The 144,179-nt window shown below is 32.9% G+C and overlaps 1 long non-coding RNA gene across 1 annotated transcript; it reads right to left on the bottom strand.

Moving 5' to 3' along the window:
• Positions 1–113,120: 113,120 nt before the first annotated feature.
• LOC134471563 (uncharacterized) lies at positions 113,121–115,814 on the bottom strand. The gene is made up of 2 exons (XR_010041010.1): positions 115,747–115,814; positions 113,121–113,351 (listed from the first exon to the last, which is right to left on the bottom strand). It is a non-coding gene; the product is annotated as an uncharacterized LOC134471563 (long non-coding RNA).
• Between the last annotated feature and the right edge of the window lie 28,365 nt (positions 115,815–144,179).

The raw sequence follows: 144,179 nt of genomic DNA, 5'->3' as shown, positions 1-144,179 counted from the left end.
TATTGATTTAGTTATGATTTCTTCATAACTAGAACTTCAGTTAGCCTATCACACAGCAAACTGGATCAGTCAGTTCTGATGATCAGCTTTTCCAATGATTCAAGTTTGAATAATCAGGTGAGGTCCTGGCTTGATTTTATAATGATTTTGTAATGTTCTAATCCAGTTAGCCTGTAAGTTCCTATCAAAAAGAGAATCTTTCTCTCTCCCCTAAAAGAGGAAGAAAAGAAAATAATATTTTTTTAGAATTAAATAACTGTGGTCTTTTACTGAGGTCATTAGAATTACTTCCAAGGCCTAGATCATTATAATACATTCATATATAATATGCATCTAATAAATCACTCTATGTGGAGAATGTCCTTAATATTTAAATGATTGAAAATTCAGAGCATCTCTAGATATGGAGGAGGGTGTGATTACCAGAGAGTGTGGCCTCTGGTGAGAGCAGTCCAAAAAGAGGTGAAGTTTTCTTTGCATACTGTATCATTTAAAAATTCCAGGCATGCTTTTACTCATTCTGGAGTACTTCCTTTTAAAACCATAACAAAGGTTTGTAGTATTTTAGTTTCATAGTCCTGTTAAATATTCTTCAAATGGCTTCACCATGAGTCTGATTTCTGGCTTCTAGGAATTACTTTTTAATTAAAACTCCTCTATATACTTATAATTTGGATTACACACGACAGCTACAGCTTCATTTTAGAAGACAATAAATGAAAGACACCAATTTTCTCCCTTTCTCATTTTCTTTTTTTTTTTTTTTTTTTTTTTTTTTTTTTGGTGTGTATCCTGCTCGTGATTCTTTGAGCCCACTTTTATAAGTGTCTCTTAGCAGTGACTAGAAGAGCCTCTGTTAACTAAATTTCTCTATGTAACTAGAGTGGTTCTTTTCCTTATCTTTCTCTCATTTCTGTAGTACTGCTTAAATATACATTTTTCTCACATAAAAAGATATGTGTATGTGAATTACTTTATCTCTCAGGAAGCTCATTGTTCAATACATCTTAGAACTTTGGACACTAGAAGACTGTTGTTAGAAGAAAATTAACAGCACTACTTATAAACCCCGGTCATGTGTTTCACACTTCTTTGGAGATTACAGTTTGCCTTTTGACTATAAACCTGGTTTCCTCCCCTGTGTGTGTGTGTGTGTGTGTGTGTGTGTGTATATATATATATATATATATATACTGAAAATATATGTACATATATTTTAGGAGAGGAAAGTGCTACTTCCTAAAATTAAAATTATCATCAAAACTCTTTGTTAGTAGTTCTTCTACAGCAGAACTATTGAATCAAGTATGTAGTATTTATACATCAGAATTCAATATTGAGGTACATTAGCCTAAAAACGAAGGAAAAATGAGTAGACAATGTGAATATTGTGAACTGGTATTTATTTAACTATCCTAAAGTGTTTTAAGAGTAAGATTCTGTATTTTATAACTTTATAAATGTTTTAAAGCACATAAAGATCATTTTCAAATCAATCCCAAAAATAATACAGAGAGATTATAGAATATATAACATGATCTTTAGTGAAAAAAGCTTAGTCATATCATTGAAAATTAATAAGCAAAAATTTACATGTCATGATAACTACATGACTCCAATGCCTGAGTCTGTAAGAATGACTCTAGTGCCTGAGAAAATTGCATGAAAAACATTTTCATAAACCATTGTGCATATCATTAAGAAATGAAAAGGTAACAAAGCACTATTCAGTCAGTGGTAGAGGGTGATGAGTTATAAGAAGCCTGAAATACTCTCTGTGAAATAAAACTCTAACCCGGTATTCAGATACTCAGCTAGTTGGAATGCAGCTATTACTGTGTTGTGAAATAATTATCGTAGGTTTTAAATGAAAAGCAAATAATTCCTAATAAACATGAGACACTTTACAGAGCAAAAGTAATACTGTAAATAATCTAATGCAGTTAAGAACCATAAACCTGAACAATCATATTGTGACCACTTAAGTCATGATACATATTGTTAAATGACATTAAAAATAATAGAATATAGAACATTAGCATATGACACAATAAGACATTACTTATTATTCTATGAGTTTGGTATGTAACAAACTTTATTGTGAAATCACAGGCACAATCTTTAAAAGCTTTGTCTAAATTATAAACACAAGTGGTTACAAGAGATTCAGAACTAATAAGCCTTTAGGCACATGTTTATTCTCAAATAAACTGAAATATATTCCCCTATGTTTGAATGTTTATGCAGTTTAGAATAAACTGGTAATAACGTTTGAAATAGGAGAAGCATGCCAATTAAGTTTCAAACAACTTTGAGAAGTAGGGGAAAAAGTGAATTTAAATAACAATACAAACACTCCTGCAAGATTGTATAAGCAGAGGAATGAGAATCAAACCTATTAAGAAGGGGTACATTTGAGTGTCATTCACTGAACCACAAAAAGTAGCTCACATTCCTCCAGTTAATAAAGAGACTGAAGAACAATGTGGAAATAAAGTATTTGCTTATCTGGTATGAATAAAGAATACAGAAAAAAGGCATTTTTTTTTCAGTCTTAGAATCTGCTATATACAGTAGATGAAGAGTCACTATACTTTAAAACTTTTCCTGCCCAAATGATTGCGACTATTAGGCTGAACTTATCTTTTTTTTAGTCAAATCTAAAATTGGAGGATTTTCATAGCAACACAGCATCAAAAGGGAGTAAATTGTATAGGGTTTAGTAAAGAATATAGTGAAGATGTCTGAATGGTAACTCTCAAAGATTGCCTTATATCAATAACATGACTGTAAATGTTGCATCATGACATTTGACTTTTCCTGGTCTCTAATGTTAAGTAAAGCCACTCTGAGTTTAGTACAACCAGGATTGATTTATGCATACTGTTTCAAGAAACAAAATAATTCAACTACTTGTACCAGCCTATATCACTAAAATATCTTTGTCTAGATATTCTTCATGGAACAGAGAAAAGTTGCAAGCACAGCAGTCTGGGAAACAGCACCATGCATGGGCCACCACCAGACTGGAAACAGCCAGACCCCATCCTCTTCCCATGAGTGAATGCTATACATGGATTAGGGTAGAGAGAACAAGGCCACACCTGCAAGCAAGCCCAGCTTGGGAATCAGCACCATGAATGAGTCACTGCCAGACTGGAACAGCCAGACCTCAGACCCTTCTGGCATGTAAGCTGGCAAACAAGAACTATGAATTCCTCCCATCTGCCTTAAGCAACCAGCTTATCTGGAGAAACATGGGATGTGATGATAGTTGTTGATGTGAAATGCAACTGAATGCCTCTGGTGCTTTGGTGTTTTACTGACAGTTACTGTACAATATGTTGCTAAGGGTCAGTGGTCCGATCATAGGTTTAGAGCATAGCAGTAGGCAGTGTGGCATCTAGGGGGAATCACTTTCTGAGGAGTGCAGCCATTGTTGATTCCCTATGGTCTTGTTTTGAAGTCCTACATCATTTCCATTGTGATGCTGGGTTGGATTTTATTCTCTTTTGTTTATGTTAAATCTGATGGCAGGAGCAGACATTTGAAACATTGCAAGGTATATTCTGGTAACAATTTTGGATTTACTACTGTCTTATTATGAAATCATTTTTGTATTCATTGTTTTGGTTTTATTGTTTCTATTTTATTATGTTCACTTTCATTTTTACTGTTCAAAATTATCTGCAGCTATTTTGAAGGCCTCATGGTAACTATTGTTCATTTGGTATTGTTTTGAAGTCTTGTATCTCTTACACTGGTTTGTTTTGATTTGTTTTTATTCTGTTTTATCCTTTTTAAAATAAAATAAAAAAGATGCAAAGCACAAAATCTATAGGATGTATTCGTGGACATGTACGTTTTCAGAAATCCTCTCTCGCTCTTCTTTTTACACTTTATTTTTAGTTTTGAGAGACTAAAAGGGAAAAGAAGCTAAATCTTTAAGTTCTTAAAATATCCAATCTTTTTACTAATAAAAGAGTCCTGTGATGTTTTATTTTGGAGTCTGGTATCAGAAGAAAAATTACATTCATTTTTCTTTGTATTCTGTCACTTTACTTCCTTGAAGTGATTTTTTAAAAAAGAAAATGGTTTAAAAGAAAAATAGATTTTTATATTCCAGGAATGCTATGTATTTGTTCAATATATCTTTTTAAAAATATGTACCTTGATGTTTATGTTTTCAGAACTATAAAATAAGATCATATGCAATGAATGTATAAATTTAAGATATACATTTACTAAATAAGAGTATAAAATAAATCTTGTACTTCAACCTTTTAATCTAGCAATTTGTCATTTTTCAATAAGAAATGTAAAATAATTAATTCATAAAAGTTGTTAATTTAATACCAAATACTTAATAAACACCTATTTCTCAAATTAATATTTTAAATATAAATATTGGATAATTGATTGGATGTCTAAATTAATCTTTAACTGCTATTTTGGAAGTCATGTTTAATGTTTTTTATACCACATTGAAATAATTTGTCTAAAATTGATGTTAAGAACTATATTTATTGTTTAGTTTTCTCTCCACCATGTGTGAATCAACCATGTGTAATAGATTCTTCCTTACACAAATGTTAAATATCTACTTTTTAAAAATTGGCCTTGTTCCTATTTGAGTTTCCTCAATATGCTTTTAAAAACATCTTTTGTCAGTTATTGTCTGATATATTGGTAAGGCAAAGTTTTAAAAATAATATTACCAAGTTTCTCTCTGTTCTTTGAAAAGATAGTTTTGCTGTTTGTTCTTTGGAAGGGTGTGTTTGTCTGTCTTGTACTCTGCAAAGCTGCTTTTACAATTAAGATACACACGGTATTAACTATTGTTATTCTCATTATTTTGTTATGAAATTGTGTTGCATTTTTACATAAAAATAATAAAAATAGTTTACATTTATAATCATAAATTTTTGAGTTATTCACAAAGACTAGCCAAAAATACATCCTATGTCACACAATAGTAAAAAGTTGACAATCAAATGGCTACTTCCCTTTAGCAAAATGTTGTTGCTGAGGTTCAGCTGTTTTCCATCTTCTGCTATGTGATATATACTACGACTACAGAATTTTGGCTGGCTTTGATAGATACAGCTCATGTAGTCCTCTGGTCCAGGTTTTAATTTTTTGCATGATTTGGTAGAGACAATATTGCATTTCATTTTCTTGGCAGAATCCTTGTACCTGAACCAAAACTGCCAAGGTAGGTGCTTTACTGCCAAAATTTAGATTTTAAAATGGAAATTACCCAGGCTAAGTTCATCTTAATGTGCACCACATGACCCACAATGTGAAACTTCTTTCCAGCTAGCTTGGAAAATGGTGGCAGAAATGCCATGCCTTGGAGAGGACTTATAGAAAAGAATTCATAGATAATATGCATGGAATTTATTTTAACTTTTCTTTTCTCACATAGTGCCATTAAGAATGTGCAGAAGACAATAAAGCAAAGATATACCAATAGTTTGTAAGTGCAAATGAGGAAGCTGATCATCTTATAAAGGACTTCATCATTTTGTTTGCATGTATGGTGAAAGAAAATGATGGCACTAATGTAAACTACAGTTAGAAAGATTGCAGTCCTAACAGAATAGTGTATGAAATGCTATGAGGTAAACAAAGAGAGAATGGTATCGGGTGGTTTCAGGGAAGAATTTTCAGAATTGTGTCTTAACAAATGAATAGCAACCCATCGTTCTTAAGCTGGGAAAGAAGTGAGCAAGAAAAGACAACATACAAATAAATATGTGGGATTACAGATGTACACCAAATGTTGATCCATTATAAGTGGATACCATGGTGAAAAGATGTGAAAAAACAAAAGGATAATGGTAGAAAATCAACCCAAAAAAGGATGGCTGCAGATTGTGGTGGTAGCTGTATTGTGTAATGCCAGTTTTAGGACTTGATCCTACCAGAGTCAGGAGAGATCAGGAATTGTTTAATTGGGCTTTTCTAATCTCAATAAAAGCAACATTGAACAATTTATTTTCAAATGACAAATTTGACGTATATTTGATTACTTCTACTTCAGCTACTAACAATATTTCAAGAATAATTACTGTCTAGTTTAATATTTAGTGACTCTCATAGATAAAAAACGTGTTTCAAAATAAGCTTTCTGGTTAATTCTCAGAGTTATGACAAAAGTTGTATCAGCCTGTTTTACCCATTAGCGTCTATGAAAATCTATGAAAAACATTAGGTACAGAATACTAAGTACTTACATGATTATCAGTAATTTTCTTTACATTTCTAATACTTATTTGATATGCATTTTCTTTAAAAATGCCAACAAATAATATCCTTGCAATGTGACTGCTATGAAAACGGTTGTAAAATTTTGGATGTTTTTAATTTGCAGAAACTGTTAGATAAAAGGATTAGTGACAGAAGTGTTGTTAGGTTATGGTTTTACTAGCATTCCACTAATCTACTTTTCATTACACATACTAACATCTTAGTGTAGTTTTAGCATGCTATTAATTGTGTCTTCTAATACTAAGACATTTTATATTGAAATATCTGTAGGATCTAACTATGAACTGTGTAGCTAACAGAGAAAAGATACTCGATGACATGCAAATATTCATCATTTGCCAACTTGCAAAATGAGTCCTAAATATTGTAATGTTGATAGCATTGTGATTTTTCATCTCAGTAAGCCTCTATGCCATAGCCAATACCTCAGCACCAAGTGATGTGGTGCACCTAGACAAGGAGATGCATTAACAAGTCTTCTTAGGACTAAAACTGCACTTACATCTTCCCAACAGTGATGACATTCTTGAAAATAGCCTGTCAAACAAACAAACAAAAGACAATGAATTGGGAAGCTTATGGCAAATTTAACTGAGAAATCGCTTCTTTCCACATCAAAAGAATTGCCTGATAAATGTTTTGCAGAATTTAAAAATGATTCCAAAATTAGTTTCTAGGAACTGACTGCAAGTGACAGTCCCCAAATGTGTTTTTTTTCTTCCTTCTTTTTCTCCCTGTCATTGCTGATGCAGAGCATTAAAAAAATCTAATGCTGAAAGGACTACTCCTGTGAGATGTGAAAATAATTATATGTTCTGCCTGAACTGATAGGCAGAGGAACATTCTGTTTCAGATTCTGCAAAGCATGTCAATTTCAAGTTTGCATGTTTTCTGTTTATACTACCCACCAGTTGGAGAAGCAGTGATTGGAAAACAAAAGCATCATCCCTACAGCAAGGAAGCTTAAAATTGGATAGATGGCATATTCCACTTTTAGAGTAAAATAAATGAAAAGTGAAGTTATTCCTCACTGTAGATTATAGATAGATAATAGAAACAGTTTTGCAAACCTGAGCCTCAATAATTTTACTATAATAAGTTCTATTATATTAAGACCAGTGTATTACTAATACATATTTATGAAATCGATGGAAGAAAAGATTGACTCTGCAGTTGAATTGCATGAAATGAATCTAGTTTTCATTGACTTCAATTTTAAAACTCAAGCTGATTTCTCATTTTAAAAAGTACCCAATCGAGCAAATTTGAAAATTTTTTTTTAAATAAATCATCTTTTATAAATTATTGCATGCTGTAAAATCAGTAGAGACATTCCAAGGTTTCCATTAGTTTGCTATCTTCCAGTGTCTCATTGCTTAGGGTTGCCAGTTCCCTACCTTTACATTTTCTTTTACTTGACTGAAAAGCTTCTTTTTTTCTAACCTGAAATCAACTCTTCTTCTCCTCCTTGAATAAGAAATAGTATGTGATCACCACCTATATCCACAAAAAGATAATTTAGCATACAGTAACAGTGCATTGTAAATTTAATTTTTAAGGACATTTTTCTGTTTTAGCAAAAATCTATTCTGTAGAAATACTCAAGAAGGTATTAAAAGTAGGCTCCAATAATTCCTTTTTACACACACACACAGACACCCACGTGCACACATAATGATTAACATTTTGGGGAGGTCTTTTTGAGGCAGGATTTCACTGTGCAGTTCAGGCTGGCCTTAAATTCACTTTGTAGCCCAGGCTGGCTTTGAACTCTCAGCGATTCTTCTGCCTCAGCCTCCAAGTGCTGGAATCATAAGTGTGTGCCACCACAGTGCGTCAAACATTTTCTTACAGTTTTTTTTTTTTTAATTACTACAGTTGGTACAGTTTATTCCTGGCTCTAAGATATATGTGGATATTTATCCCACTTAAAATCTTCTGAGTTTTTCTTAAGTTTTAATTTGACAGCAAATGTATGAAAAATGTTATTGTGCTACACAAAAACATAGTCAATATTATCCAAGTGTTTTAAAATTTAGATATTTTATTTTAATACAGTGATAATAATACAGACAGCTTCAAATTTCCAGTTAGTATTTAAAAATGAAAAATAAACTAAATTTCTTAAGTCTCTAGATATCTCGAATACTATGAAAACTTACAATGTCTTGTCAAGATGTTTGTTTACTCTTGCATTTTCCATGTATCTGCATGGCCTGATTTCTCTTCCCTGATGTTCTCTCGCTCTCATTAGCAGTTTGCCTTCAGTGACAGATTTTTTTCTTTGTTGTCTCTAGTTCTGGAGAAAACCGGCCATTCTCTTTAGCACTGCTATCATAAGACTAATCTATGTTGGTGACTTTTGTTAATGGAGTCGATTAATGGAAGAGGATAGCATAATGACAGAGAAAATTATTTGAAATTAGACACCTACAGTACTCTTAAGAAAATTTCTCATCTCATACCTTACCTGCAGTCTTTCTGCTGTATTACACCTTCTCATCAGCCTATAATGTTGAAAATATTCTCTCTTTACATATATATATATAATATATATATATATATATACTCAGTATATTTGAACACATGATAACATTAATAATAGATTTCAAAAATTTGACAGACTTTCACTGCTAAATATCATCCCAGATCATCTCTTTAAGATCATAATTATCAATTATTTTTCTAATGCCAATAATTGATGATGTTAGCAAATACATTTGTGAAAATTATACTGTTCTTTAAAGACTCAATCCTCCACTAGTACCAACTATAAATATAGTACTAAATAGGATTAAATAGGATTTTTACTCCCTCAAGCTACTCACTATATACTCAGAAAATGTGTCAAAGATCTTGAAATTTCTATTCACATTGTACTGCTGGAGGACATAGAAAAGTGGGAAATGTTTGTTGCAAAATCTCTTTTGATCATTCTTTTTCAAGAAGTCTCCATTCTCTTTCACTAAGAGCACTTCTCTCGCTTCTACAAAAATGAAAAATTTGCAACAAAAATTATATAGGCCTTATAATACCACCTGATTACTTTAGTAATCACCTAGTAACAATCTGAAGAGTTTTAAATTTTTGATAGAAAAGTGGAAGTATTGTTTGTTCTGTGTATAAATTAGCAGTGTAAAAATATGACAATTAGAGAGCCCAAATAACTAACCTATTGTTTCACCTCAAGCTTCTACAAAAACGAAACAATCCTAACCCAAAGCTACTGCATGGTAGGAAATTAGATCAAAATAGAAATTAATTAAATTGAGATTGAAAATAACTGCACAAAGAATTAGTGAATGAGTTTGTTTATCAAAAGAGTGAGGAAAATAATTAAAATGTTATCCAAATTACTAAAGTGCTGAAAAGAATATCCATACCAATGAAATTAAAAATAAGGTGAAATCACAACAGAAACCACCTAAATCCAGAAGATTATTAGTAATTACTTTAAAAAGCTATAACATAAAAATTGTAGAATCTAAAAGATATGGATAGATTCCTAGATGCATACAAATTATGAAAATGGCACAAAGATTTAAAATATTGAATAATAACAGCCAGTGAAACTGAGACTGAATAAAAATCCTACTAGGAAACAAAAGCACCCAGAATTTACTGGATTTCTAAAAGAATTTTAATGAAGTTTTAGGAAAGAATTCTACAAGAACTTCAGTGAAGATAATGTCAACATACCTCAAATTCTTTAGATAACTGAAAGCCAGGATTAGCTTGATTCAAAAACTATACAATTACTTAATTAAAAGAAAACTACAAATCAATCCCTTTAATGAACACAGATGAAAAGATTCTCACAAGATTCTGGCAAACACAATACAACAAGTCATTAAAAGTATCATATCTCATGACCAACAAAGTGTCATCCCAGGTGCGCAGGAAGAGTTCATCACGTTCAAACTAAACAGTACAATACATCACATAAATAGAAATAAGGACAATCACAGAATAACTTCAGTGGATCAGCCACAGCCTTTGATGAAATCTAACATCTGTTCATGATAAAAAAAAAAATCCTGAAGAAAATGTGTTTGTCATAAAAGCCATCTATGAAATTGAAATGAAAAAAAAAAAAAAAAAAAAAAACAACCCAAAGAATCAATGAATCAAAAAGCTGGTTCTTTGAAAAAAAAAATAAAGCAAATAAACAAACATTTATCCAGCTTACCAAAAAATGGAAAACTATACTGGCAAATGCATAGAAAACATTTATGACAAACATACTGTCAATTTCTTACTAAATTGAGAAAAACGGAAAGCTTCTCTTCTAACATCAGGACAAGGACAAAGATGTGCAATATTATGACTGCTGTTCAATAAAGCACTCTAAATTTTGGCCAGAGAAATAAGGCAAGAGAAAAAAGCTGGAGGAGTATCTGCAGGAAAGGAAGGAGTCACACTGTCCCTTTTCACAGGTGACATGATCATTTATGCAGAGGACTCAAACAATTAGGCACCAGAGTACTAGAACTCCAAAATAAACAAATTTAGCAAAGTAGAAGGATGGCATATCAGTATAAATTTCTAGTACAACAATAATCATGACATCTGGAAAAAATTAGGAAAACAGTATCATTTGTAATATTTTCAAGAAAGAATATTTAGAAATTAGCCTAACAAAGGTGTGAAAGAACTCAGAACAGAAAAGCAAACAAAAACACTATAGTACTTTGAAGAAGGAAAAGAAAGGGGGCATCTAAAATGGAAATGTATTTCCTGTTTCTAAAAATGTAGTAACTAAGTTTTCAAATTCACGTCATTCCAAAACTGATATATAGATTTACTCTTATTTTTATTGTCTTCTTTAATTTTTCTATAATACATTTAGATAGTTAATGTCCAGCCATTATGAATTTTTAGACTGACATAGACTGTCTTAAACAATGAGTGCCTTTTGTAATTTCAAATTCTAAGCAGTATCACTGGACCTCGAATTCATTTCCAAACTCCAGGAAAATTTGTTTTCTCAGTAGGCTATTTCTTCAGTTTTGAGAATGCTGAATGTTGAGATTGCATATATTCTTTGTAAATCACTCATTAGTAGTACACAGGTTGTTGTTGGTATATGTTTTGTTCTTCCTAACTGCTTTAATTTAAATTACGGCAGAGAAAAACTTTCAAAAATATGTATACATACAAAATGAAATCTAAAAATATGGAAAATGCATGAATAAAAATTATTCCAGAAAAAGGTGCATTGCTATTAATCTCTCTTGAAATATTAGCCCTCAGTTCAAATATACCCTTTCCACTGTTGTCCCCACATTCTGAAGCAGTTCTGGGAGATCTCTTTGATGAGTGTCTTCAATTTTGTTTCATTGCTGGCTTGATGGCCTGAATTGATTCAAAACATTTCTTTTCAACATCATTAGGATATTGGGAAGAACAGAAGCCTCATCCTCTCAAATCAAGTGAATAAGACAGATGAGGGCACACTGTGATGCTGTTATGCCTCTGCTATCCAGTTGGAAATCCACAGCATTTACTGCATTATTTTCTTATACTTCATGAAGACATTCATGTAACAAGACTTCCAGACTACTTCAGGACATGGCAGGAGTGATGATCTAAATGTGTTTGAAGCTAGTGAAAGGAAAATTATGGACAATATGTCTTTTACTATAGTAAATTTTTAAATAAAACATTCACTATAAAGTTATTCTGTATTTTTAATGTACTAGTGTCCAATTTGATACGTTTTATATTGCTGATAAAATGTACATGGATACAGATATTTTAAGTCTGGACAACTAAGTTGAGTTGTAGAACAACATAAAGGTATAATTTGAAAAAAAAATTCTCTGTTATGCATAAGAACTGTACATTTGTAAGCTACTATAGTGTTTGTTTGTTTATTTATTTACTTATTTATTTGGTACCAGGAATTGAACTCAGAACCTTGCACTGGCCAGCCAGGTGCTTATGCTGCTGAGCGATATCCCTGGTCCTACTGTGTTAATTTATGCAAAAATATAATGCACTGTAAACATAGTGTAAGCATCTGTGCATACTATATTCCATAAAATTAATGTACTATAAATGGAACTTGTCTAGATGTAGGAATATTCTGAAGTTAAGATTTCTTGAAATTCATCATACCAGAAACTTATGTCACATACTATAAACTATCATCTAAAGAAATGTGATTCTGGTGTAATCACTGGTCTCTTCCTTATTATGTCCATGTATTTTATGTAAACAAATAAATTGTCTCCATTTTCCTTGACAGCTATCTCATTTCCTATGTTAATTTCATATAAAGTATCTTACTGGAGCTTAATTTTCATATATCCTTATTATTGCTTCCTTTTTCTATATCATAATCCCTTTACAGTTTCAAACATAACTAATTATTTATTTTACCTTTCTTTCTCAGGCAAAGTAATACTTTCAAAATGTATCTTCTAAGTAAATTAACCTGTCATTTTTATATTATTGCCAAAATTTTGTAATTTTTCTTATTTTATCTGAAATCACATATGATTATTCCAGCACCTTAAAAATTATTTTTAACTTTTGTCCTTCTCTTTCTAGGGGCAACATTTGCATGTGAAGATGAAATCTCTTCTGTACTTTGAAAATCATCTTGTAAAGTTCTGATCATAGGAAATATCAAAGTAAACACTATTATAATTCTCATTTGGACTCTGGGAAGCAAAACATTTGAAGAAAGATTGTGTCATTGAATTGGTCTTTCCCCTGCATTTCATTTAGTGATTAAAGAAAACCTGATGTGTTTGTGCTCTTAATTCAGCTGTGTAGACTTCATGGAAAGGAAGTTGTTCAGTTATCGTATTCCCTCAGATATTTTGCCTCTATACAATAAATAAATTAATAAATAAGGAATTGATTGAAAATATTCCCCTGAAAAATTAGATTGTTAATGTTTCCCTATCTTTTCGTTAATAAATTTATAAAGGGGAGATTTTCAAGGGCATACGTTAGGGTACTGTATTGAGGACACAAACCATTTTCAAAGATTTTAAATCCATGCCTAATGAAATTAGTGAAAAAATAGAGGTCTGATATGTGGACTCACTTTTCTAGGCAAGGTGTTGTTAAATATTATTTATATATTCCCATTTGTAAATGAGCATTCACGAAGAAAATTAAAGAAAAATATCAGTGTTGAATATTGAAGCAATCAACTAATATAAATATTATTTTTATTCTAAAGCAATGAGAATTTATGACATCAACAATGAAATTCACAGACAAAGGTCCTATGGATTTAAGTTTCTAGAATAACCATCATTACTAGTTTCAAATTATATTTCTAATTATCTCTTTTTGAATTCTGCTTCCAAATTAGCTCATTTTCTCTCAAAGTCACTCTGTGTCCTCCTGTTTTTCAAGTTGAAAATCAAGTCTTTTAATCTTATATTTTCTTGGAGCTTTTCACAGAACCATGCAAAGGTCTGGACAGTACTACCCTGTGCATGTGTCTCTTACTCATCCGTTTCTCCCCTCGATAGCCCCGCTGCTCCTCCTCGGCCCCCTCAGCCTCCCGCAATTGGTTCTGAGTGTGGATTACCACACCTGCACCCGTCCATACCATCACAGCCGTCCTCATCAAGTCTTCTAACATAATACTCTTCTCGCTATCACATCTAATCACTGGCTTTTTCTGATGCACTACATCAAGTACTTTTCCGTGCCTTTCTTCAGATTTCCCAAAGCCTTGTGCATACTGTGTCTCAGGAACTGTGCTAAGCACGGGAGAACACGACAGAGCCCCTGCAATTTTTGATTTTCCAGTCTAGTAGAGAAAACAGCCACTGAAGAAATCATTTTAAGGACACTGAGTCTTACAAAGCAAAAATGCAACAATCCATGTGCACATTTAAAGACGCCTTATCATTTTTACTTCACTTTACAGACTGTTCCTCTCACCTCGCTTTTCCTGCATAAGCATTATTTTGCAGTTTGGTCTTCCAAAATATTTATCACTCACCAAAAACGTTATGCTACAACATTATTTTGATTTCTTTTCTATATTTTTCTCTCTGACATCAATCCTCAAAAACACAAGAAGGGCACTATCCTCAAAATACCTCCTTCTTCTGTCGTTGCTATGAAATCTCCACATGCTTTTATTATGATACTGATTGCTTTGTGTGTCATGTGTGAGTTTCATGTGTGACTCCTCTCCTGCATTGTATCTTGAGGGTAGGAACATCTAAATTTTATGAATATTTGCACTACGCATCGTCTAGGAGAATTTTTGCTGTTTTATCAGTAATACAAAGGAGTGTTGGGATTTATTTGTTTTATTTATTGTCAAGCTACTTTCTATCACCAAATTTTTGGCAGGTACTTGATTAGCAACAAAGGCTAACTCTTGCCTTCTGTGCTTCCACACTAGTGAAGCTTCCATGTGTCCAGGTGCACCTGTTACTCATCTGCACCAAAAGCCTTTACTTTTCAGACCTGTATTGGCCCATGGCATGCTTCATAGCACTTGTTTTTTGTTTTATTTTGTACTTCTTAAAGCAGTGTGTATATTTTTGTAATTGTGGAAGCATAACTAAACAAAAGTAACAAAAGATCTTAGAGTATTTCGTGTTCTCCAATATTTGGAGAGAAACACATAATTTAACATTAACACATTTTAATTATTTTAATGGTATAGTGGTGAAATATAAAATATAGATCATTATCAAATGGAAAATGAGACTACTGTGAAATTTCAAACTTCCAGAGAGCTATCTAAGCAAAACTTTGACACCTCTGTGTGATTGGGATATTTTGGTCCATAATCATAACATTTTTTTTACATGTTTTTGTTGTGAAGACAGAATATCTTAGAGCAGATCATTTATAAAGTTCCAGAGAGTAGAACTATCACAGTTTTAGCAGTTACTTGTCTGGGAAGACCTAGTATCTCTTTTCAAAATGGGCTTTGAACATTATTACTTGGGAGAGGATGATGCTGAGTCCTCACATGATAGCAGGAACTGAGAGGGAAGCTGGAAGAAATTTTTATAGGAGCATAAAGCCACAGCCCTCACAGTTTAATTGATTCCCAAATGTTCATTCTGTAAACACTATCACATTAACAAATTAGTTTCAACCACGAATTTTGGAGGACACAGATCAAGATAGGCTCTCAAATTCAGTGGAAAGAGAGAAGAGTTTAAAACTAATCATATTTTGATATAATCTAGGGTTTATTTATTAACAATTATACATTTTCAAAAGTTTAATTGATCTTCTGAACTGTAGTATATTCATATATAAAATTATGGTAATTATTTGAGCATGTTACCCTGAGTATTAAATGAGATTACAAATGGAAAATACGGGGCACATAGTATACAAAGCATGATTTATTCTCAATGTGTTATTTACAGAGATAGTAAATAAAATCTAATAAGTTGAATTATATCCCGTTATTGATAACACAATTATTTCTAAATTGATCTTCCATAGATGTAAGTTTTCTTTGGACACAGTATTGAGAGAACCAGCTAAGAAGTATTAAGAAAATTTTTAAGGAACATCACACATCATGAAGAAGTATGCTACAGAGTAGCTCACATTTAGGTTTTAAATTCAAACTCAGTTCTATTTTAACTAAAAGAACTACCATCTGGTTGGTGTCCAAGGTCCACTGGAATCAACTAAAGGTTTCAATTCAATGCTTAAGGGACACAAATGCTCGTAATAGGATAAATCAAAGGCTACCACTAGATTTAGCACTCTTGTCAAATGCTGCAGCAGAAAGGCCAAAGTTCAAGAGGCACAGAGCAAAACTCCTCCAACATTAAATGCTAGTCTCTTAAAGCACAACCTTTGAGAGCATCTCAATCCCCAAAAGTACTTCAGATCTGTCCACAATTACTATGGGAACAAACACGAATGTAAGAAATAATATTGCTAAGCAAACTGAATAAATGTAGATAGCTTGTAGCAAAAGGAGGTCATTTTCCTTATCATTTTGGATAAAATTAATAAAAGATATGGTCTAATGAACTCTTTCCCCTTCAAACAAGGGAAAATTGCCAGACTGAACGCTAAAATAATTACTCAATGCAACATGTAAGACAATTAGATTTTTAACATAGAGAATTTTACTTGAAATATTTCCAAGAACAACTTAATATACAAATCTTAAAAGTTTACACTTTGAGTTTCCTAAATCACTTTTCTTATTTTATTCTAAATATATAATTACACATTCATTTAAAAACATAATTAGTCCTCCTATCATGGCTACTCAGAAATCATAAAAAAGATGACAGCAAGAATAAAAAAAAATGACTCAAACTCTGCAACAAAATGTAAATAAAATTGTTTTTTAATAGAATTTATTTTTGAACATACATTTTAAATGGGAACTTCTTCATGTATAACAATTACAGTCACTGGTGATGTGAAATGAAGTGATTTTCTTCAGTCACTTAACCAAATCCAACCATAATTATAAGCGTAGTCCATTAAAATCAATAGCTTAAATTATTTCTTTCATATGAATTCCAAATTGCCACTATTTGGTAAGTTGTATTACTAAAATACCTTTATAGAACATTTTTGCCAGATATAGAATTTCTTCATTTATTGGGTATAGATGATGAGTCATGATATATAGAATAATATAGAACTGCAGTGAGTTGAATATCCCACAATACTATTTTAATCCCAATAAAGCTAGAAATAGTTTTATTTTCTCTAGGATAAAAAGAATCTTTGGCATTTTTTTGTTTAAAAATGGTAGAAATATATTTCACAGAACAACATTGTAGCAGTTGCCTACATTTCATACAGCCACACTGTAAACAGTTGTGATATGAGTTTCAGTGAATATTCTTGAATTTTAATCAAAAGTAACTATGAGGACTGTTTATTTCTCTTACTTTTTTAAAAATGTATTAATGTTAAAATTTTACTTGTCCTAGTAAATTTTCTCCAAATTCTGAGTTTCTCTAAAATTAAAACCAAAGATATAAATTTCATTCTTTACTCCATTTTTTGAGTTTGAAAGCATTTATGTGGAATATTCTTCAATTAATAAACACATAGCTTATAGTAGAGTGGGCTTTCAAGACATGTGAAACTTTAAGTTAAGGAGACAATCTTGACTTTCAATTCAGAATTATTATTTTGTATACAAGAAACATCCCTCCCTAATCTAGAGCAGAAAAGTGCATGGTAATGAGAAGAGGATGTAAAAACACTGCAAGCAGCCCTCTAGAGTTAATAATGGCTCCTCTCATATCCACTATGAATCAGAACCCTTGTGCACTGTTTACCAAGTAAATCTGAGTCCAGAAAGACAATAAACTCTCATCGGCAACCAGTTATACATATTTATTATTGATAGGTAGGCAACAAAGGACCTCAAAAGCCTAATGTTCATCATGATCTACTACTTTGTTTTCCAAGAAATCTGTTCATTGGAGATCTTCATCTATAATTATGCATGCCTGACTTACACCTCAGCTGTGGATGCTGAAAGCAGTCTGATTGTCTAAGAAGATTTAAAGCATCATATTTCCTTTTATAGAGGAAAATACAGATCTTGAGGTACTCTGTTCAACTTTCTTTTGTTCAGGTTGTTGCTCTTACAGCACATTTTACTGTTATTATTGAGAAACTTAAGGGAGGGATGGTAGATATTTGAATCAGATCAGGTTACCGGGAAAATTGTCTTATGTTCAATTTTTGTTTTCTGAATCATAGAATCTTAGTGATGCGATAAACAAGGTCATATATTGGACACATTTTCAGCACATACAATTGTCAGTGTTGCTCCAGTCTTGCAAGATAATACCCTTCTTTTTACAGTTCTGTCAAGAAAGCAGTTGAGGAGGACAGGAGCCATATTGACTCCAGTGAATTCTATGGGCATGGCCCATGCTCACACTTCAGAAGAAATAGAATTAGCCTCATCTTGCAAGGTAACTTTAGGTTAAGCTTTAACAAGCAATTTAGAATTTACTTTTCTAGAAGATTTAGTAGAATGTAAGGGTTTAGTTTCTTCAGCTCCATTGGTATATTCCCATCTCAAATATGAGAATCTGATTCTTTACCAATTGATCCTTATTTTGGAGGAAAAATGTGCTAAGGTCTCAGAAACTGAACTGCATTGCAATCCAGTCACTTGCAAGATAAAACCTGGTTTTGACTCTCGTAAATCTTATACTTATGACCACAAGATATAAACGTATCTTTCAGGGAGTAAGTCGATCTGTTAAGGTCACTAATCACAGACCTTGAGAAGTGAAGTTCAAGTCCTGAATTTATCCTTTTCTTTACTAATTATTTTCCAGTGAAGTTAGAATCAACCAATTGAGGTTATTAGCCTCCTTAGTTTGATGAATGAGCTTGAAAAATTTAAACACGTGATCACATAGAATCTTACCTATGTGTCCACTTAGTAGAATGAAACAATGATATTGTATCTTTGATAGGTGTAGCATATCTGTTTTACCACATTCCATGCCATCAACTACCAGTACTGTTTTCTAATCATAGAAAATCAGTTCTAAAAGACCATGAACTCCTCTCTGAGTCTATCCTTCTGAAATGACTTGAGTGAGAAATATATTAAAGGCTTACTAGGAAAATGCTATCAGTAGGAGAATTCACACACACACACACACACACACACACACACACACACACACACACAGATAGAGATGATTGAAAGGATTGACTAGATATATCTACAATCTAAACAGAAGCCGGCAGACTGAAAACTCTTGAACAAGATGTAATAACACAATCAACAAAGGTATTTATTTATTTTTTTTCATAGAAACTTCACTTTTCCCATTGGGGCTTCTCTTCTGATTGATACTCTGTTTAAAAAAAAGCCAGAATATTGAGACTCATCTGCTGTACTTAAACTCAGTTTTACATGTAACAGAAGACCTTCAGAACAACACTTAGATTTCTTCTAGATTAGATAACTGGATGTAACAGCAGGGTAAAGTTTACACATCAAAATAGTCATCACACAGTGTTATAGTCCAGAAGGTTTTCTTGTCCCTCGCCGAAGTAGAGAGTCGTTATATCTAACCTTCTCTGACTGCAACACACCTTAGTTTCCTAAGGGGCCTAAAACCTTTTCCTATTCTTGTGGCTTAAAACTGTTGCTTTGCTGAAGACAAGGATTCATGGAAGTGCTAAAGATCACTAGTAGTCCTTTTCAGAGCCATGATCAGTTTTGAAACTACTTATTTATGTTCACACAGCACTTTCACATTCTTCCAAAAGAAAGACTTGGGGAAGCGGAAACGCACAGTTTTGCTTTTGTTTCTCACAGTGGAATATTTCCATTCATCTCAGCACCAAGGACATTCTTTCAGCAGCTTCACTCTGTTCCCCTTATATCTTGAGTATACAGGTCAACTGCAACAGGAAACAGGTCATGAGATTGTGCAAATTCCTGAAAAAAAAAAAAAAGAATATATATTCAATTTCTGCTTAACTAACTTTCAGTTTACTAAAATTTTAGCTGGTCCCGCCAAATAATGCTGGTGTTGATTCTCCCTCTCCTCTGTCACTGATGTATGTCAATATGTTTGCTGCTGCTTAAAGAAGTCTGATTGTCTTTGAAAATAAGGCAGTTTTATTGGATTGCTACTATTGCTTGGTTAAGCTCTGTTAAAATTTTTTTGAGTTTTTAGTACAAACAAATTTTTTCAATGTTAAATGTATTTAAAGTTTATATTATAAACTGATCATTAAAACTGATTTAAAAGTCCAAGTTATACCAGACAAAGAGTGTAACACAATTGTTAATATGGTATAACAAAAAATAAATCTCATGCAGGAATTAGCATATGGTTTAATTGTGCTTTTATACCAATGTGAATGTCATTGGTTATAACAGTCACTTTATCAGTTGTATATTACTAATTTCCATTCCATTTTGCTGCTGTAAAATATGGTAATCTTCTAAATACATGGAAAAACTATTTATGTTTAAAATGCTTTTACCACGAATCATTAGAATAGACTGAATGGTACATGTTTATTATCAGTCCAGTTTGATAACATCTTTAAGCCTTCTCAGAAAATAATGAAATTTGACTAATTTTATGGAATATATGATTGAAATCCCTACAAAAAAAAGATTTTCTACAGCATTCCCACATAGTGTGCAACTAATATAATCCAGTAGAAAACAAGTTGAGATTGTCAAACTTTTATAATAATAAATGTGTATCCTTTGCCTATGACAAATCTTTCCTGTAAGGATAAATCACCTAAGTATCCTAAGCCATTTCAGTAATCCTGATTAAAATATTGATGTGCAATTAACACACCGATATTAGTAATATGATGTGAATTTCTACATAATTCTCTTAAATATAAATATATAAAAATAAATTTTTCTGCACATCTTTTGTAATGATTACAGTCTCTCTCTCTCTCTCTCTCTCTCTCTCTCTATATATATATATATATATATATATATATATATTAAGTTTATTGGTACATTTTAGGTATATATAATGATCACATATGTCATGAGGAATTGGTACCTATACATGGTAAAACTTTATTCTTTTTTTCATTCCCTTACTCACCTTTCAACCCCTCTTCTCTTCCTTATTTACAGAAGGTTTTTTCCATTTTTTCTTTCTCTTCTCATTTTATTTATTTTTCCTTTCTTCCTTTCCCCCACCCCCAGTCTTAGTTCTCCATATTTCACAGTATCTGTTATACATTTTAGTCTTTATTTACATTTTTGGTTACACCAGATAAGTAATGCTGTGCTTACACATGTGTGTCCAATTTATTTTGTTTAAGGGAATTGTCTCAATGTGCATCCATTTAGCTAGACATGTTTCAAGCTTATCCTTCTCTATGACAAAGTAATATATATGCTTTGCCTTCCTTAATCATTAATCATTTGATGGAGACTTGGACTGCACCCCAGATTTCAAAGTGTGCCTCTACTAACATTGGCCTGCATATCTTGATGGGATATGATGCTTTTATCAGGAAGATAGTAAGAAGGGGAGTAGCTGAGTTGAATGAAACTTTCAGGTTTAGTTTTTTGAGGAATCTCTATCCTGATTTTCACAGAGGTTGCACCCAGTTCACACTTCCACTCACTAACAGTGGAGAAAATATCCTTTTTTCTCACAGTCCCACATTTGTGATTGCATGGTTTCCTGACAATAGGCATTTTGTAAGGGGTGAAATGGATCCTAAGCATTGCTTTAATTTGCATTTCTCAAATGACCAGACATGTTGAACATTCATCAGATATTGATTGGCCATTTGTTTTTCTTCTGAGAAGTGTCTATTCATTTCAGATGCCCATATTTGAATGAGTCTTTAAATTTGTGAGGTCAGATATATTGGAATTCTTTATACATTATAGGTAGTAGTTCTTTGTCTGACAAACAGACAACATATTTCTGGAAACATTAAACAGAGCTATTAGACAAATAAATGAATATAATGAGTAAGAAAAAGAAAGGAAGAAGTTATCATTTATGAATAGCATGATATTTTACATAAAAGTTGCCAAACTCTACCAAAGATTTCTAGATTTAATAACTAAATTTAGCAGCATACTTAGATAAAAAGTCAACACTCAAAAATAGCTGTCTTATTAAAAAAAAACTCACTGATAGTAATTTGGGAAACTATACCTTTCACAATAACATTAAAAGAAAAAACCTAGAAGTTAATCTCATTTTAAAAAGTAAAAAGATCTCTACATTGAAAACTACTGTACTTTTAAAAAGGAGAAAAGGATGCCATAAAAATATAAAGTTATCCCTTGTCCTTAGGTAGCAAAAGTCAATAAAGTGACAATGGCCATACTGCCAAAATTGTCATAAAGATTTAATATGAGCCAAATCAAATTTCCAACAGCATATCTCACAGAATTAGAGAAAATACTAAAATTCATTTGGAAATCAGAGACCAATAGCAAAGACAGTTCTAAGTAACAAATGCAAGACAGAGTACATCACAATTTCTCTCTTAAAATTATACTACAAAGCCACTATGATAAGATTAGGAAGAAATAAAAACAAAAAAAAAAGCATGGCAAGCAAAAGAACAGATATGAGAGTCATTAGAACAGATTGGATAATATCGAAATAAAGCCACAGTTAAACAACTTATCTTTGATAAAAGTGCCAAACACATTCAGTGGAAGAAAGATAACCTCTTTAATAAATGGTGCTGGAAAAACTGGCATTCCACATGCCAAAGATTAAAACTAGTTGTATATCATTTACCATGCTGAATGAAAATTGAATTGGATGAAATATCTAAATACTAGAACAGAAACATTAAATCTGCTGGAAAACAGAATATGTAGAACTCTTGAAGATAAACTTTGGTCAGAGACTTCATGAACAAAACCCCAATCACATATTAACTATGATAAAAAAAATCAACAAGGATCTCACCTTAACTAAAAATGCTTTTTCCCAAGAAGAGAAACCACCAACAGTGAAGAGATAACCCACAATGTGGGAAAAAAATTATTGCCAGCTGTTCCTCAGGCAACCTAGATATATATTGTTTTGTAATTTTATTTTTAATTCAAATTCTGCCATTTCCCATACTTATAAATGGGGAACTAACATTATTTCAATAGATATATAGTGTTTCATAACAAATAAGCAAAGTTTTAGGTAGTAAACACTGTATAATAATTAAACTTTAAAAAAAATTCTTAGGTAGATGAAACTTTGATTCAATTCCTATGGAAAATTTGCATGATTATATTTAGTAATTGAAGTTCAAAAAATAAATACATATATTAAAATAAGGTGATATAGCACAGTGACACAAGCACCTGCCTGGCAAGTACAAAGTCCTTGAGTTTGATTTCCCTTCACAATTTTTTAAATGTCGAAAAATACACAAATCATATAATATAAGAGGCATATTCATATTTTGACATGACCACCAACAATATCATTATTAAAGTTTTGCTGCATAATTTGTCATTCACAGAAATATGTTTAATGATAATTTGAGATTCATTATTTTGTTAGACTACTACATTTGATTTATTATTTGGTTAATTTGTGACATTAGTGATTAAACATGTTCATAATTTAAATAAGCAACAATTCTTTTCATGATTGATAGTTTGAACAGTCATTAAATATTAAGGAGGCTAAGTTTTGACAGTATTTTGAGAGTAGAAGTTCAAATACAAATTAAGTTGAATTATAAATTGAGATTTATGTACTGTATGAATATTTATTTCTTGAAATTCAAATGTCTAAGAATACATCAATATTTTATTTCATCTCAAAGTTTTAAAAATGACATATTGTTGCCCTTATTTTATTAATAATAAGTACACATCAGCACTCTTGTAGATATACAACATAAATCTATGATATGCACAAAACTATAAATTCCAAAAATTTTAATGTAATACAATGTGTATGTATTTCTGTTTCACATCTATTTTCATTTTTTGAAGAGTTAGAACAATTAGGTAAAGTTACTTATTAGTGTTTTTTTTTTCAACTTTTATGTCAGCTTTAGAATGGTTAGAGCTTAACCCAGTAAAGGAAATAGTAGACATTTTGTCACCAGTCTTGATTTCTACATGTCAATATTTTATGTGTGTGCCTATTTCTAACTCAGAAATAGACACATTTCATCCTGAGGGTCCTTCTCAGACTCTAGTTTTTAAATTTTATTTATTTTTATTTTGAGACAAGGTTTCATTAAGTTAATAAATTCTTAGGATTAGACTCAAATGTGTAATTCCCTCCTCTTCCTCAGTTTCACAAATTTCCTAAATAATTGAAATGCCCCCCCCCCCAATCCTTGTTTCAATGCCAGTCTTATAATTGCCACTCTTACTTCCATTTCTTGGGTCATTTTTACTCACATTTCAACTTATTTCACTGTACATATGTTTTTAATTTTTTTCTTTTTTTCTTTCTTATTTTTAATTTTTTTTTTGAAATCCTAAGGATTGAACCCAGGCTATAATACATATGAGGCAAGCACTGAAACATTGAGCTACCCCCAATCTAGTGCATGTGCTTTTTCTTTGTATTTTAAAGAAAATAAAACAAAACAAAATATAACAGAATAAAACCAATCAAAACATAACAGTGAAAGTGATACAGTAGTTCAAAACAGCATAATAGGAAATCAACAATGGCTACCAGAATGTCTCTTGTTATATACAAAATTGCTGTCCATACAATAGACATAATAAAATCAAACAAAACAGAACACTGAAGAAAACAAAACAATAAAACAGAATAAAACAAAATAGTAACAAAAATATTGGGTTTCAAAAACAAGACAGAAGGAAATCCTCGTATTCACTTTATTGCCTATTGTTATCCTTTCAATAGGTGCTCAGACTACTGTCTCAAGGCCTGTACAGTCAATCAAATAATACAAGCCTTCAGTAGTTTTTGTACCTCAGTTGCTAACAACTCAGCCAGTGTTCCTCCAAATCAGCCTATTGCTTATAATATGGGAGTGTGGGTGCGAGGAGGGTTCTTTTGACTCCCAGCCTGCCTGTTGGTTGGCTCATGGGAAGGGCAAACTGACTTCTTGTTCCTCCTCCCAGGGCCTACAATGTGCACCTGCTTTTATGCTGTGCTATTGTCACATAAAAATAAGTCCCTGGTGTAGTTCTAGTATGGCAGTTTGTGAGATTTTATAACATAAAAAGGACCTTTCTGCTTGCTACTATATTTTTTATTGAAGCATATTTGGCCTTAAAATAGTATGATTTTCTTCTACTTCTTTATCAAACTACGACATAAATGTTCATTAATTATAAATAAATGTTCTCTCTAATTTTGATTTCCTTAAATCTGTTGTATAAACCATATTTACTAAGTTTCTTTAAACATGGTTTACAATTAAAATAAAATCATTAATTTCTAGCTATGCAAAAATGATTGCTTAGATTAATTTTAGAAAAATTTTATAAAAGATGCTACACAAACAAGATTATCTGTAAGTATCTTTTGGGGTAAAATTGTTTATATCTGGAATTTTTTACATGTTTTCTATATGTGTGCTTATTATTGCTCATTGCATTTAAATTGTAAGGTAATGTCTTTATTTTACTTACATATTTTATTTATATATTTATTTTGCAGCATTATGCTTCAAACCCAAGAGTTCACACAAGCCAGCCATGAACTTTATTACTCAGCTCCATTTTCAGCTCCTAACTTGAATAAAAATGTATGTAATATTCCACTAGTAGAAAAAAATTAAAATTAAAATCAGGCCTGGTATTTAGCTTAGCATCTAAAGTTCTTGCCTAGTAATCATGAAGTTGTGAGTTCAATCCCTGGTACAAAAAAAATTAAAATATTTCACTAATAAATGCAAAGCATTGATATATGGTTATTAAACTTCATAGTTTTGTTCTACTTTACTGTAATAATTTTAATTTTAATCAAATGAATTTTAGTATCACTCAGTGACACCAATTTTCTGTGTATTTTATAGCTCTAGAATATATGTTTTATTTTATTAGCATGTTCTCTACTCGTGAATTTATTGGTTTTGAAATAAAATGTAGATGTTTGATTATATGTATTACTTCAATATTTTTATGTCTTCTCTAAAATGCCTTCTAACTTTATAATTATAATTGAGATTGTTCTTTGTTTAATTAGTGAGAATTTTTTCCTATGCTCTTAATTAGAGGAATTTTATTGTTAGGCATTTTTTTTTCCTATTTAAACATTTGTTGAGATGTTTTCTATCTTTAAGTTAAATGCTATAAAGTTTAAATATCTTCTTTTTGTGTATATTTGGGAAATAGACCACATTGAAAATTTCCAAATGATCAAGTAACACAAACTAGAACAGAATAGAATGAATACAAATAAAACAATAAACACAATATAGGACTTCAAAATAAGATAATAGTATATCCAAAATGGCTACCATAATGTATCTGTTATCTTTGAAATAGTTGTCCATGCCATCAGATATAATAAAATTAATAAAACAAACAGAAAAATATCTTGTTGTAGTCAGGGGTTGTACACAAAAAACAATTCAGATCAGGACATGGAGTTTATAATATTTTTATGATGGTCACCAGAAGTTAACACAGGAGAATTCAGGAAATCTATCCGCAACACCAACAACATAGATTATTTAGTTAAGAGTCTAAACCCCACAGCAATGTCCCACATGAGTCCAGATAAAAACCCAGAGCTCAGGACAACGCCTCCACGAGTCCAACTGGAAGTCCAGAGCCCACAAGGACTCACGCCAGTCTCTTTTACAGATCCATGCCGGGAAGACTCAAGGGTCAGCGGTGGAAGCCAGAAAGTCTATGCCAGCAGGATGAAGGAGCTGTGCTAGTGGGATGATGGTTCTACGCTGGAGCCGAGAAGTCACACTCACAACAAAGAGCGGGGCTGTCCTAAAAGGCTCCACAGCTGTTCTCAGCAAACACGGAGGCCCCGAGCTCCTCCAACGACAAGCACAGTCGGGCACATGCCAGGAAGCAGCGTGACAAGTTCATCCTAGAGACCAGGCAGCACATGTCTTCTCCTCCGGAGCCAGGAAGCAATGCTCGATGTGAACACCAAAGCTTCTCCAGGAGAACCAACAGCTCAGACAGCAATTCTTAAGAGAACCCACAATGCCTCCTTCACGCCTCAATCCCTCCCAACACCTCTCTTCTCCACCTATTTATCGTGAAATCCCTCCTCAGGTGGAGCATCTTCTCTCAAGGCATGCTGATGTAATCCAGCTGGTGTTGAGTTGACCACCAGCTTTCAAACCATAACATGTCTCAAGGAACATCGTTATTTGTAGTAAATAGCCAGCTGTTTGAAAACTCTCCCTTTTCAAATGTATACCTAAGTGAAGGCAACTTTTCTTTGTGTGCTAAATCCAATCATTAAAGAATAGATTGAAAGTAAATTAAAAAATGGAAATCTGGGCTCTAATTTAATAGATCAAAAAATTATAAAAAATTCACAATTGAGCTTCAATTCTATTTTGCCTTCTTGAAAAATAGCCATTTCTCATGAAAAAGAGTTTATACTAACATATATATATATATATATATATATATATATATATTAGTTTTAATTTCATATTTTGACATAATTTGACAACTCTTGGGGCAGAGCATTCTTTCTGTTAAGTATTGGTTCTGCAGCAATATTGAAAACTAGTGATAAATTCAAGTTGCATAAATAATAATATGCTGGAAGCTATAATATGGTCTTTAGCACATGAAAGTTTTTTGGATCAAAATGACTCAGAATTTTTCCACTAGCTCATTAATCATATCAATGTGTGTGTGTGTGTGTGTGTGTGTGTGTGTGTGTATTAGAAGCTTTTTGTTTGGAAGAATACCCATATCTTAGATTGTTCAGATGTGGAGGTATTTTTTTGTTATGGGGAATCAAGCTTGCCAGGCAGGCACTATGCTGCTGAATGATGTCTCTAGCCAAAGGACTGTAGCAATCAGAAGTCTATGTAGGAGATCTGGAAAGCATAAATGGAGCCTTCTAGGAAGGAGACTATTCATTTGACAACTGAGCAGTCTGCTAGCCAACATGGTGAAGCAACACTAAGTCTTCTTGTTTCACGTTTATTAGTGTTACTTTTTTCAAACTTCTAGGTTTATAAGGGACAAGGAAAAAAAAAGGAGAAAGCCATTTCATGGTGGAGATCATGAGAGAAGAGATATAATCTTGAGCCAATATTTAAGTAATAGTTGAGTAAACACTGTCATCATATCAGTAAAAAAGCTCTGTACTGTCTGTTTTGCAGCTCTGAGAGCTGTTCCTAGAACTTATCCACACTTCTTTTTCTTTTCTCAGTAACTCTACAAAACAAATCTATAATTATGTAATATATTACAATTTAATACTCCCGGCAAATGGCTCTCATATATACAATTTTCCTAAACAAAATCCATCAGTTCAGTCTCTACTTGAAATATGTTTTACCCTTAAATCTCTCAATGTGTTAATATATTTTGAGCAAAATTTTTGCCAATGTTTTTGTTGCTTTATATTTATCTCTACATTTTGCACCTCTTATTAATGAATTTAGATAATAAAAAAAAAAGTTTACCTCGAGAAAATTACTAAATACTAGGACAGGTCTATGTCCATTTGGTATCCCATAAAGTGACGTTAATTCTTGTGATGAAATTCTATGTAGTTGGTGTGGTCCTTTGATTAGCTTTCTTTTTGTTTTTGAGATATCATCTTATTTCCTTCCTGTAAATGTCATATACAATGTATATATCAGTTATATTAACCTAATTCAACAATTTAGATAGTGCATCACATTAAGCTAGAGAAGAAAAAGCAGGTACATATCAATAGACACAGAAAAGTCATTTAATAAAAATGGCACAAAATAATTCATGATAGAAGATTTTAAGTCATAATTAGAGCTGAATTTCATCATTTTTAAAATAATAATAATAAAATTAAAATAAATAATAATTTAAAATAAATAAAATAATAAAACAAGGATGTATATACCTAACGGATTTATAATGCCAAGCTAAAAGATTTTAATTAAGATTAAGAAGTCAAAAATACCTTGTTCTTAGCATTGCTTATGAATGGCACATTGGTAATGTTTGTTAATATAGTAAGAAATGACAAGCAAGTAAAATATGTACAGATTGAGAAAACAAATATTATGGTTCCTTTTAGGTGACATGTTTATGTTCAAAATAACCAATTACAAAAACTAACAAAAATTCATAGCACAATTCAATTTCTTTTCCTATACCAGTGATAAATAATAAGAACTTGAATTTTGTAAAAAAAAAAAAGTATACATATTAGATTCACTCAACATAACATATTGTTGTGTAAATCTAAAAAATATGTGTCAGAACTTATGTATGAAAAATTATAAAATTTTGTTGAAAGAAATAAAAGTAAATTTGAATAGAGATATATTTGAACTGAAAAGAAGATATCAAACTACATTATACTTTAAACTAATTCTAACTTTTATACTGACAAGTAAAAGATTAACCAATAGCATATTGAAAGAGAAAAGCAAAATTATGGGACTGAAAACTACTTAGTAGAAAGTTGTAGAAGTCAAGACAGTACAACACTGATGAAAGAGTATATGAATAGACTGGCAAAACAAATTAGAAAGCTAAGGAAACAGTCCCACTCAAATAGAGTCAAAGACTATTTAATTGGTAAAGTAAAATCTTTAAACACCTTAGATATCTACATTTCAAAAATTATAATTTTAATTTAGATACATGCTTTACAACTTTTGCAAATACAAATGCAGTGTGAATCATTGACTTAATATTCGGTGTCTTAAATTACCTGGGAAATAACACAGAAATACCAGACAAAATTGGATTGATTTATGAATTTTACTTTCAATAACAAAAGCAAGACCTGTAAAATAAAATGATAAGTTAAACTTCTTGAAATGAAATTTTTGTTCCCTAAAATAAAAGGCACCTTAAAGAGAATGAAGAGACTAGCCTCTCATTAGAAAAAAAAAATATTTTAAAGTACATATATGGTAAGAACAGGAATCAAAATATACAGAGAATTGAACCTCCAGGATTAGTCATAAATTTTTTTTTCATTACTTTCCAGTTTCAGTGTACTATGATCTGAAAATACGTTTAAGATATATATTTTTTTTTGCCATTCCTTCAGTATGCTTTATTGGCTAGGATGTGGTCAATTCTGAAGAAAGTCCCATGAGCTCTTAAGAAAAATGTATATTCTGTTTTTGGAAGGATTAGTACATAGATATCTTTTAAGCCCATTGGTTAAAATTTTGGTTTAACTCTGACAGTTCTTTGTTGATTTTTGCCTGGTTGATCTACCCATTTGTTTCAGTAGAATATTGAGATTCCCAATTAAAACTATATTAGCATTTGTCTGATTTTGAATGTCCATTAGTGGTTTCTTGAAGAAGTTGTGTGTCAGTATTTGGTGCATATATGTTTATAATTGTTAAATTTTGTTGCTGAATTGTTCCTTAATCACTGTATAGTCCTTTTTTTTTTTTTTTTTTTTTTTTTTACTGGAAATAGAAGTCACGACTTTGTGTTGGTAGGCAGGCCCTGTGCCCCTGAACTGTATCCTTGGCATGCTTTTATATATCTCTTCTTTCAGCTTAAAATCTACTTTATCTGAAATTGGTATGGAAACTCTTACTTTGTTCCAGGGTTCTGTTGCATGGAATATTGTTTTCCATCCTTCTGTCTTTAAAGTGTATCTGTTTTAATTAAATGTGTTTCATGTATATGATATATTACTGGATTTTCTTTCTTGATCCTTTCTGCCAATCTGTGCTTTATGACTTGAGAATTGAGATTATACACAGTGAAAGTTATAACTTAGACATATTGAATATTCCTGTCATTGTATTATTTTTCTGCTGCTGATTTCCTCATTTTACTTTTTTGCTTAGCTGCATATCCCACTAGTTATATTTATTATTTCTGACTTATTGACTTATTAACCAAGACATTACTGAAGTCTTGATTAAATTGGAAATTATCATTTCTACTTGATTATCACTGAGGAGATAGACAAAAATGCATTATCATTTTATTGTCACCATTTTATTAAAATGTTGATCCTCTCATTTTTTTCTTCCATCAAGACTTCTCAAATGAAGCAAATAAAATGATTAATTTAAACTTGTCATTTCTGTTAAGCTCAATTTATTATATATCCTTAATACCTTTTCTTTTATAACTTTCTAATTATGGTGTCATACAAAATAGTTTGGAAAATACTTCCAGTGATAGTAAAATACACTATCATTTAGAAAAGTTATATTTCAACTGTTTGAAATACACATATTCCCAGTATGAACAGATGTTTCATTTAAAATTTAATTTAATTACCTAGTTGAGCCTTTTTCCCCCCACAGGCAGTCAGTATTTCTAAATTTCATCTCTTATTTTATGTATCTATGTATCTTTAAAGGTTATGGAAGACATAGGAAGACATTTTAGACCTGTTAAATGTAAGATATTTTCAGGATTTATAACAGTGAAATCAGGCCCTTAACATATCATTTTTGTTAATAATTTATACTAATAAAATTTTTGTTTTATACAAAATAAGCTTAAATATTCATTATTAAATATGCATATATCGTCATTATACATATATATATATATATATATATATATATATATATATATACATATGACCACAATTCACAGATTTTCCATTTTACTTGTCATGTGCAATTATTTGAGCTGTAAGGAAAAGTTTAGGAAATGTCTTCTACCCAGAGTGCCCACATTTAGCTGAAATGCATCCAAGCAAATCTGTAGTACAACCTTACCAAAAAACTGGAATGATTGAATATATATTTTTATTGAACACATTTTAATTTTCTCCTCTATTCTATACCTGCAGTACAATGAATGTAGTACTCATTCTTAACCAGAGTTTTTGTATAACTTAACATTCCACTATAATAACTTTCTTCTCTTGATAGTACATTTTATCACCTAATAAGCTTTAGCTTTTAACTTTTGTGTCAGAATTACAAAGTTCATATTTTGCATCTAGAAATAGTATAAGTAGAACTCTTCATTTCCTAAAGGGCAAAAAAAAGGAAATAAAACATTCATTGATTATGCATTTATCAATTTTTTAAATTCATTAACATAAATTCTAATTTTTATCTATTTAGTTCACTACTTGAGTAAAGAACACATTTAGTAACATTGAATACAGATAGTATATTCATTATTTCCTAAAATTGGGAAATTATTGAAGTATTTTTATTGCAATTATGAGATATGCAAAAGAAAAATAACAATAAGAGCAAAAGAGAAGGTCCAATCAATAAAATAAGGTACATGTTGATGTTTAGAACTGCATCACTTGACTTCCTTTCAAGAAGACAAAGACATGACAAGTGTTTTTTACACTTCTTTTAAAACTTACTTGTTTTTCTTATATTTCTTATAATTAATGTTTTTTTTTCCATAATTCATTTTAGGTAGTATTGTTAATTTCAGAAATTGAAAGCATAATCAATAAAACTCAAATTTTTGTTAAATTTTTAAAAACTCAAGATCAATTTCTGGTAATCTTGATGAATATGATATAGTATGAATTTTATGAAAACAAATATAAATAGTTTTATAATATCTTTACCTAAAATAATGTAGTATCTTGATTAAAGAAATACACATAAAAATGGAAAATAATTTTAAAAATTAAATCTTTTTACAAATTGATTATTAGGGTGGAAATTTTGGAGAAGAAGTACCGGAAATCAAACTCAGAACCTCATACTTGCCAGGTAGGTGCTATGCCACTGAGCTAAATCCTTGGCCCTTAAGCTTGGAACATTGACAAAATGTGACTCTTGCACTCAGGATGCTGAGTCATGAGGATCTCTGGGCTGCATAATGAGTTCAAAGTCAGCATGAATAAAAGAATAAAAAAGTAGTATTTAAACTTGAATTTCCATGTGCTGTCTTTGAGGTGGGAGCAGGTGAGAACGTATCAGTCATGGAGACCCAGGGCATATGCCCAGAACACTGGATCCAAGATTACTCTGTAATTCGTGAACACTGGGCATAGCACCAATTAGAAAGTCCTATCTCTAATTCTCCATCTACATCTAGCATAACATGAAAGTGAAACTTTGGTAAGATATTGATTCTGATGCCAGGCCAACTTAATTTCTGATTAGATAACTATCCCAAATGACTTATTTGCATGAGGCAGAAGCAATTTAGAAAGTAAATATAAAAAGACCCCCACATTTTTATTCATAGCTACTGTGCATCCCCTCAGTGGTCCATTCTCACTGTGGAGAAGACAATAGTTCTTTCTCACTTTCAAAATTTTAAATCCTCATTTCCTCTCCCTTGTTTTTTTCCAGTTCTTGGTTCAGGTTACCAAATGACTCGAAAAACTCTTTTTTGGATCAAAGACAGTAATGGTTTTAAGTTCTATCTCTTTCTTCATAATTAACAAATTTAACTTACTGTTGTGTTTTATTTTTTTGTTCACATTCATATAATGAAGTGAGACAGAACACAAGATAAAAATTTTTGCTTTTAGAATCCAAATTTATTTTTTTTCCTATTTGGCAACAAAGTTTTACACATATTTTTGGTTATTTTACACCTCACATGCTTCACTGAAAGAACATAACTCTCAATAAAACATTATGTAAATGTGTCTTTTATGTGGTTTTTACAGGAAATAAAATTATCCTGTATTATGAAACTACAGCTTTACTCCATTGAGGCAAACAATTTATCACATTGAGGAACGAAAAATCTTTATCTGGACAAGAAAATGTAATTACTGAATATTAAATAACATTTTACTTTCCATATATATATACTTATATATTTATACAGATATATTTAACATTTTCTGGCATAAGGAAAATTATGTAGCTACAAGAAAATCACTTGAAATTTGAGGAGTTATGTATCTTTTTATGTATAAAGAAAATTTTCAGAAACTTATTTTAAAACAAAATGTCAGGCAATAGAAAAGTAAATTTGATTTACATGATTATATAAAAATTAATCATTTATTCCAGCCACTTAATTACTTTGAACTTCTGCATTAAAGTTTTTCTTCTATACAAATTTTGATATTACAAAAAACTAATTAATAATTGAGAACTAGATTCATAGGCTCCTGTGAAAACCAGTATGTTGTCCAGAACCACCATATTTATCTTTAGCAGTGTCCTACTTTCTCATTGCTGAGACTAAATATCCAATACCCACGACTGAAGAAGAAAATGTTTATTTTGGTTCATTGTTAATACAGATTTCACTCCATAGCTAACTGGCTCCAAGCAGAGTATCATACGTGAGTATGTGACTCAGGAGAATCAATTCATGGCATGAGAGGCAGGAAGCAGAAAGGTATGGTTGGGAGCAAGAAGGACATACGATCTTCCAAGCCATGCCCACATTGACCCACCTCTTCTTGGAAGGCTGCCAGCAATAATCCAGTTAGTGGACTAATTCTGTGTTAAACTCCAAAGACCCAATATCAGACACTCCTGATCTAGTTACCTCCTAGCCAGCCAGTCTTTGAGCATATGAAGTTCAATGAGGACATCTATATATAAGTCATAAGCCACCAAAAAGACAGGGAGAAGGAGGGAGGGAGGTAGAGAGGGAGGGACAGAGAGAGGGGAGAGAGAGAGAGAGAGAGAGAGAGAGAGAGAGAGAGAGAGAGAGAGAGAGAGAGAGAGAGACAAAATCTTTAAACTCTTTCAATGAAGTGTTACTTGCTCAGACCAAATTTCTCTAAAAGAGTGCCAACTAAACTGTGACCTAGTCACTTGTTAGGAAAAAACATAAAGGTGTGAGCAATCTAATATAGGCCATGCTGCTAGGTTGGGATAGTGAGATTATTATTTTTGCAAACTGTCAGGCCAGTGTACTGTGTCAAATCTTCTCTTAGAAATGAAACCAGTCAGACAACTGAGAAGTCATCCAGTTTTTGGGGTGCTCGGGCATTGGTGGTTATTTATTCATATTTTCATTTTACTTCAGTAAGAATGCTGATGGAATTTCCACCAGATAAGCTTATGTACTCATTTTACTTCACTGAAAATTAAAGTCAGTTCTCTGTACCCAAAGTATAAGTGTTACTTATTTTAATCAGAAAAAAAAAAAATCTTTCTGTCTCTTTACTGTTCCCCCAGAGCAAGTGACTTATATTACATTGCACTTTTATGTTCTATACTAAACAACTTTTGTAAACATTGATGTTTATTTGTTACTCTAACATAGATAATACAACCAGGGATACTGGACTCCATTCCGTTGGATACTCCTCTCCATTCTTTTGAATTTGGCAATGACCTAGGGCCAATCCTCTCAACTTTGTCCTAAGTTTTACGATCCCAAAGCAGAGATAACCAACCACAAAGACCTCTGAGTTTGCCTTTTAAAATTCCCAAGTATAAAACCAGGATGCAGAAGTGCCAGACCTGCCATAATGACTTGCAATATTTCTTCACTTGGAGCTCACTGAAGATTCCTTTAAAGAGACTACATCTCATATACACAATTAAGCAGAAGGAGTTATGAGAAAAGGCCCTCCCAATAAACATAGTTGACATGACTCAGAGTCTTGTCTATCATGTTGTCCATTATACTCTAAAAGACCCAAAGGGAGGTGCCATCGATCTGGTACAACATTTTAAATTCCTAAATGGCATTGTGCTCATTGTATGTAATGTTTTTCTTTCCCTCTGTGTGAATCTATTCACTCTGAGCATACTGTTGCCTGAATAGATCTTTGCTATTTTCTCACACTACACACCACTTCCAACTCTTTGTCCATCAGACATGAGACTCTATAAACTTTCCAGAACTCTATTACCCATAGTAACATTTCTTTGTTTTTCATTTTAAAATTTTATGAATATAGCAGGAAATCAAATCTTTTTTAATAATGACAGAGTACTAGTGAGGTAGGCTAGAAGAAATTAAGCAAAAATATATGAGAATAATCATAATTTTAAAGCTTACAACTACTTCTTCTGGACACAAGCTCTGTTTAATTTTTGCCCTTATTTTCTTCCTAATCTCAATAAAATTGGGAAATTCCTTTTCATCTGCAAATACATTGGTCATTCTGTTTTATCTGCCAATGCATTTGTTTATTCCTTTGTTTACTTGTAAGTACAATTCTTTTGTACTTACCACCTTTTTAACCTATGAAAACATGCTTTTCCCTATGATTGGAGCTTTAGGTGAGTGGGCCATCCTTCCACATTTTTCTGTAGGTTGATCACCCATTCTAAAACTCAAGACTGGTCTTATTACAAATTTTCAAGTTCCACAGATTTCCACCTAAAAAAAAACAAATATTCCCAGTTCCAATCTATAGCATGCCTCTCTCTCTTTTGAGGAGCCACACCCTCTTACTTTAGGTCTGTAGTTTTAAATTTCTGTGAAGTAGAACACCATGTGCCTCTGACTGATACATCCTGAAAATTCTTCTTCAGTATACAAAATCAGGGAAAAGCCATCTTAATTCTACAGGTAGAGCGTGTTTAGCTTCCTCATCACAATTTCAAAATCACAGCATCCTGAATGGAGACAGTATGGCCGTCTATGTTGATCTGATAACCCATACCATTAAGTGCTGTAAAGGTTTTTACCTAGTTGTCCCCTTGGTGTAGGGGAAAGAAACTCCCAACTTAATAGATGTCTCATATGAGTCATGTTCTCTAAACTCAACGAATGAATTTTAGGAACAATGGAGGTTAAGAGCAGAATATATTTATTGAGAGAAAACAAGGTTTTGTTTGAGAGACAGAAGGGATCTCTAGTGGGCTGCCAAAGACAGTCTTTTCTAGGGACTTTTATAGAGTAAAACCGTTGGTCTAAGGTGGGGAAAACATGGGAACTTGCAAGATGGGCATCTGGTGGGGTAGAACTATGGTTAACCAATGAGATTAATTGCTCAGATAAAATTGATTAAATTGGGGACAAATGAGAAACAAGTGGAGTAGCAAGTGGGTATGCTTAAAGAGCAGAGATCCTTACTGTAAGGGATTGGGATAGTGACTCCTGGCTTCCTCAGAGTGATAGAGATCTCTGCAGAATATCAATCCATAGGATGTGAGTGTATTTGTTTGATCTTTTGTCTTGAGATCTGTCCCACAGTGTGAGATGTCTGTTTCTCCCTAAGTTGCAAGCTATCTGGCCTTCTGCACTGGCTCCTTTGAGGGGCTACCCTTGTTTGACTGCCTATAATATTTCTATCTAACTCAGTTGCCTGTAACACTCCCCAAATCTCATGTACTCACAGGTTGTGCTTTTTGTAGTTGGCTGGATTAAGAGTGTGATACTGGGATGAGGGATATGTAGTACCAAATTAGTCCACTGGGTGGTTTAGCATAGAACTGGGTGTGGTTAATGGGAGGGTCCACACCAGTGGGAGCTGCACCACACAGAAGGCTTTCAGTCCTAATGGGATGAGGGGGGCTTACTTGGCTTCATCCTGTGTACCCTGTTGGGGACTGATGCCCCTCTGCCCCTCTGCCCCTCTGCCTTGCCGTGGTCAGTTGACTATGGACTGAAACCTCTATAAAGTGTGAGTTGAATAAACTATACTTTCTCTAACTTTGAGTATCAGTGTTTTGTCTGAGCAGTGAGAAGAGTAATACATGCCATACTTTTTTTTTTTTTTTCTTTTGATTTACACTTTGGGAAACTAACTTTTTTATGTATACATTTTAATAATGCTATTATGAACAAGAGTCTTTATTGGCAAATCTCCTAATCACAACAATTTATTACTGTTTAGTCTTGATTTCCAGAAGTGATAGATTTGTAAATTCACTTACGTTTATATTATTAATTTTGCCATTATGAGAATTTATATTATAATGTTTGACTTTTTATTATGCTAGTATAAAAATACAGCCCAATAACTACATTCATATGAAAATACTGACCTATTCTTTGCTATAGTTTCTTTCAGTTAATGTAAATGTACAAATATAGCTGTTTTTCTTTTTAATATTTTGCAATTTTGGGAAGTGGTTGAAATTAAGAAGCCAACATTAATAGTTAATCCTTATAAAATACCTATAGTTTGCTCAGATTATCTTCTTTGTTTTGTTTTGGTACTGTGGATCAAACTCACCACTTCATGCTTGCCAGGCAGGCATTTGTGCCACTGAGTGATAATATCAGCCCTATTTTGTCAATATATATATATATATATATATATATATATATATATATATATATATATATTTTTTTTTTTTTTTTTTTGGTACAGGGGATCAAACTCATAACCCCACACTTGCCAGGCAGGTGCTTACCTCATTGAGCTAAATCTCCAGCAGATTATCTTCTTTTTTATCTAATGACAATTTCATTTCTAAAACTTCCTTCAGAATGCAAATTTGCTTTTAAATGCCATGTCTTTGGTTTTATTTATTGGCACAGCTTCTCAGATGTACAATATTTTGCTCTGATTGAGCATTTTTGAGGAGGAATATTTGAAAATGTCCTAATTGAATTTGTCTCATGACTTTCTCATGCTAACAAATGGTTAACCACTTTGGCTATGACTATTACACAAATAAAGTGGAATTTCCAACACATCACATCGAGGATGCATGTTCTCTATATTGACTGTTACTATGAATGTTAATTCTTCCACCTGGTTGAAGTAGTATATGATTCACTGGGCAAGTTACTCCACACTTCCTTTGAAACTGTGTTCTTTGAAAGACAATCTCTATGTGCAGCCTACACTTAAAGGGTGAAGAGTGACATTTAATCTCTTTGAGAGTCAAGTAGCCACGTAATTTTTAAAATCTATTTGAAAAGTTACTTCATATTCTTTGAACATGTTCATTTCTTGGCAGTATGTTCATAGGCTTCACAAATTTCATCAGTTTATTTATTCTAAAAGTCATTTGATTTTTAATTCTCCTAAAAGTTAGAAATTCTCAATTTAAAGTGTTTCACAAGATCTATACATCTATATTCTATAGAAACAAATTATTTATTCTGTGTTTTGTGTAGAGAATAAGATAACCTGTTGAGTAGGTAATCTGTTTCTCGTCTCTAATTTTGAATGAAACAGGAATTTCATTGATTGAAACTCTCATGTTTACATTTTTTAGGTTTGTGTTCTCATTTAATTTGTATACAGATCATATACAACCATGTTTCCAAAAATAAAAGCATTAGGTGTCATATGTTTCTTAACTTGCTGCTACATGTCATCACCATGCTAACTCTATATGCGTGAACTATGTTTGTCTAAGTATACATATGCAAATTTAAATTAAATCTGCTATTGCTTTGAAGGAGTTGGAGTTATCTATTGTACCCATTTTTACATGATTACATTATTCAGCTTGCTTCTACATTTTCTATCCCTGTATTTGTGGAATTTGCTGATTTGTCTACCTTTGGGGAGAAAATCAAGAAGTTTCAGAGAGATGAAAATAGTGAAATGAGACAGAGAAAATGAATGAGTATGAGGGAAGAAGAATGCATACATAATTAGTTCAGAATGGAGCTGTACAGAAATATTCCTGGAAAGTATTGTCTATCTTGTAAGTTCTGTGGATCGAAAAAGAGTGTAAAAGAACAAATTTAAAGCATATTGAATAGCCTAAGAAAAACTAGCCAATTAAAAATGCATGCTACTCAAAAGCATGTATAATGATACATTTATGAAATAACTTATATTCTATAAAAATAATACATGGTTTATCTAAATAGATTTATGAAGTTTATGCAATAACTCTCCTAAAATAAGGTAAGCTTACTTATTACTAGTGTTTTGCCCTTTATTTGAAGTAGTATTTCTTATTCTGCTTGATTAATAAAAAAACTTGGAAACAGAAGATCTTTTGTTGATTTCATCAATAGTCATTCAAAAACAATCATTTCCCACATTAGGAACTCATAAACTGTACAGAAAGAAAAACAATTTTGTTGAAGCGAAGTCGCTTTTGACTTAAAACTCTAAGAAAAACAACGTAAATTTCATGGAAATTTCAACTTCAAAGTGACAAGGCACAGCAAACTGTCTCCCAAAAGGTCTAATCTTTCATTCTCACTTTTTCATCTGCAGTAAATAAATAATCAATATCTGTCAGATGACACATATAAGAACATTAGATTTTTGAAAATTCAAGGCTTTCCCTCTGTAATTGCACAGAAATATATTTGAGTAGAAGTGGAGAAAGAGTTTCTTCACAAAAACAGTTTCTGTGCCCCAATAATTTGTGTGTGTGTATGTCTGGGTGTTTTGCTTTTTGTTTTAGTAGATTGTAAAAATAAAATTTAAATCAGATTGTTGCTTGTTTCACTACCATCGGATGCTAGTGTAACCACATTAAAAACTGCTTTTTAATTCTAAAGATGAGAGAAAGAATTCAAAAGCAATTTTTAATTTAAACTTTTAATTTTATTTTTACCTATTTATTTGCCTAACACCAAAAGGAGATGGAAGTACCAAGAAGCATGGTATATGGAACTGTCCTGAAGAAAATGTTAAGGAAGAATTTGCTTTGTCATGAAACACTTAGACTTGAGTGTTACACTGATTCACTTTTCAATCAGTTCAAACTACTGAAGTAGACTAAGTTATCCAGAAGATATCCAACGATTCTATCATTTCTCACCTACCATCAAGGGAAATTTTTATTCAGAAAACATCAGAATTGTGCCAACATGTTGACTATTTCTTATAAATACAGCAATAATTTAGAGATTCTAATCTAGAGAAAAACAATGAAAAAATTCAAACAAGTTGAACAGCATTAGTAGACAACAACATAAAGCCAAAATATCAAAGTCAGAGAAAGGAATAATAAAAAATCAATAATTATTGTCTTGATTTCTGGAAAAGTATGTAGTATAAAAATACTACATGGAGAGATGGTATCCCACTCTGCATAATATGAAGATACTCCATCCTTTTTTTATAATATGAAAATAAAAAACTCCTTTATATATTGAACAACAAGGAACAAACCTTTCTTTTATATTCTTGCCAATATTTTTTGAACTTTGCAATAATATTTTGTATTTAGAAAGAATGAGAAGACAAGGTATTGAATTTTCTTACCATAAAACTCATAAATGTTAAAGATAATGAGAGTAATACACAATGTGATAATTATACAATGTATACACTACTTGAACATCATATTGTATTACATAAATATGTATGATTATTATGAGTATATCAACAATAAAAACTAAGAAAAAATTAATATATTCCCTATATAAAAGATCTATCAAATCATACAACTCTTTCCACAGTTTTTTCTTAATATAAAATGAGATATTTAATGATAGAATATCATTATTACCAAAGCATCTTTCTAATGAAAATACCATGATAATCACTGTGAATGAAACTAGAAAATATAAAATAATAAGAATGGATTTGTAGTGACAATCAAATATTATCATGAAGAGATCAATGCTGATAATGTTGCTTTATGTCTCTTCAGTTACTCTAATTTTATTTGTACCCTATCTAAATATTGATTTTTAACACGTCATGAAAAATTCTTCATTCTTTATATGTGTAAACTTTACTCAATTACTTTGGAAATAAATACTAAGTTTCCGGAACGTCCATGCACCATCCTGAGTCCCGAGAGTTTGGGATCTTCACTCCTACTAGCCAAGGAACTTCCCAGCTTCCAGCCACACTTGACCAGCTCTGCAGGTCTTGTGCCTGCATGCACCAACTTCCGAGCTTTCTGCCATACCCGGCCAGTTCCGGAGGTCTTGGGCCTGCCTGTGCCCTCAATTCTGGAAACTGTGCCACCAGAGGTGAGCGTCCCTACACTATCCGGAACCCAAGGAGTTTAAGATCATCTCTCCCACCAGCCAAGGAATTTCTCAACTTCCTGCTACACTCAACTGGCTCCTCAGATCTTGGGCCCCCTGTCCCACCTCCAGTGACCCTCTCTCAATCCTAACCGGGAGGCCAGAGACCCAGGAGCTGAAGGCATAGAAGATGATTTCCAACAGGCCCATAGGAAGCCTTGGAACAACACTTGAAACATGGAAATATAGGAAACTGACAAAACAAAAGACCAAAATACAATCTCAAACCTCCAGCCCAGAGCTCCATGTACATAGAAGCTATGTACATAGTTGAAAATATATGTCATACACCTGAAATATCTGAAATAATAGAAACTGATATAAAGAAGCAACTCCAGGAAGCTTTAAAGGAATTCAAATTAGAAATAGTTTCCCAGTTAAAAAAGAAATGAGATGCTCAACACAACTAAAGAAGACACAGTTAAAAATTAGAGAAACAAAACAAAAAGATAGAATCCCTTGAATGAACAATACAAGAAACAAACAGAATATGTGAAGCAGATTCAAAGAGATACACAGGAAATCAAAAATTCCATTGAAAGTTGTCAAAACCGCCTCAACAAAAATGAAGATAGAATTTCAGACATCGAAGACAAGATTGCAGCTAGTGAACAGGAAAGGAAAGATCTTTTAAAAATAACAAGGAATCAGGAAATAACAATTCAACAGCTGCAAGATGATGCAAAGAAAAACAGCATAAGATTGATAGGGATAAATGAAAAAGAAGGGAACAACACAAAGGATATCAAGAGGATATTTACAGAAGTAACAGCTGAAAATTTTCCAAATGTGAGAATGGAAATGGACACCAGAATCAGTGAAGCATATAAAACTCCAAATATCCATAACCAAAATAAAACTACAGACATATAATACTCACCATCCCAGAAATCCAACACAAGAATAGATTATTAAAAGCTGTCAGAGAGAAAAGACAGATCACTTATAAAGGAAAACCTATCAGAATCACAGCAGACTTCTCAGCCAAACAATAAAGTCAAGAAGAGCATGAGTGAAGTATTTCAGATCCTAAAGAAAAATGATTTTCAACCTAGACTGATGTACCCTGAAAAACTGTCCTTCAAAATGGATGGAGAAATAAGATACTTCCATGACAAAGAACAGCTGAAGAACTTCATGATCACAAAGCCATCCCTCCAAAGAATATTGAAAGACAGTTTAGACACACATAGCAAAAAGCAACTAAGCAAGGTAGACAGTAAACAGAATGGAACGATAAAGATGCAATAGTCAAAAGATAACCTAGAGCTAGAGAAATCACTCCTAAAATTCATCTGGAACCAGAAGAAACCTAGAGTAGCAAAGACAGTTCTAAGCAGCAAAGGCAAGGCAGGAGGTACCACATATAGTACAATGCAACTGTAGTAAAATCAACATGGTACAGGAATCAAAACAAAGCTGAAGATCAATGGAATAGATTAAAAGATACAACCACATCTAAAAACACACTCAATCACCTGATCTGTGATTAAGGGGCCAAACATGTTCACTGGAAGAAGGACAGTATCTTTAATAAATGGTGTTGGAAAAACTGGCTCTCTATATGCTGAAAACTAAAACTAGATCCATGCTTACCACCATTTACTAAATTAAAATCTAAATGGATCAAAGATCTGAATATTAAAACAGAAGCACTAAATTTATTGGAAGACAAATTGGGTAAAAACCTTGAAGATATAAGAGTAGGTAGAGAATTCATGAACAGGAATCAAACCACACAGGAAATACTTCCCAGAATCAATAACTTGGATCACGTCTTACTAAGAAGTTTCTGCATGTCAAAAGAAATCTCCATCATAGTGAAAAGAAAACTCAGAAACTTGGAAAAAATCTTAGTGAACTGTCCTTCAGATAAGTTTTAGACTTCTGCCTAAAACATATAAAGAATTTTTAAAAATCAGACCCCCAAAATTCAAAGATCCAATCCAAAAACGGCTTCTGAGATGAATGCACAGTTCTCAGATGAAGAAATACAAATGGCAAATAAATACATGAAAAAATGATCGTCATCATTACTCATTAGTGAAATGCAAATTAAAACCACACTCAGATTCCATCTCACTCCTGAAAGAATGACCAGCGTCAAGACAACTACCAAAAACAAATGCTGGAGAGGCTGTGGGGAAAAAGGAATTCTCCTGCACTGTTGGAGGGAGTGTATAGACTAGTGCAACAATTGTGGAGGTCAGTCTGGAGATTTCTCAAAAAGCTGGTATTGGAATTCCCATTTGTTCCAGCTATTCTGCTTCTAGGCATATTCCCAGAAGACCTGAAAACATCATACCATAGTGAGCCAGATCTTGGAAACAACCTAAGTGTCCAACCACTAGGAAATCAGTAAAAAGTTGTTGTATTTTTATACAATGGAGTACTACTCAGCTATAAAGAATGATCACATTGGGATATTTATAAATAAATGGATGCAGCCTGAGACCGTACTCATAAGCACAATAAATCAAACGCATATGTGTAAATACCGAATAGTTTCCCTAGTGTAAGAAATGGTAAGAATATGTAAAAGTACGGGGTAATCATGATTCCCCATTATATTGCTTTGAAACATTATAATGTTTTCATTCATTAGTTGGAATGGCTTTATTCTCGGTTGTTTGGTTTTATTGCCTGTGATATCATGAACAGCTATTTTGTAGAAACCAAGGCATTATAATAGTTAGTGCTGATTTAGTATCATCTTGGGTTGAAGTACTCTCAAGCTTTTGTTCTTTTGTCTCCAATGGTTTCATCATGTTGTATCTTATTAGATTTTATTATATGATAGTATAAACAAAATTTTCATGGATAAGGAGATAATATAGTAACCATTGTTGGTTTTCTGTTAGTTGGTTCTGAATACCCAGTAATACTTTCATTCTCTTGAATGGTTGTATACTGTCTTGTTATATTTGACACTACTGTGTAGGAAGTTGTACTCTAATATTTCAAGGAAAGAGACACTATGGTGCTACTCTGATGTCTTGTGGTGAAACACTATGTTGCTTAAATTGTTCTGTTCTGACCTGTTTTGTTATGTCCTCTTTTATCTTAATCTTTTTTAAAATAAAAAAATATTATGTTTCCTTATAAGATATATGTAATTACATGAAATACTTAGAGAATGACAATACTTTTCAAGTGGAGAGTGTTTGACATGCTGCAATGTTAAAGGAAGAAATATAGTTTTAAAATGCAGTAGTAATTTAAGAATTAAAAATTACAAACAGCATAAGCTAGATTATGCAGCACTTTTCATGTTTTCATTTCATCCAAATGTGTTTATATCCCTGTGCTGAAACATAACCTCAAATTCACTATCATCTTACTGTAGTAGTTTATTTTAGTTACTATATGTGAGCAGAGCAGGAAAATGGTAGTGTCACGTAGAAGAGCTAGTTCAAAGCATCTGGTTATTTAAACAGCTGGCTGAGTTTAGAAATGTAATATATACATATATACATGTATATATATGTATATGTATATATATATATATACATACACACATACATACATATATATGAGATCCAAGTACACTCTTCTGTTTTTTGAATTAAGGAAATGCAGTGCGACATTTACAAAAGGTGAATAATTAAGAAATTGCATCAGTATTGTTTTCAAGTAAAAAATGTTAGAATGTAACAAAATTTTTTAATTCATAATTTAGAGCCACAGATTTTTCCATAGTTACCTGATCTTGGAAAAATCTTCTGCACACAGCATTTTTAATAATTCTGGCCAGTTTCTAATATTCTCATTATAATGTTACCACCATTATCATTTTGCCATATAGTTTTTTCCTTGCTATTGTTACGAGGATCGCTTTGGCTGTTGTCCTGAGGGTGATGAAGAAGGAAGCTGAGAAACACAGCAGTGGCGTACACACCATGAATGGTTTATTAGAGAGCACAAAGAAGAGCTCTCACTAGTTGACAGGAACTTCAACAAACGCTGCAGAGGAGGTGGAAGAGTTCAGGCATTTATACGCAGACTTTATTGGGCTATCTGGGGCCTGTGAAATTAAAAAAAATCTAATTGCCTCTGATGCAGGGGGTAGGTACTCTAACTTCCCAGTATTATCTTAGTTTATCCTGGTCCTTGTCCTTAGTTTCCTGTTGTCTCCCTATTTCTGAGTCTCACTATAATATTTTGTGCAAGCTGCCATTCTACTTTATTGAAACTAATGGGACAATTGTATTTTAATAAACTTTCCTCCCTATTGTGAACCGGTTAGATGTATTGTAAGACACACTGATAAGCTTTAAAAATTACTCATGTAGATTTATTAATTTTAAGAAAACATTCAACCTGTTTAAGAGGTATAATAGCCATTATAAGGAAAATATTTTACTCATGATTTCTTTTTGAGAAATATTTTACTTGCTCATTCATTAAAATGACACTTCAAATTATTAATGAAGCTTAATGTTAAGAAATAATATTTTAGGCCTTTTTTGCTTAGGATAATATTAACTTTTAAAAAATCTAATTAAAGGAAAACAAACAAAGAACTTGTTATAGTTATATTTGATTTGTATTCAGTTATAAATCAATAATTTATTGTTATACAGATTATATTACGAGGTCAATTTTCAAAAATAAGTGAAACATTGACAGCAACATACTACATTATATGATTTCCTTTTTGTTTCATTGGTACATGTTTGTGATACATAATGAATATGTTCACTAGGGGAAGTCGTTACAGGTACATATTTCATTTTAGTTCTTTTTACTTCCTCTATCTGCTGTCCTGCTTCCTCTCCTTTATTTCTTGGTGCTCTTTGTATCGGAAAAATAATTACCCTTCTGTTTTGTATTAACAACATTTATTTTGTTCTTTAAATTATTTTCACTTTGTTTTTCTCATATGAAATAAAATATATAATACTTAACATCTCACTTGTCATTAATTTCAGTTAGTATTATGGGTTTATGATAGATTTGTTTTCCTACAAATGACTCAAATATATCCGTGCTTATGACTGAGTAGTACTTCAGTGTTTATACATGATACATTCTTTATATATGCATCTGCTGATGGGTATACATGGCAGTTTCAAGATGTACCAATTATGAGTGGTGTTGATATAAATATTAGCATATACATATCAATACAATATGAAGTCCATTGTGGGAAGAAACCTAGAGAGAAATAACTGTATAAAATGGAATTGTCATTTTTACTATTTTAAGGACTCCTCATACTGATGGTTATTATAATGATTGTACTTGTTTACATTCCTGCCAATAATTTAGAATTCTTTTCCTTGCAGCCTCATTAGTGTTATATTAATTTTTCTTTTTCTTTTTTCTGAGTACTTGATGCCAGCCATTCTTCCAGGTGTTAAATGGAATCTTAGTATTGTTTAGATTTGCATTTCTCTAAAGCCAAAAATCTTGTGTTGGCTTTATTTTTTCATATATTTCTGGAATTGCATTTCTTTTGAGAAGTATCCATTCATTTCAGTAACAAATATTTTGATTGTGTCTTAAATGTTTACACATCTAAGTTTTCAGTTCTTTATACATTTCAGTTATTAGTTCTCTGTCCTAGGAGTGCCTAGCAGCTTTTCTCCATATTGGCAATTGTCTCCTTACTCAGTTGTTTTCTTAGCTGTGCAGAAACTCTTAATTTTACATAATCTCTCTTGTTGATACATTATAATGTTTCTTGGGCAATTGGAATTCAGTTCAGAAAGTCCTTAGCTATGCTTATGTCAAGATTTTAGCTTGTTTTATCTTCTAGCAGATGAAGTGTTTCTCCTTTAATATCTAAATCTTTGATTCATTTTGATTTATGGTAGTGCACCCTGAGAGATATGGCTCTAGATTCAATCTCCTGCATTGGGATAAACAGTTTTTCCAGCACGACTTGTTAAAAGATACTACTATCACTTTTCTAGTGTATATTTTGGACCCTTTGTCAAAAATCAGATAGCTGAATGTCCCTAGATAACTTTCTTTTTTTTAAAATTAAGTTTATTGGTTTAATTTAGAAATAATAATGATCACATTACTCACAGGCTGTTTGCACCTGTACATGATATTTCTTGATTCTTTATTCTCCATTCTTCTCCTCTCTCTTTAATCCCTCCTCTTCTCCTTATTCATAAAGCCTTGTTTCTGTTTTCTTATTCTTCTCTCATTTTCCCATCTTTTCCCTCTAATTCTCATTTACTTGACCTTTCTGTCTCCTTTATTCCATTCCATTCATGTGCATGTCTATTTTGTGGTAGTAATAGGATGCTTTTAACATTGTAGTTTTGTAAAATGTCTTGAAATCCACGATCAGGGTGCCTCCTGATTTGTTCTTTGTGGCTTTTCTGATTCCATGTAAATTTCAGCAATATTTCTAGTTCTGTGAGGAATACTGTTGATATTTTAATTTGGACTACATTAAATCTATATATCAATTTTGGGATAATGGTCATTTTGAAAATGCTATTAATTCTAACTATCCAGAAATAAGAGATGTCTTTCATTTTTTGTTGTTGTTGTTGTTGTTCACAATACTGTTTAATGTAGATATTCTGGTATGCACTTTTCTTTTTCTTGGTTAGGTTAATTCTGAGGTTATGTAATTTTTTTCCTTTTTTCTTTTCTTTTTTTGTTTTTTTTCTTTTTGAGAAAGGATCTCGCTGTGCAGTTCAGGCTTGCCTTGAGCTCACTGTGTAGCCCAGGCTGGTCTTGAACTTGCAATGATCCTCCTGCCTCGGCCTCCCGAGTGCTGGGATTACAGGTGTGAGCCACCACCCCCGGTTATGTACTTCTTTGAAGCTTATGTAAGTGATATTTTCTTAAATTATTTTTCGCAGTGGTTGGAGTTGGCATGGAGAGACATTATTGATTTTTTATTTGCTAATATTTTTCCTCTTTTTCTTAACACGAATATTAGTAATGTTTTGGTAGATTATTGGTTGTCCTATGTTAGGAATTGTTTGATTTTTTTTTTCTTTTTTTCTGGTACTGGGAATCAAACTCACAACCTCACATTTGCCAGGCAGACATTTATGCTGCTGAGCTAAATCCCCAGCCCTATTTGATTCTTAAGTAAATATATATTTGACTTTTTTCCTTTCCTGTGTATACACATTTTTTTCTTTCTCTTACCTAGTTTCTCTGGCTGAAGTTTAGAGTACTAAATTGAATAGGGAAGGTGATAGCTGACAGCCTGTCTTTGCTCCTGATATCACAGCAAATGCTTTCAGGTTTTCCCAATTTAGTAGTATTCTGCATTAGTTTTACCATGAGTGCATTTTATACAATTAAGATAACATACTTCTGTGCCTACTGTTTTCAGAGTTTGTAAAATCAGGCAGGGACTTGAGCCACTGATCATAAACAGATGTTGGGTCTTATCAAATGCTTTTTGTGTCTATTGATATAATGTGATTTTTATTTTTGATTCTGTTATGTGATGTATTACATTCATAGGTTTGTGTATGTTGAGCCATCCTTTCCCTGAGAACAAAGCCAACTTTGTTATGATATATGAACTTTTTCATGATTTGTTATATCTTATTTGTCAATATCTTGTAGAACATTTTTACTTCCATGATTATTAAAGAAATCGGCCTATAGTTTTCTGGTAGTTAATTCTTTCTCTGAGTTTGCTATTAGCATAATGGTAGTTTCCAAGATGGAGTTTGGCAGACCTCCTTTCATTTCAATTTTCCAAAAGAGTTGGAGAAACGTAGAGGTATTATCTTTGAAGTTTTTGTAAAATTCGGCAGTGACTCCATCAGGTACTGGGATATTTTGAGTTAGCAGATCCTTGACTGAGATCTCAAAAATCACAGGCTGTTACAGGAATTTTCAAATGTTTAAATATCCTTTTTGTTTAGTTTTGTTAATTCATGAGTATAAAAATCTGTCTATATTTTCTAGATCATATTGTGATACAGCTCTGAACACCTGGGGTATATGTTGTGATTTAATTTCTTTTTCACATCTGATTAGTTGATATGGTTCTTTCCTCTCCTTTTTGTGAGTTTGAATAAGAATTTTTTTAAACTTTTATTTGAGGGGTACTAGGAATTGAACTCAGGACTTTATGCCTGCCAGGCAGATGCTGAGGTACTAGCTACTGAATTAAGTCCCTGGCTCCCTTTAATTTTTTTTTTTTTTTTTTTACTTTTCAAGGTAGTAAAATACAACATAACAAGACAGAACAAAGCCAATTAAGACAGTGCAGTGAAATTGGTACAGAATTTCACACAGGTTACCAGGATAACAGCAATAGGTACCTAATAATCTCATTATCTTCACAATAGTTGTTTTTTCAATCAGGTATAGCAAAATCAAATGAAATACAGCACATTATAGAACTTAAGGCAAACAAAAATATCTGCCTTCAAAGAGATGGTAGAAGGAAATCCCCCTTATTTGCTATATTGCTTATGTTCAACCTCCAAGAGATGCTCAGATTTCTGGCTCCCATTTGCTAACCGGGGTCGGAGGGAGGATGGGATATTTGATTCTCAACCCTTGCTACGGTAGGCTCATGGTTGCATACCAGGGAGATGAGCTGGCTGCTTGGTTTCCCAGTGTCCTAAATTCCAACATGGCATGGATCTCAGCAGACATTGGTGGTTCTCCCCCTGGGATGGCCGCAGCTTGCCCGAGCCACAGCCCTTTACACTGGCCCTTTTAATGTTTGTAAAGAATCAGTTCTTTGATCAGTAATTACTTGTAATGACTTTTATTTTGACTTTCAATATTGTCCACTCAGATCTTCACAGCTTCTTTCCCTTGTACTAGTTTTGGATTTGGGTTGTTTGTGTTTTTCCAAGACCTTGAGGTGCATCTTTAGGCTAAATATTTGGATTGCTCTGTTTTCCTGATGTGCACTTTCACAACTCTACAGCTTGCCTCCTATGGACACTTTCACTGAGTCCTATAGATTGTGGTATGTTGACTGGCATTGCCATTTGATTCCAGGAAACTAATTTCTTCAATTTCTTTTGTGTTTTGTTTTCAATGTGTATTGTTTAATTTTCAGGTGTTTCATAATTTCTGAAGTTTCTTTTTCCTTTGAATTTTTATTGAATTTAAATTCCATTGCATTGTGATGTGGTGATTCATGTGAGATCATTTTGATTCTTCTCTATATATTTAAACGAGCTTTTCGGTCTAGTACATTCTCTTTTTTTGGAGAAAGTTCCATGTGCTTTTGGGAAGAATGTGCATTTTTTTAAGCTTGGATTAATGACTCTACTGATATTTATTAAATCAATTTATTCAAAGATGTAATTTAACTCTGATACTGCTTTTTTATCTAATTGATCTATGTTTTTGTGAAGTGGTATGTTAAGGTCCCTGATATGATTGTTTCTAGATTTATGTAACTTTTTAAAGGTCTATTTGTATTTTTTGCTTGTTTGTATTTTTGGCGCTTTTTTTAAATTCCAAAAATCAAACTCCAAAGTTTGCACTTGCCAGGCAGGTGCTGTGCCACTGAGTTATATTTCCCTTGCCCTGTATTTATTTTATGAAGTCGAATGTGCCAGCACTTAGATGCATACATATTCACAATTTCTAGTTCTTACCATTGAATTAGTCCTCTTGTCAGTAAGCAATCACCTTCTTTATCTTTTCTGGTCAGAAAATAGTATAGTTATTCTTTCTGGCTTTCATACTCTTTTTTTACGGGATATTGTTTTCTACCTGTTAATGTATAATATATGAATTCCTTTAAAGTTTGCATGTGTATCTTCATGCAGCATACTGTTGAGTGTTCTTTTAATCCAATTCACCAATTTGTAACTTTTAATAGTGCAGTTGAGATCACTTAGATACAGAATTATTACTGTAAGGTATTGGCTTATTCAAGTCATTACACTTTGTTATATTTTTTATTCTTTAATTGTTTCCCTTTTATTTAACCATTTATCCTGATTGATATATTCATACTGTTAGATCATTTACAAATGTTGGCTTCATTTTGCTTTCCATGACATCTTGAGTAGTTTGTAGTACTACATTAGAAGTCACAAATTTTTAAAATTGTTCCTTTTCATGGACAGTCCTAATTAGTCCATCAAACTTCAAAAGATATTTCTGTGTATATAGTTACCTGCTGTCAGCTCTGTTGTCTTATTCTAGCACTTTCTCTTCACATTTGTCTTTCTGAGAACCATAGAATTTTTTTCTTTTACCTGCTGGATTTCTGTTCACATTTCATGGACTCTAATTCTGTGCTAAACTTATCACTTATATTTCCTTTGATTTTGGTCATCTTACTAACATTTTGTGTTTGCTGAACATTTTCTTAAGTAAGTCCATTATATATGTAATTACATCATCTTACACTCATCAAACACTCATTGATTTGAAATTGTAATTGTTACTTATTTTTGCTTTTATCATTCTGTACATTTCAGTCTTTTTAAAAACAAATCCTCCTCATCTATGTCCATTGGATCAGTTTAGAGGAGTTAGAAGATTTTGGATGCATTTTGTTGCCTTATTTTCTCATGTTTCTGTTGTTTATTTGTTCCTGTGCTGAATGTTGGCATTGATTAGGATAGATGTCTTGAGCTAGCATCTGTTCCTCACTGACGTGAGTTTGGATTTGGTTGCTTTTTGGTATTTATACACTTCTTTAATTAATAAGATCAAACAGTCACTGTGCTAAACAAGACCAATTCTGCTTTTTAAATCAACATCAAAAGACTCAACCGTACATGTCTTGGGAAATTGAAAGTTGTTTTAACAATTTCTCCCTTTTGGTACTGACCCACAAAGCTGGAATATAACACTACTGACAGGTATCCTGGTATATAATGTGTGAAGGAAGAAAACTAAAACAATAGAAAATGGAAGAGAGTACATCAGAAAGAAAAAAAGAAAACAAGAGAATAACAATTGAAATAATGAGGACATTTCAATACCTGATTATATTATGTTTATATGTAGAAGGGAGGTCTTGTAAAAAGGCAATTTATGTTAGTGTGAAAAGTTTACAGAGAGTGAGAAGTATAATTGGAGGTGGCATAAAAATTTTCCCACTCTGTGGATTGTCTTTTCAAACTGTTGGTGATTTCTTTTGCTGGGCAAAGGTGTGTGGTTTTTTTTTTGTTTTTGTTTTTGTTTTTTGTTTTTTTATTGACGATATCCCACTTCTTGGTTCTTTTTTGATAGTTCCTGTGAAGTCGAGGTTTTGTTCATAGTCTTTGACTACCGCTACGTATTCCAGAGCTCTATGTACTCTATCTTCCAGCAGATTTTAGGTTTTTATTTTAGCGTTTGGATCACCGATCCATTTCAATTTTATTTTAATGCACGGTAATAGACATGGGTCTGGTTTTAGTCCTTGGCATGTAGAAAGTCATTTTTTCCAGTATCATTTATTTAAAAAGTTATTTTTATTCCAGTGAATGTGTTTGGCCTCTTGGTCAAGTATCAGGTGGATGAGTGCTTTTGTAGCTGTTTTTGCATCTTTGTCTGTTTCACTGATCCTCAGGCCTGTTGTTTAGACAGTACCATGCTGTTCCAAACAACCCAAATGCCCACAAACCAATAAATGGATAAAAAATTATATATAATGGTGGGTTACTCAGTCATAAATAATGTTAAAATCAAAACATTTATAGCTAAATTAATTACCTTGAGATCACAATCAAAAAAGAAATAAATTGGACACAGGTATAAATATCACATTATCTCTCTGGTATGAAAAAATGAAAATAAGTAAGGTTGTAAGTGTGCAATAGATATTGCAAATTAGGGAGAAACTGTTCAAAAGGAAAAGGGAAATAGCAAGTGGGAGAGAGAAGGAAGGAAGAATAAGAACAAGATGAGAAAAGAATAAAATAAAAACCAAGATTTGTGAATGGGAAAGAGAATGGAGTTTGAAAAAAAGGAATGGGAAAAAAGATGAAACAAGATACATCACACACAGATACAACTGTCCTATAATGAATGTGATCATTCTGTATTCCTAGATTATATGATACACTTAAATTAAAAAAAAATTAAAAGGATTTAGTTTTACTAGTTTTCTATAATATCAAGCACATGACGGAGCACATGAAAGGAAACACAGTGCGTTAAACAGCTTGTTTGCAATTCTTCACACTGGATGTTTAATGATTTAAATGATGACAATGAGAAGTATAGTTTTATGAATTGGAAAGTGATACACCTTGTATCTACTCTGCTAAATAAATAAACAGAATCACATAACTTGTTAATATGCTGATAGATAACTTCTGTTTTTACTCTTTAGATGCAGTTTTGGTGAGGTTAACATTGACCGGTCTATAAAAGAAACTATTGAGATGAAAGCACCAATTAATTCTTGTTATTTTTCCTACATATACAGACACTCTCATATATAATTCAACTGAATGGGGGGAGGAAAAAAAGGAAGATAAGGGAATAAGAAAAAGAGAGAGAAAAAATAAATAAAAGAAAAAAAAAAACACAATTGAAAAACACAGTATTAAAATGTTCTCACAGTCCTAATTATATTTCAGTCTTAAACAGTGAGCTCTTTCCCCAGTGTTCAGCAGTGGGGAAGCTGTGACTTTGGAGGAAGCCTGGATGGATTTCTCCTTCTGGTCTGGTTCTTTTCTGCATTTCTTTCCTCTGTGGACTCTCACCATGATGACAAAATGCTTCTTCTCCTCACACTTGCTAGCTTACATCCACTGTTGCTGATCTCTGGGCTGCTCCTTATGATCTGTTCAGTAAGTGGCTGTTAATGTGACAACTGGGCAATCAGGATGGTCACTGAGTGCCTCTCCTTACTGCAGTTTGCACTCTGAGTGTAACTAACTGGACTCCTTTGCCTTTGTCTTAAAATCAGACTCCCTCAGAGTAAAAAACGCAGCGCAGAACGGTTAGCACCTAGATCTCGGTTAATTCCATATAGGCCCTCTTTATCATCAGAAGCAACATTTATTGTTTTGATAATGTTGCAAGTCAGGGTGACTGTTTTATAAATATGGAAAATCAATTCACTAAACAATTTAAGTGTGCACACCTGCTCATAATTCTCATATATTAAAAGTTTCAAGCATTGAAGTGAAATGTTTGAGGTGGATTTAAATTTTCACACATACTAAACAATATTTTGTTGAAATTCATGTATATAATAATTGAAATGTAAAAATAATCCCAGGTTACAGTAAACAAAATGCTGAAAAAAGTTAAATAGTTTTATGGGTAATTTATCTTTAGGAAAGGTGCTCTGATCGTACTCCTGCCCGTGAATCTTTCCCAGTCTTTGAATGCAATTAATAAGCCAAAATAAGATGTCACCAACAATACTGATATTTGTCTTGGGCAAAGGACACCTGGGCAAGAGGAAATCTGATCACATTAAAATTGTGAAACACTGGAAAACTAGATATGTGTTATTATAACAGATAGGCAATATACACTGAAAAATTATCAATAATTGTGTAAAAATCCTTTGGGACAAGATCTCATCTTTTATTTTCCTGCGACAAGAAGAGTGGGACTTATGAAGAATAAGTAATCTTCCTCTCAAACTGTGAGAGGATAGAGTCTATTTAAGGTTTGCCAACAGTATATTGCTTAGACTATCTTAGTTTTTGCCCGTCAGGATTAGGCGTTTAAACTCAAACAACTATTTACTCCAAATACTACACTAAAAAGTTTTGCAGACTTCAAATTGATTTTGAAAGGAATTCTTATCTCAGATTCATCAGAATGACTTTAGGTTAAAGGGAGTCTTGAGAGTTAGCACAGACCTAGGGACTCAATGAAACAACATGACTTCAAAGGAAAATGGTTAAAATAACAAATTGGCTGTAATAAGGGCAGCAAAAGAATTGCATAAGATTCACAAGAGAAAACTGAGCCTGGGATAATGAAAATACTTTGTCTCCTGCTGCAGTACTGTTCAGTAAAACCCTCCAATCTTGCTGACCTTCCCATTCATAATAGGGTCAAACACTATTTTAAATAATAAGAAACTTCTCAATTACATTTTTATCAAGTCTTGAGCCAAATATTAAATAGATTATTTAAAATATGAAGGAAATTTTTTTTCAGTAGATATATTTTAAACCTTTAATAATTCATGTGACTATAATTTTAATTAAAATACAATACCAATACGACTGGAACATGATCTTAATTAGGACTCTAGCTACATAAGTCCGAGCTCAGCATCTAATATTTTCAAGTTGAGTTTTAAATAAATAAAATATAGATTTGCCTGCATTAGGGCAACCTCTAGGTAAGTGTATTACTCTAAATCTTCTAACAAATAAATTAGTAATGATAATTTTATAATTATAACAGGTGTTCACTTTGCTTTAGTGCAGGTGTGCATGTTACCAGCAAGCGAATCTCTCAATCTTTTTGTTTTTATAATTTCTTCCTAATTTTCTCATGGGGATAGTTTATTAATGACCTAATATATGCAAAATGCTTTCCACACAAAAATCAGTGAGTTTCAAAATGTAGCTGCTGAGAAATTAAAGAATAGCTGAGTTTCTAAAGGTGCATTGAAAATTGCAAAACATCAGGTGGCATTTACTCAGGTGGGAAGTTAACTATGGAAAAATATTCTAGTAACCAAGAACAACAATGTTGTTGAATCTAGTGCACTTACTTTTTTCTTAACTATTGGAATATTCAGACTGAGTTCATCAGTTTTCCAATTATTTTGCCTACTTTAATTTCCAATTATTTCATTCTGTTAAAAACATACCATATTAAACTTATATTGCCCTCTTTGTATGCTGTTAATAATTAGCTTTGCCATTTTCTTATCTGTTGTCTCAAATAAAATGAAATGAAAGTGGTGTTCAAGTGATTTCTAAACAACTTCCTTAAAGAGCTATTGAATCGCTAATAAAGTATCCAAAGTAAAATATTGTAATTTATTTAACATGTAACTATGAAATATCATTAAAAGGTGCTGATTTTTGAAGACGAGTATATCCAGAAATAAACTTATTTATTTTTAAATAAATTACACCTTACTTTCATTGTAAGTTTAAATTTGATCTGCTTCAACTACTACCAGAATCTTGAATTACCACCGATTCTTATAACCTAAAGTTAAGAGTTTTTGCTAACTAAAGTAAATATGCCTTCAATTAACTCACTTGGGAGCAAAACTGTTTTGTTGTCTTTTGGTTTTGTAAATTATATGATCAAAATGTCACTTTCTGAATGTAATTACACGCCAGTTTTCTTTGTCATAGTGGACTGTGTGGTTAAATTGACAAACAAAAAGTTAAACATAGACTTTAGATTGTCTTAAAACTCAGAAAGAATCAGTCCTGCTGCTTTCATAATCTTGTGGCTGCTATTCGGTATAGCTGAATTTCTAATTCACATGTTGTAAACTGCACATTTAATATACATGTATGCAAAATATGAAAGCTCTGAAAAGCTGTAAACATGTGACTGCTTCATGTGTAAATTTATAAATATGAAAAGTTTTCAGATAAAATATGTTTTAGTGTCATTTGTATTCTCTTGATTTGTAAATGAAGCCATAAGCAGCATTTAAATTACAGTCTTGGTTACAAAATCATACACGAGTGCTCATTTTGTGATGTTAGCCGCAAGTACAACAAATTCTGACATTTGACTAAAATCTGACTTTCACTTTCATCTTCTATTTTAAGATGCATTGAAACACTAAAGATATGTGATCTAAGCATAGAAACAATAATAGTTTTGCAAAGAAACTTAGCCTCAGTTTAATAAAGATTCTGGCATAGCTCCCGCTACCCACTGTTTGATTGAAAGAGCAAAAGAAGATATATCTATGTCGCAGGACTAAGGGATAAAATTGAAATATTTATGTTTCTTATGTTAAGTTTGTATCTAAATATTAATGGAGGAGTCTTGGAAACTATGCATAAGTCAATAACTTTTCAGCCTGGGTTAGATAAAATGAGGAAGTCAGTTCTATCAAAACATCTTATTTAATGATAACAATTAGAGATCACACATTTTGAATTTTTCTTCTCAGAACAATATCTGGAATAAATTTTATATTCAATAAATTTAATGTCAAAAAATGAGCTAATAAATTCCTCCATATCACATCTATCTATAACTATATCTTTATATCTATCTATATGTTTATCTCTATATCTATTTATCTATATCTTCATCTATATGAAAATTTTTCTCATTGTGAGATACAGGAGTTTTTCTCATTGTGGGAGGTCTCTAGTACACACACTGCTTTTCAAGCAAAGTGACTTCATCACATGTTTGCTGGCTGTTTTAGTTTTATTTTGACTACTGTTTTTTCCTTATGTTTAGAGCATTTAGCCAATGTCATTACTATCTTCCACTAGTTTTCCTCATTCTATAGCTGGTATGTTCACCAGTCTTGGCTGACAGTAACAAGTTTAAGTCAGAAATATTCAAAGTTTGCCATTGGTGTGATGTACACTGTTTTAATGCTTTTCAAAGTACGTGCATATTTCTGAAATTCAATTCAAGTATGTATTTTAAGCACTAATATTTTCATTATAAAATAATTCATATTTAAAATTATAGTTCCCTATGGTCATTTTCTGAATACAAGATAACTATAAAAAGTAACTCATTTCATTTTTTAAATCTACATTCATACTCACTCTATGCAAAGATAGCCTCATTATAGACTGTATTTCAGTATGTTTTATTTAATATCTGAAGTGACATATGCCACAACTTTTTGATTTTTTGATTGAAATATATCTGTATATATCTTTATTGACAGCTTCTCTTTTTAAAATGTTTTAAAATTTGTTATTAGTGCATAATTTTGTATGATTGCATTCATTGTAAAGAGTTGATACACAGGTAAAATTCCTCTCAATTTTTTTTTTTTTTACTTTCCCTTTCTCTATTTTCCTTGTCCTTTTAAATTCAATAACGCCATCTAACTTTTGTTCCAAGAGGAAGGAGTGTTTTGAAGATGACAAGAGTCTACTGTGGCCAACCACAATAATACTAGTTTAATTCTAGTGTTGTGCTTGGGAGTGCTTCTCAAACCCCTTAGTCTGAAGACAAAGGCTTACAGAAGAATGCAGAAGAGCTGAAAAAAATGCAATTCTATTATTTATTTGTTTTGGCTGGAAAATAAGTTGGGGAAGAAACAAGACATTGTTGTTATAGATTCTCAGTAATAAGATGTGGAATTGCTTATTTGATAGAAACTCCAAATTCTTTAGTCTTATTTTCCACTGTTTACTCTAATCATGATTACAACCAGAAAATCCCCTGCAAGGATTTGAAACAACCTCACGAGCCATTGTGTGTTACCTACTACAAAGACACCACAGGCATATAAATTTGCCATTTTGAATTAACGTGAATACAATATGGGAAGTGTTCCCTCATTTGTGTGCTTGTTAGCTGTGCAACCTGTGCTTGTGGATGCAACTACTACTCATGGATTGCTTTCCAAGTGTGTGGTGAGACTAATTTTCTTTTATCAAAATTACAAATAAACCAGAAACTTATGTATAGGTATACGGCTTGGCTTTAAATGGACCTGTTTTGTAACTGTTCTTGGATTTTTATTTCACCTTTGTTGAAGCATGTCTGATACATAACAAAATTCACATTTAAAAAGTGTATATGTTGGTAAATTTTGATGAATTAATAACCCATGTGTATCTTGATGTGATCGGAGTAGTGAACAGATGATATACATAAGTGGACATACGTAATTTGCAGAGCAAAATGAAAATTTGGGACACTTGTGGAAATAAATGTCTTCCTTCCATGAATTCACTGGCCTAACCCAAGGTGCACACACAGAAGACCTCCAAGAATAACAGCCTTTAAGTTGGAGCATGTTTGGCTTCTGGTTGAAGTAACCTAGAGGCGGCCTATAGGTCTTCTGTCAGATACACTGTGGTGCTGCCAGCGCAAAGTGGAAGTGGTTCCTGCTCTGTAACATCAGCTCTCACACTCCTCGTGGCTACATGTGAGCTTCTTCCAGAGCTGGAGGACCTCAGCAGCACACAATAGTCCTGCCTCCACCACTGAACCTCTGCCCAGGCAGAGTCACAGGGTCATGGGGTAGGATAGTTACGGCAAAGGATTTCAGGACAGCGTGCCAAGGTTTTGAGAGACAGCAGTTAACAGCCAGTTTTGGTCTCAGTGGATGATGCAAAGATTGTTCCATGGATAACTGAAGCTCCAAACTGCTACTGTGTGTTCCAGGATCTTATATGTTCTTTTTCCTCAAAGGACTTCATGAACCAAAATTTCAAAGATAAAACCGCTGCAGGTATACGAAGCCAGTAATACATTTCCCTTTGTAACTTCTTCAGTGCCTCCTCCATTGTATGGCTGCTTTTTTATTATTTTTAATTATCTTCTCTGGAGTATATTAGTTGATTTTATAAGATATATTAATTTTTTGTCTGGCTTTATTTGTATAGTACAATTCTTTAAAATTCACTTATGATGTGTGTGTCAATAATTGAATCTTGGATTTTTTGTTTGCTTGTTTATTAGTTTGTTTGTTTGAGACAGGGTCTCATTATGTAGTTTATGCTGGGATTGGACTCGCTATGTAACTCAGACTTGCTTCAAATTTGGTGTAATCCTCCTGCCTCCACCTTGTCTGTACTGGGATTACAAGTATGTGCTCCCCACACTTGGCTATTCTTTTATTATTAAGGAGTTATATTCTACTGCATTTATATACCAAAATTTACTTGTTCAGTCACTTTTTGATGGGCATTAGTTTGTGGTGCAGGGTTTGTTTTACCCTTATTTGATTGGCTAGTATCAAATCTTTCCCATTATGTATATTCTCATCTCTCTCTTGCATAATGTGATGCTCAGTTTTCATCATCAGTATGACTGAATCCAGAGCAGCCTAGTATATTAGTAAAGTACACTTCTGGATGTGTGTGGAGAGTGTTCACAGAGATGATTGCCAGGTAAGCTGGAAAACTGAGATGGAAAAACCTCACCTTATTGCAGGTGACATCATCCAATAGGATGCAAAAAAGGAGAAAGGGAAGAGAAAAGAGCCTGTGTTTGAAAATCCTCACTGGGCTACAGTGGTGTATATTTTGCTACTGATGTTACTAGTAGACATCAGATTCCAGATATCTATGACTTTCAATAGCATGTCACCCCAGAGACTCCAATGAGCCTCTAGAAGTTTCTAGACCTTCACCTCATACTGACTCCATTGGAATTTTACAAAGTTTTTCTGTGTCAATACAGATAACCAAATGTTTTGTCTTCCTTATTTTGTGAATGTAATGAATTAAACTGATGGATATATAGCCTTAAATTGTTGATGTAAAAATTCTAAGGTCACAGTGTATATTCTTTTTTATTCTTGAATATGATTTACTAGTACTTTATTTAAAATATGTTACTGATATTCACAAAATACTCATCTACATATTTAATGGTTTTATTCCATCTTTAGTATCTAGTATTTTCTTGTCAAATAGTAAATAGTTTTGTACTGCTTCCTCTTCAATTTCCAGAGAAAATTAATAAAGAATTGGTGTTATTGTCTTATTCTTTTTTCCTTAAATATACACACATTCTCTATATACACATCCAGCCTTGGAAGATACTTCATTAGAGAATTTAACACTATGAATTCAGTTTTTCTAAATTATAAGATACTGGTTTAGTTATCTTTTTCTTCTTAAATGAGTTTTTTAAGCGAATATAAGCAATGAACAAAAATGCAACAAAATTTGAAGCATAAAAATATATTTTAGTTACCTAAATGAGATCCAGTCCAGAATCTACGAAACAAAAGCAAATTCTTACCTACATCCAGTGATTATGGCGAAGGACCTTCAAATGATACGAGTTAAAGAAATTCCCAGCCTGCTAAATGACTGGTATGAGTTCACATCTCTAAAACTGAATGAATTCTGGGGAAAAAGGGTGTTAAGAACAAAGTATACTGATTGAGGAATAAAAGCTTTTGCCTGAGAGAGACACAAGAGGTTCTTAGCAGGTTGCCCTGATGGTTATGTCTCTCAATATTTTTTAATTTCTCATAAATTCTTATCATGGATTGTTTATAATATTAGAATATTTTTCCATTTCAGTGTCTACAACCTCTGTTGTGATGTTACTACTTTCTTTTCTCATAATTTCTATTAATAATAAGCTATGCCTTATTCCCATTTACTTACTATCTTTACAAATTTATCAATTTTATTTATCTTTTAAGTTACCTTTTATGTCACTGGTTCTCTATTATTTTATGAAGTTTATTCATAGATGTGTCTCAGTATTATTATTTATTTTCTTAAATTTAATTTTCAATTCTTCCCCTAAGTTTTTAAAGAAAAAGCTCGTGTGGTAGATTTTAGATGCTACTTCTATTTTGGTATTGCTATTCAATGCTTAACTGTCTCTTGAAGCTTCTTTAATATTTTTGTAAAATGTAGAAATAATGTGTCTTTGTAATTAGTGTTAAATAGTGTATAATTTTTCATTTGATTCTTTTTAGCCTACAGTAGTTTTACCTTTAGAATTATATGATTTATTTTACAAATATTTAGAATTTTTTTCTGGTATTGTCAAATACACTGATTGCTAAGCACATCATTTGTAGGATTCCAGTCATTTAAAACTTATTTAAACTTTGATTTTATGGCACAGAATAAGCCTATCTCATTAAAGAGCTTTGTACTTGGAAAGAATATACAATTTCTAGCCATTCAGTGGAATTTTCTATAAATGTCAGCTAAGGCTGATGGCAATACTTAAACAATATTAGTGGAAAATGGAAATTGCTCTCTTATGGAAAACAATACCAACATACCTTGAATAATTAAGTCCTGGTGGCCAAACATCTTATTTCTGCACATATGAAGTAAGCAAGCTGCAAGAGATACTTGTAACTTCCATATTTACTCTAGGATTATTCACTATAGTCAAGGCATGAAAACATTTAAGTACTGAACATTGGTACCTCAGTTTAACAACTTAATTTGTTTTATGAGTTTAGGGGAGTTGGTTTGATTTGCATTTGGGTGAGGAAGATATACATGATCATGATGTCATCACCTTGCAGTTTGTGAAAAAAAAATTTGCCAAATGCTTTATTTTCCAACAAAATTGCTTGAAAATAAAAGCCTTCATGGACTAAGGTATTGCTGTATCTAAAAACAGATGAATATATAAAAGAAACTGTGATAATACATACATATTTAAGAAATGAAATATTATCCAGTCATTAAAAAGAATTTGGTAATTTTACCAAACATTTATAAACTGTGGATCATTAGGCAAAATGAAATGTCAGATTGAAAAAGAAAAAAACAGTGGAATTATGTGAAAATTACCAATGTGCGGATTGAAAAAAAGTCAAACTCAAATATAGCATAGTGATGGCGATCATAAGGAAATGATTGTCACAGAGTAGAATTTTTCAGTTGAAACATCACTGAAACTTTAACAATTATAATATGGTAAGTAAAGCTAATAGTATTAGATTTTACTTTTGATATTAGCCGAGAGTGTATCTCAGATGCCCTTACCTTACAAGAGTAGTTTAGTAGGATGATAGTTGTTTTAAATAAGTTTAAAGTGCCAGCCAGATAAATATATATATAATATTTATATAATATATATTTATATTTTATATATAAATAGATAAATAGATAATATATTTATATAATTATATATAAATACACATTATAATATATTATATATATATATCACATATACACACTTGGTACTTACTATATCTCTTTTTGCTGCATTTATTTTTGTTTCAATTCCTACCATTTGTTATACATTTTCAAGAACTAAAGATTAAAACTGATTCTCATTCATTGTTTCCAGTTACCATATCTGATAATAACTTATACAATTCAATGAAAAAGACAAACCATTAACATAAGCCTGATAAAAGTATAGATGACCACTGAGCTGGCTGGTGTGGCAGGCCTATAATCTTAGCTACAAGGGAGGTTGAAACAGAAGAACAACAAGGGCACAGCCTACTCAGGTTATATAGTGAGACCTGACTTCAAGATGAAATTCTAGGAATTTGTTGGCAATGACACTGAGTGACAGAGCACTTTTCCTAGCAAGGGTGAGACCAGGGATTAATTCACAAGACTAAAAAACAAAACACAACAAAGCAAAAAAAAAAAAAAAAAAAAAAAAAAAACATTGATAGGAAACATTTTAACATTTTCATTGAGCATTTCTACTTCTCTGAGAAGAGCTGATTATTTACTAGGTTTTAAAATTACTTTTATTTATAAATTATGTAGATCTGAGTCAAGTAAAATTAACTCTTCTGAATAATTTCAAGTAGGTTGTGCTGCAATACTATAATTATTATGTATTTTTATTTAAAGCAGTGCTGTTTACAAACAGAAAATTTCTGGTAATTACATCTAAATTCTATGATTTCCTGTGTATATTTTGTTATATTTCTTATTTTTTTCAAAAATTGAATGAAGATAAATTATAGGAAAATAAATGGCTTTTTATTTTGCAAATAAAATGTGAATGAAATATAAATTGAGCTCTCATTATCTTTTAATTTATGTTTTTAAATTTTATTTAAAGAGAAAAAAAGGGAAGAAATAATACAGAATTTAAAAAAAGTAAGCAATCTCTAGTTGATAAATTACATATTGCCATCCTAGAAATAGTTGTTCAAGTTACAAAATTAAATAATACAAGGTGGTCATTCAAACAGTGAGACTGCAAAAATTCTGCTCAACAATCCAAAAAACTTAGTAACATGGTCGTCTATATTCAACAGTTAACCATAATGCAGTTATATCCTTTAGAGCACTTTCTTTTCCTCTGTTTCACAATAGCAATTTCATATTTTGACTTTTATTATTCCTACTGTTCTCATTACTTTTTACACAAGAGATACAATGTGATACTTATAAATGTGATTCTTATTTATTTCACTTATAAGGATAGTCTCAACTTGCCTCCATTTACCTATGTAGGCCTCAAGATCCTTTTTTACAGCTGAGTAATATTCCATTGTGTAAAAATACCACATCTTTTTCATCCGTTTTACAGTTGATGGCCATTTTGGTTGTTTTCAAGATTTAACTATTATAAATTGTACACAAATATCAGTGGGTGCACATATATCACTGTGACATGACCGTTTCAGTTTTTCCTGGGAAAATACCCACTACGGGAATAGCTAGACTGAATGGAACTTCCAATCCTAGACTTCTGAGGAAGTTCCATATGGATTTCCATAGTGGCTGCACCAGTCTACACTCCCAGCAATAGTGTAGCAGTGTTCCTTTTTCCCCACAGCCTCACCAACATTTGTAATCAGTTGATTTCTTGATGGCAGCCATTCTTTCCAGAGTGAGATGAAATCTTAAACCTGTTTTAATTTGCATTTCTCAAATGATCAGTGATGGTGAGCATTTCTTCATGCATTTATTTGCCATTTGTATATATTCATCTGAGAACTGTTTGTTCATCTCAGATGCCCATTTTTGGAGAGGATCTTTGAATTTGGGAGGCTTTATGTTTTTTCAGTTCTTTATATATTTTGGATATATGTCCTTTGTCTGAAGGTTTGCTGGCTAAAATAGTTTCCCATTCTGTGGTGTTTTTTCACTCTGTTGGTGATTTCTTTTGAAGTGTAACAAATTTCAATAACATGATATCCCAGTTGTTGATCCTTTGAAGGGTTTCACATGCAGTTTGCATTTTGTTCATGAATTCTCTGCCTACCCCTATGTCTCCAAGGCTCTACCTACCTTGTCTTCAATAGATTTAGTGTTTTTGTTTTAATATTTAGATCTTTGCTCCATTTAGACTAGTTTTATGCATGATGAGAGGCATGATTCTAGTTTCTGTCTTTAGTATGTGGAGAGTCAATTTTTCCAGCACCACTTATTACAGAAATAATCCCTCCAGTGAACATGTTTAGCCCCTTTGTCAAATATCAAGTGGCTGAGTGTCTTTGTAGTTGTGTTTGCATCTTCTAATCTGTTCCATTGGTTCTCATGTTTATTTCTTTGCCAGTACTATGCTGATTTTATCATTGAGCTTTGCAGTACAGATTCAAGTCAGGAACTGAGATGCCTCCTGCCTTGCCTTTGTTGCCCATAATTACCTTTGGTATTCTAGGTTTGTTCTATTTCCAAATGAATTTTAGGATTGTTTTCTCTAGATCTGTGAGATATGTTAATGGTATTTTGATTGAGATTGCATTATATTTGTACAACAGTTTTGGGAGTATGGCCATTTTCACCATGTTGTTTCTTACTAGACAATATCAGGGAATATCTTTCTAATTTCTAATATCTTCTTCAATCATCTTTTTTAGCATAGCATAATTTTCAAGATGTAGTTCTTTTACACTCTTAGGTTGATTCTTAAGTATTTCATATTTTTAGATGCTATTGTGAAAGGCGATATTTACATAATTTCTCTCTCAGTGAGTTTTTGTTTGTGTACAGCAATGCTATTGATTTTTGAGCACTGACTTTTATCCAGATACACTGACAAATTTGTTTATTACCTGTTGCCGTCTTTTAATACGTTTTTTAGATCTTCTGTATAGGGTATTATGTCATCTGTAAATAGTAACAATATAACTTTTTCCTTTCTTATCTATATTCCTTTTATTTCTTTCTCTTGTCTGATTGCTCTAGCTAGCATTTCCAGAACTATTTTCAGCAGGAGGGTGATAGGGGACATCCTTTTCTTGTTCCTAATTTTAGAGTGAAAGCTTTCAGTTTTTGTTCATTTAGTATAATATTGGCTGTTGTTTGTCATAGATGGTCTTTATGAGATTGAGGTAGACAGTGTGTATTCCAAATTTCTGAAGGATTTTTATCATGAACATGTGTTGGACTTTATTGAAAGCTTTTTCTGCATCTATTGAGATGTGATTTTTGTTTTTGGCTCTGTGGATGTGATGTATTACATTTATTGATTTGCATATGTTAAATCATCCCTGCATTCCTGGAATGAACCCCACCTGGCTGTGATGTATTATCTTCTTGATGTTTTGCTGCTTTTCATTTTTTTTATAATCTTCACAACAATGTTGTTTGTGAGATTGGCCTATAGCTCTCCTTTTTGTTTGGGTCTTTCTCTGACTTTGGTATCAGGGTAACAATTGCCTCCTGGAATGATTTAGGGAGGATTGCTTCCTTTTCATTTTCGTTGAATAATTTAATGAGTATTGGCATCAAATCTTCTCTAAATTTGTAGAATTTAGCCATGAATCCATCAGGACCTGTGCTTCTTTTGTTGGTAAGCTTTTAATTACGTTTTCAGTTTCAATTACTGATATTGGGTTATTCAAACTTGCTATATCTTCTTGATTGAGTTTTGGTAACTCATATGTTTCTAGAAATCTGTCTGTTTCCTCTGTGTTTTTTACTCTATGTGAGTATAGGTTTTCAAAGTAGGTATTCATGATCATTTGAGTTTGCATCGGCTCTATAGTAATTTCCCTCTTTTCAGTCTTTGTTGCATAATTTGTTTTTTTTTTTTCTATCTTTTTCTTGATAAGGTTAGCTAGATATTTGTCAATTTTGTTTATTCTCTCAAAAACAGCTTTTTGATTCATTAATTTCTTGTATTTTTTTAGTTTCAATTGCATTGATTTCTGCTGTACTCTTCACAGTTTCTTCTATGAGCTTTGTGTTTAACTTGCTCTTCTTTTTCTAGACGCTTTAGATAAAACTAGGCTGTTTATTTGTGCTTCTTCTGTTTTCTTGATATGACAGTTTAGTGCTCTGTATTTTCCTCTTCAGACTGCTTTCATTGCATCTCCACAGATTACAGTATTTTGTTCCCATATTTTCATTAAATTGAAGGTACTGCATTATTGCTTATTTAATTTCATGTGTAGCCCACTGGTTGTTTAGAAGATTGTTATTTAAGTTCCATGTATTTATGTAGATTTTGCAATTTCTTATGCCATTAATTTACAATTTCAGTGCACTATGGTCAGATATTATGCATGGGATAATTTTAATATCTTTGCATTTACTTAAGAATGTTTCTGTGGGACAATATATGGTCTATTTTGGAGAATATCCCATGTGCAGATGAGAAGAATGTATAGGCTGATATGGTTGGATTGAACACTCTGTAAACATCTACTAAGTCCTATTGCTCAAAGGTATGATTCAGTTCTATTATTTGTTTGCTGACTTTTTGTCTGGTTGATATCTTTGTGACAGTGGGATATTAATGTCCCCTGTTATAATTGTGTTCTTGTGTATTTGGTAATCATGTCCATTAGTATTTGTTTTATATAGTTGGGTGCTTCTGTATTTTGTGCATATATATTTTAATTGTTAGTTCTTCCTCTTGAATTTTTCCACTAATGAATATGTAGTGACCTTCTTTATCTCTTTTAATCATTTTAGGTTGAAATTCATATTGTCTGCAAATAGAATAGTTATTCCTGTTTTTTTTTTCTGGGTTCCTGTTGTATGGAATGTTTCTCATTCTTTGACTTTTAATCTGTGAGCTTCCTTTTGGGTCAGATGTGTTTCTTGTATATAGCATATTTTGGGATGATATTTCTTGAACCATTCTGTCAACTTTTTTTTTGTTTTTGATAGGTGAATTGAGGCCATTTACATTTATGTATATAACAGATATGTACTGGCTCAATTCTGCATGTTATGTTCCAGTTGTTTGATTTCTGCTTTTCCTCCTTGTTTAATTGCTTGTCCTACCTAGTGGTTTCTTTCTGTTTTTGTTCTGGAAATTGTGGTCATTTTTATCTGTATCTAGTATGTCTTTCAACACTCTTTCCTGGGTTGGCTTGGTGGATATGAATTTCTTCAGTTGTTCTTTGTCATGGAAATATCTTGTTTCTCCATTAAATTTGAATAAATTTTTTCTGGGTACATCAGTCTGAGTTGAAAGTTGTTTTCCTTTAGGGCTTGAAATACCTCACTCCAAACTCTTCTTGACTTGAGGGTTTGTGCTGAAAAGTCTGCTGTGATACTCATGGGCCTTCCTTGATAGGTGAAGTCGTGTCTTTTCTCTAACAGCTTTTAGTATTCTGTTTTTATGCTGCATGTCTTGGATCTTAATTATTATATGTCTGGGTGTATGTTGGTTGTGATTGGCATTTTATATGCCTCACTTATATGCCTGTCAGATTTTTCCCCATGTTTGGGAAATATTCTGCTATTCCTTCTGTGAATAGTTTAGTTATGTCATTTGCATTGACTCTTGCATCTTCATTCATGCCTAACTGTCTTATATTGTTTCTCTTGGCATTATCTTCAAGCTGCTGGATGGTCATTAATGCTGCTTTGTTGTTTTTAAAAGTTCTATCTTTTCTTGATCACTAATTTGATCTGGTCCTCAATGTCTGAAATTCTATCCTGTTTCATTTAAATGGTATTGCCAGCTTTCAATAGAAACTTTTTTGTTTCTTGGATATTTCTTTGAGCTTGTTTCATGAATTCTGCTTGTCTTCTATGTTGTTCATTGAAAGTTTCAATCAGTTTCCCATGCTCCTGTACTTTTGTTATCTATTCCTTCTCTAGCTGGGCTGAGCAACTCCTTTACTAAAGTTGTTATTTCTGTCTTTACATGAGAGATTGCTTCTAATATGATTTCCTCTATAGCCTGATGGAGTTGTTTTCTTTTTTATTTCACTTTCTATCTTTTCAGAGTTTTCCTATTTGTTAGTTTTGAGGTCTTGTATGTCATTCTCTCCTGTGATTGCTCCTGATGGACTAGATGTTTGAAATTGCATTTTGATTTTTGTTTTGCCATCTTCTCCTTTCAGGTCAATATTTGATCCTTCAGTCCCACTAGTGTCAACTGTTGGTAGTGTGTATCTTGAGGTCCTCCCTTATGGGTGATGTTTGTTCCATTACTGGGTCCCACAATTAAAAGGTGGGCCTATCACCTGATTTTCCCCTGCAGGGCCTTTTGGGTGAGTCCTATGTTCTTCCTAGGCTGACAAGCCTAGGAGTACTGATGGAAATCAACCCCTAGTTCCTGCTTTTATTATGTCATCACATTGTTCAGAGTCACCAGGTCTCCCTGTTTGTAGTATTTCTCTTGGCTGGGATCCTATTGTTAGTGTCTCACAGGCCCCTTTAATTTTCTCCAGTTTAGGGGATGCTTTATTGGCACCTTCCTTTACTTATCTGATATTCTTTGTGTGGAGGAAGGACTCACCCACCCTCTTGCCAAGTTCACCTATGGCCTACTTCTGGAGGGGGCTTCGGTATTGCTCTTATTTACCCACTGAAGGTGGCAAACTCTATTCCTATTTTAGGGGCAAACTAACCTCACTGATGGAAGCCTGTTGAGTTCTACTGTTTTGATGAGGGGTTACTGAGTCTCCCTTCAATACTGCATGGTTAATCCACTGCAGTCTAAGGTTCTGGGGGGTGGGGTGGGAGCCAAAGATCAACAGCAATGCTAGGTCCAGGTAGTGGGGGTCTCTCGGTGGCAGCAGTGGGAATGTTGGGGTACATATCACAGGTTGGAGTTCCTAGGTCCTGAGGTGGGTGGCCAGGACTGTGGGGACATGTGGTGGGCCTGGTTCAGGTCCAGTCCTGCCTGCGCCACTGACTGGAGTTCCTGGGTCCTGCAAGGTGGTATACAGGGAGGGTAGGGGTCATGGGAGGGCCCTAAGTCTAGCCCTGCCTGGAATGCACTGCTGCCTGGAGTTCCCAGGTCCTGAGAGGTGATCTGCTGGGGCAGCAGGGGTTGTGGAATGGGCCTGGGTCTAGCATGGCCGAGTGCACACTGCTGACTGGAGTTTCTGGGTCCCATGAGGTAGTGTGGGTCTGGGCCTGGGCCTAGCCCTCAATTATTTATTTTTGAGCAAAAATATTGTCCCATTATTCTTTGCTTAATACAGTAATACCTTTTAAAATTGTTGCTCTTTATAAGTCTAAAATCAGGCAGAATTTCCAGAAAACTCTTCATAGAGATTTAAGAAACATGAGTTGAAGTGGTTTGGCTGGGCTGGGATATTTACTTTCCATAAAATCTGCTCACACTGTAAGGATTAGTATTATCTTTCCTTTTTGGATTCCCGTCAGGCCAAAGGTGTTTCACCTGAGGCTTTTCCACAGGCTTCATGTGCTTCCTGTGGTCCTCCTCATGCTTCCCAGTATCCCACAAATAAATGCTGCAAACAGTAAGAAATGAAAAATGCCAATCAGTTAACTTTTTGATATGAAAATTGAATTCCACTGTTAATTCATTTCCACTGTTAAAGATAGAGTAGCTCAATCATATTTAAGATATGAAGATATAGATCACACCTCTTTATGGGAGGAGTTTCAAAGAATGTATGTATTTTAATTTTCTGCAGAATATGAAAATGTTTTTCTTTACATCTGGAGTCATTACAAGCTGTTTCTAAATATTCATGGAATGTAAAATGAGTCATGAGTGAAACATTTACTGCAAATATTATAAAATTATTATTTGTAGGAAAATATAAATAATTTAGTTATTCATATATCTATATATAGATGACCATATGAATATTTAATTTTTGTATATTTTAATCACATATAATATTTTGATATTTTTGTTGACAATTCTTCCCACTTGTAATAAAAACCAAGTTTTAACAAACTTAATTTTAAAGCTTTCAGTTTGGGTATTGGTAAATTAAAGACAACATAATTTAGAATATTAAGATAAAATTTTCTTTTTTCCCTTTGATTTACCTATTTTTGTGCAAATGTTAAATTGTATCTAATGGCAGTATAAATTAGAAACATAAATTCAAAAACTCTGAAGCCTGAAGACAGTATGATTGAAAATTTTATGCTTTTATAATTCATGTTCACAGAGTTGCAAAGATATAAATGAGACCATATCTCAAGCAAATAGAAAGCATTTTTTTCAACTCCCTAGCTATGTTTAACTTTGAGATCATTATAGACATTACAAAGTCTTTTAAACATGTGTTAAACTCAGAATTAATTATAGGTAAGACAATCAATCATGTTCCTTTTAGTTTCAATTAAGAAAAGATACTGTATTGGTAAAATGATCCTTTCCCCATAAAGATTACTACTAAACTATTTTGTATTTTTGCCTATCTATTGAACCAAAATAGACTGTCAAAGAAAAATTCATAAACCAAATAAGTGAATATTATCCTCCAAAATATTTTTGGTACCATAACATTGTCTATATATATCATTGAGATGTTAAGTAACTCAATGAAATAATTGTGGTGAATGCTTGTACAAAATGTAAAACCAGAAATTGTTGTACTCACAAAAGAATATACATATGCCCTAAAATGGTACCATTTTAAAGATCTGCTGCAAGCTGATGAACAGATTTTCATCTTTGGGCCAAATACCCAGCATAGACAATTTAAAGGAAAATAAGTTTATTTTGCTCAGCGTTTTCAGGAATTCATCCTGCCAACTGGTCACAAGGCAGAAAGACAATAATAGAAGGATATGGAAGAGCTAAACTGCTTAGCTTATGGCCTGGGCAGCAGAGCAGGGAAACAGTGGCAGAGAGGAAGGGATGGGGAGCAGGCAGAAGTGGCCCAGGCAACACCTCCCTATCAGATTCCCTAGGTGACTCTGAAGTCAATCACACTGATAGCCAAGGTGAACACACACACATTGCATCCCAGCTTGCTAAAGGATGATCTCACAAACTGGAGTAACATAGTCTCCATAGGTTATCATAACAGTTCTGACCTAAATATAAGGTTATATATAAAGAGTAGATACTTTTGGTAGTGAATAACACTATTAGTTTGTTATTATGCCTACCAGCAATATTATACTACAGTAGATGTTTCATTAATTTTAAAACAAATATTTATTTCCAAGCACCTGAAAACAAGGTATGTCTAACAATCTGACAGCCAATGTCAGGTCAGGGCTTAATTAGTATTTATCTCTGACAATATGAGAAATAAAAGTATATTTTAAAATGAATAATTATGGTGTTTTAAAAATATTTATTCACCAAATTTATTCGGTTTCCAACAAATGTATGGTAAACATAAATTTTCAGACTGAAAATTATGTAGCAGTCACAAAGATAAAGTTTAGAGCTCAAATACATACTCCATATTTTAGTCTAATCCCACATAAATTTTTACTTGGAAAAATATATTTTTCTCAGTAAAAGACAAGGATTAATCTCTGCTGCAAAATATATATTTTTATCATGTTTATATTCTCATAAATAATGCCTACCATAAATGATAAGACAAGCATATAATTTATTTTCTACACTTCAGCATTTCCAAGAATAAAAGGACTCATACATTTCAGTAATGCACAAATTACATCCAAGTAAAACTAAGATACCTAGTTATCTACTGAAAGAGTATTAATTTAGAAAATGATTTTTTTCAGAGAACATGGCCTACCTATATGCAAATTGTTTATAATTTCAACCAGTGATTTTAAAATATTATCCACAGATTGATGGAGTCTGAAATCTTTCCTGGATCTCAGCAAGTTGAAAATTAGTCTCAGAGCATTAGACATTTTCTGTTTTTACACTGTTGAAATTTGCACTAATAATGCAAAAACACTGAAATGTAAAACTGTTGTCACCTTTACATAGATAAAACTGTGTGCTAAACTGTGCTGTTAGTGATTGTACTTCTTAATGTCATGTGACTACAATAAAGATAAATTTGAAAAAAGAAATCCTAAGATCATAAAATGCATAACTATTAAACCTAAAACCCAGACTATCAATTCTCTTTCTCTCTCATCATCATCATAATGATCATCAATATGAATTTTATCTATATAAAAATACATATTATTTTTTCCTATGTTGGCAAAACTTATACATTTAGTCAATCTGCTTCAGACACCAAGACGTGGAAATTAGAAGAAAATAAAATTGTTATATTAACCAGCTAAGCTTGTGATAACTTGTTGAAAAGTAAAAGAATGTTAATTAAACAAAAATGACTTTCCTCAATTAGTTTTACCTGTATATCTTGGTCTGAGAATATTGTGGGGGCTTATTTTGACTATTTATTTATTTTTGCAATTTTCAATCCGCATAGAATTCTAGGTTGGCTGGTTACTTTTCTTTGAGTATTTTAAAGATGCTGTTCCTTACTTTGTTTCCTGCCTTAAATTACTTTCACACACATTTTGCTTGTCATCTTTTGCATATGTAATATGTTTTTTTCTAAAAGATTTTCATTTGAATATCTGATTATGATATAGCTAAGTGTGTCTTTTATGTGTATGTGTGTGTTTGTACATCTATGAAAGATTTGATATTTACACTATTTGTTGATCTTAGATTTGAAAATTTGCTTTGGTTCCTGATACAAATTTTGGTAAATGTGTGGTCATTATGTGTGGTTATCATTTCTTCACGTATTTTTTCTATTCTGATGTTTCCCACTTTTCCTTTGAAATTCTACCTCTGCCCTAATTTTTTGTGTTGCTGTTACAAAATCTGTAAGACTGAATAGCTGATGAACAATAAAACGGTATCACAGTTCTGCATATTGGGAAATTTAAGATTTCCTTTGCAGCAAATTGAATATCTAATGAGCGTCCCCTTGCTATGTTCCTCCTTTTGCTGTAACCTCTAATGGCATACAGAAGGGTGATCTAGCTTCCTCAGGACTTTTATAAGTGTTTTAATGCCAGTGAGAGGGATGCATCCGATGGCCTAATAGCAGCTCAATGTGCTCTATCTTTTAATACTATCACCTTGAGGAACAAGATTTCAACATATGAATTTTGGCAGGACACATTTATACTGTAACACTTAGATTACCTGGTGATATACTACAGTTCTTATATGCTCAGCTCTCTGTTCATTTTAAATCTTACTATATTCCTCATCACATTTTCTTTGTTCATTTTTTCTGGATTATCATGAACTTTGTTAATTCTTGAGATACTTTGAGTCTTCTGAAAAACCCAACAAAGTCATTATTTAGCATTGTCACAGTGACTTTTATTACTGAGGTGTCCTCGGACACTTTGGAATCCAAGGACAGAAAGGCAACCAATGCACTTCAGACAAATTGAACCAGGGACCAGATACTGTCCAATTGCCTGAAAGACACCTCAGTCTCCTTTGGCGGTGACTTGATCAGCACTGCAACAGTTTCGTCAAGTTAATGAAATCTTGCAATTATTTCTTAAATTTGTTTTTTCTTTTCTGTTACACCTGTGGTTTAAAGTAGTATGGTATATATCTGAAATTCAGTATAAATAGACAGGTAACATCCTATTGGAATAAATTTTAACACTGTTGTTTAGCAGAATTAAGTAGTTTTACTTAACTAGTGAGATCACTAGCAAATATTTACCTATATCCTTTAGATAAACCTAATTTTATATTTTTATATAACACATAGTTATATACCAAGAATGAGTGCATGAAAGCACAAGCTTTTATTTAATAACAGCCAAAATAACATTGGTGGTAGGGCATTTCTAATATTTTCCTAGCAAAAGTGGCTTGCAGAATCTGGGGATATAGCTCAGTGACACAGCACCTAACTGGCAAGCATACGTCTTGAGTTCAAGTCTCAGCACCTCCCCACACACATACACACAAACTTAAAAAATAAAAAAATGGCTTGCATGGTGTTACATTTGTTTATAAATTCAGATATATTTACTCATATCATGTGTGTACAGTCAAATCCTTTGCAATTGCCAAAATTGCTTAATCAAGTTGTATCACAATCATAAAATTATCTATGTGTATATATATATATATATATGTATGTATATACATATATGAAAAATAATTTTTAAATAATAAAACTTACGAATGGGGCTGGGATTTAGTTCAGTGGCATAAGTGCCTGCCTTGTAAGTGTGTGGTCATAAATTCAATATATGGTGCCAAAAAATGAACAAACAAACAAAAACTTACAAACAATAAAACCATATCACAGTTCTGCATGTTGGGAAGTCTGAGAGATTTCTTTTGCAGCAGATTGAGTGTCTGATGAGGGTCCTCTTACTATGGTCCTCTTTTTGGATTAACCTTAAATGGCAGGTGGTTTTATATATATATCTTTAAAATTCTAGCCTTAATGAATTCCAGCATTAATCCTCTATGACTCATCTGTCAGGAAGCCTGAGAGTCAGAACTGCTCTTTTGTTGCCTTTCTCTCTGTAAAAACAGAGCAAAACACAGTCCCTTTGGCATATTCATCAAAACTGCGATCTAGCTGATTAAAATGCAGATATACTGGAGCTTGTCTTTTATCTGCGGTCCAACAGTGAGATCTGATTTGTTTGAATCTCATTAACACTCTTTTTCCATGCCTACTTTACTATTGTTTGCTGCTGTTACCAGCATGTAATTAAGCACTACTGGAAATTTGCATGCACATTTGCTCTATATACTTCTCTGATATCATTTTAAATCTGTCTTCCTACCAGTAATGTACTCCTCAGGCATAGCGTGAGGGTGGAATGGTAATTTCCTAGTGTTCTGCATCATGTTACTTTTGTCTTAGGTATCATAGCAACTTATAAATTTTTAAATTTATATATATATATATATATATATATATATATATATATATCCACACTCCATATGTGGAATTTGCTTCCATTTCTTCTAAAGAATTTGCCTCTTTGGATAAAGACTTCTGATATCTGAATGACATAGTCAGCATTTCAAGGGATATTTCTTATTGGTGTGTGGTGACGTGCTGTGTGTTTCATTTTTGCATACATTTTCAATAGTCTTTTTTTTTCCCCTGGACTTTCCCATTCTAGGAGTTCAAACCTGGGGAAAGTTTTGTCCAATACATGACATCTGTTAAAGTTCCATTTACTTCGCTTAGTTTCAAAGCTCTTGCCATCTCTTTTATCCTCCTTCTGAAAAGAACTACTAAATCTTTCCACTACAAAAAGAGAATGGTGATGCAGGTGGTGGGGGCTAGAAAAGGAAAGATAAAAATAAGTCAGAGAAAATGAATTTCCATAAGTCAAGATTAATTTCTTCATTCCATGTTAATTTTTATCCGATACAAATCCAAGATGGAATATTCAAGAATAAATGTCCTATCCTTTGTGATGGCTTCATGATGTCTTCATTGGTTCTGTGCCATGAACAGCACAGTGACGGATACTGTTTATATTTATGGACTTACTCCCTCCACTTGTGTTAGTGAAAATAATTGAATTCAGTCTTTGATAATTTTAAAAGCAATTCAGATATAATCATTTTTCAATTACTGTGATAATGTTAATCTAACCTAAATTACACTATTTTGCACTCTTGAGTGAGCAATACAAACAAACAAACAAACAAAAAAAAAACAAAATTTCCACCAAATTCATTTTCAAAAATTAAAAAGAGAAACATAATTCTACACTCTAATGAAAACTTCAATATACAGTGCATATGTCTAAAATAATATACACCAACTGCTACCAACTTACTTTATATTATCTCAGTGCACCTGTATATTTAACTATTGTCTTGAGATGTTTTACTTACAGATATTATATATCTGGTCTCATCAAATTGCAAGAACTATTAAGTGAATTATGTTCTGAAGATGTAAATCTAATGTTTCATAATGAGATAATAAAGAATAAATTTTTGAATATTCTATTTTGTATGCCAACATTTTTGAGGGAAGATTTTTAATGAATAGTGTTTCCTGCATGAATAATAGTAGTAATTCTATGATTTTAGTTATAGCAACAAGAGCATGAGTATCTAAAGACATTGCCATCTGTATATACACATTTATATATCATTTATTAAAAACACATTATGGAAAATATTGACAACTATTTAAGCATAAAAGATAACTCTTTATTTTGTAATATAAGAAAAGAATAAAACACTGACCAGCATTCAAAATAAGAAAATTGGTGAACATATATGTTTTGCATTAAGAAATTTTTGTAAGTGAAAAATTAAGTTTCTGAATATTAGGAATTTTATAGTTCCAATATGGAATAAAGACATATATGCTTATATATTTTCTTAGGGTAATCATAGCCAAGCAAGACACAAACTTCTATCAATGGCTGCCTATAGGATGAATAGGCAGCTGATGTATTCAAAGGACACCAAGAGAAATTTTCTTTTCCCAATTTGTTGGTTAAGATGGGAAAAAGCTGAACAATAAAATAAATTTTACCATATAATATTTTTATTCCTTTGCTAAGAGATTATCCAGGTTTTACAATGATTAGCATATCTATCCTTTCTTGCAGTGGTGCAAATTTTAAATGATGCACATTAGTGTTGTTAGTGTTAGTGATGATAACAAAGCAAACGCACTGCACTCCTTTCCTCTTTAAATTCTGATACAGTTGAGAACAATGAGTGCTTTGAAAATATGTTATTTTTATAACATTATGACATGTCTAGGGCACCAAAGCAGCAATATCTCAGGCAGTAACTGAGGGTTTGTTTTTTTCCATACTGTGTCTCTTTTCTCTTTTCAGTGATTGTGTTTTTCAACATAGTCAGAAGTGGACAGCTGAATGTCTGGAACAAGAGGCAAGAAAAATCCAAAGAAATTTTCTTATGGACAGAGAGTCCCTAAAGTAAATACAATTTTATTTATTCCTTCATTTCATTGTTAGTAACTGGATCCCATGAGTAAACCTTGTGTTTGTAAATGTGTGTGCCCCCGTTCTTTGCCCAAACATTGTATTTCATGTGTATGTTTATATTTGAATATATTCTTGAAAATGGGTGTTCATCATGTTAAAATTATTTCATTGTGAGTGGAATACTCTGTGCATTAATTGCCAGCTACTCAAGCAAGATAAAGTACTTGTTTGCTGCCCATTAGTAATATTAACTCAGAGAAGTGTGGTGGCTCATGCCTGTCATCCCAGCACTTGGGAGGTTGATGCAAGAAGATTACTGTGAGCTAGAAATCAACCTGGGCTACATAGTAGTAGCCTAAATTGCACCGAGAAACCTTGTCTCAAAAAAAAAAAAAAAAAAAAAAAAAAAAAAAAAAACAGAAAATAGAAGGAAAGAAAGAAATGGTAACTCATATATTAATAAATAATAAATTTTCCTTGCACCTTTTAAGTCATAGCAATTGCAATGTGAAACACAGTGATGTCTACCTCAGTCTCTAGTATGTTTAGTTTTTCAAAGATGGACTAATATTGAAAAATTAATTAGAATCTTCAATCAAAATATCAGCTATACAAATTTACTCACAAGTACCCAACAGTGATTGCCCTCCAGACATACTGAGAAGGTTACTATAACACAACACAGTTTGTGAAAAAAGTACTAATATTCAGGAACAAGAAAAATAAAGTCAAATTTCTGGCCATTTTCTTTCAGTTTTAAAAGGCAACACTGTGATTACTTTTGAAGAATATATGTGCATTTCCAGATTTTTATAAATTGTATATCTGTGTCAGAAAGTGATAACTTTGTTTTATAGGTAATAATATTACTTTTTAAAAAAACAAGCACTATTTTCTAAAACATGATGTAATTCATTTTGATTTATGCTTAGTATTTTAGCATTTCATTTCCTTTAATGTCATGTATCTAATGAGTCCTAACAAGGGCTATCTAATTTAAGGCATTTCCTAGTGATGCGTCAGTGAGCATAAACTGCTGTTCAATTGTGTCAGCTTTCAACGCTGAGTCAATGACCCACAAAACCACTTATACCACAGATGTAAAATGATTTTGTTAACACATAGTGATTTTCTAATTTTCTTAATCTAAAGAGAAGGCGAGGGAGATAGATTTTTACAGTGTCCAACGCGGTCTCCTGTTCATTTACATTCCAGCCTGATGAGTATTCTCAATCTCCTCTTTCAAAGACAGCTGATCAGATTCCTTTAGCACCTACTCAGTATCAGTTTTAATATGTAGTCTTCACTTACAGGGATATAGCTCAGTAGTCATGCATCTGAAATTCAAATTATAAGCTTACTAATATCTGGACACATGCCTTTATGTAACCTATTAAACTTGGATATGTTGTTAATGTGGTCAATGTTGCTATTTTATAGAGATATGTGATTGAGGTGAAGTAAGTTAGTTGGTACTGGATTTGGTTCATATCCATGATAGTAATTCATGTTAGCTATGCTTGATATTCTTGTTTCCTAATTTTATATAAAATGTTACACCAGTTATCAGTGTGCTTCTCTGGTTTCTTCTTAATCCCTTCTTTCATCGTTTCTTGCTCCCACTTCTCAATTTGCATGTTCCTCAGAGTTGTTTGGTGGTTCACAAGATCACCTTAGTGACACTATTCTTTCTGTAAATTTTTTAAAATATAGTCCTAACAGACACCAAAACAGAGGTTCCCATTACTCACCTCTTTTTGCACAGACAAGAATCATAAAACACATATAAAAATAGCTGCAGTTTGAGGTGAGAAGCTACAGGAAACCACTGGAGTTTAAGGAGCGAAACATGAACAGTACAAGACAGAGATCTGAGAGGGGCTGCAGAGAGGCACAGAGAGAGAAACACACTCTGACAGACATGATCCTGCACAGGGAAGGGTGAATGTGACAGCATCACACTCACATTTACATTCCACTGCACATCTAGCAGATTTCACACTGCAACTGTAGGAGATTCCACAGTCCTTGCAGGCATAGAGCACAGGTAGGGTGACTGACTATCTGGAGTTGACATCGTAGTTGTGTTTCAGAAAATAAATGTCTGATATCTCCTTCCTAATCCTGGAGCACAGGCTGTGGCAGCACAGTGACCTTTAGGAGTAGAGCCATGCAGTCATCCCACCTTTTTCCCCACACTATGTCCTTGCATCACACCTGTTTTTTTTCTACAGGAAGGTCCATGACCTTCTATACAACCCTTTGCCAAAAAGGCCACACAGAGGACTTCCCCCCCTTCAAAGCTCTGAGAAACATAAGTGTTTGAGCCGCTAAAATAGTATCTTTCCCACATAGTTGCTGGAGACAGAATATAGGAGTAATTAAAGGGATTATTAGAATATAGGAAGAATTAAAGGGATTATTAGGAATATAGGAAGAATTAAAGGGATTAATAGAATGCAAAATGACAGAGGTTTCATTTAGATCACAGCTGATCAAGAGGCAAGATCACTGGAAAGGAAGAAGTCTCAGAATCTAAGGCAACTTTCACAAGTCTTAAGCATAAGAGACAGAACTTTTAATGACACCTGCATAAATCTTTACAGATTTGCCATTATATACATCTAAAAGAAAACCAGATTTGTTTGGTAAATAAATGCAACTCATTGACTAGATGTTGTTGAGTATAACATCAGGGTCACATACGTCAGCTTTCATTGACTGTCTTAACTTGCCTTTTATTTTTTGTCATCTAAAGTTTATTTTGAGGTTTTAACTAGTTAAGGGTAAATGCAGAAATATGAGTTTTAACAAATATATGTCTTCATGAAGTTATTTTTTGAAAATTCTATAATCCTCTTTCACTTTCAATTGCCACAAGGAATTAATTTTAACATGAATTGGTTTTTCTGGCTTTAGAAACTTTACATGAATGGAATCACACTATACACATACTTTTGTGTTTTGCTCATTTCAGGAGTATAACACAAATTGGTTTATTGATTGCTTTGCATCAGTAGTAAGTTTGTTCAGTTGTTGAGCAGCTGCTATGCATAAGCAACTTTCTAAGAACTTTTTTTTTTTTTTTGTTTCACCTTTTTTCATAGACATTTGGTTATTTCCAATTTGGAAATATTATAAATAAAACTCTTGAGAAAATTTATATATTAGCTTTTTATTGGGTATATGTTTCTTTTGCCTTGTCTATAAGTACAAGAATATTGTACAATTGCTGAATCATAAGATAAATGTGTGTTTAATTTGATGAAAATATTTCATTCTGATTTTTCAAAGTGTTTATATCATCTGTAGATTCAACAGCAATCCATGAGTTTCAGTTATTTCATTTCTTCTTTATAAATTGATACTTTCAGATTTTTTTAAAATTTGGAATTATATTGCACATATACTGCTACCTCACTCTTGGTTTAACTTGTTTTTTTCTTAAAACTCTTATGATGAACAATTTTTCATGGATTTATTGGCCATAAGCATATTTTCCTTGTCAGAGTATTTCAATAAAGTCACATTATTAGTCAATCATAAAAATGCTTTCTATATCTTACACACATTATTTATCATATTTATTCAACCCAGTTTACGATTTCACTGATAATTGTATTCTGTAAAAATGTCCTTTGATGATCATAAAATGTTTTTTGTGTAGAAATGGTTTTATTAATTTTAATATTACGGGTAGTTATTGCTGAATAGTCTCTGTATTTTTTCATAGGCAAGGAAATCTTGACCATGCCTTAGGAAAGAAATTGTTTTATGTTTTCTATGAATTGATAAACTATAATCAATTAATGTAATAAATATTTATATTTAATGTATATGATCCTTTTAAAATCAGTTTATTTGCATTTTATCAGATATGAGAAAAGGTATATTTATTTTCTTGCTAGATATCCGAACATATTAATGGAAAAGGCTATTTTTTGGGAATTTTGAAGCAAAATCATTGCTAATAATAGTTATATTGAGAGACATGAAGATGGCAGAGCAGTAAGTAGCAGGGTGGAAAGCCTCTCTGAAACAGCTCAGATGCTGCAATTCAAAACCATGTGGAAGACCAGACAAAGGGAGAGGGATTCTCAGGACCCATAAAGAAACTAAGAAAAAAACAAAAGGAAAAGAAAAACATGGATGAAAGGCTGGAGCCAGACATGCTCTCACTGGAGCCACCCCCAAGGTGTGCTGCTGCCATTGCTGGGTTCTGACCACTTGCGGTCGTGCTAAGTCAGAGGTTGGCAGGCCTGAGGACCTCAGAGGGAGGACTAATTACAATGGAGAATGAAGCCAGCATGGAGATCTGCATAGGCCCACAGTGAGTGTTCAGAATTTGGTCCTCCTTTGGGAGAGGGTGACCAGCTGGGTGACATATTGTAATTGGGAGGAAGAGTCTGAACCTGGAACCATAGCAGCTTCACTTGGCCCCTACTGGTGCAGAAAAGATTGGTGGGAACAGCTTGGACTGGATTCCACCCCTAGGTGGGACCCAATAGCCAGGGATAAGTTTGCCCCTGAAGCTGTCATGAACTGTTTCCATCCATTGGCACACACTAACGTGGTGAAGACCCCAGCTAGTTGACTGGCTAAGAGCAGAGGGGCAGCTTGCACCAACCCTGGTTGCACTTCAGTGATCAACAGCAAACTGGAGAGGGCAGCAATCCCTAGACAGCACACTTCAAAGTAATTGTAACCAGTACAGAAAGAGCCTGGGAACTCCACTATACACTTTTCTGGAAGAAACCAGAAACCTAACAAGAGAGAGAAACAAACAAACAAAAAAAAAGGTCTGCAACTGCCAACCCAAATAATGTGGATCCAGGAGAGGTAAACACAGAAGAGATTGAGGCAGTACAGATGCAGTATTAGAAACAGCATCAGCAGACAAAAAGAAATATCTTTGTGACATTAAAAAAGAACTGAAAACAGAAACACTAATAAAAATAAAGCAAGATATAAGAAGATTAATAAAAGAAATGCTAAACACATCTCAAGAAGACACAGCTGGAAGAATGGAGCACTGAAAAAGGAGGAAAATCTTTAATGAAGAATATAAAAAATTCTAGAATAAGAAACAGAGCCAAAGAGATTACCTGGGAATTTAAAACTCCATTGAAAACTGGCAAAATTGCTTGAAAGAAACTAAAGATAGACTATCAGAACTTGAGACAGGTTTGCAATGTGTGATCATGAAAGGAAAGATCCCTTAAATATATATATATATATATATATATATATATATATATATATGAAGCAAGAAGTAAGAATATGAATGCTAGAAGACAATAAGAGGATCTATAGCTTAAGATTTAAAAATGTGAATGAAGATGCAAAGGCAAACACAAATGAAACACAAATCTATTCACAGAAATAATTAAGGAAAACTTCCCAAACATAGGAAAAGGAAATGATATCTAGATGTAGGAGACATACAGAACTCCAGCCAGATACAATCAAAACAGATCTACACTGAGACATATAATAATCAAGATCCCAGAAATTCAACACAAGGACAGAATATTAAAAGAAACAAATCACCTATAAAGGGTAACCCATCAAAATCATGACAGACTTCTCAACACAAACCTTCAAATCAAGAAGAGTTTGTAATGAAGTATTTCAAGCCCTGAAATAAAATAATGTCCAACCCACATTGATGTACCCTGCAAAGATATCTCTCAAAGTTAATGGAGAAACAAGATGCTTCCAATGATAACGAGAAACTGGAGGAGTTTGTGACCACCAATCCAATCCTACAAAAAATACTGAAGGACATTCTAGAGAGAGAGAAAGAAAAAAACCCAGGGTTTCAAGAATAGTGACAGAGAGGCCTAAATGAATGGAGAAAAGTAGAAAAATAGCATAGCAGAGATGAGGCAGAAGAGATTGGCTATAATCTCTAGCACAGATGACCTTGATACACTAGCAAAAAGAAACACCGCATAGTAGATCAGGAGATATAGTCCATCAAGATGATCTTTATGGACTGAAATTCAAAGAAGAGAAAATAATGCTCTATGTGACAGAGAACCAGAGAGAAATAGGGGTAACTCATTCAGCAGCTGAGATAGATTGGAAAGACATGAGACTTTTGTTCAGCGGAGAATTACTCAACTAGAAGAGGGAAAACGTTGAGGCTTTTGTAGGTAAAGGAATCACTTAGGATCAGGCTCCTAAGTGAAGAGGTTTAGAACCACTTCGGTAAATAGCAGGCTGCCTCACCAATCTAAAAATTAAAGGAATTTGTGGGATCCAAAATGTACAGTGAACTCTGTGAAAGTGAAAGGGCAGGAATATTCTAAAAAAGGAAGGCAGAGGAGATTGTTAATAGTGTAGCATGATTTAAAATCCACATTGTTCACATCGTTCAGTTTAGTTTGATTATATTTTGTTCCAGTCTGTCTACTTGTACTAGATTTGAGAATGAGTTTTTACATTTTCTTTTGAGGTGGGATCTTGCTGTGATGCCCAGCCTAGACTGAAACTTGTGATCCTCCTACTTCTGCTTCTAGCTGCTGGAATTTTAGGCATGTGCAGGATGCCAAACTCTCTGATGATTGTTTGTGTGTTTGTTTTGTAGTGAGTATATATTAACACTTGGTAAATGCAATTGTCAGTTTTAAAGTATACATATACTCACATATACACAATTGATCAATATGAATTATCAGACTAATGGAGATTCTTTTTTCTAAGTTTTGTATCTCTTAACTACATTTCTTATTTCTGTCTTATAAAAACCAAGACTGAAACTTTTCATGTCCAGATACATGATAACATATAAGTTATTCTCATTATTATTTTCTAAATATAAGGAAATTGAATTTTGAAGCTATTTTCCCCTATAGCCACTATTGCTCAGATTTTTTTTTCTTAATGTGTGATAAATGTTTTGTCTTCTAGTGTTATTAGTATTTGATTTTCTTGCCTTGTCATCAACTATTCGATTCTCATGTATCAAAATTTTAGATCATGGCAAGCATAGCATTGTCTTACTCTTTTTTTTTTAAGTGTTTAAGAGCTTTAAAAGGGCATGAGAAGAGATTGTGGTGCAGAATAAGAGACAAAGATTATGATTGGGAAGGGAAACATTTAGGTAAGTAACATTGAATTTGTGATATAATTATTTTTAAAATATTTAGGAAAATTCAAGTTATATATAAAGTAGAAAGTTTACAGTATAAATCAGATTTGTATAAATCAGTTTAAAATTCCATTTATTTAAGTTATAAAGAGCCACAAGTATAAAACTATTATGAGTGAATGTGAAATTGTATTGTGTACTTTTAAAATTGTATTCATTTTACTTAACAAAGTTATTTACATTAAAATTAGAAATGTTCACAATTTTATTTAGATATGTTTCACTTAGTATTTTATGCAAGTTGGAAGTACCATTTCATTATGAAATTCTAACTGAATTCAATATTTCTGAAATGCATTTATAATTTCTGATTATCCAAATATTTCTAATGATCTTAGACTTCTGATCACTTTGTAACAAGCAAAGTTAAAAAGACAAGAAACTTTTCAGTAATGATACTGTATTCCAAAGGTAGAGATATCATGGGGTTAAATCATTTTCCATTTAGGAATATAAATGGACTTTTTCTTAGTCTCTGATTCCTTAGTTTCCTTATCTGCTTTAAGTGGCTCAGAGCTAATACTTTGAACCACTCGAAATGGTGTCTATCATAGAGAAAACAATATGCTAATAAATAAAATAATATGCTTTTTAAAATATTTAAGCATTCTTGACATTTGTGGGATAAAGAAATGGTTATTATTTTAAGAAATGATAATCATTTTATGTATTTGTTAAAATATTAATATTATATCAGAAATATTTACAATTCATTGTATTATTGATTTTCATTATTAATCTAAAAATAAAAATAATATAATTGGAATTTGTGAGTATTTTCTATGTGCCAAGTGTTTTTGTTCTATCAGCATTCCTGAAATGAGTTCCACTGAGTCCACTTAAAATGTGGAGAGTCTCAGGTACAGAAACACTAATTACCCTGCTAAGTTCAAATAACTATAATGTTAAAAGCAAGTCACAGTGATGAGTCCCAAATCTTCTTCCAGGGATGTAAACTGATTCTGTGAATGCCAATTTCAAACAAAATGCATATCAGATTCTGACAGCTTCTAAATTATGTTGGTGAAGTAAAAAGAGAAGGGGATTTTCTTTACTCACATGCAATTATATATCCCCAACTTCAAAGAACCAGTGTTTTCCAAACAAGACATTTTCCTGATTCTTTGGGTCTTTTTATGAACACAGAAACTGATAAGTGCTTATCAATATATAACACAGGATTGTACATAAATAAATAAAAATTGTGAAATCATAAGTATTTTTTCTATGTATTTATAATATCTGGTTTCAGTTAGGTGACAGATTACCTGTATGACAAATGCCATTAAATTACAAAACTTTTAGTGTGTCATGGATTTAAAAATTAAATATAAAATCAAGACATTAAGTAATCATCCATATAGACTTTTTGATTTTCAATGTGTTGTGGATTAAAAATTGATGCTCAACTTAATGCCAACTGAATTAAATCACCTTGGTGCTTATCATAGATGTTCTACCTGAGGAAAGTTGCTAGCATAGGTAGAGACGTGGAGAAGGAGAAGTGAGGCATTGAGGTATTGTGGGTTCTCCTGCATGTTGCTATTTGACCTGTTGGTTCTCCTGGAGGAGTGCTGGTCCTCACATTAAGCATTGTTTCCTGGCTCAGAAGGGAAAGACATGTGCTGTTTAATCTCCAGAATGAATTCATCGCGCTGGCTTCCTGGCATGTACTCGACTGTCCTTATCATCTTATCATTGGAGGAGGTCGGGACCCTGGTGTCGCTGAGGATGGTTGTGGTGCATTGCAGGACAGCCCTGATCTTTGTTTTGAGTGTGACTTCTCAGCTCCAGCATAGAACCTTCAACCTACCAACACAGCTTCTTCTTCACCCTCCTGGCACAGACTTCCTAACTTCCACCACTGACCTTAGGGCCTTACCAGCACAGATCTGTAAACGTGACTGGTGTGAGTCTTCTTGTGGGCTCTAGACCTCCAGACTCATGGGAGGCACTGTCTTGGACTCTAGGTTTTTATCTGGACTCATGTAGGACATTGCTGTGTGATTAAAGTCCTTGGCTAAATATTCTGTATCTTTAGTGTTGTGGATAGATTTCTTGTATTTCTGTGTGTTAATGGTCTGGATATATTATTTTATGATGGTCATCCAGACCATCATAAAATAATATATATTAAGATGGATGACCATCATAAAATAATATATATTAAGAATAAAATAATATTATAATAAATAATAAAATAATATTATAAACTTCATGTCATGATTCTAATTGTTCTCCTCCCAACCCCTAACTACAACACAGTGTTTACAGTAACGTATCTATAAGATAAATGAAAAAAATTGCATTTTAATTTTTCTGTTATACTTTTTGTAGCACAAGGTTTTCCCTTGTACACAATGCTTCAAACAAACAACAGAAAAAAAGATGAAAGTATTGATCAAACATTTGAAAGAAGACATTCATTAGATTTATGTAGTAGGAAAAATGAAAACATTTTGCACCTCCGGCAAATTGTCATTTTTAGAAATATGTAACTTTTTTAGGATACTTCAAATATTATGTTGATCAAAGAAAAAGAAATAGAAATTCATATAGCCATCTTACTTTTTAGAATATGTAAATTATAAACTAAAAACAAGCAAATATATATTAAATCCAATGTGCTTTTATTATATTTTGAAAAGTTAACAAAATGAATATGTATTAAAATATAGGTAATTTATTTTCACTTTTTTTCATTTCTCTTTTAAATGAATATGTAGAGAACCCAAAACCAATGTGGAATTATTTCATGTACTCTTTCTTCATTTAAAGGAACTTTTGTTGGTGGTGTTCTTACTGTTTTTTTGGTACTGGGGATTGAACTCAGAACCTCACATTTACCAAGCAAGTACTTGAGTTGCTGAGCTAAATTCCCAGCCCTAAATGTACTTTTGTCATACAAATTTTGGTTTTGTTCTAAAAACTTAACTGCCAATATAAAACTTCAAGATAAACTGTTCTGTCAGGGTAAAATACTTAACATTGTTTAGGACCATTTTTTGATCTTTTGACTGTATTCGTTAAAAGATAGAGACAGGTATCAATGGAAACAGAAACTTTCAAATTATCTATAACAACATCAAAAGGGTCAACCATAATTATCTCAATCAAATATAATGATTCTATTTTAATGAAAGACATTTAAATTCATACATTAAATATGTGCAGATGTCTCAGCTTTCAACATTCCTTCCTTCTCACCCAGACTGCTAACACTCTGCCCTTCAAGGTTGCAGTTTAAACATCTCCGCCTTAAGCAACATTTTATTCACTGTTGCCATCAGTTCCCTGCTACTCTCAAGATGGGTAGATCCTCTTATTTCTCTCTTAATTTGCTTCACTTCCTTATTTGCACTTACTATGGTTGAAATTTAACAATCAGGCAAGTATTCATTTATGCTGTGTCTCCTGTGTAGATTATAAGTCCGACAAGAGAAGAAGCTCTCATTTTTATTTTGTTTATTACTTTAAACAGTATTTGATTCTCATTAAATGTTTTCTGAACAAAGATCCAAGAAACTGAAAAAAAAATCATTTGAGAAGATATAAGTAAGACTATTAGTGCACAAATTGAGGAATTGCCAGGAAAATAACAGGTGCAGATATAACTCATTAGTTTCATGTATAACTAATTACTGTGAAGATAATAATGTACATCCTTCTTTGATCTTTAATATATTCTCGTAATGTGGCCTACACAATCTTCCAGAAACTAATAGGTTAATTAGTGTTTCGGTCTTGTTTCTTCTCTTCTTGCCTTTCCCTATCCTTCAGTATTGAGTGCCATTTTGCTTTGCTTTATTTACTTACTTATTTTCCCTCACAGTAATTCTTCATATTTGACACAATGGACCCTTTGACTCATTTTCTATCTATATAATTCATGTTGTATGAGACTGTCAACTCAGCATTGCAGAAATTGTAATACTTGAAAATTTTTCCTTTGGTTTTCCATAAAACTCATTTAAATTTATGTTTTGAAACATTATTTTAGGTAACAGAAACATTGTCTTGACCAACATAGCCACTCAACAAATCTCTTTACTTACTGTTGTGCAGAGGTTGTTGGCAGAAACTGGGAATGAGGAAGATACAAAAAAAAATTTAGGTGCAGCTATATTTCACGGAGCCTTAGTCCTTCCTGGTTCCATGGTTATCTCCATTGCTTTTCAGTTTCATTGTTCATGTTAGCTTTGTGATAGCAACTGTTTCCTTCTTCGGAGGACTCTTGCATATAATTATCCTATCACAAATTGTGGGCCATTCTGCATAACACAAGTAATATCCTTTCATCCTATTCCGGCTTTAGAAGAGCTCCAGCAAAAAAAAAATACCAGGTGTCTCACTTCTCTGAGGTTCTAGCACCCATAATCCTTGCTTTCTTCCTGAGGTATCATCCTCACCAACACTTCATCTGTTGTAAGGGTGGTAGACCTGTTTTAGAAGTGTCAGACTTTTGTTTTAGTTTTATATTAAATAATTTTGTGCCCCAAACCCTTAAATTTAAATGCATATTTTAGCACTCACCTACCATTATATCCCTGCCACAATCCTGGTAGTAATTAGCACACTGGAAAATATATGGACTCATTTAAAAGAAAAAAACCAATAGGAAAAAAAAAATGTCAGAGCATATTTGGTTAATGATTCTATCTCCCATCTCACCATTAACAATTGTGTTATAAATACCTATTAATTTTACCCAACACAGTCTTGTACCCCTACAAAGGTCATCACTGTCCTTAAACTGACTTGTATTTATGTCAGGATGACTAGCATGTGGGTTCAGTTTCCTGTATTCATCATTCTTGTTAAATTATTTTACATCTGCTTTTATACTATACTGATTTATGTTTCCCAGTTCTTCTATTGTGAGTGGCTCAGGGATCCAGGAAGGGTGCATATAGACAGGCCAATATTGCCTTTTCAGTCTCACAGACACCACTAGAATTATACTGTCCACTGATGACTTCATTTACACTGGGCAGAATAGCTCATGACAGGTAACAAGGGTGCATCCCTTAATAGTCACCCAGCGAGCTCTAATTTCCACAAATATGTAGTAACATAGAAGGGCCTAGAATGTTGCATCCAGATTTGTTTAAAAAAGAAAACCTTAAGAATGATTTACTTACTAGAAAACCATGTTGTCCATGAAGGAATAGATTTTTTTACTGTGTGAACTTTAGTGTTTCCCCTTTAAATATTCTTATTTATGTCAGAATGTGTTGGCATTATTTTCATCTTAAACATATGGAAAGCTATTTTTAAAATGAAAAAATCCCATCAACATACTCCTTTAAATTTCTGTTTCTCCTGGATAGTGCTGGTATTACAGCAGAAAATAAAATCCTATTAATACCTGTTTAGGTATTAGCCTGGCGGGTTCTCACATTAGCGACCCAGCTAGAAGCTGCCTGAAGTTTTGCAATTCCCCAATGACCTACACGCGAGTATTTTACCAATTTTTTTCATGTTTTTATCTTATTTTATAAGCAACCCATTTTTCACTATTTGAGTTAAAACTTTAAAACTGTACAAACTGCTAAGTATTTGTGATTAACTCTACTTTTCTTTGTGTAAGAAATGTAAACTTTATTTGCTGCGAAGTACTAATAAAAATTAACAGAAATATAAAACTGTTTAAAAAAAGATGTCTGCATTCATTGCAAAGAGAAGAAAAAAAGAAAAGGAATGAATTCTTTACAAAATTACTACTAGCAATTAGATTGCAATTTGATTTGGGAGGATTCTAATTTTAAAGTTAAGATAGAAGAAAGAAAATCGTGGAAACATCAAGAAGAATTTCACATTGTATAAATGCCTTTGAATTCTACAGATTTGTATATACTGAGTGATAAAAAGATGTAGTTAGTGTTTTTCTAGCATGTTGAAAATTTATTTCTTCATGTTATATTTTAAGATCATTTTGAGTTCTCTAAAATTTGAGAAATCAGAAGTGTAAAATGTTTACAAAAATTTGAAAATGTATATATTTAATAATTAAAAAACATAATATATATGTACATAAATGCATACACAAAAGGTTTTTTGAATTTTCAAGGGTTTTAAAATTTTTTATTAGAATATGCTTGTAATATTTACTATTGTGTTTGTTAGGGAAACTGGTACACGTGTAACATAGTTTTGTTAATACCATGACTCATTCCCTGTTCCTTCTTCTCTCTCCTTAAATCCTTTTCCAATCTCTAAGAAGTGTGTTTCCTTGTTTCTTTCTCCCCTTCTTATTATTCTTCTATTTACATATTAGCTTCCTCGTATAATAGAAATCATGCAATATTCAAATTTCTGTGTATGACTTATTTCATTTATTATACTGTCCGATTCCATCCATTTTTCTCCAAATGAACGACTTCTGTATTTATGGCTGGTAATACTTCATTGTGTGTGCAGCCAAATTTTCTTTTTCCATTATTCTATTGAGGAATTTAAAGCTGTTTCAGAGTACATCTGTTGAGTTACTATATACATGATTATTCATGTGTCACTCTAGCAAGATGCCTTTAATTTTTCTTGAATATACATAGGAAGTTATAGCTGAGTCAAATGAAATTTTTATTTTAAGGATTTGAGAATCTCTTTACTGATAGCCATAGTGATTGTTCTAATTCATATTTCCCCCAATGTAGAAGTGATCTCCCCTCACCCACAGCTCTTGCTAGTATTCTTTCCTTTCTGTGTTCTTTATGATAGTCATTTTGACTGAAAGTATTATTGTATCCATGTTTTCTCAACTGAATAATATAAATGTAAATTCACATATACGTATCCAAACCATGCCCATGCACAAATTTATAAACACATACAGGGTTTGCTGCTATATATTATTAAAAGATGTATAAATTAACAGCCTGTGATTCTTTATATACTGCAAAACCTGAGTCTTTACCTTCAACTCAAAATATTAAAACAAGAATTACCATTGCTAAGAGAGAAAACAGGTAATAAATGGCTAGTAATTCTTTTAAACTTTTACAAATTATTATGAGTGATAAGACTCATAATAACAAAACAAATGATCAAGCAAAAATAAATTAGCTAAATAAACAAAAACTTTGGAGAACTACTGATTGACACTGACCATCTCCACTGCTAGTTGGAAAACACATTTGGAAATAATTTTTTTCTTCTCAGTACATGCTAAAAAATGCTACAAAGAATATCACAGGCTTTAAAAATCTATAAAGATTGACTTTCTTATGATTTGATGTTTTTTATTCATGCCTATGAAATACAGAATAAAGATATTTGTTTTGAAATATTGTTACATGTATAAAACATATTTCAATAACTTCTTCCTTCCTTCCTATTTTTCTCTTTCTTACTTTTTTCTTTCTTTCTTATTCTTTTCTTCTTTATTTCTTTCATTTTTTTCTTTCTTATTTTTGGTGCTATGGATGGAGCTCAGGTTGTAGTCTATGGCAAGGGCACGCCTTACTACTGAGGTACACCCTTAACTCACAAATTGACTGAGGTTGTTTTTGTTTTTGTTTTTAATACAGGTTCTCACTGTGTATGCCAAGCTGGCATTAAAATCACTATGTAGCCCAGGATGGCTCCAAACTCAAATGAACCTGGCAATAGCCCGGCCCTCCCAAATGCTGGAATTACAAGCCTTCTATACCACACCTGGCTTATTCTCTTCTTCTGATTTTTATTCAGTCTCCCACAGACATCCATTTCCCCAACTCTAAAAGTATATTTTCTAGTTTTATCTCAAGTACTTTTTCTTTTTTGTGTAATTTTGGACTGGTGTTATATGCACTGTTAAACTTTCTGAGAATGATTTATTTCACTTAATATTCTGATCTCTAAAGAAAAGTAAAGAAAGACTATGATTATTATGCATAATTAAGAAATCTAACATTAATTATGACTCAAGGAAGTGTAAGTGTATAAGAACTAGCAAACATATTTAAAGAAATAATTGGCACAACTTCTTTTGTCTGAGGGAAAAAACCAATATTGATATACAGAAATTGAAGAAGACTTCACCCAAATTAAATTGAAGGAGTAATTCACAAGACAAACCTTAATAAAAATGTTTATTTTTGCACCAATATCATGTAGCATTTGTAATATAGCTTGAGATCTGGAAATCTAATGCCTGGTGCTTTGCTTTTACTGCTCTAGTTACATGTAAATTTTAGGATTAATTTTTTTTAGTTCTGTGAAGAACATTGTTGGTGTTTTGATTCAGAGAGCTGTAAATCAGGTTTGATAATATGGTGATTTTAGACAATATTAGTGATATCTCTTCTAAACTGGGGACTGTTTTCCATTTTCTGTTCTTTTCACTCTTCTTTTTTCAAAGTGCTATGGTTTTTATTACAGTGGTCTGTTACTTCTTTAATTCCTAGGCATTTAAATTTTGACTTAGTGGGAATGATATTATTTTCTTTATTTCTCTCTCATTGTGTGCTTTTTGATGTGCAGAAATGCTATTGATTTTCATGCATTGATTTGGAATCCTTGTGCTTTGCTAAAATTTTTTATTAGTTCCTACGAGTCCTTTGGAGGAATTTTTTGGGTCCAGTGTCTAGTATCATGTCTATAAATAATAATTGCTCATCTTCTTTCTTTCCAATATGTATATCCTATTCATTTATGCTTCGTACTTCACAAGTGTGGCTATTATTTCAAATACTATTTGAAAAGAAATGATGACAGTAGGTAATATGGACTTGTTCCCGATTTTAGCAGTTTTTCCCAGTTTTCTATGATGATTAATGTTCTATTTGTATTTTTTCACAGGTTTTACCACAAGTAGATATTGGATTTTATTGAGGGTTTATCTTCATTGATTGAAATAATCATGTGGGATTTTTTTTTTTTTTTGCTTGCTTCTGTTTAAGTGATGATTGAACTGCTTGATTTCCGTTTGTTAAACCCATCCTTCTCTCTTAGGAATGAAACTAATATAGTATGTTTTTCTATCTTTTTACTGATTTGTTTGTTCCACTGTGTGTGGCAGTATTTTGTTGAGGATTTCTACATCTATGTTCATTATAGAGACTGGCCTGTAGTTATTTTTATAAGTTCATTTTCTGGATTTTACATCATAGTAAAACTAGTTTACAGGAACAAGTTCTGTAGCATTTCTCCCTCAGTTTCAATGAAGAGTTTGAAGATTACTGGCATTCGATTTTTATCAAAGTTTTCATGGCATTCAGGGGACAAGTAGTAGACTTTTCTTGATAGGTTACTTATTACTGTCTCAAATTCAAAGTCTTTTAGTAGACTATTGAGGGATTTTAGATCGTCTTGTTTCTGTTTGAGCAATTTATACACAGCTAGCAATGTGTTTCCTTTATTCTAGATTCCCCAACTTATTGAAGGCAGGTTTTCCAAGTAGTTAACTATGATCCTTGAAATTCAGAGGCGTCTATTGTAACTTGAGCAGTTTTCATTTCTAATTGTATTGATATGATTTGTTTTTCTCTTTCTTTTGGTAAGTTCAGCTAAACATTTGTCTGTTTTGTTTATAATTTGAAGACCCAGATTTCAGTTCATTAATTCTTTGTAATTTCTCATCTTGATTTCATTAGTTTCTGCTCTAATTTTTATAATTTTTTTCTGTGTACAAGCTTTGAATTTGAATTGTTACTGGTTTTTAGAAACTTGAGTTGCGTCATTAGGTTATTTGTTGGGGATCACTCTAGTTTTGATTAATCTATTCACAGTGATAAACTTCCTTTTTAGAACTCCTCTGCAAACCTTAGGTTCTGGATTGTTATGTTTTCTGAAATGTTGTACTGGAATATTTGCTTATTTTTGGTTTGTTTATTCATGTCTTTTGTAATACATTGATTAATGTACACTATTCTTTAGTGTACTATTTAATTTCTACTTATTTATTTAATTTCTGTTTTTTGCTAATAGTTTTCATTTCCCTATGATATAATAATATGCATGAATTATTTTGATTATTTTATATTTAAGTAACCTCTATTGCATAATATATGGTCTATTTTGGAGAAAATTCTGTAAACTGCTAGAATATATATTCCATTGTTATTGAGTTGAAAACTTTACTGATATACATTAATTCAAATGACCAATGATATCTTCATTATGAAGTTGAGTGAATTGTTGTTGGAAGAATGTATATTTGCAGTTCCAGTGTCCTCCATTTTATTCATTGAATTACTTCTATGTAGTAACACATTTTCTTTCTTCTGATCAATTTTGGCTTGAAGTCTATTTAATTTTTACTATTCCCATTTGCTTTTGGGCTACTGTTGTGTGAAGATTACCTTTTATCTTTTGCCTGTTAGTCTATAGACATCTTTAAATACTAAATATGTTTCCTATATCAAGTATTGTCTTTGTTTCTTTGTTCCTTTCTGTCTTCCTTCCTTTCTTCCTTCCTTCCTTCCTTCCTTCCTTCCTTCCTTCCTTCCTTCCTTCCTTCCGTCCTTTCTTTCTGCAAATCTGCCTAGCGCCAGGGAAGCTGAGACTATTTTGAGAGATGTTAATGAACATTAATAACTAACTGCTGTCACTGTATTTTTTTTCTGTTGTCTATTCCTTTTTTATGATCGTGCTAACTTTGCTCTCTGTATTCATTTTGGTTGACCCTTTAACACTGCTATCTTCCTTTCCGTGGGTCCCTACTTTTTCCCTTCATTCAACTCTTTCTCCTATTTAGTGAGCCCCTTCTGCTGCTGCTCCTGGAACATAGTCCTTTTTATCTCTGTAAAATGTCCTTCAGTATTCTTTGTAGGGGTGGTTTTGTGGTCATGAATTCTTTCTGTTGTTCCTTGTCATAAAAGTATTTTGTTTATCCTTTAATTTTGAAAAGTAGTTTTCCAGGATGCATCAATCTGCAATGGAAGTTGTTTTCTTTCAGGACTTGAAATAGTTCACTCCAAGCTCTTCTCAACTTGGTGGTTTGTGTTGAGAAGTCTATCATAATTCTGAGGAATTTTCCTTTATAGTTGATCTGTTGGTTTTCTGACAACTTTTAATATTATATTCTTGTGCTGATTTCAGGGATCTTGATTATTATATATCTGACTATAGATTTATTTTGTGTATGACTAGATGAAATTCTATTTGCCTCACTTATTTGTATGCTAGATTCTTTTCTCATGTTTGGGAAGCTTTCTGTTATTGCTTCTGTAAATTGTGTTTTTATTTTATTTCTGTTGACCTCCTGTTGTTTGTTGTCACCTATTATTCTTAAATTATTTTTCTTTGCATTATCTTGCAACCATTGAATTGTTATTTCCTGGTTGTGCTATTTTTAAGAAATACTGTCTTTTGCAATCACTAGTTGCAAACCTGTCTTCAAGGTCCAGTTTATCTTCAGTTTCTTTCAAGCGCTTTCCCAGCTTTCAATGGAGTTCTTATTTTCCTGGATATCTCTTTGAATCTGTTTCATACATTCTAAATCTTTCTTAGGTTGTTAATTAAAGGTTTTCCTTGGAGATGAGCCAATGCATTTTGGCCATAACCATTAATACAGATGGCCTCAGTTCAACAAAAGAAATACAGACAGAGTGGATTAGGAGACAGAATCTATCAATATGCTTTATACAAAAAACACATTTAACATGAAATAAAATTCACAGACTGGAAGTCAAAGGAGAAAAAAATTACTTCACATGACAGGTAATCTGAAAAAATCAGGGGTAGCTTGCCCATCAACTGCAAAACGGATAAGAACAGTACAACATTTTTTTTACAGTAGAAACTGAGCTCTAAAGAAAGATAACCTTGAGGATTTTTTTAGATAAATGGATGCAACTTGAAATCATACTCATGAGTGAAATTATTCAGAATCACATGGGTGAACTTCCTCTTGTCTCCCTAGTATAAAAACCCTGAAGGAGTTAGTGGGATACAAAAATGCACAGTAGATATTGTGAAAGTGAAAGAGGAGGGACTGTCTAAAAACAGAAGGCAGTGGCCATTGTTTAATTTCTTACTGCCTTGTTTTGAAGCTCTGTATTTTCACTGTTATGTCTTGTTTAGTTTTGTTTGATTTTATTACATCTGATAGTATGGGCAGTTGTTTTGAAAATAAAAATATATTATAGTAGTCATTGTTGCTTTCCTATTATCATGTTTTGAAGCCCTATATAGCATTCATTGTTTTCTTTTGATTGATTTTATTCTATTTTGTTTGTTTCATTTTATAATGTGTGATGAGATAGGCAGCTTCTTTGACGATAACAAAGGCATTATAGTAGCCATTATTTATTTGCTATTATCTTGCTTTGAAATCTTGTATCACATTCACTGTTTTATTTTGTCAACTGTATTCTACTTTGTTTGGTTTTATTCTCTTCAAAAACAATTGATGTCTTCATTGTCTCTGTCTAGGATATTCCTGAGCAGTTTTTGTAGTACTGTTTTGGAAGGCATGAATTCCTTAAAATATTCTTTGTCATTGAAGGTCCTAATTTCTCCATCAATTTTGAAAGCTAGTATATTAACATGATTTGAAATTGTTTTATTTTTAGACAAACAGCATCCTTCCCTGCTCCTTTGGCCTTTATGTTTGAGTTTGCTTTTTCTAATAGCTTTTAAATTTTTTTTTTCTTTTTCAGACTTTCAGAATTTTTGCTATGCTTTGTTACTATACTTTGTTATGGGAGAGTTTTTCTGATTGTAGCTACTTGGAGGTTTGTGCGTCTCTTTCTTATATTTGAATTCTTCTCCTACACTTAGAATGTTTTCTGCTATGATTTCTATGAACATATTTATGTCATTTGTGCTCTCTTCTTATTTCTTTGTAATTCTATTTAATCTTCGGTTAGACTTTTTGTCATCTTGCAGGTTTTTGATCCATTTTTTTATTAGTTCTTTTTTATTTCTAGAATATCTAAGTATATGATTACTTGCATCAGTCTTATGCTTTGGTGACAATTTTTTCTTACATTGATCAATTAAGCTACTCATAATTCAAACAGATTATTTTATGATTGAAGTTATTTTTAGCAAATTTTATGGACTCTAGTTCTTCATTAAACTGGTCATTAATGTCTTTTTTAAAATAAATTTAAAGACTATAAAACAAAAGAGAACAGAACAAAGCAAATCAGAACAGAACAATGCAAGAAACACTGCAAACACTTTACAACAAAACAACTGAATGTCAAAAGTAGCTACCACAATGTCTAATTTTTTGAAATAGTTGAAAATACCTGACACAATATCAAACATAACAAAATAGTATAAAACCATTCAAAAGAACGAAAACATTACAGAACTTCAAAACCAAATAACAGGAAATGAACAATGACCATTATATCTCATTTGCCTCAAAAAATTGTTTGTAACATCACACATAATAAAATCAAATAGAACACAACAGGATAAAACTAATCAAAACGGAAGAACAAAAGCATGGTAGGACTTCAAAACAAGATGATAATAAATCAGCAATGGATGCCATAAAGTATTATTTTCTTCAAAATAGCTGTTCATACCATCACACATATAATCAAACAAAACAGAATAAAACCAATCAAACCAATGAATGAAAGAATTATAAGAATTCAAAGCAATAGAATAGGAAGCCATGGTTACTATAAAATATCCCTTTATAGTCAATATATCTGCCTCTATGAACTGACAAAATAAAATCTAAGAAAACAAGACAGAACAAAGCCAAACCTAATAAAATTGTGTAAACAATGCAACAGTTCAAGGTAAGACAAGAAAATGACAGTAGTTTCCACTGTTCCCTCCCAAGTATTTCCTCCCATTTGTTCTTACATTGACTATTTTGCTCTTGGATCCCATTAACTCCATCTGTTTCTTATGCTAGGGTTCATGCATCTGAGTTGGAACTGTTTTGGCCATTTACATGATCTCCAGTTGTATCCATTTACCTACAGGATCCTTGAGATTATTCTGCTTTATAGCTGGATAGATTTCTACTGCAGGAAAATACTGTATATTTCCATTCTGCAGTTCATGGACAAGTTATTCTTGTGGTTTTTTTTTTTTTTTTTTTTTTTTGGTCTCCTGTCACATGGAAGAATTGTTTTCTCTCCTTTGATTTTCAGTCTATGAATGTCTTTTCCAGTTAGATATTTCTTGTATACAGTATATCAATGCATCTTTTTTTTTTGATCCGCTTTTCCTGTATTTCTTTTCATTGTTGACCTTAAGCCATCAACATTAATGGTTACAATCAACATACATTGATTTATCTCTGCCATGCTGTTCTCCTGATGTTAGCCCTCCATTTTCTCCCTTCATTCAATTGCCTGTCTTGTTTGATGATCCTCCTCTGCTGCTGTTCCTGGAACTATGGTCATCTTTAAAACTCTCTAGAATGTTTAGCATGCTCAGTAGGGTTGGTTTGGTAGTCATGAATTCCTTCAGTTGTTCTTTAGCATGGAAGTATCTTATTTATCTAATAATTTTGAAAGATAAGTTTTGCTGGTAGATCAACCTGAATAGCAAGTTGTTTTGTTTCAGGGTTTGAAACACTTCATTCCAAATTCTTCTCAACTTGATGGTTTGTATTGACAAATCTGCTGTGATTCTGATTGGTTTTCCTTTATAGATGATCTGATTCTTTTCTCTAATAGCTTTTAATATTCTGTTCTTGTGTTGAATTTCTGGGATCTTGATTATTATATGTCTGGGTGTAGATTTACTTTGATTTTGGCTAGTTGGAGTCCTATATGCCTCACTTATCTACATGTTAAATCCATTTCCCAGGGTCAGTAGTTTTCTCCTATTAACTTCTGTGAATATCCTTTTAATTTCATTTGTTTTGACCCTGCTTCTTCATTGATAACTATCACTCTTAAATTATGCTTCTTTGTTTTATTTTTCAGCCACTGAGTTGTTTTTTCTTGGTTCCTCATTATTTTTTAAGAGATTTTTCCATTCAGGATCACTAGCTGCAAGCCTGTCTTCAAGGTTTGAAAGTCTAACTTCAGTCTCTTTCAAGTGGCCATGCTAGTTTTTGATTGAATTTTTAATTTCCTGCTTCTCTCTTTGAATCTGTTTTATGCATTGTAATTCCTTTTTACATTAATTCAAGGTTTCAATCATTTTCATATGTGCTTCTTTATTGTCTATGTCTTCTTTAGAACTGCTCAACAATTCCTTCAGTATATTTCTGATTTCTTTTTTTTTTACCTGAGACATTATTTCAGATTTGACTGCTTTTACAATCTCATGAAGTTGTATCCTTACTTCAGTTGCTATCCTCTTGGAGATTTCAGGTGTGTTACTTCCAGTTTCTTCTATGATTGTATCTCCCAGATTTACTGCATGTGGGCTAGAGGTCTGAGTTCACCTTTTTCTCCTTTGTCTTGACATTCTCCTAGGTTCCTCACAACAAGGTAATTGTGGGGTCTCAGGCACTTTCCATGTTGCCTGCCCCCAGGCAGTGTAGAGGAATGGGACAGGCACTTGCTTTCCTCTAATTCCTGATTTACAGGCAGGCAGCACAGTGTGGAGTAGGCTTCTCCAGAGCTATGCAGATACGCTGGGGTTTTGCTAATGATCACGGGTGCATGGAGGTGGGGCTGCTTCTCTCATCTGTGTGTCTACACTGGGACTCCCATGATGGTAGCAGACACAAAGGGATGTGTTTGTCTCATTCTGCTAGTGGATGATGGCTATCTGAGGCAACCAAGGGCCTCCAATGGTGGCCTCCAGATGCACAGGGCTTACCTGGCTGTGTGTTCCTGCTCCTGATGGCTCCCTGAGGGTTACGGGGGATCTGCTGTTTCTCTCTGCCCACACTGGCCACCTGTAGAATACAGCTTTTTGATGGCAGTTCACAGCAGGAAGAGATGGTTTTGTCTGTCTCCTTCATCCCATGTTGGGTGCTCAGAGGAAAGGGCCTTCTGGTGGTGGCGGGTCTTGCCATTAATATCTTATATTGTTTTGAATGTCTCACATAGCTTTTTCTTTACATGATTTTAATGCTTACTGATCGTGTTTTTTTTTTTTTAAGTCCATTTCTATTTAGTTATAGCATCTTTGAGCTCAGCTTCAGTTCTTTTATTTTTGTGTCTAAATTTATCAATTTGTATAACTTGACAATTTTTTTTAAATTTATTCTCCACAAAGGCTCCATGGATCAGATTTCACAGAGTTAGGAGATTTAGCAGTATTTTTGTTTAGTTTTTTTTTTTTTTTATGTTTTCAAATTTAGCATGTGTGTGTGTGTGTGTGTGTGTGTGTGTGTGTGCACTGAGGGTTCAGAATCAATTAAAATGGAAACAGTTTGTTGCTAGTGTGGCAATCTATATAGGTTGTATCTACTTCCAAGTGATGTGATATTTGCTCTGATTGAACATTGGTATTTATCTGCCTGTATGAAATAATCACTTTAACAGGATCACATTTAGTTGCTGCTTTGCAAAGGGAGAATTTCTGCTCCCTATATCAGTCCAAATAGATCCAACAATGGATCAAGCAAGTACAATAAAGATTGTTTTAAACAATTTCACTCTGTTACCAATGTTCATACATAGTTTACCATGCTATTAACTGTTGTAATCCAAAAAACAAGGGTACAAGATGTTATTCAAAAAGAAAAAAAAATGGGGCAACAAGACATCTTTTAAAAAGAAGTGCTTTTATTTAAGCTGGCACCAGAAACACAGTGCAGATGGAGTTTGCAAAGCTGTTTAACTGGGTTAGAATTTTGATATATTTTTATAGCCCATTAACCATAGTTCACAAACCACAAAGTACATAGCAATGATGAGAAAGAATGCAGAAGGCCTTTGTTCCCCTTTGCTGGAGTCAGAGACATTTCTTAGTTGGTGGTTACCTCTTTTCTTTCCTTAATTTACTGGCCTTGGTCTGCTAATTCCAGGAACATTTGTTTCTCATAAAGGAAACAAAGGTTGACATAGGATCATTTATCTCTCACAAAGGGAACAAAGGTTGACACAGCAAACAGGTTACTAGGGTGATGACACATACAGAACAGTATGATGACATGCCAGTTAATCTATAACTGTGTGGTTGGTGCTCCAGTAAATCTTTTTAACTTTGCACTTTAGTTTTTTAGCATTTTAGTACAACATTCCCTACTGAATTTTGTCAGTGAACCAAAATATTGGCTCATGGATTTTTCAAACAGAAGTATCTGTTTATAACCTTGTGTCCTTAAAATCATGAGTTTTATAGTTTGAACCTGATCTTTGACATTATTTATAATGCAAGGTCCAATTGTTAAATAAGTAAGTAAGACTAACACAGGTCTGCAGCCTCCTGACTGCTGTGATTAATGTTGTCAACCAGGGAGATAGCGAAAATCATCATTCAAACCAATTCTGTTCAGCTTATCTGGCTTGTTCTCATTTCTGTAGCACTTTTTAAGGCTGGACATACTTTGTTGGATAACCCCAGAATGATTGGCAACAATTTTCTCTTAAGGCCAAACAGAGGCCTTCTTCCTTTAAAAACACAAGATCTAGACCCCACCAGTCTTGTAAAACATTCTCAGCCAGTGAACTTAAAGAATACTCTAATTTGGAGACACAGTCACTAAGGGAAGCAAGATCTTGGTTGATGAGTGACTTAAGTGTCTATAATTTTGGTCTCCAACTATTAAGCCGGACACTCCTAAAGCTATTGACCCTGCCATTCCAATTCCCAGTAATACAGGTATGAGTATGAGATTTCTCTTTATTCATACCAGACTCTTTAAGTCAAAGCTAGGGAACAAATGATTCCTACGATTATCTCCAGAGTACCAATACACTTGAGGAAAGATACAGACTAATATGCAAAGCTCAGGGCACTGGGTGAATAGCGATGCCTGGAACAAGAAGTTATACCAGAAGTACAGGCAAATCAGGTTCCGTTGGGAGCAACAAGGTGCTGATTAGCAAGATAGCAAAAATTGTGAATTAAAAACTGAAGAGGTAAGATTATGGAGTGCAGCATAAGGGGAAGTGTGCAAGGAGTAGGAGTCAGAGTAAACACAGGTTCCTGGAGCCTAGCACCCCACTAACAAGTGGTGTCATCTGCAAAGGAATTTAAAAGTTGATTTGCTATAATAGTCACAGGGGTGCCCATATAGACGGGAGGTTGAGATGGAAGGCATAGCCGGTAGTCAGAAGTGAGGTTTGGGACACTAAGATTGAGAAACTGGTAAGCAACGTCCAGAGGCAAGAAGGGAACTAGGGATGGTCCAGAAATGGCAGAGGGCAAAAAGATGTCAGGAGCAGGAAGTCTAGTGGAGGAGGGTGAAAGATGAGTGACACTAAGAGATCCAGGTGGCTGGGGAGCCTGAGGGACTATGGGTCTGTGGGGACTGTCCAAACAGGCCCAGGAACAAACTGAATACTAAAGGTGCTTCCCGGGTCATATCTGAGACCCATAACCTAATACTGTAATGTAATCCTATTTCCCAAACAGGATCAGTTGGTATTTTGGGTCTGAGAGTCAGAAGATTACACTGGTTGAGGGTGCAGGAATATGGGGTCTCCTGAGTGAGAAAAAGTAATAATCCCCATTGTTTCCCTTCCAAAGAGATATAGATTACAATTCCAATGTTTACAAAAATATTCTGTCTTTATGGACTGTGAGCACCTACCAGTGTGCTCAGAGGTTGGCTGTTGCTTTTGGGAGCACAGATACCAGCCAGTGGACTATAATTTCTTTTGACTATGTAGGTCCCTGCAAGGCTCTATTAGCAACCAATCATGCAGCATGGCATGCAGACCAAACAATATTCTCTTCTGTCTAATTTTTGCTGGGATGTTATTTAATAGGGCACATAAATCTATCTTAATTATCCCATGGACAGTAGCATTGGTTATCAATAATTCACCAGTGAAATAGTAATTTTTTCAAGTTCCAAACAGTGGATTATGAGGTATCTCTTAGGTATCTCCATAAGGAAGAACACATAAGGACAAGATTATCAGATAGATTTGGCAATTATAAGTTTTAAAGAATCCTTAGAAGGAACAACAGTACACATATCTGTAGGTTGATCACTGTTGGAGGCTAGAACCGGCTTGAAGTTGGAATAATGAATCCAGGCAGGCTTTCCAGTGACTTTGATGGCAGTCACAGTGCTGAAGATCACAGTATTGGGGCCTTCCCACAGTGTTTCAACAGATCATGGTGATGTCTCTTGATGAGGACTAGTGTCCCAGGTTCCACTGCAGGGCGTTCATCTTCAGAGTGGACTGCAGGCAGAGGAAGTTGTTGTTGGAGAAACTGGTGGATGGAAGTCAGAGCTAGCTGAAGGGCCTGGAGTGACTTAACAATATCTTGATTAGCCAAATCAGCTAATTTTTCCTCAGAAATCTTAGGATTAAGAGGAGGAAGTCTTCCATATAGAGCTTCAAAAGGGGAAATACTTGCAAACATACATGGGGGTACACAGCACATGCAAGAGGGCAAAAGGAAGGAGACTCACCCAGTTCTTGCCAGTTTCCAATGCCATTTAGTTATTACCATCTTTAAGGTCTGGTTCATCTTTTCTACTTGTCATGAACTTTGAGGCCTGTAAGCACAATGGAGTTTCTAATCAATCTGCAAGTCTTGGGTTAGTTTTTGAGTTATATGGACTATAAGAGCTGGGCCATTGTTGGACCCCATGGATAAAGGGAGGCCAAATTGGGGAAACTGCTATCAGGGCTGACTCACACCTAGTAGGAAAAGCTTTGACCCATCCAGTGAAAGTATCAATCATTACCAACAAGTAACTATTCCTTTGAAGTCCAGGCTTTCTCTTTTCTGTGAAATCTATTTCTCAACGTTTTCCAGGCATACAAGTCCTACAAGAATGAGTGGTTTCCATTTGTTGTGGTTGCCTTGGATTCACCAACTGGCACTGAGGAAGGCTCACAGTAAGCTTTGATAACTGAGGGATAAAGAAACGATCTCTAAAAAGGGCAGTGAGTTTCAATCCTCACATGTGAGTGGACTGATGAGCTTGTTGGATGAATTCTCATCCCAAGGCCTCAGAGAGGAGGACTCGCTTATCAGGCACTTGATACCAGTCCCTGGGGATATCAGGCTTCATTTAGAATTGAGCTGCCATATGCAAGTCTTTTTGAGAAAAGGGCTCTGACGGAGTAGGTGGAATCAGCAGCAATGCCGGGGCTGTCTCAATTCACACTGATTTTGTGGCTACTGTTTGGGCAGCATTGTCTGCTAGATTATTTAATAGCCAACTTCCTTGGCATCTAAATTGCAGCTAACAAATACAAAATTTGGGGAGCATTTTTGATGTTTTGTCCCCCCGAAGTCAATAAACCTCATTCTTTATAAATGGGACAACTAGAGGGCCTCAGTAAGGGCAATGAGTTCAGCTCACTGGGCCGATGTTCCTGGCTCCAAGGTTTGTTCCTATAGAATCTGAGAATCCATAGTGATGGCAGCTCTTGCGACCTGCTTACCTTAATAGATATAACTTCTTCCATTGGAGAAATATGATGAAACTCTGGACAGTGGCTCATCTATCAGTCTGGTTGAAGCCTCTTGAGATGATCAATAACCTCAAGGCAGCAAAGTACCTGGGTTTAAAGCTGCTGTCCCCTTGAAACTGATGGTAGTCGGATCCAGAAGTAATGCCTCATAGTTCATGACTCGGATGTTAGGCAACCATTGGTCCGGCAGAGCCTTGATGAAGTCTCCAGTGAATGGGAGGAGACAATTAAGAGTTTCTGTCCAAAAGTCAATTTTTGAGCCTCCTTTACTAGGAGATTCACCGAGGAAATCACGCACAAAGGAGGTGGCCATTCAGCTGCCATATTATAAAGCACCTTGAGCAGATGTAAAGCGCATGGAAGACCTTGGGACAGTCCTTTTGCCAATGCCCCATCTCCTTACAATAAGCGCATTGATTTTCATCTAGGGGTGATGGAGACTTCTCATCCAGCTGGGTGACTTTGTTAGCTAGCATTCCCAGTGTCTTTGTTTGCTGCTTGTCTTTAGGGTCCTCCCGGGGGTCAAATATCTTTTAAGTAGTTTCTAATAACTAACTGAGGGGCATTCCCTCAAGCCCTTGCAATTTTCCCTTAATATCAGGGGCAGACAGTTACAAAGCCAATATTAATGGCCCTTGCTTTTCAGGTGCTACCAGATCTATGGGTATAGAAATAGGCTTCTAGCAATCTTTCCAGATAGGCTGAGGGAGACTCATCAGCCAATTGTCTCACCTCTGCTACCTGGAACAGATTTGTGGGTTTTCTGGCAGCACCAATTATCTCATCTCTCCTACCTTGGACACATTTGTGGGTTTTCTGGCAGCATCCTTAAGGGCTTCTGAGAACAACTGGAGATATCAATAGAGAGCCTCCTTACCTCTGGTTGTCTAGTCAGGGTGGGACAAAGGGAAAATATGGTTCTGGTATTCAGGAACAGAGGATGGGTTTTCATCTGGAATTCACAATGCTTTTTATCCCACAGTGTGAATGTTCTCTCGCTCTTCTGCTATAAACAAAACTTGTAAAATCAGCTGGCAGTCATCCCAAGTGGGGTGATGAGTAGAGAAGACAGATTTCAAAAGAGAAATTAGGCCCTGATGTTTCTTAAAAAGGGGGGTTGAGGAAGAGGAGTGTGGCAATTCTAGCCTGGATGGGACTGAGAATTACAGTGTTTTTAATTTTTATTTTCATTGGCAAATATATTTTATATAATGGTCAACACTGACTTACCATCAGTGGCTCCAATTTGTCCTCCCCCTTTTTGGAATATAATCTTATTTTAATGGAAACATTTTGCAGTAAAGGTTTACCGATCCAATTCTGTCAAATTCTGAACACATTTTTTTCCTCCGTTTTTTACTTACTACCAGTCAATTACCTTTTCTCTAGCTTTGTACACAACATTAGATCTTTTAACAAAATCCTTGAAGTGATTTTCTTTTAGCAGTCTAAAATATATTGAATCATTTTATGTCTTTTTAATCACCTTAAAATGCTACACTTTAAAAATTGTAACTGGTTCAATAACAGTATGACCTGGCTTCACTTGGTAAAGTTAATATGGTTTTAAAAATCATATATATATATATATATATATATATATATTATGTGTGTGTGCAAAATATATATGCATATATATATATATACCAGATAGAAAAATATTTTTTAAAGGCATGCCGAGGTTATAAGTAATCAGTTGAGGACTAAAACATTAAAAAAGACAACACAAAAGACAAGACCAACAATAAAGACACATAAATTTTTCTGTCCACATTCCAGTGACTTAAAGGGAAATACATTTTCATTATGACCCTTAAGTCCAATAAGCCACATAGAACCTGCAACAGTATTTAAGAAAAATAAAAGAAACCTGAATATACCAAGGACAAAATATATCAACGACAAAACCAAATGGGCAAAAAGCCCCAAATCACAAATGGGCTAGAAGCCTTTTCCCAGAGAGCGTCCCACTCCAGTGTGGAAGGAGCCAGGCTTGTCTGCAACTTCAAATGTGTGCACTCAGATTACAAAGAACAAAAAACCCGAATACTTACAGATGTTTTAAGCTGATTGATTGGTGAAAAATAATTTGGGGAGGGGTCGCTGTTCAATTCTGGATGCGCCCCCAAATGTTGTATCCCCAAAAATGAGGCCCCAAGATGTAATTCAAAAAAAAATATAAAATGGGGCAGCAAGATGTCTTTTAAAAAGAAGAGCTTTTATTAAAGCTGGAACCAGTGACACAGTGCGGATGGAATTTGCAAAGCTGTGCAACTGGGTTAGAATTTTGATAGATTTTTATAGCCCATTAACCATAGCTCACAAACCACAAAATATATAGAGATGATGAACAAGAATGCAGAAGGTCTTTTTTCCCCTTTGCTTGAGCCAGAGACATTTCACAGTTGGTGGTTACCTCTTTCTTTCCTTAATTTACTGGCCTTGGTCTGCTAATTCCAGGAACATTTGTCTCTCATAAAGGGAACAAAGGTTGACACAGCATCATTTGTCTCACAAAGGGAACAAAGGTTGACATAGCATCATTTGTCTCACAAAGGGAACAAAGGTTGACATAGCATCATTTGTCTCTCACAAAGGGAACAAAGGTTGACACAGCAAAGAGGTTACTAGGCTGACGACGCATACAGAACAGTATGATTACATGTCAGTTAATCTATAGCTGTGTGGTCAGTGCTCCAGTCAATCTTTTTAACTTTGCATTTTAGTTTTTTAGCATTTTAGTACAACATTCACAAGCAGACTGGAATGTAAAAGGAGAAAGGATGGAAAAAGGATGAGAGAAATAAAGGGACTAAAACAGTACAAAATGTAGGAGAGATGAAAAATCTTTAAATATGTAAAAACAGAGATTGGCTTGGACTCTGTTCAAATTATTTATGTATACCAGGATTAGAGGACTCATCTTCTGAGAACTAGAGAGATTAGTCATGGTAATAGGGAATGGATGCAAAGGGAAACTAGTTTAATTGGAGAGTGAGAAAAGCTATTAATATGTTAAAAGTTTAGAATCTCTGTATGCAGTTTTAGTGAGAAGTATCCTGTCTTGTCTATAATGGATTTTATTTAGATTAAATAGTGCTTCACTCTTGCTTAATTAATATTCTGTTTACACATATAAGTATTCCATGGGGAAAGGGGGACAGAAGGGGAAAATGAAGGGGCAAGAAAGAGAGAAGAAAGGGAAAAATAAAAGAGAAAGTAGGAAAAAAAATCATAATTAAAAAGTAAAAATTCACATGATTTCAAAACCACAAAATTAAAGGGTCCTTGTAGTCCTGTTTATGTTGCAGTACAGTTCAGCTATTGAGTTCTTCCTCACATATTCACATCCAGAGAAGCTCTGTCTTGTAGAGGGGTGTAGATGGCCTGGTGGGTATAAGTCTCCCACCCTCTAGGCACCACTGTGAGCAAACATTACTCATTCTTTCCCTGACAACACAGTGCGCCCTCTGTTTTTGAAGGTTTCTGAGTTCCCTCTCCCCCCACACCATACTAACTGCCTGCTGTGAGATTGGAGCCTTGGGGATCCAGAAGGCCCTTTAATCCAGAAGGACCTTTGATCTCAGCTCCCTCTTGCAGCCCTTGACCTGCATGTGGCTGCCTGTCTGATTTTGCCTGTCTTCAGATTTGTCTTGCTTATTTAATTCAAAGAAGGCAAGATGCAGTATTATTGGCTTGTTGTTTCATTTTTTCTCATTTCCTCCAAGATCCTCTTTATCCCTACTACCTTCTGTGCTTGACAAATCTTGTAGTTGGTCCTGTATTCTTCCCCTGCAAGGCTTCCATCAAGTGTACACCTGAGCATCTTTGATGCAGGGAATCATTCTCTAGCTGTTTGACTATTTCACTTGCTTGTTCACTGTACCCAACCTGTGAGCTTGGAGAAGCCTCAGGGTCCATATTTTCAGCAGTCCTGTAAGTGGTGTGGAAGTTCCACTGTGGTCTCTTATCAGTGGATTATTGGCAGAGAGCAAATATCTCAGGATCACAAGACCCTACTGTTTGGGGGAAGATTGAGTGAGTGCCTACTTCAGGCTCAGTATGGTTTCTGCTCTCCCCAAGGTTAAACTATTAGCAGATGTTCCCCACTCAGGTAGACCCTGAGGCCAGGTCTTCTTGGTGCTATGACTTGGGCCCATGATCTGAGTTTTACACATGTTTTCAATTTCCCCAGGGGCCTAATGCTACCTCTCAAACACTGCTCCTGGCTTTCAGTTTCCCTGATACACTTGTCTATGAATATCTTATTTGCAGTATTCCCCTTCCCAGTAAGAACTGAAAGAAGAGGCACCTTTCTCCTCAGGCTATCTGCTTCCAAGGTGCAGGTCCCCTTCCTCAGCACTTTTGATCTTCTCCCAGGTTGGTATGTACATAGTACTTGATATGCAGGTGGCTATATGGTCCAAGCACAGCTCAGCTTCTCACTCTAAACTCTCCTGATAGTAGGCTTTCACTGAAGCAGTTTCTTCTTCCCTATTCCTCTCTGTATCCAGCTTTGTTTTCTGCCTACTTTTTAATGTCCTGAATTTTTCTGTTACACATCTTGAAATCACATTCTGTTTCTGCTGCCATCTATTTGGTCATGATGGAGCCTCTATCCTGTCATTCTAAAAATGAACTTTCTTAAGGAGAAATGAAGAAAATAAACCTATTACAGTAAATAAAACAAATAAATTATTTAGGAATAAATTTGCACAAGCGTAAAAAAGATATGCTCCATCTCTTTTTATGTGCCAACTTATCATGATGAATGTAATCATTTGGTAGTACACACACATATATATATATATATATATATATATATATATATATATTAATGAAAATTAAAATAAAAAATGAGAAGTGATTCAAGATTAATGAAGGATTTGAAGAAGTCACAAATCAATGAAAGTATATCCTATTGGAAAAATATTATTAAAATGGACCAAAACTATTCTACAGATTTAGTAATTTATCAAAATTCAAAAGTTATTTTTCATAATTATAAAATTTTAAAATTGATATGGCACCTCAATAAATCAAATATCCAAGGCTATCTTGAATGAAATAAAATCAAAATTGGAGATAGCACGCTGCCTATTTTTAAATGAAAGCGAATAGAGAAATATTGAATAAATTCACATTAACTGATATTTGATGAAGATGTCAAGAATATACAATGGGAAAAAGTCTCTTCAGTAAGTAGTACTGGAAAAACTTCATATCTCTATAAAAGAGTGAAACTAGACCTTCATCTCACATTACATACAAAAAATCAATTCAATATAAATTAAAATATAAAGATAAGGAAGGCCTAAAACTGTAAAGCAAGCAGAACACAGAGAAAAATCTATATGATTTTTTTTATTACTAATGATATACTTTAGATTTGATGGCAAAAATTTAGGCAATGAAGTTAAAGATGAAAAAATTGTGTTACATACAAGTAAATCTTCTGCACAACAACAAAAAAACAACAGAGTAAAAAAAAACTTAGCAGAAAAAATACTTGCAAACTGAATATGTGATAAGCAATTAGAGTTGAAAACACATAAATCAAAAATATGTTTATAGAAATAAAATATGTTTATAGAAATAATCTAAATAAGAAATGGGCAAGGTAACTGAACAAAAACTGAGCAAAAAGAAGTCATATTACTTGCTTACACATGTATAAAAATTTTATCTCTAATTATTGGGGAAATGTGAATGAAAAATACACTGAAAAATTCCTTCACATATCTTACAGTAGCTACTATTATAAAATTAAAAGTTATGCATTGCTGAGGATGTGGAGAAAAGAGTGCACTCACTTAATCTCTGTGGGAATGTAAATTAGTAAATTGTTCTTCAAAATAATATGGATTTTCTTCAAAAAAATAAAAATAGAATTTCCATTCAATCCATCATTTCCACTTTAGGAATTCACATGAAATTACTTCTGGGATGTATGTAAAAGAGTTATCTGTAACCCTTTCCCCAATATAGTTTGAAACACAACACATGAGCTAGGGCACCATCACTAGTGTCCATCAATGGATGAATAAGTAAAATGTTCATATACACAGCGGAAACCTATTCATCTTTTAAAAGGCGAGAAACAGTGGTCATTCATGACAATGTACATGGAAGTGGAGAGGACAGTGCTATGTGTGAAACAAGGCAAGCACTAAAAACAATATTATATGTTCTCACTCACATGTAAAACTTGCTTCAACCCATAAGATTAGGGAATAGAATCATAGAAGCCAGTGGCTGGGGGTAGAGAAAATGGGGAGATGATGGGCCAATAACTGTACATTTCAGTATTGCTAAGAGTGTGCGTTTCAAATGTTTTCATCACAAAGTATGTTAATTATTTAAGGTAGTATGTATCTTAATTATGTGTAACTTAATCGTGTCACACTATATGAGAAATCGTAACACCATTGTATCTCATACAATATGACTATAAGCTATCATTATATGATGTACAAATTTAAAATACATTAAACTATACAGAAACAAATAACAATGTACTGTACTGTGTATGCAGATAATAGAAGTATAAATGTCTTGCCAAAAAAAAAAAAAAAAAAAAAACCGTAAAGAATGATGATCAGCTAGAAGCTGACGAAGTACAGAAGTAAGCTATTCTCCTTCACTAATATACTTAAAAGCACAGATCAGGTGTCATCTTGAAAATAATCACTCTTCTTTGGATAATTATGTGTGAACAACTCTAACATCCATGATTTAGATTTCCAAATTATCAGTACATTAGCAACCTTTTTCTTACAAAAGCAATTGCTTCGAAAAGAAGAAAAATATCAATTTGCTCATGTTTTAATGGTCTAAACTTACTCCAGGCACTTTCAATTTTATTTGAGCATGTCCTATTGCCATATCACTTACTCAGAGCTATATGCTGAATTCAATAAGGTGTGTCCATGAGCCAAGCCAGTTTTTAGTATCTTTTTTACCTACCTTGAAGTAAGACTCACCAACTTGGTTATAGAAATCACATTAGTTGTGTGAGCATATTAATGGAGAAGGGAGTTGATTTCACCCACTTTAAATTCCTAAGCAGGAGAGAATTTGGTCAAGGTATCTAAAAGTGTTCTTGCCTGACTGAGGGAAGCTAAGCTGCCAAGTATGTGACAGATAAAACAAATTAAGTACTTTCTAAGAACTTTAACCACAGCTTTAGTAAGGCAGAGAAGACTTAAAAGTTACTCTTAATAGTTCTGTTAAACTCTTTAAAGATATACATTGTAATTATAGTATTTTGGATTCTTTTTACTCTATAGTTGTTATTATGTTACTGCTAAGCATACAGCTGTAAGTAGCTGGAGTTTATATGTCTTCTGACAAAATAAAGTTGTAATACTGATCTTGGAAAATGTGATATAAAATCTTTGTAAAAGATTCAAAGTCGAAAAACCATTGCAGAGTATATTGATGCATAGTGAATGTTTATTGTATTATCATTTACAGTTGGGAAACAGAAATCCAGAGAGCAGTAGTTATTCTAGACAGAGCTGACATTATTCCTGAGCAGTTCCCTTAGAAATGTAACATGTCATTTTAATTGGATCAGGAGTTGTTTTTACAGTCATCCAGCACAGGGAGATTGACATTGTCATCCATTGTCTTTTATGCTGTAACATCTGTAGAACCTGAAACTGCAAAAGACATTTTGTGAAATACTAGTAGAAAACAAACATAAAGAAAACTGACTTCCAAGCACATATGTGTAATAAGACTTCATGACAAAGCTTTCTACAAGTGGGAACACTTTATGAAAATAGCATTTCCTGCATAATAGCAAGATGGTTAAATGTTCTTTGGAAGAATACAGCGGAAATGACTGCTAAGGAAAAGTCTTAAACTATTTATAAGGATGTAGATACTTTTTCCTAGCTTTTTATTATCTGTCATCTGTACATTATTAACAAGAAATGCCTGAAGTTCTAAAAATAATATATTTCGAGAAAAATACTTCTTTGCATTTACTAATAAACTTCTGATTTTTTTGTACATTTACCGATGTTGAATACCTAATGTTTCAATAATTAAGGGGTAATATCATCAGAGATATTATTGCTGATATAAAATTATTTTCCCAAAGAGATATGCAAGAAAAATATATGAATAAAACTATTTCTCTAAATATAACACATGCAGAATATTTCTTAATCACTACCTGATTGACAGTATATTTTTAACTACATTTTGTATTGTTTGCTCAATAAAGCTATTTCAGTGGTTGATAGTTACCTATCTTATGATGAATTTATTTTTTGCAGTGAGTTTCAGGTACCTACCTATCCCCATTTTGACTACCATGAGTTTGCAGTTAAAATGGAAATGTAGACTTATCAGATCTCAACATAGCAAGTTAGGAACTAGAGGATTGAGAAGAAAATGTTTCAGGGTTCCATCACAGTTCAGCTGCTGTGGTTTTGGACAATGCCTCAATGAATAATATAATAGTTTGAGGTTGCAGATACAATACTTCAGCATACTGCCTTGAATATATTAAAGTAGGTCACGTCTCAGAGACTGACAGAGGCTGTGTAACAGGTTATGGAGATAGTTCTCACACAGAGTTATTATAGCTATATAGAATAACCTGTCAGTAAACTAGATCATGCTACCTTCATTTTGTCCTTTATTAAATTTTTCCTAAAATTCAAATAGTGATGCTTGCTGAATTGATGAAAATCATATCCATTTCAATCAGCGTGATTTTATAGAGTTCAAGATTTTCTTCTTATAATATCCCAAGGAATGCTTTCTTTTTGTAATTGTGATTAAATAAAGATCAAATGAGTGATTAAGTAATAACAGTGCAAGTATAACTGTTATTTATTTTATTTTCATGATGTTAAACTATAAAATCTATGAAGTAATTTTAACAGATAGTGATCTCCCAGGTTTTGTAGAACAGCAGTTTGAAAAATTCTACAATCTGGTAATAAAATTAACTTTTTATATAATGTACATGATTGCCTTCATTAATATGTAAAATATAATTTTCTTATAGCACATTACTAGAGAATTTGAATTTCCCTTATGTATTTAAGTGCTTTTTGCTTTAAATTCTTTAACATTAATTATCTACTCTCATAGAGCTTTTACCATTTCAGCTTGTGTATTTATGCATTTTATCATCTTTGCAAAACTATAAGCATTTATGAAGTAGTGTTTAGTCTATTTTATCATTTTACCATCCATTCTGCCCTACAGCAACTTGAAAAAGCCAGAGGAAGAGGGACATAGTGGTATGTGGTATGTGCCTATAATCCCAGCATACTGGGAGGCTGAGGCAGGAGATTTCCAAGTTCAAGGCAGTCTTAGAGAACAAAAGAAAAGGAAAGAAAGAAAGAAGTAAAGACCGGTGGGACATAGTTCAGTGCAAAACCATTAATCTTCATTACAAAAAAAAAATAATAAAAGACAATAAATAGAAAAAGAGTAGAAAAAATTTACCCGAAAGAAGGTCGGATAGTGTGTAGAATTCCCTTTACATACATTCTCATTGTAGTGAGAATAAATATCCGTTCTGAGAGGACGTACACGGTGTTATGACTATTATACACAGGGTTCGTAAAAAAAAAAAAACTGTCAATAAATGTGTATTTTTTTCTTTTAATTAAGTGGTAATATTTCAAGAACAGATGCTTTAGTGAACTTAAGGCTTATTCCTTTTTTTTTTTTTTTTTTCTTGTATGATGTATTTTAACTGTTCACAGAAAATTCTAGTATTTGGTTGAAATTTACTTTAGGGAGAAAAGAGTAATTATGGTTTTCTTTGTGTTAGCCAATGAAGGAGATTATTATCTATGTTTCTTAAATTGTGCTCCTTAAGGGGCTGGAGGTTTAGCTCAGCGGCATAAGCACCTGCCTTGCAAGCAGGTCGTCGTGAGTTCGATCCCCGGTACCGATAAAAATGAAAAAGACCAAAAAAAAAAAAAAAATGTGTTCCTTAATCTAAAATAGCTGAACCACCAAAGCACAATACTTTTCTTGCAGCATATTTAAAAGACCCTCCCGAGGTACAGAAAACTTACTTACGAAGGCACACAATCTCCGGAAAATTCTATTTGGAGAAATGGTAGCACCTGGTTCTTTTTCCTTTTTCTGTAGGCATAAAAACAAAACCATGGTTACAAAACTGTAGAATAAATTATTAGAAAAATCTGTAGTTGAATAAAAAGTTGATCCATACACAAGATGCGAATGATCGCTAGAATAAGAGAAACATCAATTTGAAATTCATAAAAAAGAAATGTTTCTGAAAAAATATATATAAGATACCAGATTACCAAGTCAAAAAAAATTGTATTGCCAAGCAGGTCTGCTTTTCAGAAGCCTGCATCTGTTGTAAACAGACCAGACGGATACAGACAGAAATAGAAAGCTTCAAAGAAAGAGTGTGATTCACATGCCTCGCTTTAATAGCAATATCAAGATTTCTTTGAAGTAGATAGGTCTTCAAAGCAGGTGTCCTAAAGGTGCCCTCAGACTGCTGAAAGTCAACTAGTATTTGAAAGCTTGTCAGTTTGAAGGCCATTAGTTGACAAGCTGTGAAAGCCCAGCATCCCCGGAAAGGAAATTACACAAGGGGTAGAGCCTTGACTCCTCGCACCTCACCCAGAGAAACAGCAGAGGGAGCTGCCAATCTGTCCAGTCTCCAGGGTGTGTAAACAAGGTGCAACTTCAGAGACTGACCTCCAAATAAAAATCTCCCTGGGCAGAAACCAGTATCAAGTCTTTGATAGCCATATTGCATGTGATTTATTTTTTCCCCAAATTACCAACTTAAAATTCTTTGGAGCAGGAAAGCAAAACAGAAACAAAGTAACTTGCTTTTAATGGTGGTTCCAAGTTGCTAAGATTTGTGCAGTGGTTCAAACATGACAGTGTGACTTTCTGAGTGGGGCAAAATGTGTTTGCGTTGTACTGTAACACTATTTAAATTCCTTCTTGTTTATAAAGATTATAGTTTGTGCAAATATGATCACATCTTTTCATTACCCTTTCTTAGTATGTGCCTCAGGACTACAGCAAAATGAGAAAGTGCATCCACTGAGCCATGGCGAAGACCCGTGAGCGGTGTTTTTCACTGCAACAATATAATAATTATGCCACACCAGAAATATTTATTCAGTGTCAACCACAACTTGAGACGAGGCACACCTCATTTCTCTCTCTTCACTTGACTGATAATTGCCCCAGGCAATCTTTTCGAAAATACAACAGAATGATAAACTACAAAACAGCGGAAAACCTGGCAATGCTAAATGGCCAGCGCGCCTCATAAAAATGCAGAGTTGGTTATTAGAAAAAGCATGCTGTCTGCTGCGGAGCAATTAACCATGGTGACTTGACATTAAGAAGTGTCTCGTTGCATTTGCTTATCGAGAAGCCATCCTGGTAGATAGTGCCTTATTGCTGTGATTTCTGTCCCACACTCAGGCCTGAACTTGACAAGCCTAGCCAACAAAAAGATTGGAAAAAATGATTGCTCTTCTTGCCTGCTGGAAGCATCTTGGTTTGTCTTCAAAAGTATGTTCTTTCTTTCTTCTCTATTTTATCAAAGTAGGAACAAGAATGGTGAAGACTGAGAATTTATATTCACATTTGTACAACGTGAGTGTGGAATAATCATTTGTAAATATCATAATCTAAAGATCTATGTGAGTTCTGTACAACAGTTGCACCCGCTGGTCTTGCTAGGGAGGCAGATACTCTGCACCGCTGGGGAAAGGAGACCAAGTTACTCAAGGACGAATACTCCTAATTTTAAGATACCGGTATAAGCCTTTGGTTAACAGCTATATTATTTCTAGAAAGGACATAAGGAACTGCAAAATGAGACATTACAAATTGCAAATTGTTAACAATAGCTTTGTTAAAAAAGCTAACACAGCTAACAATAGCTTTGTTAAAAAAAGTTATCTACAGTATGCTTAAGATCACAGAATATTCTAAAACCATTAGTTAACTTATTCTAAATATTCTTAAATAACTCTTACAGAGTTCACCTCTTAACTTTACATTTTGAAATGAATTTGAATTTAAACAAGAGTTATAGAGATAGTATGGAGAGTCCCATCTTCTGACATCAACGTTTATATTTCCATAATGCTAGAACTTTAACAAAAGTCTGAGATAATTATCTAATAAATAGAAAAAGATTTTTTTATCTCATATTTTTGGAAGCTACCCAGTCCAAGTCCATTGGACTCATTTGGGCTTTTTGTGGACGTACTGTTACCAACAAGGCATGATGGGGGGAAAACCTGCTTACATCATCAACCAGGAAGCAATGGGCAAGAGGAAAGGAACAGGATCCCATGATCCCATCTGCGAGACATAGCAGTGTCCTGAGCATCCCCTCAGGTGGTTGCACCTGCTTAATGGTCCTCCTCTTCCCAGTAGGGCTCTGGCAGGGAACTTTTAATGCATGACCCTTGGGGTACAGTTATTCAAGCATCACCATGCTACATCCACCAAACAATACAGAGTTTGCCCCTGAAATATATGCATTAGAAAAAGAAAACCTAGTATAAATATTCTAACAATCAATTTAATGAGACGTTATGAGACTAACACAAGTTATTTTGGTCTTCTACAATTATAAGAGGTGCTCGAAAGTAGTGGCAGTTCCCCTCCAGACATTGATTAGTACGGCCAGCTGCTGAGTTAAACAAACTTTTTCAGTGCATAACATTGATACAATATTGTTCATATTGTTAGAGACTTTCTTCATACTTTTCCAGTTATCCCACTAACGTATCCACTTTTTCCCCCAAACAGTGTGAAGCATTGTGTTTTTAATTATCCATTTGCCAAGATCTCCTCTTCTTCTTTATTATTTTGACAATTTTGAAGAGTACTATTGAGTTAAGTATTAAGTGTTAAGTACTATTAAGTATTGCTATATATGGAAAAACCTCTTGTTTTCTCATGCATGGAGTGAGGTTATAAATTTTAAAGGGCAATAATACAAAACTCCGTGCCACACTTATCACGTTATTTCAGGCAGTGCATCTCACTACGATTCATTAATCTTGGCGAAGTTAACCTTGAGCATTTGGGTATCACCTTGTCTTCCTGGTCCATCCACTGTATACCTAATGTGTTCTATGTATCATTCAATTACTCAGAAGTGAGTCTCTAAATCCAGCTAATTCTGTTGTCAGTTTAATTATAATATGTCATCATTACTCTTGTGTTTTGGCTTGTTTGAATTCATTTCATCTAGAAAAATTTAGTCATTTATTAATGTGTTCAAATTAATTCAAATTTCCCTAAATTTGTGGACTCTATATCAAATTTTGTGAAGTCATCTCATGTTTCACTGAAACTCTATATCAAATATCCACTTTTAATATATCTGTAACATATATGAAAATTATATTCATTCCTCTCTGTTTTATTTTAGACAATATTCATCTAGAATTTCATGTTTGCTAATCTTTTATTTTACACTATTTAATTGGCAATCTTCGGTAGTTATTTTGTTTTCAGACACTATAATTTGTATTCATATATATATATAATTGCATATTATATATTCACAGTTCATAATAACCTTTTTAATATTCTTGTTGGCTAATTTTTTTTTTTAATATCGATACCGGGGATCGCCTGCTTGCAAGGCAGGTGCTTATGCTGCTGAGCTAAATCCCAGCCTCATTGTTGGCTAATTCTAACTTGTGTCCGTTTGGAGGTGGTTTCAGTTTATTATTTTTCTCTTGAAGTAATGAGTCTATATTTACTTCCTTATATACTTGTATATATATATATATATATATATATATATATATATATATATATCATTTGGTTGCCAATCTCATGAATTTTACCTTGTTCAGGGTAAAGTAACTTTGCATTCCTACATTTGCCTTTGAACTTTGTCCTAGGACACACTTAAATAAGTATGAAGTACCTTGACATCTCACGGTTTTACTTAGAGTTTGCAAACAGAAGAAAAGCTGTATTTACTACAGAGTTAATTATTCTGTTATGACTCCTTTTCCTAGCATCCTCTGAATTATGAGCCTGTTAGAAATACAGAAGTAGCTCCTGCCATATTTTGTGCTATTGTGGGCTATGCTCTGACTTTGTTTCTATGTTTTCTTACATGACTTTCAGAATCAATTTTCAATCAAGAACCAAAAGCAAAATTGTCTCTAACTGCTATCATTTGGAAGAAAACTGGTGACAAAATTATGTACATTTCCCAAAGAAGACATTGCAGAAAACCAAGCTAGACCTATAGGGATGTGTACATGAAATAGCATACATATTCATGCTCTGTCAAGGTCACTTCCATCTTAATCAAACACTGCTGAGATGGGTACCATTGTCTGGACAACTGGATACATTTCATTGAGACACTGCTCCTTGTTGCTATGCTATAGACTAAATGGTTAGTTCGGTAATAAATATATGAAACTACTTGCTTGAAAAAATAAATGCTGTCTCTTACAGTAGATACTTGAATGTAAAGAAATCATAGCATATTTAGTAACAAAATTAACAGAAAATGAATAATGCAAACCTAAATTGAAGACTTATGGATATTACAGAATTTATATAGAAGGTAAATTTGTACTAGGTTGTATTAGGAAAAATTCTTAGCTACTATACTACAGCATGGTTTCCTTGAAAAAATAAAACTGGACTCAATGAAATTTAAAGGTGTCTGCTTTTTGAAGAGGACTGCAAAGATTTCAAAATCAAAAACAATGGTAAATATTCACAAATTGTCTCTAACAAAGAATTCTGGCAAAAGACTTCAATATAAGTGGATATATAAACATTCAGAGAAACAGCTTCAAAACACAGTAAAAGCATAATAAATTCATTAACAAGATGTAAAGAAATATAATTATATATATGACATATATATGGCTACTAAGTGCATATAAAGGTAATCAAAGTCATTAATCATGAATGATATAAATTAAAACCACCACGAAATACATACATGCTAATAAGGAATCAAGCAATTAATGGTCTCAAGTATTCGTAGAATAATTAAAAAATTCTGCAACCACTTTGGAAAACATATTGACAATTTCTTAGACATTATAATGTGCAATTAAAATTTAAATACATAAATGAAATAAGCAATTTGTATATAAACTAATAATTCTACTCTTGAATATTAACCAAAGAGAAATGAAACAGTGCTCTGGAAAATTTCTGTATGTGATAATAGGAAATAACTAGAAATAATAAAAATGTTGAGGGCAGGAAATATAGCTCAATGGCATAAGTGCCTGCCTGGCAAATACAAGGTTCTGAGTTTGATACCTAGTACAAAAAAATAAAAGTTTGGATGTCAATAAAAATGTTATTAAGGTAGTGAATGGGTATGCAAACTATGATATTTTGGCATGGTAGAATAATATTTAAGAACAAAAATATTACTTATATATGCAACCATAAATAAACCTCATGTGATTCATTATAAGTTGAGAAAACATGGTGTAAGGGCAAATTACAAGCTTATATATTATAAGTGTCAAAATTATGTAAAGAGAAAAACAGTTACTGCCAAGCATTGATAAAATGAGTTTGACTTCCTATGATGTAGCTTTTTTATTGTGTTTTGGTTATATGAGTAGTATCACAACTCATGAAAATATACAGTAAAATATATTTATCTTTAAAAATAAAAATCAAAGTTCATTTGAAATAATATTATTAAAATCATATTTTATGCTTCATATTTGATGCTATCCAGTATACCATCATATTTTCAGTCCCGTATGTGTATAGGCTTACTACTGGTTCTATCCCATAAAGATAAATAAATGGAACATTTAAGATGATATAATTAGGTGATATATCAAAAACAAACATACACAAAAATTCTCAAACCTAAAACACTACCCTGGAATATGAATACTCTTGTGTAAAATACGTAAGTTTAGTTTTCTTCTACTTTTCTGAAGTTGACTTGGACTATAAGGCTAATTTTAAGTTTCAACAGTTTAAGCTTCTCCAAAATACAGATTATTATGTTTAATGTACTAAGTATTGTATTCATCAGCCCTGCTTTGGAGTGAATCCAAATTAGTTGTAATTTGGAGATTTATTTTAGCTATCAGTCTCTTCAGTCAACCCATTTTATATGTTCAATAAAAGTACATTTCCAATATAGAATGAATTTTCAATAAATAAACTGAATTCATTGATTAAATTTTTTTAAAATATATTTGTTTTAGTTGCTAACCTATGCTAGGCTAATTGAATGAAACAATCCTAGAATTGGATTTCAAAAGAGAGATGCTGTGATTCATGCAGAAAATCCACTCACCTCCCCATCATCCTCCCTCATCTCTCAACTTCAAGAATACCATGCTGCTTTAGGACATGATTGTAATAGCTTGACATAGAAATGATAAAATTAAGCCCTTGGCTACAGAGTTACTTGGTTGGGGCAGAAAGAATCTCGTGAGAAAAAAAAAAAAAAAAATTCCGTATTGTAATAGACCGAAAGGTCATCACAGCATATTTGATTTTGGTTGCCTGATAAAGGGTAAAATTTCATAGTGTTTATTTTACCCTTTTCAAGTGACAACTTTTGACATTTTACTTTTGAAATATTTCCTTACATCAATTCCATGTAAATGTTTTGAATTCATTGTTCGACAAAATTTTAAGTTCCATTTATGGTTTAAGATTCCATTCTTCCAGTTACTGACTGTAGCATAGATCACATTTCTTTTATGATGCACTACTAAGACCTCTTAATTCTAAGAGTATTGAATATTCATTTTAATAAAATAATTAAGCATGAATGATTTGACATTAAAACAGTGGGTAACAAATTAAGAATAAGCACCCAATTTAAGTTGACAGCCAATCAAACTAGCTAATATCCACCCTCTTTCATAAAATTAGAATAGTAATACAAACCAGTTCTTAGTGCTATGTGTCAAGTGTGTCCTTTTCAAGCCCCTGACCATTCACCTAAACAATGGTTGAGCAAAGAGTTGCATATCTGGTCATTTTTTTCTTCCAAGAAAAAGGTGTGACCAGTCCATTATCTCCAGATAATGGACTTCATCTTTTAAGATGCATTTTATTAGCGTATATTTTTAGTACAGGAACTTTATACTCTACTTAAGGTTTAAGTGTATGTAGGTAACACTTTTGATTTTTTTAATCCCTTTCCCCTCCCAACCCACTCTCTGCCTGTCTCTAAATCCCCCTTTTCCATGATCGTTTTCATTATTATTATTATTAGTTCATCTTTATAGCATGTAATGTTTATATTCATTGAAGGTAATGGTACACGGCACATGCTAAATCTGTTCAGTCCTTATGAATACTTTCTCTGACAATTGTCACTCTTCACTTTCAGGTGGTGCCTGTGTATTGTGCAGATGAGTGGAAGATGAATGAGTTCTTTAGCCACAGGCAGCTCTGTTTAGCAACCCAGGGGACTGCAGTAATATATAGTGAGAGTACAACTTATATGATAAAGAAAAAATACATGAATGAGGCATTCAGAATAGCTTCAGTAGAGAATGAGACTGAGTCATGTTTTGTTAGAGGGAACAGAGGATAAGCATCACTAATAGGCAGGACAGCAGCTCTGGGGCTGAAACCCGAAGAACACCAAGATTAAAGAAAATGAATCTATAAATATTGATTACTTCAAGTGTAGAGAAATATGGGGAAAAAACAGAATTACAAATACCTTCAAGGACAAATTTTCAAAGAAAGAGTAGTCAAAAGTATCATATTCTGGAGAATATTAGATAACAGGACTACCAAAATTAATTCTTAAATGATATTTAGAAGTCACTAGTGACTTTTTTTATAGAACATTTATTCAAGCTTGGCAAGTAAGAGGATATGAAGCATAATTTGCTTTTTTTTTTTTTTTTTTTTTTTTTTTTTTTTTTTTTTTTTTGTCTTTTTTGTGCTTATCGGTACCGGGGATCGAACTCACGACTGCCTGCTTGCAAGGCAGGTGCTTATGCCGCTGAGCTAAATCCCCAGCCCCCTAATTTGCTTTTTTACTATGCTTGTCAGTCAAGTGATGCTGATGGGGGGAGACCATTGAAATTAAAACAAACAAAATCAGAAAGAAGGCAAACTCTAAAATTTACAGCTAAACTTACAAAACTTTAATTTATGAAATGATACTGATTTGGAATTCGGAACACTAACTTCTTAGCGGGAAGAATACTGACTTGCTGTCAGTGGTTAAACTTTACAACAGCTTTACAATGGCAATGAATATGTCTGTCTTTTTGTTGAGATACGGTGAATGGTAACAGACCAGAAAGCATATCTTTTTATAATAGTCTTTACAGTGAGTTTTTAATAATATTTTCCTGCTTGATAGCAACAGTCCTTACTATCCCTTTTAATTGCTTCTTATCTGATAGGACCAGAGTTATGCTTCTGACAATGGAAACAAACAATAATGATAATACTAGTATTTGTCTAGGCATTTATTTTTCTATCAGTAGGAAGAAAGGCAGCTCAGGCATATTATGGCAGTTTGACAACATTATCATTATTAAAATTCCAGAATCCCCTCCAGCAGGCTGAAGCAAAAGGATAGAAATTTTGAGTTCAGTCTGGGAAACACAGTGAGTTGATATGATTCTGTTTCAAATAAAAAACAGCAGAATAGCTGGGAATATTTTGTCAGTGCAAAGGGCGTGGGTTGATTGCCCATAAATATATAAATAAATAAGCATATCTGATTCCTATTTTCTGTTCTATATTTCTGATTGAGTGACTTCTATGCTCAGTTATTTCTATGGTGTGGCTTACTGCAGCTATTGCATTATCTCCACAAGCAGAAGAGTAAGAGGATAGGGAAATTGTCTCTCAAGCCAGGGCTAGTCCAAGAGATTGACTTACAAGTAATTATAGTACAGTTACATTAAAGATATAATTATAATTATCATTGCCTATAATTCTATTATAGACTATTTCAGCAAGATAAAGTGAGTAAGGGAGTTTTTGAGTTGCATATTTTCATCCTTTATATCTTTGCAGTGGAGAGCAGAGGTCGGGGGAATATTGAGGAGATGGCCGTCTCTGACACAGTGTGATGTCGCCTTGTATAATATGAGACTGCTCACTCTGCTACTCCTCTCTATGCACTTTTCTCTCCTTTCAGAAAAGGTCCATTGGAACACTTTCCAGGCTTTAATTTCTATTCTGTGCTTTCTTTATGTGATATTAACTAATAAGAACTTCCAAATTTGCATTTTCCGTCAATCTTCACCTCCTCAAAATTTGTATAGACTATGGTCTTCTCAACATTTCCAAATTGTATTTTCACAAGAGTCCACAAACCCAGAACAAAGAAAATTAAATTCAATATTAACCTTTAAATAAATATGTGATGCATTAACCCTTAACTCAATATTACCAAACAATAATTCCATCCATTTATTTTCTAAATCTAGAAATTACCAGTGAAGTTCAGAACTTTCATTTCTGTCTATAAAACTAAAAATGTCTATTTTGCCAACCATTACATTCCATAGTTGCCCAACACTAAGCTTCCAAAATGACTAAAAAACTAAATAGAGATTAAAATGTGAGAAAATATAATAAAAACATAAAATCTGGGCTTTTACTGAGCCACTAAAATTTTGTGTCAAAAATATGTATAATGACATGTGTAGTGCTTAATTATATATACATGAAATCCATAAGTATATAGCATTTTTTGAAAATCTGGCCCTAGATTATTGTATGATTTATCACCGAATCTACTAATGAGATATGAAGGATTTTATATTTAACAGATAAAGGGTACTCATTACTTCTGCCAAAGATACTCAAGATTTAACTTGATATTTTCTCAGAAACCACAATAATATCTGCATGGTAAGCAATAAAAAAATTTCTCATATGCTTTTAAGGGCAATAATCTCAAAAATCATTGAAGAATTTTTTTTTTTTTATCTGTAACTGTTTGCAAGTAAAGAGTAGCCCAATATTTGGAAATGACAAGTTGATTCTTAACAGTGCAGGCTCAGATGGGATATAAACAACAAGAAAATAGGGTCTTTATTTCATATAAGTTAAATGTACTCAATTATATTGATTATCTATCTACTGTAGTTAACATTTTCCTGGGGAGAAGGGTAGACTGCATAACTTAAATTCAGTTATATAATTTATTTAGGACTGGTAGATATTTACTTTGCATTTATTGCATGAGAAGTGCTAGTGAGATACAAACATGAAGGAAGAAAAACTCTGAAAATTAAAAGAGAAAAAACTTATTCTCACTGTTTGAATGTCCACTTTGTATGCTTTGATACTGTGACTTGAGCAACTGTCTCTAAGATGATAATGTGTTATCTATTAACTGGTGATTTCTTACTTTTTTTTGTTTGTTTGTTTGTTTTTTGTAGTTTTGTATTACTTGTACCCTTACACCGCTTTGTTTTGTTTTGTTTTTTTCTCTTTTTCCTTTTAAATAAAATTTAAAAAAAATAAACTTTGATACTTAAGTAAACTTCTGTCGTGTCACAGGCCAAGTTCAGATATGTTAGGATGAAAATTTCACTGAGCACATACAAAATATCCAAATTTTACAAAACTAACTTGGAAAATTATCTGTACATGTGGATGAGTAGCATCATTAATAAGTGACCATGTAGGGACAGAGGCATAGAGCAGCAACAAAGAAATCTAAAGACAAGCGAGCATTGTCTAAGGGGCCTCTGAGTAACTCCACATTGTCATAAAATACCAAAGAGAAGAGATAGATACAGGAGAAAAAGCATTTTAGGAAATTTTTTTTAAAAAAATATGCCATTTCTAATGAAAGTCATCAATACCAGGTAAATTCAAGAATCTGTGTGATAGTAAATTATCAAAACCAAGCAAACAGAGACTTGTTGGAAACAAGAAGTGACTCACATTGCACAGAGTATTACATCCCACAGTATTAACAGCTGACGTTTCAGAAGCGAGAAGTCCAGAGGGCAGTGGGTTAGAGAGGAACAACAGCAAAGAAAATGGCATCTTTAAGTATGAAGAAAATATAGACATTGCAGATAAACAAAAGTGAATGAGCATTATTAATAGATTTATTACAAGAAGTAATAAAGTGAGTTCTTCAGTCTATATAAAAGACTGGACAGCAAATTAAAAACATAAAGAAAATGAAACTTTAATTATATGAGTAAATATAAATGTGATGCTCCTGCACTTTTAGTTTGTAACTCTTCACCAGATCTATGTCATTTAAAGGACAAATGAATTGAACAAAATTTATTATGTTTTCTGTTATAAAACCTGGAAAGCATATGTTCTGTGATGATAACAAAATAAAGATGGAGACAATAGACTTAAAAGTGCGGTGTTTGCACACTCCTAGAGCTAAATTTGCATTATCCAATCTACTTTGTTAGATTTTTTTTTGAAATACAGATTTTTATTGACTAGTTAATCTAGCAAAATCAATAAAAAAATCTAGCAGTAAAATAAGATGGGAATCAAAATGGTACACAACAAAATTAGCTAAGTACAAAAAGAGAATAATAAAAATGTGTAAGACATATAGGAAGCAAACAGCCAAATGGGAAAAGTAAATTCTTCCTTATCAGTAATCTCTTTAAATGTTCATTAGTTAAACCATTCAATTAAAAAGTGATTGGCAGATTGCATTTAACGAAAAAAATAGTAACAAGATTCCTCTATGTTCTGCCAATATATGATAGGTGCTTTAGATACAGAAACACAAATACTTTGAAAAAAAAAAGCATGAGAGAATATATTCAGTACTAGCCTGGCTAAATAATTATCAGATAAAATAGGTATTAAGAGATTAATTTTATTATATATAAAGACAAACATTTTCAGACAGTTCTACAATAACAATTGTTTGCAACAATAATAGCTTTCTCTCAATAATAACTACCATTAGACAACAATAAAGGAAAAAAAAAGAGATTTGAATGATAGGTGGGGAGTGTGTCTATCTATACATAACCCTTTACCCCAAAAGGTTGCATATTATCAGATTGCATATTTTTCTCAAGTGAACATCTTCCAAGAAAGACCATAAGATAGTTTGCAAAAAGTGAAGTCATTTCATACTTAAAAATACTAAAATAGTATAATGCATTTTTTCTAACAACAAAGGCATATAATTGGAAACCAGAAAAACTTGATGAGCTCAAATTATTTACCAAGCTAATAGCCAATATTTCAAAGAAGTCACCAGGTATATGAATTTTAGTTTGTAAAATATGACAACAGATTTCTTGTGGTTGTAGGATTATGACAGTAAAGTCCATTTGGAAGTATTACAGGTTTACACTGTCTTTCTCACAGTACTATGATTCACATTTGCTGAAAATTTCTTACGCAGACCTCAGAATTCCTGGATATCTATAATGACATTGAAAACCCTAGTGCTCCCTGCAATAAGATCACCTTAAACAGGTACAACTCTTATAAAACTTAAAGCTTTCACTTATAAAAATAGCTTAAATATATTCTATGAAAAAAAAAATCAATGCTATCTAATCCAGACTGCATGCAGCTTTAAAAGGGGTGTTGAAATCTCGTAAACTCTGAGAATTATTTCTAGATGGAGGTCTGCAGATCATCTGATGCCTGACTCCAGTTATCTTGTGCTCCCTGCTGTTGAAGGGGTCTGTCTGGTACAAGTGTTGCCAGAATGAGTTGTCTGAATATCACCCAATGTCTATGATCCATCTTTGATGCAAATCACATTATTTGAACGTCAATAGTGCCTAAAATGCATCTGTGACTCTACTCAGACCAAAAGGGAAATATCACCCTTAGGAACATGATTGACTAGGACCATCAGAGATTCCTTAATATGACAAGTTATCATAAAGTAAGTATCACAGATTGAATGGCAACACTATAAATAGAAGTATTTTTTCCACAGTTCTGGAGGCTAGAAATCTGATATCAAATTGTCAACAGGTTTAATTTTTGTGAGGTTTTGCTTCTTGGTTGCAAATGGACATCTTGCTGTGTCTCGAAAGGACTTTGTACTGATGGTCTATGGTCTTAATAGACTCATGATTTAATGGCACCAGTCAGATTAGATGAGGCAACAGTGAAATGGCCTTAGTTTGACTTAATTACTCTTTACCAGCCTTGTACTAAATATAGTCACTGTTTGAGGATCTTAGTGCTAGGGCTTTTCTATGTGAACATAGGGCATCTATAACTATCCCTAGAGCACTAGAGATATTAGTAAATAACCTCACAAAATAAAAGCAAAGCAAAAACACAGCACATCAAAATATATGGATTACAATTAAGCCATTGCTCCGACAGTTATGGCACCTAGATTCAAGAGAATAGAGATATGAAATAAAAAACCTAACTTCATAAAAAAGAAGTAGCAAAATATCTACTTAAAGCCACTTAGCAAAATGAAAGAAATAAAATGAGAACAAAGAAGAAGTGAACAATAAAAAAGCAAGGTACGTCAAAATTATTTTTTTTTAAAGTTTAATAAATTGATAAAATTTTAACTAAACATCAAAAAAGTGAAAACCCTTGTTTACTAAAACTAAAAAAAATATAGATTATTACTGACATTACTGCCATAAAAGGAATATTTGGAAAATACTGTAGAAATGTATACCTGTATATGAATAACTTACATATACTAAATTTCTAGAAACACATAAATATTAAATTAACTAAAGTAAAAGTAGAACTGTAAATAAAGGGATTGAATCAATATTCAATAAAGTCAGACACTCAGAGAGGTGGAGAATAGAGTGGTAAATTCTAGAAGCTGGAGGTCCAGGAGGATTTGCCAGAGTAGCAAATGCAGCAGGAATAATTTCTGTTTGAGACTCATTAGACAGCATAGTGACTGTAATTTATAATAATATGATGCATACCTAACATCACTAAGAGACTGGATTTTGAATATTCACACAATAAAAATAAAGTATGTTAAATAATATATGTGTGTTAGTTTGTTTCAATTATTTTATACACCCATCTCCTAGACCCCAAAGACAATTCTTTGCTTTAAAACATTTTTCCCAAAAAGTGCCACAATTGTGGCACTCTAAAGGGGGAAAACAGAAAGAGATATGAGGTTAACAGTACAATGTATTTTAATCTGCAAAATAAAACGAAGCATACAACAACAGGAACTCTCAGCAATGAGAGAATTTGTCATGAATTGCATCAAATATTTCAAGAACAATGCCAAAACTTACTCAAAGTCCTCTCAATAGAAAATGACAGTTCTGAATTTAGCCTAGGTATGCTTATTTCCGTATCACATACCCAGGCATAACCAGGCCTCTATGTTTCTTTTAATGTGAATGTTTAGTCCAGAGAAAACAAAACATACCTGTTCATCCCTGTTACAAACTATGCATTCCTGTTATTTACAGTATTTATGTGAGCCTTTGAAAGATGTTGAAATTATACAACCACAAAAGATCTCTTTGGAATACAATACTTGAAAAAAAATACTGTTTCTTCTATGATTAATGAGCTGAAAATATATGTAGGCACTTTTAAGATTAACAGTTTAATGCTGCTCTTTCCAGTGTCACCTGCTCTCCTACTTTAACATTACCAGATAATAGATGAACACAGATTGGAAAATGAATGCACTGTTTCTCGGATATGGTGAATAACAAAAGGGTACTCTCAGACACTCACAAAATAAACTCTGTATTAATTTCATGCTTGACAAATGGGAACTTTGAAGGAGATCCATAGCTATTAAGCAAATTTCTTGTAGATTAGAAACACGATGTGCAGAGGGATTACAGCAAGCCATTTGTAAAGGCTTCTTGGCAATTGTGAATATATATGGCACACGACGAGCTGGCATCTGCTTGGAAAACTGATTCTTCACTTGGCTTCCAGGCCTCCTGTTATCAAGCCTGCCTGATATTTCACATCCCCACTCATGAGCATGGCTATTCAATGAAGTTAAAACATGGAAATAACTTGCAAATCATTATTTGGAGCTTGCATTGCAGAAATACTGAAATCACGAGCATGGCCAGCTAGTATTTTCTCTTTAATTACATTGGTTATAAAACAAAATATGTCTAAAGTGGATACGGAAACAATATGAAAGACTATAAAGGTATCGTAACTTAAGATGCTTTTAAGTAAAAGAGATTTAAATCACACCGATGCTGTTTGTAGAACAGCAAGAAATTTTCATAGTGCTTAATTGCCAGAGTACTCTGTCTCATTAATTTTGCCGTGAATTTTTCCTCTTATTAAATACTATACTTAAAATATAATGGATAACCAATCACAAAAGAAGACACAGAGAGAGAGAGAGAGAGAGAGAGAGAGAGAGAGAGAGAGAGAGAGAGAGAGAGAAAGAGAGAGAGACAGACAGAGAGAGAGAGAGAGAGATACTAAAATAAATACAATCATCTTATTTATTATTTTAGGATATAAGTTGTATAGCTTTCATCCAAAATTCCTGCAGCTCAAAATTCTACTTTTTTAGTCAATTTTCATTAATGAATTGATCAATATTAGATACTTTAATTTCATTTTATATTGTTATATAAATTTATATGCAATGTTCTATTTAATATAAATTCAATTATGGGATTAAACACAAATAAAGAAGTTTGAGATCTTTAATTACACTTTTGTATTGGGATGAGGCTCTCATTATAAATGAGGTAGATCAGCTAACTACTGCTTTCAAATGTACACTTAATTATGCTGCGTAAAGTATTTATTGTTGCACAGTTCTATGGATGATTCTTTATTCTTGGAAACTCACATTATTAGTAAGACTATGGGATGTCTTAGCCTTTTATTTCCTAAACACTATAGCAGTCACATTTCAGAGTGGCTTCAAACACCATGACTTCACATACCTGTGTTCTAAATTGATAAGCAAACACTTCTTTCTTTTACCCACTGCCTGATCTGTGTAAACCCTTTCTGGTGAAGAATATGTTAATGTAACAAATGGTCTTTCCTTTTGATCCAGTGGTGAATCGTAACACAGTCACTGGCCAAAGTATAGGGATTTGGTGGGACCTGTGATAGATGGAGTGAGGAGTCTTGCTGACTCCAGTGATACTGTCATGGTGTCTTTCTGGTTCAGGATCATAGTAACTGATTTCTAATGAGCGGCACTAGTCTCTTAAGCAACCACACCCTCCTTTGGTTCCACTTACACTTGTTTTTTTCAGACCAAAAATCAAATTTTTAAATCTCTCTACTCTGTTTTTTGCTCATGATCCTCAGTATAAATTTGGAGTTGAAAGCCAACAGCATCTGTGCAACACACTGAATGTTGGACTACCTTGAATGTTTCCTTGTTGCTGTTTTGCTTTTTTTCTCTAAATAAAAATTAAAAAGAACTTTATATGTATGGAAGAATTGTTTTCTTGAATCAGAGCCCTCCGTACACCTATGGTCACCTTAGGGTGCAGAATCTTCCCCACTGACATAGGATTTAAATTCACATTTGAATTTCCCTGATTATCAGAAAATACTACCATCATCTACTTTGCAGGAATTGGCCTCTATTTTTTTATATGAGAAACTTTTAAATTTGTGTTTCTAATAGAAGGGACGAGGTACTGTGCCCCTTCTTCTTGTTCTTCATCAAGCCGCCTTCCCAGCATCTGAACCCATCTCTAATTGGCTCCTTCCTGAAACAGTCTCTCATTCAAGCTACACACAAGAGCTGCCTCCTCACATCCTATGGGGATGGCGCAACCCTTCACCCCAGTATTTACGCTTTTGCTGCTTCTTGCCATTTTTGGACCTTGTTTTATCAGCTTATTCATTGGTTTTATTACCTTTCACCTAACAGTCTATTCAACTTCGAATGGACAGAAAGACAGTGCTTGCAGTGAAATTTCATCTGGCTTCTATCACTGACATTAGGCAAGCCCTGTGGAGGAAACCCTTGTGGGAAAACCCCTTCTCATCACCCCTGTAGAGCTTGAATCAAAAACAGCGTTTACTCTTTCACCCTAACAAGATTAGGGTCACCTCCTCAGAAAGAGGGGTTGTAAGAGAAATTATTAAGGTAGAAATTAGCATTTTATGGGACAATAAGGACACAGACCTCAAAATGGAATTGGAAAATACCGAAAAAGGACTCTGTTGAAACAAAAGCCTCTCAGAATCTTATGAAAACGTCTGCATTGTGTCCTTCCTTTATCCAAGACCTGCCCAGAACATAATCAGACAGATATTGGCTTGAGGGCACCTGAGTCCTGCATGAATATTACATAAATTGGCTTGAAAAATATGTAGCTTCCTGTAAGACAGAGATCACACTGCTTACACAGTGACCTGAGTCCTTCTTAAACTCTTAAAAGCTTCTAAACAAAGAGCCTTCTAGAGAGCCTTGTTCTGAGCTACTCCTAACTAGCAGATTTCTTGCCTTTATATCTTTGACTTACTTTCCATCTTTTCAATACATGTTTATGCACCCTGTCTTCTGTATTCATGGTTTCAGTCTTTGTCACCATAGGGTACCACCCCAGTGTTCTGATAAAAGTAGCAACCCACAAGTGATAAGCAATTATTAAAAGCAAGGGAAAAAACCACAGGTCTTCGCATTTTGGGAAGCATTTATCTCTCTAGATCAAATCAAGGCAGAACCGTCTTTTTATAAGTGGAGTTATTTTAAGTGGTTTTGCAAGTATTACTTTACTTAAGAGTACTATTATATTCAAAGCAGAAGGGGAGCACCAAACATGATGCAGGATTTGGAAAGAAATACATGGTAGAATAATTATATTATTTATATTAATGTAAATTTTAATTTTAAAAATAATGAAGGCTGGGAAATAAAGTGACTAAATGATAACAGAATGCAAACTGGAGATATAAACAAATAAAATCAAGTTACATTAGTGCATAATATTTTTAAACCAAAAAGAAACTATTCATAAGGCACAAAATTATGTAGCTAATTGAGGGGAAAGTCTAGTTATAATAAGGAATACAGAGAAAAATAATAGTGTCTAACTAATTTGGAAATAGTTGAATCCCACATGGATTTCAGCTAATAGAGCAAATATTCTTGGATCTTAGATCAAAATCTAGAATAACAGCTTTAACGAAGGAAGAAAAAAGCAGCCTCACTTTCTCTTAGCTGTAACAAGACTGCAATTCTTTTAAGTGAGTTTAATGCTCTTTAGTACAATGCTCAAGGCCAAGTATTTGAGTTCTAGTATTGGAATAACACAACTCACTGTATTTTGGAATATGCAATTTATTACTTATGGCTGAAAAATATTCTCTTGTATATGATGTTATATATCATCTTTACTTCTGGTGTTTGATTCTTCGACTTAATCTGTCTTAGATTTCTTGGACTTTCTTCTTCTCTCTTCTCCCTATCTCCAGAATTTCAGGTTTAGAATGATTTATATTCCAATAGGTAATTATGAATTTTATATGCTTTACAGTATCCAAATACTAAGCAGTAGTATAAACATTCCCGTCCTCATATTACATTGAAAGAACAACTCCATATAGGTATCCATCTAGAATAAAAGGTCATGAACTCAGAACTATAGGTACTAAAAGTGTTATAATTCCACCTGGCTAACATAGCTCTTGTTGGGGATTAGAGTGTGTATTTTTAGTAATGGCATCAGGAACTTTTGAAATTATACTCAGTCTTTAATGCGCATTTTAAAAAGGATTCGTAAAGTCGCCAAAACATTATAAAATTTAATTGCTGTTTGAAGTTACTGATAGTTGCTTTGCTCTAAACCACATTTTAGCAATTATATTTTAATGTACTTTGATGTTCATGCTAATGAGTTTTTCACATACTTCTGGTGATCTATCAGTCTTATGTGTCATTCTGACTTCAGAAAAATACCACTTATTATTTTCAGACATTGTTTAGATAGCCTATCACAGCTTTGTATATATAATAAAGTAATTAATACTGTACAAGTGTAAAACACTAGTCATAAAAGAAATTTTAGAAGATAAGTAGCTATTAAAAATTGTTACAAAATGGAAGTTAATTTTCTTTTGTGATTTTCATCCTTTTAGCTATACCAGATACAGAGTCACCAATTTATCATTGAAACATTCTTAGAAAATGTGTTTAAATACATTCAATACTAAAATGTCTATTTCTTATTTCGGTATGTGTGGTAAATTCTTCTAGATGCAAAATACAAGCTGCAATTAAAAGATGGAGAAGATCTTTACTATTGTATCTTTCAAGTTGTATGATTTTTCTCTAGATTGTTTTGTCTTATTGTGTGCAATGAAAAATGCTTAGGGAGTATTCCACTTGTTTGCTTTAATTTACTACTATTAAAAGTTCTGTTAATCACCAAACAAAAAAAATAGAGAGAGAAATTTTAAGATGTAAAAGACAGAGATTGTGTAACAAGATATTAGCTTAGTTTAGAACAAAAGTGATTGATAAAAAGATCTCTCTAATCCTTGAGGTCTTCACTATAATTGGGTAAGAGGGCAAACCTGGATTATGAAATCTAGCAAACAAGAAAGGTAAATCAATTTAATAATTTCTTTCATATTATAGAGGATGGATTGATCAATCAATATATAAATAGAACCAAAATTAAGCAATATCAGGAATATCATAACATAAATACATTACTTATGGGATATGAAAAAAAGATATAATTAAAAATTTTGTGATGTAGATCAATGAGAAAATGTTAATGTTTTCATCTACTACTTTGAAGGCAGTAAGATTCACTAAGATGCCCATTCTGGTTTGACTATTGTCTCCTTTGGAAGTCCTGTAATGTTTACAATGTCTAAGTTTTATTGGTCTTGTTCTCTACTGTTTTGTCCAACTTTATAATATCTAATGAGATAGACAAATCTTTTTAAGGAAACAAGAGACAACGTTGATAACTATTGTTAATAACCGTATACTCTGTTCTACATCATGTGCTAAGTCTATCCTTGGTTTTCACTGACAGCTTTGTTCTGCCATATTTGACTTTATTCTCCCCCCCAAAAAAAGTAATAAGAACTAAGGAGTAATAAAATCTAAAATGTGTAAATTTTGTTGTAAAAAGAGAGGAAGGGGAAAAAAGAGCTCTAACGGATATAACAGCAAGTGTGTATAGGGATGTTGAATAGCTGACTATATTAATGTTTTTGGATCATTGAACACAGCTGTTTGTAGTCTCTCTGTTTGAATGTCTACTTTGTATTCTTTGATACTGTGATTTGAGCAACTATTTCCAAGATGATAATATGTAATCTATTAACAGGTGATTTCTTACTGTTATGCTTTTTTTGTAGTTCTGTATTATATGTAACCTTACACTGCTTTGTTTTGTTTTGTGTTTTTCTCTTTTTCCTCTTAAATAAAAAAAAAAAAAAAGTATTAACATTTTCAAATTCAGTTATAATTATTTATACCATCTAAAATTTCTCATGATCTTAATATACTGTTTAACAATTTCAGCACTATTAACATTTTGGGCAAGATAATTCTTCATTTTAGGAAATACTATAGGCCCTTTAGAAGGTTTAGAAGTTTCTCTGTCTCTACTCATTGAAATCAGTATTACCTACTTTCCCTCCCCTTTGTGATTATCAAAGTCTCTATATTGTGTCAAATTTCCTGAGAAATAAGTATTCTCCTCTCATTTAACCACTGCTATGCAGAACAAATATTGCCATAATATTAAATGCTACATTGACAATGCAATACCAATCTCAACACTGATAGCATTACTTGCAAAACTTTATAAAGGAATTCTAAAATGCATATTAACCCAGAAGAGTACTAAAATACCATAAAGAATTCTGGGCAACAAGGGAATCAAGAACATTGCAATCCCAGACTTTAAATTATACAACAAAGCTACAGTGATAAAAACAGCATAGTATTGTTTAAAAAATCAGTCTCACGGATAAATGAAATGGAATAGATAATACAGAAACAACTCCAGACACACTCAGATGTATTATATCTGACAAAGGGATCAATTACCTTTGCTAGAGGAAAGGTAGTTTCATCAGCAAATGGTGCTGAGAAAACTATCTTCATAAGGAATGTCAAACAAAGACCCATATCTCTTACCATACACTGAACTAAAATCAAAATAAATAAAATATCTAAACATTAGAAAAAACACTTAATCTGCTGGAAAATATAGGTAAAAGTTTTGAAAATATGAGTGTAGGCAAAATCTGGGTTGTGTTAGAATAATACCAATAATTAACATGGGGGATCATGCCAAATTTGAAAGTTTCTGCACAGCAAATGAAAACATTAACAGAATAAAGAGACACCCTACAGAAGGGGGAAAAAAATGTGTCTGCTATTCCTCAGAAAAAGGACTAATATTTAGAATATTTAAAGAGTTCAAGAAAATTAGATCACCCAAATTTAAAGATTTGATTGCAATAAATAAATAAATAGACATCTGAAAGAACAGACATGTCTGAAATGAAAAATACAAATGAACAATAATGACATGAAAAAATATTTAACATTACTGGTTGTTGGAGAAATGAAAATTAAAACATCTCTGAGTTTAACTCTCACTCCCAAAAGAATGGCTATCATATAGAAATCAACTGAGAACAAACACAGGTAGGGTTCTGAGGGAAAAGAAACACTTCTTTTTGGCTGATGGGACTATAAATTGATGCCACTACTCTGGAAATCAATATGGAGATTCCTCAAAAAACTAAAAAATATAAGTTCCATTTGACCCAGGCTTTCCTCTTCTAGCTTCTGCCCAACAGAGTTAAAGCCATCATATTACTGTGATGAGAACATAGCTGTGTATAGCAGTGAAATTCACATTAGTTAAATCATGGAAATGGCCTGTAAGTTGCCCACTGACAGACAAATGGATAAAAAAAATGTGCTATTTATACAAAAGAGTGCTACTTTTCCATAAAGAAGGATAAATTTAGATACTTTTAGGAAAATTCTCCCACCTTGAGAGAATAATGTTAAGTGACCAAGACACGCAAGGTGAAATGTCACTTGGTTTCTCTTCTATGAAACACAATATGTGCATGAAGTATGAAATAAAAGGCAACTAACAGGAAAATAAGAGCGGCAAAAAGTTTTGTAATTCAGTGTGGACAAGGTATCTAAATATGTACTTTGATTTAATAACATTGTTTTTGTGATAACTCAGACCCCGGAATAAAACCCAAGGAAGCAAGAAATTAAAATTTGGAGAGCAAAGGCTTTATTTTAGGCCAGGCCTTTTGACACAGTCTCCAGGAGCCAATTTGGAGACTGTGCACCTGACAGTTAAAGTTAGGGCTTTTATCTTGTAAATCCACAAACAGCTGTTGGTCACACAATGTAAGTAGGGGGATGGGGTGTGGCACACTACAAAACAGGAACATGCTATTACAAGTCTTGGGAAGAGCAAAATCAGGTAAGGGTTGTGCTAACAAGCAAGTCTCCCTGCATACAAGCAAGTTTAGATAAGAAGAAATCCTGTTTTCCTCAGCAAAGAATAGAAAAGTCTAACAGCAATTAACAACCTTAGTTACCTTATTTTAGCACCACATCTGTTATTTGTAGAGGGCAGCAATGGTTAACATATCAATTAGGTAAGATTTTACAATTTTTTACAGAGGAGAGCATTGATTAACATATCAATTAGGTCATCCAGAAGGGGAAGGGAAAAACACATATACAGTAAGGCCAAGTTACAGGTATTGCTATGATACAAATATAACGAAGTTATATTTTTTAGGGTAAAGCAATTTTAGTAAGTCTAAAATCTTATAAACAAATGAATCAGAAGTTGAGAAAATAAATGGCTGTGGAGAGAAAACAAGAAAATAATTAAAATATATTATGCACATATACCAATCCCCCACCATGAATGTAATCATTAGGTATAGCAAATATATACTAATAAAATTTTTAAAAGGGTGGGGTACATTGTAGCATGCCTGAATTCCACAGCATTAAAAGTAGAAGCAAGAGAATTACGAATTTGAATACAACTTTGGCAGTTTAGTAGCTTAGGGAGAGTTTATCTCCTAAGATCAAAAAGAGGTGGATGCAATTCAGTGAAAATGCCCTGAGTTTAATCCCAGTGTAAACAAAAGTCTACAGCAAAATACAAAGCCTCAGTGATTTGATACTTAATGGTTCTCAGAATTACTGGAATGTTGCATTCTAACATTTAGATGTCAGAAGTTTTTGTTGTGATTTTAAAAGTGTGTCCTTTGCACGCAAATACAATATAATTAGATCCAAACTTTTTTTACTGACCTACAATTGCATTTTCCTTTGACTCTTTGTATAGTCTAATATCAATAATTACCATTATTGTCATTAGGAAGACAACTGCTTTCCAAATCTAAGCTACTATGCTTAAATGGCAATGAATAAAATACAACAATGATTATTTATACTTTTTTCTTCATTAATTTTTAATAAGACAAGCTCTGGCTATGCAGGCCAAGTTGATCTTGAAGTTCTGGACTTAAGCAATCCTCCTCAACCAAAATGATGTTTTAAATTTTATAATGAATCAGAAAGTATAAAATTCATGTAAAGGGAGTTGTTAATATTTTATAATTTACTTAATGATTTCAGTGATTCAGAAAAACAGATTTACATGTTTGTCTTTGAATGGGCAACCTAAATAGGCCCTGAAGTTATTGATTTTCATCTAAATATTTGTCATTAGTTATGCATCTTATATATTTTAGCAGCTACTGTTTAGGTACTTTATACTATTTTCCTGACTGACTACAAGTTTTATGAAGTCAGAATCTGTTTATATTTTGCTTACTCTCTTAAACCAAAAGGCCAGTAGCTATTTCTGGGACATAGAAAATACTTAATAAATTTGTAAATGTAAAAGCAATCATCCAATATCACTGGAATGTGTTATTTTTAACTGATTATTCAAGCAACTCCAAGTTCTCTATTTATAGCAATTACATTACTAAAACATTCTAACAATTCTGAGAACCACTAAGCATCAGATCACTGAAATAGTTTTGATTAGGTGATTTCCTTTAGATTTCTGTCCTAAAGAAGTATATGTGCTCACACTTCACTATTTTAATTCTCAAGCCCTGGGAATTCACCCAAATCTAAAGTGGCATATTAAACTGAACCTACACAAGGATGAAAGGATCTTTATTTAAATTTTTTTCTGAGAATTTTTTGACATTTATCTGGTCTCCATTCCCCTCCCTCATTTTATTTCCCTGCTTTGTAACACATGGAGCTGTGTTAGAATGTGAGAAACCTAACAGCCTGCAAAGCTGAAATCCACATTTAATTAGCCTAGTTTCAAATAAACAGAATTTTTCATTTGGAATATGAGGCTACAAAATCTTTGAAAGATGAGGGTTCGTAATATTGTGGGATAGAATTTCTCTTGTGGGTTTTGGTCTAGGTATATAAAATTCTCTTACTATGCCCATGCCTTAGATCATTTCAGGCATTACTGTTGACCAAGTTTATGAGTACTAGGAGACTTCTAGGTATGCAAATTTTTAGCTGGCATATATACCGAATAATTAAATTTTACAAAATATAGAGCAATCTTTATGTGGAACTAGTTTATAATATTTTAATATGCATATCCAAAACATATATTTTATGCATTATATTAGTTATATTTTATTAATTATAATAAGGTTAACTGGTTTTATGAGGTACTTTTTAAAGCTGGGCTTCCCCACTGTGCTTTATGTGATAAACAAAGTCTACTCATTTTGTAGTCATTATTTCTGCTTCTGTAATTACAATTTCTCCATGTATTTAACATGTTTTGATTTTACTTATATTCTACAAAGCACTTTCAAACTCCAAAAAGTCATTTACATTTGCTACATTGTGTAAATGCATACAAAGCTTGAAAAAGGGAGGAGCCTACAATTTTAATATATTCTGATATTAAAATGCTGATTTTTTCCTTCAGGTGAAAACTCTGATGTAATGATCAGTGGATCAATGATTGTAAAATAATTTGCAGCATAATAAGAGCATGGAAAGCATATTCAGTCTAAGTTTTTGGTCACTTTGTTTTGGGTAGAATCCAAAAGGCATGAGAGATTCTATAAATTTTATTAGACACACTATTAAAACTATTCATTAATTTATCTTAAGGTTTTTGAGAATGGCTATTTGAAACTAACAGTTGAATAAAACTTAACTGCATAACCCATATGCTACATAGGTATATCTTATGATTCCTTATCACATGTGAAGATATAACTTTTTTCCTATTTTTCTCTAGATCAATTTATTCTTATTCTAAATCTTTAATGCTATTTATATTACAACTTTTATTCATCTGGATAGCAAACAAGACATGGTTACATAAAATAACCTTAGTGCTAAATTAATAATACAGCACGACTACATGTTCTTTTCTATAGAAACTTTTATAATTTGTAGTATCAAAAATATTAATGTTTTCATGTGATGACTATTAATAAGCCTGTTTCTGTGTTGTTTAACAATACAGAGGTATGACATACAAATAATGTTTTCAAATAGATTTCTCAAAATTGCTTTCAGTTACACTTTTTTTATTTCTTCAGAGATATTACATTTTCCATATTCTAATCTAGATTTTTGCTCCTTAGGCTAAGTGTGGCTACTTATTAATCCAGAATTTTCCATCACTTTTATCCTCAATTGAGCCTCCTGATTTTTAAGTTTCACATTGTTCTGTATTTCACTTGCTGAAGCACATAGCAATGTAATCTTGGAATGCATACAACAAATGAGTCCCTTAATTCTGTGTATAATGTAAAGGCCAGATAATACTAACAAAACTCATTTGCTTTCATTCTCAGTTATTTTTAATCTCCTGTGTTATCAATTAAAATTCTGATTTCAATTCCTATGCAAGTTATTCTCACTTATCACTGTCTAATTATTCTATGGTATTTCATTTATTAGGAAATCATCCTCAAATATTTTACACTGTGTAATCGTACAGACAATACATTAAATAGTATCACTACTCATTATTTTGGCATAATCTTGTCTTTATTGTCTTGTCTGTACCTTTTCACTGCTAGTTACATTAATTTTTGGCCTTCTTCTTTCCCATGCATATAGACATCATTTTTCTATGTTTCTTGTACAGTTAATGAATGTCAGTTACAGTCCCGTGCAATAATAGAAGAATAATGTCTTAAACAGATGATAAACTCAGCAAATACCTAATTTCTTAATGCACAATTTTTCAATTGTGAGGCAGGTTTGTTTGCTTGTTTTTAGATATTTTTGCTTAAAAGATATAATTTAATCTAATGCTTTATCACAATTTATGTCTGGCAAGCAAGTCCTGAGTTTAATTCTAAGTATCAAAAACTTAGCATAATACTTTACCAAACATTAATGTTTGGGAAATGTTTGAATTTGATGATGCGTTGGGTTCTCTTTGAGAAATCCCATTTCAATCTACATAGAAAGAAATATAATTTTAGGGGCTGGAGATTTAGCACAGCTAATCAGGCACTTTCCTGCTAAGCATGAGATCGTGATTTAAATTCCTCTAACCAAAATTTTTAATAATGTAATAATAATGTAACAATGTTAATAATAATACCATTATTATAACATAATAATAATACTACATTGTTTATTATGAAAGTGTTTGAGTATCATAAAATATAGAAATGATTCATTTAAATCTGGTGTCTTGTCAGATGGAAATAAGTGTATTGCGTATATCAAACCTCAACGATTCATTTAGTTCTTGTTTATTATGTACTAAACTATTACATAATTAGATAAAGACATAAATAAAAATAAATATGCCTGCCACTTTAATTGCTTTATTATGTTGGAATTAATGATATTATTATTGTAATTTCTTTATTTGATGTGCATATATATTTATTTTATAATTGCATAAATAAATTAGTTTTAAGATTAGTGTAGTTTGTACAACTTTTCATATTTTAAGGTAACAAAAGATAACAAGCAATTCATATATTGATTTATAAAACTAATTTACATATACAAATAGAAAATGTACTAATCATGAACTAAAGTAGTCATTTATCTGCTAGACTCTTATGTTACTTATCATGAATATAGACATCATTTTTTCATTTCTCAAAAGAGAAATGAAGAAAAGGATATTAATGCATGTAGTTCTGAAAAACATTTTTATGTCTTACCATTTTCATTGTTTTCTCATTATTGAAAGTTAATCAAAGCGCTAATTCAAAAATTTTTTAAGAAAAATGATACAGAAAAAATTAAATCCACAAGAGTAGAAAATGTGGTCACATAGGCACAAAAATTAGCTCTTAGAATGAATCTCTTTCTCATTATTGAAAGTTACTTCCAGTATTTATTTAATAAACGGGTGTTTTCTGGTTTTAAAATGCACTTACAAAAATCTCAAGCCTGCCACTTTTCAAGTATGGGACCCTGAGTCTCATTTTCTTGATTTTTAAAAGTAAAATATCAATAGTTTTCACCACTCATTCACAGAATCTTTTTTTTTTTTTTAAGATTAGGTGTGAAGTGGAAATTCACAAAAATATATAAATGGAAGATGACAGGATGTATGATGTTTTTCCCTTTTGGGTTTCATCCCAAAATAAAAAATATCCAAACCTCTCTAAGATTATGAACAGATGAGTTAAAAGAATGCTAAGAACTGAAATTTTTACATCAATAATGGTTCCTCTTTGACAGTGTCATCACTAGTGTGGCATAACAGAAATTTTTATGTATAATTCTTCAAATTTTTAAGAATTTTAGTTTTACTTCCCAGGACAATTTTGCATACTAAAAGGAGAAAAAACAATCAGATATCCAAATATTGGATATTTGTATAACAACCCATTGTCCTAATGTCAAAAATTCTTAAGAAATGTTTTATTTCAAGGTCAAAGAAATAATGAAGAGAAGCACTTTGGTTGAAGTAGGTTTGCTTTATCGTGTGTTTGTTTATTCCTTTCATAAACAGGAACCTTGTTTCTTTACCCTGGAGACCAAAAATATATCTCTGCCATTTTTATTTATTCCTACAGACAGATTTGAGAGAGACCTTAAAGATCATATAATTCGAGTTTTTCATTTTAGCAAAGAAGAAGCTAAGTGAGAGGAGGTAAGTAATTTTCTCAGGATCACCCCATGAGTGACTGGGTAATCTGGATGAATTTGGATTAGCGAGCAGAGAAGCTCACCAGGAAAGTCCCTGCCACAGCCGCCCACACTGCTGAATATGCTCCTTCTTGCTTGTGGGATAAGAACCCTGCTTGTGGATATTTCAGAGTGGAACTTTGGCAGAAAATGATAAGCTAGCGTATGAATCTATTTTAAAATAAATTCTATTTCCATAAGAAGCTCAAAACGACAGCTAGCCACTTTCAATAAAATTTGTAAAAAACCTTCATTTTTGTTCAGAGTTTGCCTTTTAAATGTTTCAGAAGTTACCAAGAAATATACAAAATGAAAGGTACAGTGGTTATAGCATAAAAGACAATATTTAGTAGTTCATATGAAGCAGGAGAAATTAAAAATTTCA

Source organism: Cavia porcellus, unplaced genomic scaffold, assembly GCF_034190915.1.
Source record: "Cavia porcellus strain 051 isolate PalLab524CR breed Dunkin Hartley unplaced genomic scaffold, mCavPor4.1 scaffold_1, whole genome shotgun sequence".
Taxonomy (NCBI): domain Eukaryota; kingdom Metazoa; phylum Chordata; class Mammalia; order Rodentia; family Caviidae; genus Cavia; species Cavia porcellus.
The sequence above is the reverse complement of the archived record's forward strand: the minus strand, read 5'-3'. Positions and strand labels throughout refer to the sequence as shown.